This window comes from Zootermopsis nevadensis, unplaced genomic scaffold (genome assembly GCF_977971745.1).
Source record: "Zootermopsis nevadensis isolate Lab colony 2312 unplaced genomic scaffold, Znev_1.0 Znev_ptg000001l, whole genome shotgun sequence".
Lineage (NCBI taxonomy): Eukaryota > Metazoa > Arthropoda > Insecta > Blattodea > Termopsidae > Zootermopsis > Zootermopsis nevadensis.
Window position 1 is genome coordinate 6856368 of NW_028259133.1, and position 144179 is coordinate 7000546.

The 144179-nt window shown below is 36.7% G+C and overlaps 1 protein-coding gene across 2 annotated transcripts; it reads left to right on the forward strand.

Moving 5' to 3' along the window:
* Positions 1-27967: 27967 nt before the first annotated feature.
* On the forward strand, positions 27968-95452 carry LOC110840962 (allatostatin-A receptor). Of its 2 annotated transcripts, XM_087342240.1 has the most exons (6): positions 27968-29994; positions 31495-32177; positions 76695-76964; positions 86712-86903; positions 90455-90652; positions 92886-95452. In XM_087342240.1, exons 2-6 carry the CDS (start codon positions 31947-31949, stop codon positions 93210-93212), a joined length of 1218 nt encoding a protein of 405 aa, XP_087198366.1. In that variant the 5' UTR covers positions 27968-29994; positions 31495-31946; the 3' UTR covers positions 93213-95452. The 2 variants fall into 2 exon arrangements, with proteins under 2 accessions (XP_087198366.1, XP_087198349.1); XM_087342223.1 differs by having other exon boundaries at positions 27968-32177.
* The last annotated feature ends 48727 nt before the right edge of the window (positions 95453-144179 follow it).

Consider the following 144179-nt stretch of genomic DNA (forward strand, 5'->3'; position numbering starts at 1 on the left):
GGTACAATATAATTTTCTATTATCATAAAAGAGACTATTGGCAAAAGCTGCCAGAAAAATTACTTTTAGATTCAGCAGTTTTTACTTGAATACAAAAAATTACCTTTTTATATTTTCCTCCATACGCGTTGTTATAGAAGTTGCCGCTTAGGATATGTACAATGAAATATGGTCTGTTTTTGTAGTCTTTATGTTCTAGCAAAGGGGCAGCGTTGTTTGTATGCATGGTGCGGAAATGTATTTGCGGATCTAACTGCACCTAAAAGTTTAAAAATCAAACTCGACTATCGATATCCTTGAAAGTCACTGCTGACTACCACGGAAAAAAACATGCATGACGGGAATATTCGTCATACAGTTGGGCTTAAATAAACCAAACAATTTTAAACCCAAATTTTTCCGCAACGAATGATTATAATTTGAAGAGACTTCGTTGACACACTGTATTTATAAGCTATTTGTTCATTATTTGTTCCGTTTGATTTTGTAGATACCAATAAAAAATGGCAGGCTACAGTAATGAGCAGCAAATCTTTATCATGAAGGGCACAGCCGATCATCTGAAAGCCCAAAAGAATGTCAGATGAGCGTTCCAGATTTAGTCTGTCATCAAACCTTGTAAAGAAATTTCGCAAGACAGGAACAGTTTTTGACGATTACACTCAAAGCGGTAGGTTTCTGCATAAAGGACCAAAGTCAATGCTCACATTGAACAAATTGTAATATAAATGTCCTGAGACGTTAATTTTATTGAAATTTTTATGCAACATCTACCAGATGAAGCATATCATTAAATTTTGGTAGGTACATTTTGGGCACAACCTGCACATTTTGATACGAAAAAAGCCGAAATTAATTTAATGCATACATCGTGATTGTACATAGGTATTTATTGTATTTGATTTATTTTAAAATGCTGCATTAACTGTAGGCGTATGCACGACATTAACTCGTAATGACTTAGAATCGGTCGTAGTCTGCTTCAAGGTAAAGTTATTTTAAGGTTTTATACCATGATGTGACTCTGGTGACTGAGTATAATCAAGGAAAATTCCGTTAATGTAGCTGTCAGTCAATCTATGAACTGAATCCAGGGCTTCCCGAACAGAAACAGAATCACTACGCGCTGCTCAGGAACTTTCTTGCTGAAAACATATTTTATTGTCATAAAATAAGTGCAACAGGTACCTAACATATTTATGCCTAAATTAGGACGTTTTATCTCAAGGCCTTACAACTAAGCAAGCCCAGCAAACTAATGCAGGTTGGGAGCTTGAAATTAGGAAGCACTCTCACTAATTTCATTTGTTGGCGCTGTGCCATGTTCATGTAGTTCTTTGGTACACAGAATTCTCTGAGCACTTGGCAGGTTTTCCCTTCAAGAATTCTCTTTTGTTACAGAACCCCAAGGTTCCATGTCGCTAACAGTTACAGCTATAATCCTGCCATAATATGCATTTTATTGTCATCCTCAAATGCTAGTACAAGTGTCCCTGCAATCGAAATTTCTTCGTTCTAATTTAGTTTCATATGCGTACTATTTGTCAGGCCCATCTCAATTTCAGTTTTTTACTCACTAACAATACCGAAGAGTCGGAATACTGAAGCATCTTTGTAAATAACTTTCCCCTAAATAAACCTGCGTTTTAAAGGTATTTAGGGACTTGTCTTTCTTTTATGAACTGTTTGGACATAAAACCGCTTCATAACGATCTTGACCTCACGAACCAACTTCGTAAAATTTATGTCGGGTCTGGTATGCCACCGATAATTACAGAACTGGACCGCTCGATGAAAAGAGATAAAACGCAGGAAAATGTTCTAAATTAATACATTTTCATAATAAAAGAAGTGTTGAAGTAAGTGGGACAAATGCTCGAATATTAGCATTCCGGAAACCCGTTGCAAGTGAAAAAGAGGTATGCACTCTTTCCGAAAGGGAAATTGGAAGCATTTTAGGAGAACAATAAAGATATAATCAAAGCATAGTCATAAGGAACTACAATCAGTGCGTCCGTCATGACACACAAAGTGCCAAAAGTTGTATCAAGCATAGAGGTTTGCGGTAAGTGTCATTCGCGGCGCAAGTAATTAATATTTTGTGAAAGAAAAAAAGACATCGACAACTTCCGAAACTGATGGACAGGATTAATTTTAAAGGCGGCAACATTAGTTTTTAAAAATCCTGAATTTCTTTGGAAGAAGAGGGTGGTAGCCATCGTTGATTTGCCAGCTTACTAGTTATCTACAGTTGTGGTTATTATGATCAAGCACTGATATTTGTGGCTTAAAAATTGCTTGTAAAGATTATCGCGACCTACTATGGTAGTAAATATCAGTTCCAGTTTTCTTTGGCAGACGAAGAAACATTATTATACTGTCGTGCAAGTGACTTACTCCCAGCCTTCCCCTTAAAAATTTCACAGGGCAGAAAGTATTGCGACCACTGTACTCTCCCTTCCGAAGAACTAATTATACGGCAACCTGAAACAGGAAAGAAGAGATAATGGATTTTCAGTAGAGAGACGCTTAGCTGGCACTTGACTAAATAATTAATGTTAGAACAACTGCCCTCTCCTGTTGCCAAATGAAATTTTAAAGGAAGAGACACAAATTGCTCTCTCCATTACAGAAATATCAGGGTGGGAGTGAAAGAGTAGGCAGAAGACGAGCCCCTTACTATTTTCAGTGCATTTATCCTATTTAAAATCGTTACTGTCAGGCGTTTTACTCCAGCATTTAGCTATATAACTAAATATGACTATGAACTTCTATAAAAGTTAGGAAACGTTGAAGTTCAGGCTGTGATACTTTTAAGTTTTATAGGTGGTTAGCAACTGTTCGGAGAAAAATATATCTTCACCATCTTCCCTGAAGACGGTGACTACATTCACGTCTATGCGGCTCAACAACTCAGGATTTCACGAGCTACATTTAAACCTCCTCGAGAATCTCAGAACTTTATAAAAATATAAGAAGGATTGTCGTGAAAGCTAATTAAGGAAGATGGCCGTCTACTGTACCGTGTAGTTTGGTAGGTACTGATCTATTTTAGGGGGGATTACTGCTTTCATCACCAGGGAGAATAGTAAACAGCTCTTGTGAAATTAGGGTTAAAATTTACAGATTGAGTGTAAAAAGTAGGGCCCTGACTAGACCAGTGGTAAACGGGTAGGAGCGGAGTGAGGTTTGGCAATACACCGAGGCACTAAGGGAAGGGGAGACTCAGCCGTGCTTATGAAGGAAGAAAAACTTTACATGGAAATCGAGGGAAAATACAATATGAAGAATTAGGACAGGAAAAGGTATAGAAATCAAGAAAAATAAAAACATAACACTTACAGACAACATAAAATACCGCCCTAATTAACCTTCGAGTTTCATAAAAGGCGAAACATTTTAAAACGAGCCCACCTGCTCTTAGCTTGTCATGGAGGAATAAGCCCCATAAAGTTAGTTCAATTTGAATAATTTTAGTACATCAATAATTTTAAGATACCAAACTTCTAAAGACGCGCCTGTAGAACATCCTCGAAGTTCTATGGAGTTTTTAAGTCGATTCTTAAGTGATATAAAGAGGAAAAGTAAGAAAAAGGTGCTCTGGTAATTCTCACTTCACCGATGTCCCAACCAATAATTCTAGATTAATTTCGACGTTTTCCTCTTGCCATCAGTATCAAAATAACGAAAGCCTAAAACCATATATTCGGTATTTTATTCTCTCATAAATAATATAACATACTCCTTTAAACATGATAGGAATCGAAGTGTAAGGTCACGTGTTGGACAAAATTCTGAATGCTTGATAACAAAATAGCAAACTGAATGCGATTCTTAATACAGGGTAAGTCAAAAGTAGTTTCACACCTTTGGAGAACTGTAACCGTGTTACCTGCAGCCAAAATGTGCTGATATCAGCAGATATATGTAGAGCATAACCTCAAGTTTCGTTTGTTTGTTGTAGTTATTCACATTGCCACTGAGAGCACTTGTGAATTGTGGAAAACAAAATGGAGACTTATAGTGGCGAGGAAAGAGCACAATGTGTGTTCTGGTTCGAACAAACGAATCCACTTCCGTAATTCTCTAAGATCGTTGGGTAAGGGTGGGTGATAACCGTGATACTTTATGTATCCCCACAGAAAAAAATCTGCTGGTGTGAGATCCGGTGAACGAGGTGGCCAAGCGATTGGACCTGCTCGCCTAATCCACCGATCTGGGAAGTGGAGATACAAACATGCTCTGACATACTCGTATGTATGGAAGTGAGGAGGTCACATCTTTCTGAAATTTAGTTGCATTCTTCGTTTGTTCGAAACAAAACACACATTGTGCTCTTTCCTCGCCACTATAAGTCTCCATTTTGTTTTCCACAATTCACAAACGCTAGCTGCTGCAATGTAAAGAACCACAGCAAACAAACGAAACATGAGGTTACGCTCTACAGATATCTGCTGATATCAGCACATTTTGGCTAAAGGTAACACGGTTATAGTCCTCCAAAGTTTTACAGCTAATTTTGACTTATCCTGTATATATTTAGAACACAAGCTGAGAAAATACATGTCATTCACTTCTGTATTCCTATTTTATATTTTTGCTGGACAACTAACAACTGAATTGTGCGTAAAGCTATAAATGTACTAGATTCTGTACTCTAGAGACAAGAAATACGAGGTGCGATCGAAAAGTTTCAAGACTGTGTCAATAGCGGGCGAACCGGATGTAGTACGAGCTTCTGCCGCTAGGGGGTGCGGCCTACATTCATAGTGAATCAGTGTGCCAGCCGACATCATCGAATTAGCATTTATTTCTAAGTTACGGGCGTTTTGGTAGTGCATTACACCGACCCTTCTGCGATTGCGGATTTTCATGAACAAAGAATGTGCATCAAATTTTGCCAAAGACTCGCCAAAACGGCTACGGAAACCTATGAAATGCTAAAGCAAGCATTTCGGGAGTCCGCAATGGGTCGTGCACAAACTTTTGAGTGGCATTCACGTTTGAAAAATGGCCGAACCTCTGTCGATGATGACGAGCGTTCTGGACGACCATCTTCGAGCACAACGCCCGAAAATGTTACGAAGATTCGGCAGGCCATTCACGAAGATCGACGTCGTACCATCAACGACTTGTGCGACATTGTTGGGATAGGGTATGGGACCTGTCAGCTGATTCTAAAGGAAGAACTCCTCATGTGACGCATCATGACAACGCGCCAGCGCATACCGCCCTCAAAGTTCGGCAGTTTTTGGCCTCAAACACCATGGCCGTCTTCTCGCACCCTCCTTATTCGCCGGATTTAGCTCCGTGTGACTCCTTACTCTTCCCAAAGATGAAAATTCAGCTAAAGGGAAGGAGATTTGAGACGATAGAAGAGATTCAGGCAGAATCGCAGATGGTGCTTGACAGGTTGACAAAGAAAGATTTCCAGGGATGCTTCCAGGCTTGGCAGCGGCGCTGGGATCGTTGTGTTCACTCCCAGGGGAACTACTTCGAGGGTGATGGATGAATTTAATACCTGAGATAAGTGTACGGGTTTTTATAGGCGCAGTCTGGAAACGTTCCGATCGCACCTCGTGCATGTGGCACTTGCTAAAAACAATATGTATCCCGGAAATAGCTGCTGCCCTATGTACCTTAGGGACGAGGTCTGTCTCGGGTACATGAAAGTACATACCCCATAAAGTGGTGAATAGATGGGATGATAATAATAATAATATTAATAATAAAGTTCCTAGGAAACAGATAGATTAATAATTGTAACAAAGCAAAGAATAACATGATTATTTATAAATGAAGTAATACCATCTGCTTTAGGATATACCTAAGAGTAAGCAAATGGTTACTAAAGATGTCAAAATCATTACAAAGAGTATTCGCAGCTTATGCGCATCTAGCAGGTGGACAACGTTTGAATAAAGGGCCAACAGTAAAAAGAGTGAAATCTCTAAAATTACGAAATGGAAGGAGGGACATAATTTATATCCCCATATACGTTAATAAGAAAGAGGGCGTCTAGGTGACTCTTCCTAGTGCCAAGAGTGTGAAAATGTAGGTTTTCTAAGGCATTGGCATAATGATAACGGGCATGAGGAAAACAACGATTGTAACACAAGGATAAGAACTTGCTCTGTATACGTTAAAGCTTACAAGAGTCAGAAGCAGTTAAAGAATTCCATGCAACTGAAGCATATTAAAGCTTAGATCTTACTAGACTAAAATATAACATATAAAGAGTGTCTAAAGTTGAAAAAGAAAATGGTTGTAGCACGAATAAGACCCAATAACGTGTAGGCTTGAGTAGACACAAAGTCAACATGGTGGTGAAAATGAAGATTAGAATCAAGGATGATTCCCAAATCTCTAATAGTATCCATACGATTAATGCGAGATCCACAAAGCTGGTACTCAAAACAAAACGTGTTGGTTTTCCTAGTAAATGAAATAACATTGGTTTTACTAACATTAAGCTTCATGTAGTTGGATGCGCACCAGCCACATAAGGAGTCAATGTCCTTTTGAAGTAAAGAGCAATGATGAGGAGACTTCATAGTCCGAAATTTTTTTACGTCATCCGCAAAAAGCTGGTAATTCGAAAATTTGATGACATTACACAAATCATTAATGAACACATTGAACAACAAAGGCCCTAATACAAATTCTTGGGGGACACCGGACAATATTTCAAAAGAAAGTGACAAAGCTTCAGAATTACGAACTTGCGAATGTCTGATGGTTAGGTTACTACGAAACCAATTAACCAGTAGATAGTCCATAGTCACCAAGTTTGTATAAAAGTAAGGCATGCGGAACAACATCAAAGGCACTGCTAAAATCAAAATAAACGGCATCAGCTTGAGACTGGGAACAAATTAAGGGGTAACAAAGTCCAAAAATGTAACCAGATCAGAAGTGGTGGATTTGGATTTAGTAAAACCATGTTGAGAAAGGTTTAATTTAGACTTAAAGTAATAAGAAACTCGGTCATGTACAATAATTTCAAATACTTTGGAGAAATTATTAATTATGGTAATAGGTCTATAGTTTCTAACAAAAGCAGTTTTACCTTTTTTGAAAACTGGGACAATAGCTGCTTGCTTCCACAAAGTGGGAAATTGTTGTTGAGAAAGGCTAAGATTGAAAATAAATTTAAGAATAGGAACAAGAATTTCAGAACAACCCATAATATTAAAACTTGGCATACCATCAAGTCCCACAGTTTTTGATGGCCTCAACTGCTTTGTAGCATTATGAACATCAATGTCCGAGACAGAAAATAAAGGTAACACATCCAAAGTGGAACTGATGGAGGGAAAATCCCCAGAGCAAGAATTTGTATGTGCAGATTGAAAATGCTTGGAAAACGCATTGGCAATTTCATACGGCGTAGTTATAAGAGCACCGTCTACTTCTAATTGTAACAAACCAGCGTCTTTCTTCCTAAAATTAGATACATATTTCCAAAAATTCTTAGGATTTGATTTAAGGTTGCCATCAATAAATGTAAGTCAAGCAAGTCTGTCGGACTTCGTAGTTGTTTTCACAAGTTTACAGTAGGAAGAGAATATATCATAACAATATTGAGTCTTAGATTTCTTAAAACGTCTATAAAAATAATCTTTCTTTCTGATATAAAATTTAAGTTTGGCAGAAAACCAAGAGGGATACTTAATTCAATTCAATTCAATTCAATTAATTTATTTACGTGTTTGCCAACAGCAAGAAGCCAATAACAGGCAAACACTGATAATACATACAATAATAATGAAAAATAGTACACAAACAGATTAACTAAACTTATACATGCACAGTATTAAATATAACTGCCAAGTACAGGCAAACCCAAAATAGAAACAATATTACCACAAAGCAAAATAAATGAAGAAACATAAATAAAAACAAATAATCCACCTAGGGAACACTAATATAATTGTAAAACGTTAAAGAAAAATAAAAAACAGATAACGAAGCTAGATCATCTATCAAGACAACCTATCTAGATCATTTCCCTTATTGAGAACGTGCCCTCAAGGGAGACAATGTTTATACCAAATACGTCCAAAAATTTACATACGTCATTTGCAACGATGACGCGCCTGGCTGGAGGACTATGTCATAGTGCACTGCTCACAATAAAAGTAGAAAATTCTCTTATTTGCCTCGCCGGCACACTTAAACCAACAGCGTCCATAATAGAATGGCAATTTATTTTGCCCTTAAAGACATTAACAAGAAATAACGTATCGAGATGTCGTCGTCTGGAACAAAGTGTTCTAAAATTTAAAGTAGATAGGATCAATTCATATTTGCGTGGGATATTAAACTGGAAAAATCGGTAATTGCACAAACTGGCAAATTTTCTTTCAATATTTTCTAATTTATTAGAATCTGTCTGTGTAAGATTATTCCAAACAACCGAGGCATACTCAAGCTTTGACCTAATTAAAACATTATATAAAACAACAAGGCTGTATAAGAGGAAACATTATAAGTAATAAAACGAATAAGCCCTAAGGTCCTTAGTGCCTGGGAATGAACACAATTTACATGACAGTGAAAATAGAGTTTACTGTCTAACAAAACACCAAGATCATTTATACAATTAGTACGCAAGATTAAAAAGTCACTAACAATGTAATTAAAATGGATACTGTTGGTTTTACGAGTGAACGATATAATTTTGGTTTTCTCAATGTTATGTTCCATATTGTTAACATCTCACCACTCATATACGGAATCGATATCTGCTTGAAGAGCTCTGCAGTCATCCACAGATTTAATATCACTATATAGTTTCAAATCATCAGCAAATAAGAGAAATTTAGAATACTTAATTTTGTCGCAAAGGTCGTTAATAATAATGAACTACAAGGACCTTCTCATAGAAATACAGAAAATGTAGAACGTTCAAGCAAAAATAATTCCAATAGTTATAGGAGCGACAGGAACTGTCTCCAGGTCGCTCAGAAAATATTTGGCCAACATCCCAGGCGAACACGACATCAGAGAACTGCAGAAGACCGCCATTTTGGGAACTTCATACATCATTCGAAAGACAATGTCATAAAATAAAATTATATAGCACTTAGCACTTGCTAAAAACAATATATATCCCGGAATAGCTGCTGCCCTATGTACCTTAGGGACAAGGTCTGTCTCGGGTACATGGAAGTACATACCCCATAAAGTGGTGAAGAGATGGGATAATAATAATAATAATAATAATAATAACAGAAACAGCAAAACAAAAATAATTTACTAGACGGTGTTCTCTTCGCTTGCTTGAGAAATTTATTTTTTGCCCTGTCGACAGAGGGTGTTTGAGAACAGGATGAAGAGAATATTTGTGTGAGAGAAAGAAACATGTAGATGGAGAAAATTAAAAATTCGTAGCACAACTTCCTTCGGAGGGGGAGTAAAGCTGGCTGTCCCATGTAGCATATTTACGGCATGTAAAAGAACCTTAAGAGCATACACGAGATCTTTCATAAGCAAAATTCAGCGGCCGTTTCTCGCCCGAGTCTCCCGATTAACTGCTAGATGGCTCTGGTAGTCAAATCGGGATTGAGTACAAATTCTGCACAAATGGACACTTCAAAGACCGAGAAACCTCCGGAAAAGCTGCCAAGACCCACACCGGGTTGTAGAGCCACTGATTATGATGATGAGACAGAGGTTCATGATTTGTAAAATAAAGGATAAGATGGGTGGTAAATTAACAAGGAGTCGGGGACTAAGAAATGCATACATCATTTCACCTTATAACTGAAGGGTTGTTGCTTCTCGGGAGAAAATTACGTAAATTAGAGCGTATTACTTAAATGGATCTTAAGAAACAGGTGGTGCTTATCTGGATTGGATTCATTTAGTTGAGGACTGAGTCCAATTGTAGGCTCTCCTAGACACAATGACTACCACACAGGTTTTTGAAAACCGTTTAATTTATTGGCATAATCAGTGACTAACAGCTTCTCAGGAAGGAATATGCTTTATGTATGGAGGTGTACATTTATTTTATATGAATGTAGCATCAAAAATTTAACTTATTACTTAAACACAAATCTTCTAGCCTCTGCGTCCAGACCGGCTCTGGAGCCCACCCAGCCTCCTGTCCAATGGGTACCGGGGTCCTTTCCCGGGGGTAAAGCCGACCGGGGCTTGATGCTGACCACTCACCCCATCTGGTGCCGAGGTCACGAAAGAGAAGAGCTATACCTCAGCTCTCCCCAAGTGCCTGCATATAGCGGGACGCTTTACTTTACTTTACTTAAACATAAAATTGGTATGAATTAATACACACAGTTCTCAAAAAATTTTGAGAAATTTAGTAGGAATTACAGAACAATATAAAACTTCCTACTACTTTCAGGGTCACATTTGTAGGTGTTCTGCACACTCGAGTGAAAGGATAGAGTACTTTATAGGATAGTCCAAGTATGTCTGTCTACCGAGCTCTTGGAACTATTGGGTCTAGGGCTCTATTACTGGGGTCCATTGTTGTGTAACAACGACCTAATGATGTGGTGTGGTGAGGAACACTTTTAGATTGTCAGTATGCTTCAAAGATTATGTTTGAAATGTTGCTATTTCTCATTGTAACAGCACTGAACCTCACGTCATGTAAACATAATTTTTTGTATCACTGCTTTGATTGATTCCGCTTTACATTTATTAAATTGTGTTTCTTGTAGAAAAGGTGCCGTTCCCTTTCTTTTCGTATTATAGGAAACAACTCCACAAATTTTGTACTTCAGTAGAGTTCAGTGACGGCTCCATTTCATTTACTGATTTGCCATCGCCTATAAATTACGTTTTTAATATCTGTGAGGCGCATCATTTGAAAAATGTGGTAAAGAGAAAGACTGACTGATATTTGCCCAAAATTTAACTTGATAATTTTAAATTACTTTTTCTTCTACGCAGAAAAACCATATTTCTGTGATACATAATTTTTAAAATATGTAGAACCTTGGAACGTTCCCATAATGCATGTATAATGCAACAAAGAGTTTACTGAAATTTCAATGGAGGAATTTATTTTAAAATATAATTTCAACTAAAGATTATAATAAACGGCAAAAAATGAAATGAAGAAGGTTCATTTTATTATATATTGTGTAAATCACGACAATTTTTATTTTACTAAACCGAAACGTAATTTTAATATTAACATAGAAACGAAATGACATAAAATGAAGATAATAACTTATAATGTGTTTCAAAAATACATTATTTTCAAAGTACGAAAAATAATAATAATAATAATAATAATAATAATAATAATAACAAAAACGTTGTACATTTACTTTCATATCCTTTCTATGGAAGAAAAATAAATTAGGACAGAGAATGACAGAATTGATAATAATGTACCAGAAAATAATAATAAGAATACGTGCTGGATCAACTTTCCCTCGTGTAAATGTGTTGATAGATCTCCAAAACTTTGGTGCTCTTATTAACTTCATGCTGGAATCACAGACGAAGCGAAAGGTTATTCTTTGGCAAGTTGTACACTGTTGGGAGTTCAATAACAGACTCCGAATGAGAACATGGTAGCCTGTGATATATGGCAACAAGGCCCGCCTCTCTCTGCGACACACCAGGCGATCGAATTTGAAATCGCTTGCCATGGTAACGAGAATCGTCCACCTCATCCAGAAATAGGAGTGGTACGCCACCACAGTCTTCGCACTATTATTAGCAAGTTTAAAACAGAAAACTCTTCTCTCCTACAAAATTAAACGGTTCAGACGAATTTCTAAGTCCTGCTTTTGGTGCTGCAATAATTTTTTAAACGACTACTTTGAAAAAAAATCCATTCCCAAACGGCGTCAAATTTCAATCAGCAATTATTTTATGATTTGTTTCCTTAAATGCATTCATGTCATACCTCATTAAATCTTTGAACTAACTGAGCAGAGTATTTAGCATTAGTATCCAATAGATTAGTGTCTAAAGTTGAAAGAATTTAGCGTCAAGACTTAAACAGTTAATCTTACATTCTTTAGCTCCAGTTCTTTCTATAAAGAAGAAGAAAGTAAGTTACAAACAACTGTTTCAGCCCTATTAAATAATTTTAGCCCACATTTACCCGCCAATAATAAGATCTCTTGAGATGATATGGGTGTGGCAACTTTTTTCGAAATGTGGTAACTTTTTAAAATTTTCACGGAATTTGTGTGGACATTGTGAAAGGGAAGGACACTGCATCCTTGTGCTGGTAAATACGTTCCTGCAATTTCGGTTAGAGCCGCGTGGCTGATGCACGAAGTTGTTATATGGGAACTGCTCTGTTACAGGATTCGCGTCTCCTCACTTATCAAGGTAAGAGTCACTGTGCGACGTTGTCCCGCACCGCGCTCTCATGTACCAGGAACGCAGTAAGAAGTCTACGCAAACATGGCAAGTGCGAGTATATCTGGAGGTGGGGAGCAATAATACGAATATAATCGTAAACAATCGGGAAAGAACAATTTAAAGTCGCTGTCTTCTTGGTTACATTTCTTGATCCTTTTTTGTGTGTGATGTGGTAACAATTGTCTCTAAAATTTCGTCCCGTCCGACATCTTTTGTAAAATCTTCCTCTTTTAAATTTTCTGCATCTCTTACGCAGAAGGCTCGGTCTTCTCAAGTCATGCTGTCATACTTTGAAGGATTTCGTTTATTAATCTTTAGACTTCTGCCATTCTAAATGATTTATTTTGCGACTTCCGGTTTGACTTGGGCCCATACTAATTATAATGACAATGAAACGAAAGGAGTCTCATGATGTCCTCTTTCGTTAGCCAGTTAATCTAAATCATTCGTTCTGGTGTCGTATCTGGCGAGAAGAACACGATTTACAAGTTTGAATCTTATTTGAATTTTTGATTAATGAATGTGTTTTCTTTACTGTTCCAAGTAATCAACGATATCGTTTCTTTTTAGGGAAAATGTTTGGAGAATTGTTCAAAGTATCTCTATGATAGTTTGCTTTGTTCGTGATTAATGTAACACTCTTTACGAAATAATTTACAAGTATGTTCAAAACCAGTCTCAGTTTGTCATCCGTCAATTCTTTATGATGGTCTTTTGTCGATTCAGATCTAAACACCCACTTTTCTGCTCTGTTGTGAAGCCGGTACCGCCCACACTAAACTGGCCTTTTTTCCCTACAAGAACATGAAGAGCACCTTCGTTTGTGGAGTCTTGCCAGATGTATTTTAGTGTGCGGTTCTGTTTATCAAGACTTCGTCTAAAAACACCGGGTGCTTATTGTCAGATATCGTAATTTGGCGCATAGTACACAGGGAACGATCCGTACCGCAAAAGTGTCACTGCTCTGTGTCAGGAAATTTGTCTGGCGTTAGTTTATTTGTATTTGAACCCTAATCACTTCAATATTCTTAAGTTAAGAAAAACTGATTCTTGGTTAGCCACTTTAATCTTAAAAGCAAATTTATACATTTTAGTACTGGAAATTCTTCTAATCCAAAACACTCCTATTAGTAGTTAAAAAACGTCTTTATGGTTGTCAGCAGGAAAGTTTGTTACTTTTTTGGCATGCTGTTTTCCTTCACGGGTGACACGTAAACGAGATCTCCATAAACCTTTTTCCGTCGCGACAAAAGCGCGAAACATGTTATTTGAGAGTGCCACATCCTGCGGCTGTGATGTATTGATATTTCGAAAAATTATTTTGTTAATCTTTAGAAGCATATAGTTCAAAGAAACTGTAGTCTTTTAACATCTTTTCCAGCGTGATTAACCAGAACCAGCACTTACCGTACCGCCCTCCCGTGTGGTATATTGGTCATGATATACAAAGCTACAGGAGAATTCTCAGCCACATTACCAGCACAGCGGGATAAAGATACGGAACAAATAATTGATATTTTAATTCTGAAGTTCCACTAGGCCCATTCTTCTGACGTGTTAAGACTATTGGAATTTAACGATAACCGTCATTATTAACATGTTTTAGTCCATCGGACAAAATTTGACTAAATTAAATTGTAGTCAGATTATAATTTATTTAGAACTAGGCACTCCATTTATTCTTGGATTGTACAATATTTCGTCTGCCTGTGGGATTTATTGCCTTGTGAGGAATGCGATGTGGCTCTACCACCTGTTTCTATTAAACGTTATTATGTTTATAATATTTGCAGCTTAAAGTTTATCGTTTCATATAGTGATTAACAAAGTATAACCACTTATTCGTCATAGAAGCTTCATTTCGGCAGCATCCATGCTTTCATTTGTTGCCTTGTTTTATCCACATTTATACAAACAAAATAATACTTATACGGTTGTAGTTTTATACAGTTTGAGAGTTGTGTCGTTTCTTACTTTATGAATTTATTTCTCTTTATTGGGTCTGTAAGTTGTTGAAATTACGAAGCATATTGCCAGCATTAATTGTTGTAGCTTATAGGTATATATAGGTAACCGCTGACATATTTAATTAAGCTGATATGTTCTAAAATATGTATGTATATATATATATATATATATATATATATATATATTTCCTGTTGAACAATGTTTATACATTTTCTCGGTACTCTTTTCAAGTGCCTGAGCATTGCGGGTCCCAACTTTTCGTTGGCTTGATATATAGACATTGGGTAGGACTCCTTGGACGAGGGATCGGCCCGTCGCAAGGCCTCTACCTGTACACAGGACAGCACAACACAGAAAAATGCGGACAAACATCCATGGCTTGAGTGGGATTCGAACCCACGGTCCCAGCGACCATGCGGAAGAAGGCCCACGCCTCAGACCGCGAGGCCACTGCGGACCCCATATGTTCTAATATACCATTGTTTATTATTGTTTTTGGCATCCGACATTTATTTCCTCTATATTCAAAACTTTACATTTATTAGTGCAGATTTTCAGTTTATCTTTTGTTCCTTTCTTATTTAGTGCATGCAGAGCTCGTTGTAAACTGTCTTCTGAGCATACGAATATTACTTTAAACATTGACTTTATTATGAATAATACAAACATTCTTGGTTTCTCTGAAACACAATGTTTCGGAAACTGGGTCAATGGCTGAAACTAGTTCTTTCCAAGGGGCATATCAGTGTAAGAACCTTTTCTCTTCTTGGTAAGATTTGAGGTTTTGACGACGGTGAGTAGGAAGATGCCTGACATCCGGGTTGTAGCGCCATTTTCCTCTAAAACATTATCAAACTTGTATCAGACGACACGGCGCTACAACCCAGAGGACAGTCATATTTCTTCTCCTTTCTTTTTACCTACTAACGAAAACATGTACACTTTCCGAAATTGTGTTTTTAAAAAAACCAAGACGATGGATTGAGCTCATTATAATGGTCATGTTTTTTGTTTCACGTCATCGTCAGTAAGATTTAGATATTGCTCTAATATTATTTGTTCCTCGGCAAAGAATAGTGTGTTTAAGTGATTATGACACTGATGTAGGAACTGGATGGAAGAGGGTTGTACTGCACGATAAGATCTCAATTATTATCAGAAATTAAATAACAGTTGTTTTATAAGCTTTCAACGAATGGCCATTTTTAGTTCAGAGCCATGTAAACCAGCTCTTACTTTGTAATTATTTTGTATTGGTTTCCGACGTAGGATCTAGTCATGTGACACAAAATACTTTGCATTCTATTCCGGTGACACAGTTTTGCTGGTACAGAAAGCCGTTCAATCTGGTGATCAATATTTTACGAGTGTAAACAGGAAGCCCTTTCATCGGGCATAAGTAAGCCTTTTGAGCACAGCTGGAGGAAGGTCCCACAGTGTGGGCAGTATAGCTGTTTTTAATGTTTATTCCTATCTGCTGTCAAAGGCCATTGCTTGACTCTGTGCAAATGAATTATTCTTAGAAGTTTCAGAAAGTTTTCTTTATGGCAAAATTTGTGAATTACGGAATGTGAAATTGCGTATTTTAGTAACATTACTACTTTAAATAATAACTGGCATTGCACAGACCATTTCTGTTTGATCAACTAAGCCAGTGCAGGAAACAAGCATTCTGCGTAAAGTTCAAATATAGTGAACATACTGGTATTTAGATCATGGCTGTCTTCAGGGTTGTTACGTAATGTAATATGTCAGAAGTTTACCACCTTCATTATGACGATAACCCTGATGATGGCGGTAGTAAGCACCTCTGAAACGTCGATAAATTTCTGCCAGACAAAATGGCGAAATTACACACATGATAACCATCTTCATACTCGCCGGTGTGAGGATCTTAGATCTCACATGCTAGCAAATCCTTACCTGTGTGCCAACAAAACATCCAGAAACATAACATGCTGGTGAAATGCAACTCTTAACCCACTTATTAATCTCCGATTACACATACGTCGAAACACAAACGTAAATCAGTTAAAATAGCTAAATGCCTTTTTATACGTATTTTATTTTAACTTAATAATAACAAATACAACTTTGGAAAAGAATTTAACACGCTTATATTCATACTACAAAACACACACAAAGAATAGATACAATATTGTTTAAAAGGATATAAGGCAAAAGTGAGAAATAATTGTTCAGTATTAAACTTCATACTAAATTTCTTCACTGAGTAAAATCCTTCTTGACAAACTAACAGACTTTTTCTACTAGATGAATTAATTGCGTTTGTCTTATTACTGAACAAAATTTTTTTTTACCTTATTCACAAGAGCTTACTTCTGTTGTTTTCAATTTCAAAGAAACTATAACTGCCCCTTTAAATGCCCAGAGGCAGAATTTAAATGTTTGTATCTGTTAAAATTTAGAATTATAGCAAATAGTATCCCGTATTGAACACGTAAACGTCAAACATAACGTTGGACAAAAATAAGATCACTGGCTCCGTGAACAACAGCAGGGTCGTATAACTTAAAAATCTAAAGCAAAGACATTTACAAATTGGTAATTCGAGGAGTAACTTGTCAAAAAATTGATATCATTTAAAATTCCAATAAATGCTGAATGTTATTTTGTTTCTGCTGTTGAAAGCCCTTGCTCTTAAGATAAGTATGAGAATTTTATTTATATGTGTATATCATACGTAACTTCAAAACATAATTATAAAATATTATTTAATAATCTTAAGCCGTTAAAGACTAGAATCTCTCCGCGGAGACGGGATTTCAAGCCTAGGTGACCAATAAATCCGTTGCCTTTTTAAGAGACATAAATTTCATAACCTTGTGTACAACAAGGGCTCGCAACCGGATATTATCTTGAAACAGCTGAATCGAGTCAAACTCTCACACCCTATTTATTTAAAATGTACGTCTATTTTAATATTTTCCTCCAGTCTATGAATGGTAAAGGAAGTGGTTTCTTCCCACCAGGTTATCCGTCTAAATATGTGTAAGCGTTCACATGTGTTTCATGTCCCAACAGCCACACAATCCTTTATGAAATATGAGGCTCTTACGCAGGTAAAGTTATCGATTTTGGTGTTAGCGTCGTTTAGATTTGCAAGTAGACACCAACATTTCTTCGAAATTTTGGTGTCTGCACCTTTAGGGCTTATAACCTACTGGGAATAGGGAGACAGTTTGTTTCTCTGAAATATTGGTAATTATGCTTTACTGCCCAGATGACCAACACTAACCTAAACCACCTTTATTTGATTTTCGTAATATCAAATGGCTCAAAGTCCTCGTGAATTCAATAATGACAGTTTTTCAATAAATTTTAAGAATTTTATGAGCATAGAATGTTGATTTTTCTATTCAGAATGTTTCATAATCGAAACATATTCTACTACCATCAAGTGTAGGTATTTCAAGTAGCCTTTTTCCCTCAATTATTTCTATTAAGTTGTATACAGGATGAGTCAAAAGTATGTTTACAAACTTTGTGTGCGTGTTCTTGGATCAAAAACAAGAAAGTATTTCTTACGAATGCTTCTAAAACTAAATTTCAATGTATGCCTTTATTTCCAAGTATAAAGACAGTGATGTTACTTTATAACATATGCTCAAAGGTTACTCCTGCATTCTCCACACATGCCCGAATACGACGTACAGATGACTGATGGATTCGTTCTTACACACCAGGGTTTCCTCGAATCTTCTGGAATGCATTCTGCACACGTTCCCATAGGTCGTCTTCATTGTTTATGGGTGTTTCATAAACAACGGACTTCAAGTGACCCCACAGATAAAAGTCCAATGGAGTCAGGTCCGGTGACCTCGGTGGCCATGCTACTAGGCCACCTCGCCCAATCCATCGCTGAGGGTACTGCTCATTGAGATGATCTCTAATGCGATGGGAGAAGTGTGCTGGGGCTCTGTCATGCATAAACCACATTTGTCTTCTTGTATTCAGTGGTGCATCTTTAAGGAGACGTGTCTCCTTAAGAGTCGTCAACATGAAGGTCCTCTTAGATATGATGGTAGCATGTGCGGACCAATGAGCATGTCGCCAACAATTACTACCCAAACGTCAATTGAAAATCTTTTCTGGAAGCTGGATTCACTTTGACAAAAAGTCATTGATTGAAACTTACTCTTGGCTATTCGAAAATGAAACATTTGCGACCCCATGTTCACAGGAACATTTTTTTCTTATTTTCGATCCTGGAACACCTTCACAAAGTTTGTAAACTTATTTTTGACTCATTCTGTATAATTCCCATCTGTTCTGTGCTACCAAGTGGCTTGCCCATATCACCGTCATAAATAGTATACGTAGGATGTTTCTCTGCTCGTTGTTCTTATCACTGTACATTTTATGTCATATGGCTTTAACAACTATTGGTATTTATCCGGCGTTACGGCTGTGAAGTCGCTCATGCACTTTGCGTAATCCAACATTGGAATCGCGGTTTCTATTTACGCCAACGGTAGGAAAGTTTGTCCTAGTTCTGTCTGTGACGGTAAAGGTTTCTCGATTATTTTATCCTCCATTCAAGTACTCTCTTTGTGTGTATCGATATAAATTTAGAAAATCACAGGAACAGAAGATATCTTATTTCGTATAGGACTGTAAAATCTAAGAAGAATGTGTATGGACACGGAACACTAATTTTCGTTAATATGAAGTAACATTTGTACACGCAACAGACTATACGTTCCTTCCTTCTTACAATTTATTGTTCAAAGTAATAATTAGTGTGATGACAGGCTTTAACCTGCCCTAGTGGAAGAATACTGACGTACGTCAGTAGCAGCAACTGAAAGAATTTCCAAGCACGAGATAATGGTACGTCTTTGCTGATATAAATTATGTTCACATATTTCAATTTCTCTAAATGGGTCAGTAGTAGCAGTATTAAGACTACGAGTACATTTCTACCATATGGCTCGCTTTAGATCTTTAACAAATGTGTTATTTGTTCAGTGGAATATATAAACATTTTAATTTTAAATTTGCTTTTTTTATAAATAAACATTCCTAGATATATTTCCTTCTAAATTTACCGTGTAGAAGCTGCGCCACTGTAAACGTTCACAGAAGATAAAATTATGTGGATATACTAATTGTTTTTAACGTGTCTCTGTTAAGTTAAAAATAAATTTATTGCGGTAAATTCCTAAGAAAACTAATGTTGAAGCCAATGTCGGTTAAATATTTAGGACCTGAGCACTTGATAAAATCAGTAATTTCTTATTGCACTACATGTTTACAGCTAACGTGCTTTTAACTGCTCCAAGCTCCAGACAACTTTGAAATCTAGTTCAGCAGGTTTAAAAGTAGAGTAACAGTAAATTTAGATACGGCCATAAACCTGTTATCAATAATTCTGACGTTACAGGCTATCCATATTCTTTGACAAGTGTAAAACCATGATTAAACAACCAGGACTTATAGTCTCGAAATTCCAATTAGAGTGTACTGAACTGGTGGTAGATGCTAATAACTTAGTTACTAGCAGGACGTTGAGACTCCTCATTGCTATAAACTGTATTCGTGACAGAAACTTTTATGTCTGAAAAATGCATATAGCATGACGAGAAAATTGAGGAAACAATTTACATGGACTTTGCCTCATGTAATATATTAACACTAGCACGCAGCAGTAAACTACAGAGATCTAAGTATGTGCTACACGGTATGTTAGATCTGATATCAGATACAACGCCAGTGGAAGTATAAATAGTCACACTAGAGCTGTGCAAAATAACTCTCTTCCTAAATGCTCATATCGATTATTGCCAGATTTGTAGTTCCCGTTTCTTAATTTCCTTTCACCTTACAAGAGCACAAAGCGATTGAGTCCTTCACCATCAAATTTTTTAACCATTGTCAGTCGGTCACTCCTCACGCCCGTATATTTGGACACTAAGCATGTAAAGACTAAACACAGTGTCCAGTGACTTAATGTCAGTACTACATGTTATTGTTTCTGAGTTAATTCCCAGTCACGATTGTCTTCCAAGCAAGAGTCCAATTCTCAATGGTTAAGTTGCTACGGACAGAAATATGATTTGGACGACATAAATAACATTTACATATGTGCTTTTAGGGTGATGGGGCACCCCACATTTCAACCAATACGTGATTCACTACCTAATGGGTAGATCCCTGACCAATTTTTATGTCAGATAAGACACAAAATTGGTCACTGAGGTCACTGAAACTTACTCCTTGATTTCCATGTATGGGGTTACATGAAAAACAGTTTTACTGCGAATGCAAAGTGAACACAGGATAACAATTACATGATACGACTGGCAATGCTTTATGAAACTTGAATAACCCTGATGTTTTAAGTAAGATCAACGGACACTCTGTGTACAAATATAGTTACATTCTCAGCCGTTAACATTAGTTCCGTCTAATGAGAATCCTTATGTTATATATGTGGGAAAATATAGCATTTTTAGTGTGTGCATTCATTATGTCAGAAACGTAAATAAACCACATTAATTGCTCAAAATATAGATTCATTAATTTAAGTTTCGAAATTCAAGAAATGAAATAGTGTTACTTGCTAATGTCTGTACGTTCTGAATGAAATATTTTTTATTTGTTGCAAAAACTTGTTGCTGAAGGAGCGAGGCCTCAGAATAATGACAAGTCATCAATTATGATACATTGTAATTATAACTAAATGTCGACGTGACTTGTTTCGTATTCGGAAGGTCCCAGGTCCAAGTCGACCCTAATACAGATTATTTTTACTGAGGGCTTTTACGGTTCTTCTCAGCCTCTTCGGGCATATGCTGGAATAGATATTAAATTTGATCATGACTGCTTCTCTCCACTTCCTTTTTAATGTACATTAATGATCCTAACTTCTGACCCTACATAGTTGATCTACTGAATGTGCCTTTAAATAAAGCAAAAGTGAACCAATGATAATTATCGTGATCATAATTGGAGGAGAGAAAGCTCACTAAATATACTGACTGGCTGCCGTTCCATTACAGGCAGTGGCAGGGTTTTTAGTTTATCTTCGGCGCTACTGTATCGACAGTGGGGCCCACAAAGCTTTCTGCCCGATAAGTATTGAGAACGCCTGTCCAAGGGAGACAGCGGTCGAGGCGTATAACCTGTTCACAGTTTCTCTTATAGTGTCGAGTTGTAGAACGCATATTAGAGCTATACCCCATTATACTGCAAGTAATCATGGCGTGGCCCAAGTGACGCTTAAGCACACGAACAATTTTAAATATTACCTCATTATTGCTGTAATCAGGACTAGTTTTATCTCATTTATTGACCTTTAAGCAGATATTCTAGATCAGATGAAAGACGAAAATATCTGAAACAGTCGATGCAATAAGTATAAGGACTATAGTAGTTGAAGATCTTGATTTTCATAGGAATAAGTCAAAATATCACGCAAATAGAATGGCTGAAGATAGATAAGCAAATTTAATATCGAAGTAAAAACTTTCAAAATTGTAAGTCAGATCTAAGCAGATGCTTGGAAGATAGTTTACAAACCAGTACTGGCATTTACTTGCCTCATATGTAGAGCGACAAATAAAATATTTGAGAGCAAACACATGTAATTGATAATTAAGTTAGACATACATAAACTGTTATTTAAAATAACGGTTTCAATATTATGGTACAACGTAACTGACATTTCATGGAGTATAATAACAACTATATTTGAAATTTCCTGATAATATTGTGATATTGTTTGCATTAACTAATATGCAAGGTCATAAATAACAATAATAATAATATGGTAGTAATGTGTCATTTTACTCTTCACAAATATAAGAACTAATTAATGTTACTTAACTGTCAACAGTTCAATCAAATAGGGCTATACAATATATACTAAATATTCTCTATTAACTTCTCCAATTTACAAACGACATTCGTGAGAGCGTGGCCCAACAGAAGAAACAGAACATCTTACCAGAATATCTTTATAAGAAGATGCAAGTTGTTATAGTGTTCAACTCAGGTTTCAAAGTGTGATTGTAATTGAAACATCTGGGATATTTCCCGTACAAATTTTTGATTTCTTTTAATATCTTTAACGGTTTAAGATCTGAAAATTTTGTATATATATCTTTTCGTGGTTTTGAATAAATAACATTGCAACTTAGAGGATCTTAAAAATATTTATTTCTTTGACCTGATAATGGAAATATAATTTCTGAAACATGTCGTCGTAAGTGAAGCCCATTAAGTAACATTAATTAGTTGCATCAGACTGTGTTTTATTCGAACAGATATTATAATAATAATCTTAATCATAATTGTCTGTAGAAGAAATGGTACTTATGTGAAATACTGAAATGCTGAATGCGTACCTTCGACTGGCAAACTACTAACACAAGCTTTGATGTTACAGAGAAGGACACGCCTTTAAACAGATAGCATTATTATTATTATTATTATTGTTATTTATGATGATGATGGTATTGTTATAGTATTATCATCATTTTATATCAGAAGAACGTTTTCACATAGCCATGTGAAAATTGTCGGGGAGAGAAAATATTTAAAATAGAACCACATATTTTTCACAAAAATATCTTCAATGTAGCTGAAAGTACCAATCTGATGGCACGGGGAATTTTAAGTCTTTGTTGTTAAAACCAAAATTTTTACTTAAGTTTATGGTAAAAGGTAATAGACCGAAACAATTATGGGTTATTAAGGACTTTCTTCTGAAAGAGAATTCGGCCTGAGAACGTTTATCAATTTAATAATTCCATTTGAGAGATACTTATGTTAAGTAAGATGTATGAATTCGTTCTTGAGAAAATCACGATGAGATGTATTACATGTTTCATGGAGTAAAACTGTGTTATACATCAAAGTGATTGATGTGACTTCCATTCAAGCACTAGAATAGATTAAACTGTGTTAAGATTGCTGGAACAACGCAATAAGGAATCGGAACACATTCAGATAGTTCACACGTAAAATTTAAAAAAAAAAAAAATTAAAATGTCCTTAATTGATGCTGAGTATATTTCCGTTACGGACGAAAAATTGTTTATTCGTCTGAATAGTTGTGATTGGTAAAAGAAAAAATTGGGTGAAGATTGCTGTCTACTGGGTTATTGCGATCGCCCTGATGACGGAAGCAGTATGACCTCTGAATAATTGGTGGAAATCTGCCTGACTACACGGCGCAGTAACCCAGAAGATGTCAATCTCCAGACTCACCGCTGTGAAAGCCTCAAATCCTACTAAAATTTGGGTGTTTTTCCATCACAGTGTAGTCCTGCATTATCAACATCGGAAAGGAAAATAGAGACATCATGAACGGCAGAATCTACCGAGACGTTGGCATGGTCAATGTAAAAAAAAAAGAACGTTCTCAAATGGCATTTGAGTTTATTTCCGCTACTGGACACCCCTCAGAGAGATTCTGTCTTGACGACACTGAATTAAAAATGAAATCTGGAATTGAAGAAGCAAGAATACTACTCGGAAGAGTACTGGTGGGAAGAAGAAAATATTGGAGCGTGTAATTGGAATGTTCCAGTATCAGTCATATCGCAAAAGTATCGTTAATGGACATCGTGAACTCCAGAAGTGCACTGTCGGAAGTGAGATTCAATTCCTTTGTAATACTTACATTTAATTTTGCATTACTTTTTCAAATATTCCTACGGGATATTCACCCTGAATAAAAATAAAATATAATGTATAATATTATTCAACGTGCACACTAATGAGCCTAATCGAATTGGTTTAATGTGAATACAAATTTTGATTATGTGTTTCTTTTCATTTTTCTATCAAGTATTGGCTGCTAGCTATAGCGTCAAGAAGACTTTGAAATGTCTGGTAATAAACCTCCCAAACACTGACGTTTCACACATATAGTATATTTCATAACATGCCTTTATTTAGTGATGTGAGGGTAGTGGATTCATGTGGTTTCAAATGCCGGAATGCATTTTTTAAAACTTGTTACCAATTCATTTCAGTGTATGAATTTAATCGTGTTGGGTTTAATATTTATTTTAATTTACTTTTAAATTTTTTTATCTATCATATTCTAATAAATGTAGGACCGTAACATATTTAACGATTTTATATCAGCTACAACTATTGTGTAGCGATAACTGATATGACAGAATGGTACTGCCAGTGGTAAAACAAAAGTGGAAGGACTGCTAAGAGAGTGTCAAATGCTGCCAATGTGTTTTACTAAAATCCTTGGAGCTGGATGAATTATTTACAACAAATTTTAGGTTCGAAGTGATAGTAAAATATGAAAATTTCTTTCAGTCGGAGGGACTGTAATTATCTTATTAAAGTAAAGGCTGATTTTATTGTAACTACCCCTGAGTTATTGTAGTGATTATGGAAATAAAATACTTATAAAAGTCAGAACCTGATTTGTATTTAAATGTTCCCGGTTCACACATATATTCAAAGCCACTCACAATTCCAAAGGAAGGAAAGAACAAGAGACAAATAAAAGAAAGATCTTTTCCTCCAAATATATATTCTGAAATTTACTTCCTTGTAAGAACGAATCTGTTATCATTTTGATTTTCCAGAAGCGCAGATGTGTTCATACAGATGCCCCTACGACATTCACTAAAAAGGTAATAACGTAGACCAAATTAATGCAGGCCATTAAATGTACTTCATACTTTACACCACCAGGCCGTTTTTATCACATCCTCCGGATTAATATAATGGCTTTTGCGAATGTAGAACGACAAACACGCTTATCAACAGACGGTTCCTGCACTTCATGTCTAGCAATATGACCACAGTTAATTTCAAAATGTTATTAGTGCGGTAATCCTAACTTCGAGAGATTTTATCAGCGAAGGCCAACAATTCTAATCCTTTGCACTGATTACAGAATTGACAGCTCCCTCCAAATAACTACACCACCTGCACGTAAATTGATTTCTTCACATAATCTTATCACCTCAGTGGTGAAAGCAAAGAACGAACAACGAAAACAACCCAAAGCAGAGGAGCGGAGGTGGTGTTACAGGGGTCTCGCATGGTCAAACAACACTAGTTTAAATATTGTTTTAAAATAAACTCGCAGTTGTGGACTTTGAATGTTTATTAACATGACCACAGGCGCCTGTCAGTGGGTTTATTCTCCGGAAAGTTCGATCCAGTTTATATCTGCGCAGTATGTTTCTTTATTGTACTATATTTTAAGACACTGTGGTTCATTTAGTAAGAAAGCAGACTACACACTGGTTCCGTGCAAGGAAACCGTCTCCTTCATAAGGAGTGTTAATTTAGGATGATGATGTAGGATTATCTTCCGACACTTAGCAACGGGATCTCTTAAGACACCACGCTGAAGAAATATCCTTCATAGAGGAAGCGTACGTGAGCATAAATTAAACATGCCGATTCTACTGTTTCTTTGTATATTGATCACTTCGTTAAATGACGATGTTGTAGACAGTTGGAACTTCGTACCTGAGAGGAACGAATTTCATGAGTGGTGCATGGGCAACAGCATTTTATGGACCACCTGAATATAAAAAAGATGATTCAAGAGAACAGACTCCACTCCATATGTAGGATTTAAGGTTTTCACGGCGGTGAATCTTGAGATTGGGGTCTTCTGAGTTGTTGCGCCGTGTAGTCTGGTTAACTACCAGACTACACGGCGCAACAACCCAGAAGACAGTAATTTTCAACCACTACATATTTCGGCATTAGAAGGCCATCATCAGGTGGTTACGTAATATACTCTAGAGTACTACATTCTATGTGAATTTCTACAAATGGTGAGTTGGATCCAACTTTTATAGTTTTCAACTGCTACATCAACGTAATTCATTAAAATATAAGTTCAATTGTACATGAGAGTGAAAATATTAATGTAAATGTTTAGTGTCTTCTCCATTGAACCACATGTCACTGCTAGCAGCCCGAGAGTAATTCATTATTCATATTACATATTTCATTTTTCTGTTATCACAATGTAGATTGCGAATGGTTTATTATTAATTACATGGGTTGTAAAATAGGCAAGAAATATTCAATCTGTGAATGGATTTTACTATGTATTCAGGTAAGCTCGTTCGTTGTAATTAAAATATGTACTGTTATATTTCATTATATGTGAATAACTTGTGATGCATAGCTTATGCAACATTCTGCTTTTTAAAAATTTTGGCGGTAGGTTTCAGATTAATTAATAAGTTTATATGCTAATTATATGATACTAGTTGCTTAAAATAAATTCTTATTTAGAATATTGCTCGCGAACACAGAAAGGTCACAGAATTACTATAATTGCACTATATCTAGAAGCACGTAGAAATTGATATCTCATAAACTCAAACGTCCATTACTCCTTCCGAAAATTACTGCCTGTAAAACAAACAGCATTTAAAATCATAGAAATCTGTTGCTGTGCGACTCATATTCTGGAAAGTTATTTGATTGTTATCCTTCAGCTTCGTAACACCCACTTTTGGCTATGCAAAGAGTGATTTATAAATTTCACACAATACTAGATAAGATTCTCCTCTGTTTCAGTTTCAAAATTATATCTGTTAGAGAGAATATAAAATAATAATAATAATAATAATAATAATAATAATAATAATAAAGCGATCTACTCGGCTGTTATCACTGTTTCCTTATAACCCTTATCACTTATCTGTAAACATATTTGCATCGATTACTACGATGAAGACCATATTTGGCCTCATATAATGGTGTTATAAGCATTACATGCATTAATATTTATATTGTGAACCAGTGGTTGGCTTTGGAGAATCAATATTGTCCTTACATACCCTACGTCAAATAAATTAGAAAAGGCCATATAATTATTTACGCGTACGTTGCATGAAATAAAATATCATATAACTTACATAATCTAGAAAGTCTCTATCTAAAAACAAATAATTTCGTGTTTTCGGCGACCTTATTCGATATTCGTTTAAACTGACAAAAATAATAGAAGATCGGGACCAGGCATGTTGAATAACAATTATACATGCAATAGAGATTATAGCTTTCATTTGCACACCAGACATCGTATTTACTACAATGTTTTACGAATTAATATATAAAAGTCCGAACTTGGGGAATATCACGTGTGATTTTAAATAGTGTGGGAAGGAATAATGTTTATGAAAACATTTTAACGTATAATTGTGTTATTTACTACTGTACAGCACGTAATATATTTCATTTGAAACAGCGACTGAAAGTAATTATATTGCACACTAAGCGCAGGTATGAAGTTTAAATTTTGTTGATTTTAAAACTAAACAAAAATAAAATATAGAGAAAAATGTAAAATACACATAGAAAGAGTGCCGGGGGAAATGAATTCCGAAACAAGTCCTAGAATACCGACCAAAGGGACGCCACCCTGGAGGGCGCCTCTGAAAACGATGAAGGGAAAACGAGAGATTGGAATTGGATGTCCTAATTTATTAAGGAAGAATAGAAGAAAAATTAAACATGACGTACTGAAACAAATCAGAGCCCTCTTTATCCATTCAATAAGCAATGTGAGAACTCTTGCGTCGTCGCTTTTCCTCCTCCACCGACGCCGGCGTCTCGTTCCTCGCGCGTCACGCTGCTCCAGTCAGTCAGTCGCCGTCGCCTGGGTTACGTGAGTAGATCACATACTGCAGTGATGTGGCAGAGTCTAGTTAAGTCGCGTCGTTTCGTTGCGAAAAATGTGTAATCAACAGCGAGTCGGCATTTAGTGAGCGGAATTTGTCTGCAAGGTGAGGAGAACGGATATGTTATTTAATACTGATCAATGAGAAGTTATAAACAGAAATTCCAATTATATTGACGCTGTTGTGCTAGTATATTGAAACTTGTTAAAACATTTTGGAAACATATTTGCTTACAATAAATCTTAAATAGTTTGAAATTAGATTCATAGATAGTGGTAATGTTTACAATGACACACAAGTACAGGTTTAAATGAAGAGCTTGAGCAACATTGAACTTTTCAGATAAGGTTGTAATAATTCATGGAAGGTTAGATTAATGGACGTTTAAAATTGAAGAATCATATATATATATATATATAAAGTATTAATTTTAATCTCAGCGATTATTTAGCTTTTTCTCCTTCAGTGCACCAATTTCTTTTTCTTCAGTTAAGTTATAATTGAACTATAACTAAATAAACTGAAAATCAACAGAATGGAACACAGCATGACATAAGTTATGCTTCACTGAAACCATTTTTCGTCCTTCCACATACGTTTACATAAAGTTGTGACTTTTTGCTATTTTGTGAAGTGGACAGACAAGAGGAATGTGCAGGATCAAACTCAAACGGAAGAATGGAACAGCATACTAGAAAACACCATAAACTTTATGTTTTCGGGTGGTGCAGAAGGCAACAGAATATTATTACTCATATGTGCCATGAAGTGTGAAGGAAACGATTTACAATTAATTGAATTTACTATGACTGAACAAGTTACCTTCAATATCAACACGTAAATACTCACGCGTTCTGTGGAAAATTTATCAAGTACGAGTGTAATTAAATTTCTTTCGTAAGCAACAAATGCTTGTAGTAATGAATTAGACTGTAACTTATATCCCACTCATATTGGAAGAGCGACTACTGAAAGCAGGACTAAACTAGAATTTTTTATTGAAAGTTACATCACGCAATTTCGTGTAGCTACAACTGTGACTCAGGGCAACACGAAAATATCTTTGTACCTGTCTGCAAATGTTACACCACAATACCAATTCCATATAATATCTACATTTTATTGGGCTGAACAGTTATAAAAGTGCAAATTAAATATTCAACTTTCTGAGATCTAGACACAGAGTGAATGTTATTTCTTATTTTCTTCAAAAAGACGTATCACAAAGCAGTAATCATCTCGTGCGACCGAAGTTCTTATTCAGTATCTTTTCTGTTTTCCTTACCTTTCATCAGACTGATAAAGTCTTCTGCTCGGTGAAAGTAAGGTGCGTCAGAAAAAAATCTATGCAAGTAATGACCACATTCATTTATCGAAAATTTGTAGTTAAATAGACGACATCTTTAAAAGTTCCATTTTTTCAGTGAAACATATCTGAACATTTCCTACGGTATTACAATCGTTTAAATTCTGCCATGAAGATTGTAAATCAATTTCAGAAATATCAAACTTTAATAAAGTCAAATATGTTTCTTCCATGAGAATCATTTGGAATTTGTATATGAGAATGTTCAACAGCTTCTAAAATATATATAATAGTTTGTGTTTTCTTGCTTCCAGTGTATTAGTTTCAATCAATATTATTTTTAAATTTTTGCGTGTGGTTTTCGTGTTAGCCACATTCTTTAACTTCTTAATTCTCGAAGTAAATTACGTATTCTCAAAGGTTTCTGACGCTTGAAATATTTTTGAACTCTCTAAAGTGCAAACAAACAGTTGAAAACATTCAACTATCGTATTTGCATAAGAATGTTTATGTTAGGACACTTTATATAAAACATCTTATTTAGCAAGAGCAGTGATAATATTATCTTTTAGCAACGAGTGCCGCCAAGAGTTTAATTAATAAATCTGTCGGTAAAGTAATATAAAATTATCTAATAGATGAGAGATTTGTAGCTGTAATTGGACTAACAACCAACAGCTGGCTGAGATAACGTTGGTGAGTGAACTTCATAACACACATAACTTCCCTAGACAGTTATAGAAATTGTACCTTTCACGATGGCAGCCAACTTCTTCAGCTCATTAATCTAATATATTCTTATAAATTTATAAATTATAAATCTAGAGAATATTTAATTCATGTTTCACTGACAAATCATTAAGGTACCAAAAATAAATCAGAGGGTTCTGAAAGTAAATTACTTATTAACTCCGAAACTTCAGGAGTCTAGTAGAGACTTAAACCATAATTTTATCTTAACAAGCAAGAAGGAAGTTAACAGAGCACTATACTCGTGCAAGAGACGTAATGAATTAGTGAACTAAGTGTATGCACCTGTTGGTGAGATAGATCTCAATGCCTCTTAAAAGAGATTGTTCATTAGGCTGTCATGAGATCTACTACTATTAGGTAGAGACACTGAGGTTAAGATATTGTGAACTTGCATGAAGTGAAGATTGTATTAATGCAATAGCGAAATTTAAATAAGAACATATATTTGTACTGATAATTCTCGGCTGGGGATCATGAGTCGCTATTTCACAATACTTTGTTTCTAATTTTGTGTACTTTCCTCATGAGGGAATTCCAGATTCTGCTGTAAGGCAGAACAGAACTGTAGCGTAACAATTTCCAATCAAAATTAAATTATGCTATTTAAAATATATTTTCATAAATTGTATAGAAACTTCTGTACTGAGTGTTGTTAAAATACCTAACAGCGTAAACCTTAGTTTGCAAGAGAAATAGTTCATCAGATACTAATATCTGCATACCATAACTCATAGCTAAATTCCAGCTAACCCTCAGGACTCTGTGGACTGCAGCCTCAATTTTAATAGCGTTAATAGAATTCCATTCTCTACTAAATCAGAAGACTATATGTCAACACATGTCGTTCTTTTCTAAAGCTAATGCCATACAAATAACAACGTATTAATTCGCTGTTTCACGCAAATAACCTACAGGTAATCTGAGAGAAAATACTCAAATTTTAGTGCCAATATAATGTCATATTTAATCCCAATTTCATACTAATATAAAACTTTTATTCAGGTATTCCCAGAAAATTAAATTCAATTAATAAATTAAGTATCTGACTACTGAAATTTAATATGATCAATTTCCCTATATCATTTCTAAAAAAAAAAAATTTTGTCATTATAACTGCAATACTGAGGAATCAAATGTGAAAGAAACGCGAGGCTTAAGACACAGCTACAGAGTCTTAAAATTTTATCTTCAAGTACATTTTGTATTTACATTGTTTGTTTACTTTGCTTGCTGCTAATAGCTAAGGACACTTCTTTTCAAGTGTCATATTATTCACACATTTTATTAACAACTACATGTTTTTAAATGTGTCTTACTTTAATGTTATTGTATTTTTTATTTTGAGCAAATAATTTGTGTGCAACGGATTTGTTTTCCTATTAGAAATTCGTTTTATAAAATAACAGAAAAAGAGAAAGTTTACTATAATGACGTTAATTACAGAAACCTTATTCAAGTGTCGGACGAAAAGTGGACAACCTCATTAAGCTTCAGAAATTGTTCATCCTGAAATTTGTGAATATTATAATAAATATATCAGAAGAGTGATGACACGTTTCATAATACATCACATGAAATATAAGCTATAAAATTGTTTCTGTCATATTAGTAAACCAAGAAAGAGGTGAAACAACTGGTGATCTGATTTGTGAGCGGATTACGGACAGAAATACGTAATTGCTGCAGTAATCGACTACATGTCGAGTGGCAAAAGATTGTTTCCTATGCTTGTGTATCGTGACTTCGAATTTCCTCCAGTATTACATACAGGACACTATAGGCTGTCGCTTGTACCGCCGCCGTTTCGGTTCCCCGTGTTTATTGTGTATGCCTGCGTAATGAAAGTGTGTTAGTCAAGTAACACAAAGTCCTGATGACCTAATTACTTCCTGAAGATGGCTGACGATACAACAATCCATCCACCACCAGTGGCGGGAATACCAGCTCTTCGCTACAGAAGCTGCCTGAACACGACCAGCAACTTAAGCTTGGCTTTCTGCGTCAATGAGACTGTCACTGACGAACCACATCAGCAGTCACTGCAGCTCATACAGAAGACAGTTGCGATTGTGGTTCCCCTGCTGTTTGGCCTCATAGTGTTGGTAGGACTTATCGGCAACGCGTTGGTAAGTATCAGCCCAGAGCCTTTCACTTTTGCTAATCTACTTATCAGTTCCAAGAAAATAATTTTTAATAGAGCATTTTGGGATCTTGTCTTTAGTCTCACAGTGTTTTGCAGAACTGATCGGAAATGCTCGGTAAGTATCGGCTGAGGTCAATTTATTATTCCCAATTAAACTATTCAATGGAAAATGTTTCATAAAACATTGTGTTTTGCCCTATTGTTAGGCCCCGTAATGTTCATAGGAATGATCGACAAAGCGCCGGTGAGTGATTATAATGTATTATTAATCGGTTAAAACGAAATGCTTTAATATAACTATGTTTTTGGTGACAATGTAATACGGCCTCGCAGAATCGGTAAGACTTGTTTTCAACGCTTAGTTAAGTATTGGCCAAAGTATGTATTTAAAACTCATTAACAATCGCATCGGATAGGAAATATTTGTTTCAAACAGCCTGTGTTACCTCTTTTATTCTGTCTCACTGTGTTGGTAGGGTTGGTAACATGATTGTATAAGCTGAGGGTCTTATTCTGTGGCTTCATTTATAATCGGTTCAAAGTAGTCTGTCTTTGAAACCTCAAGTACTTATTACGAAGCATTAAATATGTTTCGTTACATGTTTCAGCTGCTATCGAATACCATATCATGTGCATATAACGATAGAAACGTAAAATAATTTACATGTACAATGCATCATTCTTTTCTAAACGTATTAATTGACAAAGGGAATCCATAATTATTCCTATTCATACGATGGGGGAAAAGACCGAGTGTGGTAATTGCAGAGGAATTTCGCTACTAACAGCCTCATTCAAAATTTTATCAAACATTTATCTGGCGAGATTAACTCCATATGCAAATTATTTATTCTAGATAGTCAGTGTGGGTTCAAACGTAACAGATCAACAGTTGATCAGATATTTTGCATCCATCTGATAATAGAGAAAACATGGGAGTACGGTGGGACCGTACATCAGTTATTTACAGATCTGGAAAAAGCCTACGACTATGTTAAGACAGAAGTGCTACACAATATTCTCATTGAATTTGGTATACCAAAGAAGCTAGTGAGCTAATAAATATGTGATTAAATGAAACCTGTAGCAAATTTCGTATAAGTAGGTATTTATCTGACTATTTTTCCATCAAGAACGGTCTGAAACAAGGAGATGGTTTGTCTCCATTACTATTTAACTTTGCGCTAGAATACGCTATCAAGAAAGTCCAAGATAGGCAGGAGGGTTTGTAATTGAATGGGACACATCAGCTATTGGCGTATACTGATGATGTTAAGTTATTGAGTGAAGATATAAATACAATAAAGAGGAATACAGAAGTTTTACTAGAAGCTATTCTAAAGGTAGTGATAGAAGTAAATTCAGAAGAAAACTAAGTACATGTTAGTATCCCGTCAGCAGAAAAGCGGACGAAATCAAATTAGGGTGACTAATAAATCCCTTGAAAGTGTGACAAAGTTAAAATATTTGGGAACAACAATAAGAAATAAAAATTATATTCACGAGCAAGTAGGAGTAGACTAAATTCTGGAAATGCTTCCAACTTCTGAGTTCAAGCTATTTTGTCTACCCGTCTGATTTCTAAGAACCTGAAGTTTAAAATATACAAAACAATAATTTTACCTGTTGTTTTGTATGAGTGCGAAACATGGTCTCTCACTCTGAGGGAGGAACACAGATTGCAGGTGTTTGAGAACAGGGTGTTGAGGAGGATATTTGGGTCTAGGAGAGAAGACGATGGGACATGGAGAAAACTGCATAATGACGAACTTAAAAATCTGTACTCCTCGCCCAGTATTGTCAGGGTGATTAAGTCGAGAAGAATGAGATGGGTGGGACATGTAGCGCGCATGGATGGGACAAGAGGTGTGCACCGGGTATTGGTTGGTAATCCTGAGGGGTAGAGACCGCTGGGGAGACCTAGACGTAGATGGGAGGATAATCTCAGGCGGGATCTATGGGAGATATGAGTTGAAGGAGACTGTGTTGGCCCAGGAGAGTGTCTGGTGGAGGGCTTTGGTTAATTCGGTGATAAACCTTGGGGTTCCGAAAGCCATCTAGATAGAAAATGTAAAATGTAAATGCAAAACTGTCTCCCCATTTATTGTTCACTCCATAAAAACAAATTATGGAGCTTTATTTGCTCTCATCTTCGGCACTAGGTGGACCTGAGTGGTGAGCATCATTTTACGGCAGCTTTACGGCATTAATTCCGATTATGGCGGTTGTAGTACCCCTTCCGGAAATCGAACCCTGGTCGTAATGTCCGTAGAAATCACTTACTGGGCTTACTCATGCAAGAAAGGCGACAAAATTATTTTAGGTCGAAAAGTATCGCAAATTCATGCCTATGAGCACGTTTAATGCAATGCGTACCTTAAAACGAGTCCAAGGTTAAGTATAAGAACTCCAGCTTTGTATAATTTACGTGAGAAGATTTTTCAGTTATATAGAATATTTAGCTCTGTAATATTTGCATAATTAACATCCAGTGAAGTTTAGGGGTAAATATGCAAGTTGAGTTTAAAATTAAGAGGGTGGGAGCGGTTATTTAGTGCTGAATTTCTTATTTATGTTACGGTATTTGCCTAGAAAATCGAGAAAATATATGGAATAACTGTGCTTCTGAAAGGCAAGTCAGACGTTTCTGAGTGCGTTAAGAATATGTTAGAAAATCGTAATCTCAATTTTCCGAAAGAGAACACATTCAGGAAAACAGAATCAATAAACGCGTGTTGATGCCCTGCTAATCCCCATATAACTTTTTATAGCACCCCACGGCCGCTGATATTAGACTATATATTTTAAATACAGGTTTAGCATTTCAAATATGTTCAAACCAATAACGTTTACAAAAAATCAGAACAAATAATACATTCCCCTAATCATAAGGATTCAGCACATTGAGGAGTTACACGATGCAGAGAAATTTAGAAGGGTTCGCGTTAAGAGAGATAGTCGTTTGCACTCAGATGTGAGGTTTGCCTTTTCTATGTATTTCAGCTTAATATTCAGTCCTGCGATGATATACTAATTGTGAGCAATTAGTTTCACAGAACATAATCCTTATTTAGAAACTGATAATCGCTCAGTAGCCAGTAAAAGTTCTTCCCACGATTTAAGCTTAACTCTTTGAAACCGAAGATCTTCTAAATAATATTTAAGAATTCAATCTTTACCATAAAGAAAACACCACACTCACCATAACAAGTATCAACTAACCATTGTGAGAGTTCACAATTGTGGGTGGCTCTTAAATGCAGCGATGCTAGTCTTGGCCACGCATTGCTGAAAAAGTTTAAACACTAACTCCTCTTCCGTCTTTATAATTTTCGTCTATAAACCACTTTTATATAGTCAACATATTCGATATATTAGCGTATATGGAAATTATATTTCCTGAATACCTGGTTTAGGTTAATAAACTATGCAATTTACTGCAATTATTATATTCGAATAGAATACTAAAGATGAAATTAATTTGTTTCTATAAAATAAAATTTATGAATACCGAATTAAATTGTTTTTGAAATAATACCAGTCTCACACATAATAGTGAATATAACATTGGCGTTCATTTATTCATATGAATATGACATTGTGAACAATACTGTTAGTAACAAAATTAAAACTTTTTATTCGTGTGTCTTTTGTTACATAGTAGACATAAGAATAATTATATACACTATCGATCCTGATCTTTTAGGTTGTGGCGCAGTGTAGTTTTGTAAAAAAAATCTACCGTGAAAATTAAGGTAATACTTTCCCGTTTCTCCGAAAACTTGGTAACCACCCACGTCTCTATACGGCGTAACAACCCATACGGACATGATCATCGTACTCTGCCATGAAAACCTCAAATCTCTGAGGTGCTAGGTTAAGATGTCACAAGAGACTTCAGTTGTCAGTCACGAGTATTAAACAGGCGTGTGTTTATAATTTAATAATAATTGTTATTACAATCGTAAGAATAATTGCTTTTGACTTATGTTTGTAAGACAGCCGCTCAAAGTCACAACGAACCAAGGAAACACGATGTGATATTCCACATGTTATAAACATGTAACTTTGAATGTAAAGTTTTATTGCTGATACTTAATGTCGAAGACTTGCTATTTCACTTTCAGAATTTCTTTTGTAAACACCTTTATATACTAATTTCGATACATCTGCTTTTCTTTCTTATTATCTTTCGGTAACATAATGAAATGTAAGCTTCTATTAGATATGTAAAACCATAATAAATGTAAAGCTACTCATTCGAAACGTGACTTAATTATTTTATTCATCCCTTTAAATTCCAAGCTTAAAAAATATAAAATTCAGTTTGTATGGACAAAGAAACAAACACACGACTCTTCACCATTACAGAGATCAACCTGTTGATGCTGTTTAAGGAAATAATCGCTGCTTGAACCGAGAAGAGCAGTAGTTCAGTAAATGTTTGCTGCAAACTTTGTTTAGTATTAAAGCAGGCGGGACACACACTTACCACTGCGTTTGGAAGGGTTAAATACGTTGCCTAATTGTGTTTAATAGGTGTTACATCTATAACACATTATTTGCCTAGACCCGGAGTAAAGGCAGTTGAGTTTATCGCCGAAAAGAGAAGGATAAAGAATACCGCATTTGCTCGATTTTAAGACAAAATTTTTACGTTTAAATTTTTTTTAAATCTAGGCGCTTCTAAAATTTCATGGCGTCGAAAATTCGATATCGATGTTTTAACTTGTATGACTTAAGTGCAAGGAAAATATTCATGCCCTTAACAGTAGTCATGGGAGAGTAAATACATTGACAGCAACAAAGAAGATCCTGAAAATGTTAATGTAAAGAAGATTTACGTATGTTTGAATACTTGAATAATAACACTTTATTGTAATGTAAGTTTCTCCCCCTCTAAACTTAGTACAAAGTCAAAGGTCTTATAATCGACGGTGTCTTAAAATAGAGAAAATATTCGCAAATTTACTAAATTTTTCACAGTGAATACGAACTTTGACACCATAAGCACAACATATTTAAAGTAATGTCTCACTTTACTTTTCAGTTTCTCTATCGTAGACTAAAACTTTTAACTTCGTTTAACAAGTCGCCTTATTTTACCAATGGTGCATGGTTTACTAAGGTGTTCAGTATAAAGAAGTTAGAATTTGTGTATAAAGGAATACATAATTGTCAATAACAACGTTTTAAGAAATTTCTCTCGCTATTCGGCGAAATTTAAGATTTGGAAAGTGGCATATGAAACTGAAAGTCTTAAAATTACACGCACAAGTTATCTGTGCTACTTTATTATAATTATGCACCGTTCACGAGGTGTGGTAATTGCTAGTTCAATCAAACGTTTCAGATCGAGGCTGAGGAATGGTATATCAGGTAAATTTTCTCGTACTCCGACATTTGTGCGCAGCGTTCCGATTATTGATTTTGTTTAGTTATAATTCCAATTCTATAGTCTCCGTATGTCATCAAAAAACAATCAGTTCCTGTAAAAAACATTCATCATAGGTGAATTACTGCCTCTCTGCGATCTTATTCGAACGCATTAATGAACGAGCATTTCGAAGTACTCGGTTCTGATCTCGATGCTTTCCTAACTGTCGTTTCTTAGTTTATTGGTGCGAGAATATGGGGGCTAGTATGTTTACATTACATAAGATCTCATCCTTCGAAATCTTCATGTAATCACTACCTATGAACATCTTTACACCTCACAAGGCAGTACATAATTTCCAGAAACACTAACTTGGGATTGCCTGTTGGTTAAGTAACTACGAAACCAATTTACGTAACCACCAGAAAGTCCAAAAGCATTGAGCTTTTTAAGTAGTAGAGTATGTAAAGCAATGCTCAAAATGGTTTAATTTATACTTTACGTAATGTGAGACATGATCATGAATAACAAGTTCAAATAATTTGGAAAAATATTGATTATAGAATTGGGTCGGTACCTACTAACAGTGGCAGAGTTACCTTTTTTTAAAAAACAGAACTACTGCTGTCTGTTTCCTTATAGTAGGAAAATAATACTGTGTTAGACTTAGATTGAGAATGTGTTTGAGAAGAGGAACAAAGATCTCAGAACCACTCTTTATAACAAAGCTGGGGTTGTCATCAAGTCCGACAGATTTAGATGGTCTTAAACGTCTAATTGCTTTGCAAATGTCCAATTCGGAGATAGGGACTAATGATAAGAATTCAGAGGACTCCGCATGGGAAGGGGATACGCCTAAACAAGAGGTACAGTAGACTGATTAAAAATATTTAGCAAATGCATCAGCCACGGAATGAGGTTCTGCCAAACGAGTACTGTCAACCTCAAGCTGAATAGAAATGGAATATCTGTTTCTATAAAACGCAACATATTTCCAAAATTATTTGAGTTGCGACCTTAAATTGTCATCAGTAGACTTCAACCAAATAAGTCTGTCAGACTTGATTGTAGCTTTCACTAGTTTACGATAGAAGGAAAATCTACTGTAAAACAATCAAAGTTATTCCTTTTAAAACGCCTGTAATAGATTATATTTTTTCCAGATGTAATGCCGTAAGGCACTCGAAAACCAGTGAGGGAATTTGATTTTGATTTTCTGGTAAACCCACGTGGAATTATCTGATCTGTAGCATTTATGACAACCGAGTTCAGGCTAGCGACGGCGTCATCAACAGCGGTGATACTGTACATATAGAACCAGTCATAACTCGAGAGAATGTTATACGACAAAGTGTAATCCCCAGATGCAAATTTGCGGTACGAATATTCACAATTAGTTTCGCTACTTTCAAAGAACGAGAAGGCAGCAAAAACAAAAGGCGGGTGATAATCATCAGGCTTTACAGTACCACTGTCAATAACATTAATCCTTAACTCATTGAGTTCGTAAATACAAAGTCTCGGAGACCACTGCTCGCGACAGTATCTACATGTTGTCTGAGGTCGAGAAGACACGTGAAGGTGTAGATGGCATCTTCCTTGAGTTTGGAATAATAATGGCAATTAACCTGAGAGAGACCGAGCTTCCAGTCAATACGAGGAGAATTGAAATCACCCATGTGAAAAACTCGAAAATTTTGTATGTCCAAATTGTTTTCTAAAAATCGAAAGTAATTTGCAAGAACTTCAGGTTTAGCATCGGGGCGAAAGTAATGGTTGCCAATGAGCAAATTATGACCGTCATAAGTGGGAATTTCAACCTATACACATTCTTAGAAGTATTCTAATTCATGTAAGAAGTGAAGCTTTCGCGGCGACTCTCGGGCTACAAGCCGCGTCAGGTGGCAACTGGAAAACGGGACTGATGCTGGAAAAAAATATTGGTTCCTTGTATGAGCATTGTTTATTCAAAGTAGCTTCCTCCTGCATACGAGGTGCGATCGGAAAGTTTCAAGACTGTGTCAATAGCGGGCGAACCGGATGTAGTACGAGCTTCTGCCGCTAAGATGTGCGGCCTACATTCATAGTGAATCAGTGTGCCAGCCGGCATCATCGAATTAGCATTTGTTTCTTAGTTACGGGCGTTTTGGTAGTGCATTACACCGACCCTCCTGCGATTGCGGATTTTCATGAACAAAGAGTGTGCATCAAATTTTGCCAAAGACTCGTCAAAACGGCTACGGAAACCTATGAAATGCTAAAGCAAGCATTTGGGGAGTCCGCAATGGGTCGTGCACAAACTTTTGTGTGCCATTCACGTTTTAAAAATGGCCGAACCTCTGTCGATGATGACGAGCGTTCTGGACGACCATCTTCGAGCACAACGCCCGAAAATGTTACGAAGATTCGGCAGGCCATTCACGAAGATCGACGTCGTACCATCAACGACTTCTGCGACATTGTTGGGATGGGCTATGGGACCTGTCAGCTCATTCTAAAGGAAGAACTCCACATGCGACGCATCCTGTCTGAGGACCAGAAGCAGAATCGACTTCTCGTTTGTCAGGAGCTCAAAGATCTTGCAAGAACCGACCCAAACTTCCTTTCTAAGTTCCGTGTGACTTCTTCCTCTTCCCAAAGATGAAAATTCAGCTAAAGGGAAGGAGATTTGAGACGATAGAAGAGATTCAGGCAGAATCGCAGATGGTGCTTGACAGGCTGACAAAGAAAGATTTCCAGGGATGCTTCCAGGCTTGGCAGCGGCGCTGGGATCGTTGTGTTCACTCCCAGGGGAACTACTTCGAGGGTGATGGATGAAATTAATACCTGAGATAAGTGTACGGGTTTTTATACGCGCAGTCTGGAAACCTTTCGATCGCTCCTCGTATACACACTACACACAACGATCATAAAGCAACTGGAAGGAATGGCGGATAGCCGTGTCTGGAATTCTGTTCAGTACTCTCGTTACAGCCCTTTGAATGGTGTCCATGTCATCAAAATAACAGCCTTTCAGTGGTGCTTTGAGTTTTGGAAACAAAAAAGAAGTCACACGGTACTAAGTCCGGTGAATACGGTGGATGCGACAATACACAGACTTTTTTGGTGGCCAAAAACTCCCTAACAATGAAAGCCTTATGGCTTGGCGCGTTGTCATGCAACAAGAATCAACTGCCATCTTCTCGATACTGAGGTCGTACACGACGGATTCTCTGAAGCTAACGTTAGGCAGCAGTAACTGATTGCAGTTGCCCCATCCTCCTGAGGTTCCCAGAATTGGCACTTCCACTAACTGGACCTGTAGTTGAGACCCCTAAAGCTGATACACCTGCACCAGTGGAAGATGGCCGAGATGAAACACACGTAGCGGAATAAATTTGGTCAGGATTTAGTCGTCAGAAATACTGGTGCGATTAAACATCCATTAGGCCAAACACCGGTACCATTGACAAGATGAATGACATCCTCTACCACTGAGATACGAAATGTAAAGTAAAGTAAAGCTGTCCCAGTATACGCCAGGCAAGCACTTGTGGAGAGAGGATTACAGCTCCTACTCATTCTTGACCTAGGCACTAGATGGGGGTGAGTGGTCAGAATCACGCGCCGGCCGCACTTTACCCCCGGGAATGGACCCCGGTACTCACTGGATAGGAGGCTGAGTGCGCCCCAGAGCCGGTCTGGACGCAGAGGCTAGAGGAAAAATCCTCTGCCCCTGTCGGGAATCGAACCCCGGTCGTACAGTCCATAGCCAGCCACTATACTGACTGAAATATTAACTAAATTTTGTTTTTAACCTGGTACAAGTAAGCGAGATAACCTTTAATTGCTCTCTTAAGGATTTTTCGATGTCTGCAGTAGTAACGTACGGAGAGAAACGCGAGAAAAGAAAGTGACTTGGTTCTCACTCTTTTCGCTATAACAGAGAGCGAAGAAGAGCTCCTCACTCCAATCATTGTGGGCCGAAGTTTCTTGGAAAAGATAATAGCCGAGGCACGTAGTTCAATCCTCCTCTTCCTACAGTAACAGTGACAAATTGTCATCAGCAGACGCAAGCACTCGAGTTCAAATAACAGATAGTTCAGGTCCCACGGTCAGCAGAGAATGAATTTAATTCATGGCAGTCTTAGGCGGCACAGTGGCAGCAGAAACAAATGCAAGAGCTGCTATCAGCCCTCGAACAAGTTCAGACCACAGCGCATCCTTTTGGGTCTTCGGTACGTTGACCGTGGGACCTTCCAATGACGTCACGCCCCGCTGTGGCAACAAATCCTGACATACGAATCCGTCCCTAGCTCGTGCCGCCATATGAATGTGTTCCATTTTGATTTTCATGGATTCACTTTCTTCGCGTAACAAGCCGACTTCCTCCGATAGCTTGAGAACTATTTCAATAAGGTTCTCGATCATGCTATTGGTATGAACACCTTTTAGTCGACCAGTCTCAAGTTGCGCCCTCAGAGTTTCGTCACTGTTTCGCTGTGAAGCAGTTTCCTTAGTAGGCAAAATCAATTTTCCATCAATTTCAGATGCCGAAACGGATCTGAGAGAACAAACGGGAGTGTTTTCGGACATCACTGTCTGTAACGTCGTGACACAAGTTTCATACTTATAAGTGGACTCACTGTTTGAAGTATAAAGGAATAAATACTCAGCAACGCGCACTCGCAGACACGAAAGATGAAATCTTGCAGAGCAAGGCCCACTGCAACGTAGAAACTTCTGCTTCCCATAGAGCGCTTTTATACAAATATTAGAAATCAGATGTAGGGGAGCCAGGGACAACGGGGTATCGGCTTAATTTCGTCTGAAATGCGTTGCGATCTATCGGGACCGGGTGAAATAAAATTAGTATACAGCACAGGGTCATGTCATGTCAGTCAGCGCCATTTTGTGGTTAGAGTTTCTGAAATAATCACCCATGCTTGATTTTGCTCTTATATTCTAGAATTTTTTCTCAAATTCCAGTGAAGGTAAAACCTATTCAATATTCATATCCACTTTGTTGAATGATGCATATTACAAGGAGTTTTCCCGAAAGTCTTAAACACAATATTTTTATTTATTTTCATTGTCATTTTTGGTGGGACAATCCTAATTTGAAAGAGTATACTCGGGGCAGGATAGGGTGGGGTAGAATGGGGTATCCGTTTTGCTCCGAGTGAAAGTAGAGAAGAGGATCAAGATGACGATTGCCTGTATTGTGGCGATATCTATTCGCAGTCAATTGAAGGGTAGATCTGGTGTTCGTCTTGCTTTAAATGTGCCCATAACTCATGTGCAGGTATTGATAGTAACGATGATGAAAAGGTGCACATGTGTGAGCTCTGTCTTAGGCCTGAGTACATTTCAAATGTGTAAATTTTCGACATTTCACATTGTATGCTTTATCATTTTTATACCCTACGTCATAATTATTAGATATTGTGTCTTCTTACAACTTTTTCAAACACATAAACATATATCAACCATACCCCGTCTTTCCCCGGGCATGGGGAAAAATGTGGCAAGTTACATTTTTGTAAAGAAATTAATTTTTTTAAAAAACTGTAACTCTTAGAACTAAGCTAATAACTCATTATAAATTTCAAATAGGCAATAAATCCAAACAAGGTTCCTCCATGAGTTTGTCTTTATTATTGTCCCATCCACATGCCTTCAAAGATTAAGTTCCTCGTTCTGCCCTGGGCTCCCCTAAGTGTGCGGATTTATTTCATATGACTTGAGAGAGGGGTGAATGACAGCCTCTTTTGGGCCTTCGTTCCATAAATGGCACAAAATTTTCCAATTAGCTTAGACATCCGGTTTGAATTTCTCACCATTTCCCCAGCGATAATCACATCGGATCGCTTTCATCTAAATCCTTACACAGCCGCCATTCTTGATAAATTTCCTATCTGACCTAAATTACATAACCTCTGTGGTTAAAACAAAATAACTGAACAATAAATTAACTGGCGGAACACATATTACAATTTTTATAATCACAAATTATTCAGGTTGTCACTAACAAATCATGAGGGAGTAGCAGTTTGTTTTTAACAACTGGAACAGAAGTTTTCATATACGCTGTATGCTCAGACGAATTTTAAATAAATCCGTCTACATGTTACAGCTTCCACGATCAGCACATAGTAATGCAAGTGTTACCAGAATACACTACTACACAAATATTATGTGGGGGGATAAAATGACCAATCAATGTATGTAAGAGAGTGTCTTTTACGGACTACAATAAACATGCTGACTTCGGGTTTTTAGTGAACAAACAATAATAACAGAATAATGACAGAATAAAGAGTTTAATAAGGGTTTCTAGGATTTAATATGGTCTACTCATAGCACTCTAGCCGAATTCATATAGAACGTCAGAAGATAACCACGATAGTCTCAGTAATTATTGATTATCTCTTCCGCAACACAAACCGACTGCACCACAATAACCCACTGGCTATTAAATTCTATATGAGTTTCCTCACCAAACTAAGTATATGGAACTGAGCAGATTATCACTAATTCATGTTTATTCAGATGATCAAGAATTACCTCTGAACCCAAAATTTTATTACTGTCATTGAAACCCTGATGGACACTAACCTGCGCAAAATCAACCCATCTTTACAATGTCTGAACGTGGTTTATTCTTATAAAATTATCTGTTAAATACGTAAAAGTTATATATTTTATAGTTACTTGCTTTAAATTTTACGCTCATTTTTTATTTCTCTTCGCATAATTTGAATCAGTTACCCCAGCATTCATCTTATTCTCAACTAATGTTCCACGATGTTGGAATAGAAATAGACCGATATTCGAAAGTCTAACATTTCCTACGCAGTCTTTTGATTATGTGAAATTATTTGAGCTCAATATCCTAGCTGATAAGTAGAAATATTATCGGGTAGACATGTTTGTACAATGCGTAAAGAATCATTGCTTACCATGGTCTTCCTGTAAACACTACTTGTAGTGAAAATGACATAGTAGAGAAGAATTTGCAAATATGAGATAGGCCTGGTCTTATGATGGTAATTAAATATAGATTTTTCTCCCCTTCAATTTATGGGAAACATATAAGCGTCCTTGGTCACTTCTCAGTGTACTGTCTAGGCAGTATCCGTTTGTGGGATCTGAGGTTCTCTCTGCAGCGATTATGTAAATGGATATTTTCTGGACTGTTATACAGTAGGTTTCAGATGTGCTTCCTGACTCCACCACCAGGGCGATAAGCACTTACAGCAGCAGCAAGTACCTTTAAAATGTTGATAGCCGACGACACGGCACAAAAATACAGAAGAGACACAGTTATAGTGTATATTTGTTATCTTTTGCTGATGTGAAAACTTTTGAAAAATTTGTGTACATTCGTTATTACTACTAATAAATGAAACATAAAATCATGTCATGTGTATATACTTAACAGTGAGGTATATACTTGTCCGTAGGTTCTCACAGCTTGGAGTTTAATGAGCAAATTTGTCTTTCGTAATTACTTCTGTACCACCTAAATTCTTGCATCTGCAAGTGTTATAATGCGGAATGCTTTAAAGTGATGTTGCAGGTAGTATGAGATAACTTTGTAATATAGCTTACTATCCCATTGCCAATAAAAGTGTAAGGTCTGGTGAAGACATCTATAGATTGTGGAAAATGATTTTAATTAGGGCTTGCAATGAGTGCGCAGAAGTAGGGAGGAGGATGTATACGTGCGTTAAGAACAGTGCCTATCTTACATATAAGATCGGTTCAGTTTCTCAGAGTGATATGCTTTAACAAGTTCCGTACAAAATTCCTCTCTCTAATTTGCTTTGTGTAACGCATAACGAATAATTTGCAGTTCCTTAAATATCCCACATTTATTGTCTTTTCATAAGGAGACAAACATAATTTTGTAAGATTAATTGAAAAATTGTTTTACATAATTACCTTAAATGCTTAAATAATAAAGTTTTACATTTCCGTGTTGTTTTTGACTCGTACTTTACAAGTATGAACTGTAAATTCTCAACACTCTAAAGTGCACAATAGAGTCTTCAAGCTGCAATCATCAGCATCAATCCGGAGCAAATTTGGACTCTCACTCCAGATTATATACACAGTATATCATTTCTAGTCGCCATAGCAACTTTATCTCTTATAGCCTACTCTAAAGTACATTCTTTTCTTTTCGCTAGAATATTTTGTATATATACGCTGGTCTAATGTTTCTGTAGGCTACATGGTTGTGTAAATAAAAGAGCAGCCCATAAATTATGCCACTTAATATTGCGGTTGAATGGCTAGAGTTTCTTCTTCGTATTCGAATGGTCTCTCTACCAATAGGTAAGTTATCCTATAAAGATCCATAGTTTCTCTTAGTACCTACAGACAAATTCTAAGACAAGCCCTTAAAGTTTTCACACTAATCCGAATTCATTATTCAGAATCTGCCCCCCATTTGATATTATAAAGTATGTAACTGAAGAGTGTTGTTAAATGAAATAAAACACGAACAATCTTTCTGTTGTTGGATATACAAATTATGTTCATAACTCAACATTATATAGAAAGTTAGCAATCGCATAGTAGGACCTACGTAATATATTTACAAATATGCAATACTTCTTCCGCAGAATAAACAGCATTTTTATGACAGATCAGACAGATACCTTATGATGTTTGGTGAACGAAGCTTTCGCAAAGTGCTCATTAGTCTTCCTGAGTTGCTGCCAGAGTTCGGTGCAAATACACTGCGCAGTACAAATAATATCACAGCGAATATATATTTGATCCTTCCCGCGGACAGACTGTTAATTGAAGCACGAAACGCCAAGCGGAGTTTGTTTGTTTACACAGTCGATATTGAAGCTCAATGCGATCGCTTTTCTGCCATTTCTGTAGTTTAAAACATAATTCTGGCTTTCAAACGCTGTTAATATTTGTATCGTGTCTGACTGCGGACTTGCAACACTAAATGTTCTTGTGTTTGGTTATTTCTATGAGTGTTGGCACTGTCACAAAGACAGGTGGATGATAGCTTAAAATTACAACAGAGGGCGGGCTTTGTACTGGATTGAAACATGACAACAGTTGAGTGATAGTTTACAGCGCAAAGTGAAACAGGGTTACGAAGTTACGATGGTGAGAGATGATGTTTAAACTTGACTGTTAGTGAAACAAAATATGCTTCGCGCTGTTGTTACGACTCAGAAACAGTTAGTTCAATTTCACTACTCTCTTCTCCTTGCTGAAAACGGTTACGATCCTGAAGACCCTAAGTTTCTGTTTTCTCTGTGTCATATTTAACGTTCCCGTCCTTGCTTTTCATCTTAAGATATACAACAAAACTATCCCAAATCGAAATAACCGCCTAAACACATTTTTTTCACGCAAAGAAAAATTATATTAAGTTGTAAATGCAGCGAATAGAGCAGAACAGTGCACACTTTGAACACTAACGCTGTCTGATTTAAAATTTGTTTTCTGTTAATCCGTTCTGTCGCGTATTTTACGGCCATGTTTTGTAATGCTTGGATACTGAAAAATAAAAATTGGCATGCTTTGAGGTTTTTGCCCCAGAAATGTTTAGGGAAACTGCGGAACACTGGTGAAATAGACTTCTAAGAAATTCATGTGGAATTGTATTGTGACATTTAGGTTACGGCTGCGTGAAGTGAAATAGTGTGCAAATCTTTTCTTCAGTCAGCTTAGTCAGTGGCTTCGAGATGGGCGACCGCGGTTCAATTATTGTCAAGGGAAATCTTTTTTTTTCTCCATTAAAATCTGAAACCCTCTCAATTACGTGTTCAAAGGAAGAAGGGGCTTTATCTAAAGAATAATAACGGCCGATCTGTAAAACTAACCACTAATGCCCAGGAAGTGACAAAATTACCACTATGTGGGGATATGCTTCCAGTCCCCACATATGTATTTGTATCATAAATACGGCAGTTTCTGTAATGTACGGGACGTTAATGCAGACTGTGAACTAATATAAGTCAGAACTGAAGTAAATAGTGCATCCTAACTTAAACACCTCATTTTGTAGAATTTGATGTTTTCACGACGGTGAGACTGACGATGGCTGTCTTCTGAGTTCTTGCGCCGTGTAGTCTGATAGAAGTTTACCGACGTTTCAGATGTCCTTACTGGCAACAACGTCAAGGCTCTGATGATGGAGGCAGCAAAAATCTCTGAAACGTCGGTAAACTTCTACCAGACTGCATACCAGCAACCCAGAAGACAGCCATATTCTGCACCTCAATTTATTGTAAGTCTCTTTTCTTTTCGTAACGTGTGATAATTACGATTTGTCAGGAAAAAAATTAAATAATATTTTAAAAGAACACCTCCTTATAATCAGTGTTTATGAAGTTATATGTCGCTATTTAGTAAAATTCAAATTTCTTATAAACCTTGTCTGAAATAAATTAGTGTTAAAAAAGAGATTCGGTTTCTGAAATCATGTAAAGAAATGACAATGCACCCGAACAACTCACTGATCTTCTTATCACTAGCTATCGGTCAGCAGAATCATGAGATCTGCTCATGGGATACTGGGATGCATTTAACGTGACACATTTTTTTGGAAAAGTTACTTCTAAAACTTTATTGAAGTCTTTAGTAATATACAGCGACACTGGAATGCGACTGCTCTTGACCAAGAATTAACCGTTAGTGACTCTAACAGTTTATGACTTGGGGTGGGGCGAACCAAAAACGCTTCAAACGGAAATCCCCACCAGGCTGAGCAGCCAGCACATTTTTCTTTGAAAAATTCAAGTTTTTAAATTGACTTCCTTCAAAAAATATCCGGCTACAACAAGAAAAATTATTCTGTTTCTTCCTCACAGCTCAAACATTACTATATAGTTCAGACATGTCCATATATCACAGTGCAATGTGGCGGAGACAAACACGCATTACTTACAGCGAACATCTGGCATCATTACCGGTTCAGTCATCCACAAGCCCCATGATTTTACGTCAACAACAAAAGTGCATTCTGTAGTAATGTGGTACAGAAGCCAGTGATAATATAAGACGTCTAGTTACGCTATAAATGGGCATACTGTGTCTAACGTACTCGAACATCAAAGGCGTCGTTGATCACCGTGTAAATCTGTACGACATCCCATGCAAATGCTATTACTTGATATTACTCTTAGGACTTCCAAGATTTCGCGTGGAACTGAATAGAAACAAAATGCATAAAACATGAACATTACTTCTAATAGCATACATACACTGACTACTTCAGAAAAATATTCGACCTGAAAACAAATCTCTGAACTTTCTAGGACATGCGATATTCATGCGTTCTTTGCACAAAATGTGCACTGTGAATGCACAATAAGGATATTCTGCACATCCATCTTCCTCTTGGCCATTCAAGTAGAAAGTTGAAGTAAGTGAAGTAAGTAAAATGTTAGAAATCATATGGAAAATAATTAAAATATAAAAACTCTACTGTGTTGTATTTTCAGTATTATGCCCATAATTTTACCACTTATATCGATACAGAAAGCACTCTAGTCAAGGTTTGAGAGTCTGTGAGCCTTTAGGACATTGGTACATTATCTGTGTAACACCTGCTTTAAATTAATTCGTGAACGGAATGTATTTATTTGTTTCGTTTGGTTCTAAGTACAAATTCCTATTATTATTCTGCACATCACTAACCGGATGTTCCTTACAGCAGAGGTTTGGTGTTGTTTCTGGGAAGGAGCCGCATTTCAATTGCCATTCTAGTTTCACGAATTCAGTAATTACTTTTAGTACTCAAGGTTAGGTTGTTTTTACAAAATAAAAACAAAATTAAGTTAATGACAAATATATTTTTCAAAATAAATTCTGATTTATCTGATTATATTTTTCACAATTCTGTGTTACTTTCCTACTTGAGTTGTTGGCTTGTTTTAGGCAGCATGCATCTATGTTAAGTACCTTTCCAAAATAAATAACCACTCACGGTCAGGCGACAAGAACATTCAGATCTTGGGTATTTGTGGTTGTAAAAATTTCTACGCCTTATGTTATGTGAAGACCTGCAGGGTTTTAAAATAAGCACAAATGTAACTGGTCTATGATAGTCATAAAATATGGTACTGAATCTCAGAACGACTTGGATTATTTATAATAATTCGGACTTGTTTGGGAAGGATTTTAGACGTATGTACACATCGAAGGCAATATTGTTAAAATGGTGAAATCAAATATTTTACGAACGGGCTTGGTATGTTCATAGGATGACCAGACAAGAAATAATTATCGACTTTTGGTTAAAAATCTCTTGGAAAAAAATATATATAGAAGCCCCTACATGGGGATGAGAGGATGCGACGTAAATAGAAGTGGCTTAGAATCGTTTCCAACAGTGGACTTTCATGTTAATAGAGATTAGCCTTCAGTTTATCTCATCGTAATACCTATATATGAGTCAATAAAACGTTTATATTAATTTATACCCGTATATTCGCACTTCTGGGCGTTGTTTCTTTACACTATCTCGAATATTCATTATTTCTTCACGCGAACGAAAGAGCTATAATCTAGAGCACTAATGTGTTATGAAAACTGTCCAACGCAATCTGTTTACAGAAAGAAACTTACAATTTCAATGCATACTTTTCTACATATACTCTAACGCATCAAGCTCTTATAAAAAGATAGATAACAAAGAAATCAGAAATGTGCTGTCCAGAATTTCGTGGTCGGAAAAGTGGTTTGTTGTTGATCTGAAGGTTTATGAACACCCGTCCTTCATTGTAGATACATGAAAAAAAATGGGAACAAAATACATAATATTTTCTATTTTCTCAAAGATGTCGCGCTTGGCGAAAGGAAGGGCGGTTTGGGAGATTAGAGTTCAAGAAACGCAGTTGTTACATTGACCAAAACCTAACTAAGCTTCCCGCAACATGTGACATTCAACATACAAATGTGCTACATAATGGCGCAACGCAATGATAACCAGAAATGTGAAAGCTGGTTACAGACTTGACCCCTACAAACTTTGAACTATTGGTGCGGAAACCGCCAATTGTTTCGTTGCTCTGATTAAATTCTGCCCGAAAATCGTAGCCGATATCCAACAGCTAGCATTCGCTTGACTATCTTAAGCACCGTAAGCGAAGAGCACATTCGAATTCTCTGTTTATAAATGCAAAAGACGAGTGACTTAAAATGATATTCTGGTACGAGGAATAAGGAGAGATTAATAGGAATCATGCTTCTTCACGGTCATGCATGTTCATCGGTGAAGGTTGTTAACGTAACACGGCCGTAGGACCATTTTAAAATACAAATCGTTCCATAACTGCTAAAAATCGGAACATCTGTAGGAGAATTGCCTCTTATGCTAGTATAAAATCTTAAACGCTCCTACAATAATAAAATATCTATAGTAATTCAGTATTGCCCTACATAATTTTAAGGACATATTATAGGACACAAATACAAGTACAAATTACCAATACATGTTGGTCAGGAAACGATTTATTTTGATTTATGGCCTTTGAAACTGATACATGTTGGAAATTTCTTGGCCCAGGCAAACCGCAATCTTGTACGAGGTGCGATCGGAAACTTTCCAGACTGTGTCAATAGAGGGCGAACCGGATGTAGTACGAGCTTCTGCCGCTAAGATGTGCGGCCTACATTCATAGTGAATCAGTGTGCCAGCCGGCATCATCGAATTAGCATTTGTTTCTTAGTTACGGGCGTTTTGGTAGTGCATTACACCGACCCTCCTGCGATTTTGGAAAGGCGTGTGCATCAAATTTTGCCAAAGACTCGCCAAAACGGCTACGAAAACCTATGAAATGCTAAAGGAAGCATTTGGGGAGTCCGCAATGGGTCGTACACAAACTTTTGTGTGGCATTCACGTTTTAAAAATGGCCGAACCTCTGTCGAAGATGACGAGCGTTCTGGACGACCATCTTCGAGCACAACGCCCGAAAATGTTACGAAGATTCGGCAGGCCATTCACGAAGATCGACGTCGTACCATCAACGACTTGTGCGACATTGTTGGGATAGGCTATGGGACCTGTCAGCTGATTCTAAAGGAAGAACTCCACATGCGACGCATCCTCTCTGAGTACCAGAAGCAGAATCGACTTCTCGTTTGTCAGGAGCTCAAAGATCTTGCAAGAACCGACCCCAACTTCCTTTCTAAGCTCCGTGTGACTTCTTCTTATTCCCAAAGATGAAAATTCAGCTAAAGGGAAGGAAATTTGAGACGATAGAAGAGATTCAGGCAGAATCGCAGATGGTGCTTGACAGGCTGACAAAGGAAGATTTCCAGGGATGCTTCCAGGCTTGGCAGCGGCGCTGGGATCGTTGTGTTCACTCCCAGGGGAACTACTTCGAGGGTGATGGCTGAATTTAATACCTGAGATAAGTGTACGGGTTTTTATAGGCGCAGTCTGGAAACCTACTATGTGAAGAATGTAATTGTGATTTAACCATCGTCATTGCACATTAACATGATTCTATAAAATTAATTACTTTTAAATTCTACAAGTAAGTACAACTATAGGATCATGAATCCCTTTCCGAGTCTTGTACCAATGTAACATCCCAGTTTTATAGTTGATGCTTCAAGAACATAGCTATTACGTAAAGTGAAAGATTAGGAAATCACAATTTATATATTTTATGATTATATAGGCCAATAAACACAAATGTGATGATTCAAAGCTCATTTCCAAAATGACGACTCATATCCGGCGGTTTGGTTAACTTCATCGTACAACTGTTTTCTCTTGCCTATACTCCCGTCCGCGTCACCAGGAATTAATATATATATATTAATCATTTATCTAGTTCGTTTCGCAGGCCGTTGCCTGAAACCTTAACTTCCATATCCAAACAGGAGTTATTACACAAGATAAGATCATGTTCCTTTGCATATCGAGAAAGATACCCAAATATATACTAAATTGTATCTTCTTTTAAATAAACACATAACCCAAAATTGAACTATATTTACTTCATATCTTATAACTTTCTTTTCCACTCTTGTTTATGTGATATTTCTCACTGTCGTTAGGAAGACGTTGGAATAGTATAATGCTTTGCCGTTTCTTATTTTGCAGAATAGCCATTTCTACTTATCAACGCAATTTGTATTATTTAACACATTTTAATTAAGCATGCTATAAGTACTGCATGAGCAGGGATAGCTCAGTCGGTATAGTGACTAGGTGATTGGGCCACCCAGCCTCCTGTCCAATGGGTACCGTGGTCCTTTCCCGGGGGTAAAGCACGGCCGGTGTGTGACGCTGACCACTCACCTCCATCTAGTGCCGAGATCAAGAAAGAATAGGAGCTATAACTCCGCTCCCCCCAAGTGCCTGCATAGGCATGTAGCGGGACGCTTTACTTTACTTATAAGTACTGCAGATGGTTACTTTAGATGACTATGTATGCTGTAATATATAGTATTCTACTTCAGATTGTAACCTTATAATAAAGTAATACTTCAGTTCGTAAAGGAAACACAGAGTGTTGTGAGGCAAAAGACCTTTAGCAGTATTGCAGATTCATGTTGCCTGAAGATAGTGTAAGATCTTAAGCAGGTCTTACATTTTCGCTTTAACAAGATGAACGATGTGGGGAACTTTCTGGCGAGAGATCGCTAACAGCTTATTTGGTATCCCGACCCAATGAGAACCTTCATTATCACTTACCCTTACCACATGTCGGATGTTCTGTGATTGACTTTCAACTCGGAGATTGATTAGTAAGTTTTATTAATTTCCAGGGAAATGAAATGGGATGATTTCTTCAAAAGTTATGACCACTGCCTTCCACGCTCTTCCCCATTCTTCTAAACCATCCTGGTGTTTGACGTAGACGTATACAGTTCAAAAACAATTGTGAAAAATCCTAGAATTAATTGTAATTAAAACTTTACACATCGGAAATGGCTTATTTACCACAAGAAAGAAAACCGATCGCATTTGGTAATTTAGTCAGACTTTAGGTTCTTCATTAACGGGAGTGTGAAAATGATATGGAAATTAGCCAGTAGATGTATAAAAATTTCAAGCTGAACAGGGTAATTTAGAGCTCTGGTACAATGCTTAAGGAGGTTGCTGGAAAGAACAGAACATGCAATTAAAGTTTTCTTCTTTTTGATTTAATGCCGATTTCAATTTTGGAGTTTTATGTCAATGTCGCTTTCATGTAGTTGTGTTTATCTGTGCTTTCAAAATGGAAATATGTACTTTGCTTTAACATAGCACGTAAATTGATTTTGAAGATTGCTGTCTTCTGTGGTTTTCGCGCAGTGTAATCTGGTAGAAGTATACCGACGTTTCAGAGGTCCTTGCTACCTCCATCATTGTGACTATACAGCACAACAACCCAGTAGACAGCAATCTTCAGACTCACCGCTCTGAAAACCTCAAATCCTACATAAATGGATTTTATTTTCGCAGCTAAAGCAAGGAAGCAAACTCTAATCTTTGCATCAGTTTCTAGTTGTCACTTCCGAGAGCTTCTTTTTGAGAAATATTCTTATCGATTAACTTATCAGCGCACTGAATGAACATAATCCACACTGAGAACGTCGTACTTTTGTAGATTAAATGCGCCGGGGGCTGGATGATAGATTATTGTTTACGGTATCCAATCCAGCACATACTCCTCATCCTATACATTGTGTCTTTCACAGAATGCATATGAATGCGGTATGACAGTGTCTGTTTCCTTCCGATTACGATGCGAATTTTCTAAAACTTGTCAGTAAGGATGTCTGTGATTTCGATATCGAGGCTGATATTTTTTCAATGCAGACAGAGATTTTACATCACAGGAATCATACATGAAATGCATATCTGCATATCCGCCATTAAAAAGTCTATTATGTTTTGGTGATGCTATTGTTCTTGTTACCGGAACAACTCTCCGAATCTGGCAACTGCATTTCATCTACGATCACAATAAAACAACGCTAATGAACGTAGAAATACCGCCATTCTAAAACGGTTGTGAATCTGAGGGAATAACACATGATCTGAATTTTCTGATCCAAACTATCTCCCTTAACAACCTCCTTCAGTAATGTACAAAAACTTCAAATCATTCTGTACATTAAAAGAAATATTTTACATTTCAGGAATACGTATCTTTTATTGCGAACAACAACGACAATTTACTATTAAAAAGAGTTAAATTCTTTGCTTGTATCTTCAATGTTCTGCGACCTTCTAAATATTTTCAGTGTACCGTCTAGCCAGCTCGGTTTCTGAACTCCGAAAATTACAATTTAAATTTTCACGGCCATTGAAATCTCAAATCTTAAACTCTCCAATGCAGTAACACGACCGAGACTGTGCTTCGAGCTAGAAATTTCTTAAAGAGAATTTGAATATATGGAACTTCGTCTGATTGTGACGTAAAATTTTGAGTTGTTCTTCCACGAAATTTTTATGTTGATATAAAGAGGCTAGTGCATAATAAAATTGTGAAACTACTATAATGTGTGCAATTCAGTTCGTTCTGATATCTGCTTCCACAGCACACCATAGATATTGTAAAATTTACTAATTGGACCTCTGATTTTAATTATTCATTATTAGGCGGTTTGCATGCAGTAGCTCAAACAGTTTTTCAAAAAAAAATTCAAGCCAAAATACGAGGTTATGCAACTGGACTTTTGTAAATTAATGTTAATCACAGTGCAATGTTTGTTGGCAGCCAGAATATTATTTTGTGGAATGGCACGATTATAAGCTGTGAGCTTGAAGAAAGGGAAGGAAGAATTTTGATCAACTTAGAAGGTACTGTACATGAATTCATGTATTAGGATTCAGGAAAACTACTATGTTACTAAAAATACTTGATGCCCCACAAATGTCTCAGAGAAAAAATAAATAATAACATTTATTAATATTATCTATCAGTCAAGGACTTAGGCCTCATCTGTCCAAATGTCTGTTAAAGATCGTCCTGGGTTTCCTAATAAATGGGGTACATAAATATTTAGGAGAAAAAGACGTGTCTGTCTTTACGTTCAGTCACAGTGCTTAAAAATTACACTTATATTTAAAATATTTAATAAATCAACGATTCTTTTAGTTCTTTTAGCATTCACAGTCCTTTCAAATACATGTTGCTGTTCATCTCTAAAGTGTTATTCCAGAAGCTCTAATTCTGGTTTTATGTTTATTTCTGTCTGTCCAGCTCTCACTTCCACACAATAACGTCGCAAGGTTAGGATATAACGAATTCTTACCCCGGCTTTCTCCTGAAAGTCTGATGGTTTGGAAATTATGTCGACAGTACCTGCATGTATTACGAAGGAGCATTACTTTCCTAATGGAAAACAAGCGTTATACGGCTCAGAGCTAATGGATATTTTTGGAAAAGACTTAAAACCTATCTGCATCTCAACCCATTCTCGTCACCTACCTTCAAATCGAATTAATAAATTTTCAAATATGTAAACTTGGGGAATGTGTGCGCTACACTAGTGAATATTCTCTGTGTACAGTATGTCCCATTAATAGCACTAAATAAATAATTTTCTATTTATTCCTACCTGTTCCGATTTTAATATCACTGTCGTACTAACTTCAGAGGTTCACACATACCTTTTTATTGTACGATCTCAAAATCTCATCTCTTAAAAGTTTTCGGCATTTCCTCGAGGTAAAAATAAGTTGAGCATAAGGTATAATACACATATTTTAAGACAGCTAACAAACAATTGTAGTCAGCATATTTAGTCACTTTGGTCTCACAATCGTTTATATAAATAGTACTGCATGAGTAAATGTTTGCATTTTTAAAGGTGCATACATGGTAGCATAATGAAAACTGCCATTATTGGCTGCATTTTAAAAATAAATATACAATAGGTTAATATAGTAGAGAAGTAGAGAATAATCCCAGGATGTCGATTACACTCCAAGTGCAATCGGAAAGTCACCCCGATAATATGTTCTCTTGTTTGAAACGTCAGTAGAAATGATTAGTTTATTTGTCTGCGGAATTAAAACAGGGAGATCCGATTAATATTCAGATGCGAAGAACATACAGGGGCAGAGTGTACTACTTTTACGAAGTAAAGAGAAAGCACAGTCTGCATCTAAAACAAAGTCTGTTAGTGCAATCGATCAGGAAAATTTAACTTATCATACATTTTGAATAAAAGAACAAATTGTCTATTTCTGAGGAGAAATGCATGTTTTCGAAGTAGGTTCGTGCAAGGCCTCGTACGCTGAGTATTGTTGATCGTTTAACAGATTCGCATGGTGCGGAACTGGTAATTGTTCTGTTGTTTTAGAATTTGCGGTACGTTAGTACCTGGAAAGTAAATTAAATAGGTACAATTGAAAATTTATGAAAATTTATTAGTATTAGTTAAACATTATATAATTATTGTGGGTATGCGTTTCCAAAGATCAAACATCGAGGCAAGCTATTTCATCTAACGAGGTTTCTATTTTTTGTCTTGTTCTAGTTCTGTAATCGTGGCAAAACATTTAATCATGCATTTCTTTGGAAGTGATAAACGGAATATAAATGCCATATAAAATAAAAATAAATAGGATATGCCTTTCCTTCCTTTATAATATTAAATGTAAACATAACGAGATTTCATAGAGTATACGAGGTGCGATCGGAAAGTTTCAAGACTGCGCCTATAAAAACCCGTACACTTATCTCAGGTATTAAATTCATCCATCACCCTCGAAGTAGTTCCCCTGGGAGTGAACACAACGATGCCAGCGCCGCTGCCAAGCCTGGAAGCATCCCTGGAAATCTTTCTTTGTCAGCCTGTTAAGCACCATCTGCGATTCTGCCTGAATCTCTTCTATCGTCTCAAATCTCCTTCCCTTTAGCTGAATTTTCATCTTTGGGAAGAGGAAGAAGTCACACGGAGCTAAGGAGGGTGCGGGATGACGGCCATGGTGTTTGAGGCCAAAAACTGCCGAACTTTGAGGGCGGTGTGCGCTGGCGCGTTGTCATGATGCAGCAGCCAGTTGTGGTTGCGCCACTTTGACGGCCGCTTCCGTCCTTTAGAATCAGCTGACAGGTCCCATAGCCTATCCCAACAATGTCGCACAAGTCGTTGATGGTACGACGTCGATCTTCGTGAATGGCCTGCCGAATCTTCGTAACATTTTCGGGCGTTGTGCTCGAAGATGGTCGTCCAGAACGCTCGTCATCATCGACAGAGGTTTGGCCATTTTTAAAACGTGAATGCCACACAAAAGTTTGTGCACGACCCATTGCGGACTCCCCAAATGCTTGCTTTAGCATTTCATAGGTTTCCGTAGCCGTTTTGGCGTGTCTTTGGCAAAATTTGATGCACACGCCATTCCGAAATCGCAGGAGGGTCGGTGTAATGCACTACCAAAACGCCCGTAACTAAGAAACAAATGCTAATTCGATGATGCCGGCTGGCACACTGATTCACTATGAATGTAGGCCGTACCCCCTAAAGGCAGAAGCTCGTACTACATCCGGTTCGCCCGCTATTGACACAGTCTTGAAACTTTCCGATCGCACCTCGTATAGATGCACCATGTACCATTCTGCTAGCCGGCGGCTGTGGACGTGTTTCTAAAAACACTGAACGTTATTCAAGTATTAATGAGTATTTGGATAACGTCATTTCAAACATTACTTCCGTATTTAATATTATTTAGTAATTAAACCGTTGCACTGTTACACTTTCTCTGGCCCTGTTACTCCTGTTGTAATGTTAATCGGTTTTCCACCACGTTTATTTCATATCTTTCCAGTAGTTTATAATTGATACAATTGACAATATTCGAAGAATATCATAAAAATGTTGGGCAAATACACTTTCAGAGCGTTCAGCTAATACAAATTTATTGGTGCTGTGTCAGTTTTCAGAGCTACCACATGGAAGGAGACAAGAAGTTAATTACCATTACGATGACATTTATGAACAAAAACTAATTTAAAGAGTAACATTTTTGTCACAGGTGAATATTCCATCCCAACGGTATTTTTGGTGGCCAGACAAATCTGTTTAGTGAAATCACTAATTTTCTTTCAGTTGCATACCACGAATGACGCATTTTAACCCGTGTACTGATTTTTACAGATTGACCCCATATGGTTACAAAATTATGAATACTGCTTCACCATAAATCATATGGAGAAACATTGGAGGTATTTATATTTGTGCTGTTTCTACGTGGAAATTGTCGGATTTTGGAAAGCAGATATATATTTAGCACATAAAAAATCTGCTCTTCTGCTCGTTACTATGTTAAAATATCTTACACTTATCTCGAATATAATCCTGTTTTCAATTTTACTTTCAGAAGCTAGTGTCCAGAAATTGTATTACTAAGTTACGTTTACAACTTAACTGAAAAATACAACATTTGAACAGAGAATTCGTGGAAATTGTGCATATATTTGTCATTATATATTAGCACATTCTTCACCACCGACATAAACACACCTGTATTTATGTGAGATCAAGTGTATGTGAACGAATTTTGCAAGTTCACTTAAAACATACAGCTGTAGAATCAGAAGACGTGCAAAAGATCATGAAGGGCGGACGGAATGTGAACACATTTTTCTGTGCAGAGATTGAATCTACACAAGAGAAGAGCAGTTAAGGTCCTAAGTCAAGGACAAAGAGATTTCTTTACAAATTAGTGTATGTACACAGCAAACGCGGAGTTATATGCCGGGCAGAATAGTTGTATCAGTAACCTCGTGACCGAAACTCTCAAAGAAGGAAATTCTTCAGCTCGACTATGTCCTGGTTTCTGTCCATTGTATCTCACACGTAACAGAGAACTTTCATGAGAGTGGCTCTCACCAGTAGCCTATTCATTAGTGGAATTACATAAACATGAGAACCTTTAGTGTTTATTATATCTGTGACGTAACAAAATTTTATGGAATAGGGCTCATGCTGTTGGAGGCTCGAATGAAGTGTTACGGCTGCCCTGGATTAAGAGCTGTTGTCTTTCCTGTTTCATTATTATTTCTATGCATGGACTGGAACATGCTTATTAAACGTAAGCGTTGCCTGACTCTCTGTTATATTATACTTACAGGACAAAGAACTTGTTCGAAGTAATGTTAGTTTAATACCGGATACCAAGCTTAATACAATGTACATACCCTTGGTTATAAATGATCTCAAGCTAGCAGTGGCACCACATTTATGAAAATATCAGCATTCGGGATAATACGATCATTCCACGCAAAGGAAATATGAACAGAGTTTAGCACGGGAGTATTATTTTTGATGATTGTAGTCAGAGTTTTAATTGATTCACTGTTATCATGATTGATCATATTTAGTAGATTATTTGTGATTTCAAGAAGACGATAATATTTTGATTGCAGAAATATTTTGAAACATCAAAATGAAAAAAACATGTAAATATTTTTGATTCTGGTCTTCTGTTGGATAAATAATGCAGCCTTTCACTGTACTTGCTTTAAATTGTACCTTGCATCTCGGTGGCGCGTGTAGCTTGGGTAAAAATTATATATACATATTGATTTAATATTGAAAGTACATATTTTGGTGGCCAGGTCTGCGTTAAAACACTGTAAACGTTTAAAAAACATGGATCCTCAAAATATTTCTGTTTAAAATAGTACCCTTCTTATATGCTGATATTTGACAGACAAAGCTCGTTATGAACATAACTAGTGGCTGTACCAATTCTGCATGATTGTAAGTTAAATCCTACTATACTGTGGTGATGCATACTGTTATTATTGAAAACAATGTTCGCAAAGAAACCATGAGATGACGTTAGTTGCAGACAACATTTGCCTGCTCTCTTTCCTATATGTTTATGGCTGGATAGCATGGTCTGAGACCTGCGCGGTAGACAAGTTGGCATACAACCGTGCAGTATGTGTCCGCCAATTCCAGCCTGAAAAGGGCTCTAATTGAATTATAAGAGTTTGTGGACGTATGATTATATGGCCTGAAACAATTGTTTTTTGGTGCGCACCTCATCACTGAAATGTGTACGCCTAACATTGAATCAACCTGCATGTCATGATTTTGTAAGTGATGTTCATTCTCTCCAAAGCAGAGAGTAAAATAAGTAAAGTAGAATAGTTCTGTCCCGCTATATCGAACATAATGAATTTTATTGTAGACAAGTAAAATTTAAGTCAGTGTACATCAGACTGGTAGGTAACTAAATCAATTAGGTACATGACCATCTTGTTCTGCATCCTTTTATCTGATGTAAAAGTTTGATTTTTAAACATGACCTTAACTTTAATTTCTTTTCCTTATTTCCCTTAGCATTTACCATTATGAATTATCTTTACTTTTTATTTTCAGACGCTAACATCCGAATATGTTATATATATTTTGGGATGGGACTAGTTTACCATCGTAACTGCTGCGTTTGGGAAAGGAAAAAAAACTTATAGGGTTTATGCAACATTTCATATTCGATGTAATCTGACCACTTGATAAATCAAGGTTAAAACAACAGAATATTCAGATTTCCGGTTTAATTGAAAACGCGATGCCGAATACGGAAGTGCTTTGGAGAAAAATCCATCTCTGTTCTAAATGAAACACTGTAGATATGGTCTCTCTAAATATGAGATTAATATTGATGTAACAGGTTGAATGTCTGTTCGAGTCCACGAACAGACATTCAACCTGATCAGACGAGGATATACTGTACATCACGACTCTTGAATAATGAGAAACAAAACATAAGATGCAAATAATAAGAAGATCAACGGAACACCTACTATAATAATCTACAAAACAAATATAATAAATGAAAAACTTGCATTAAAAATATAGAGTAGTTTTAAAGATAAAAAAACCCTGAAGATGATGCTATGCATTGAAACATGTAGTAGTATAAAGCGCAATACTGTAACATCGTAATAACGATGAATAGCGCAAAATATCAATATTAATTTTAAATTTTAACATCAACAATTTAAAGTTTGTGTATAGACTTGAATTATATTATATATTTGAATTTTAAAACACAAACATGACGCATTTAAACTATAAATGTATATATCTTGTTGGGACATTCTGTAGAATTTTATGAATGCTCAAAATGCTGACGAAATTTACGTTGGCCTTCTTAACAATAAACAATAATAATTTGTTTTCCTATTTCACACCGGAAGTCACTTAAGCTGTTAAACTGAAATCCTTTGTTCAATTTTATGTGTGTATGATTCCATTGTAAACAACCTCTTCAAACTGTCTACGTCATCTTTCAAATTTAAAAAGAGATACTGCAGATGGTCCTTAATCTCAACAGCCAAATTCTGAAAACCTCAAATCTCTCATGTTACTAAATGAGAGATCGTAAGTTGCCACATAAAGGTGAAGAGGGAGAAACTGAGGAGAAGGCAATTATTACTGAGTGACACTTTGTGTTAGACCCATTAATAAAATAAAAAGTCTGAAGCTAGATTCATATCACTGTCTGGAAGTCCAATCTCAACTGCCATACAAAGTCTTCCACCAACAATACTATTACGTCCCACAATGGAAGCCACTTAAGAGCATCGGAAGGCAATAAATGTACACCAGGCATTTCTATCTTTCATTCCTAAACAAGTAATAAAAAGCACACTGAGACTATTTATTCCTTTTGTTGTGCAAGAGTGCTAACCCATTAGTGTCTAGCCTAGTGATAAATGCGCTCACAGCTACAACAAAGACCATGCAGGTGCTACAAAGTGTATCTTTATGACAAATTACAGACTTGTAAACAAATCATAAGACCATTTTAAAGGGCTAAATTTCACGATCATATATCATCGATGTGTCAGGAAAGCAAAAAAGAAGCTAAATAAAGCCTCTCAAAGGAATTACTTATTGGAAATATAGTACAGAGTACAAAAAGGTTCCAAAGGCTTTCTTTCCGCCACATCTGATGGTATCATATGAAACAGTGCACCATTAATAGATGGCTGAACGGAAAATTCTTATGGGCATTTAGAATTGAGAACAAGAATTCTTCGTCTGAAAGATGCAACGGGAGGTTTGACAGAAGAACAGAATGTGTCCATAGTAAGTTATTTTCTATGCTTGTTATTTATTGCCTTTTCTAATGCAAATTTTTTTCTCCTAAATATTAATTAATCGTGCAGTTCCCTGTAACTTATTTCCATATATAAAACATAACTTTAATCGTTACATTAAACATTAACATATACCCTAATGAACATTATTCAGTACAGTAGCTAAAAATTCGGTTATTTACACAACTAAAGTTACTTATATTTTTTGGTGGCTGTAATGTCACGGTTAATCAGAGGCAACAAAATGTCCGGCGAATTTGGTAACAGGGTTACTCATTCTGATGAATCACTGAGTTTGCTTTTGTTGCTGTATATTTCAATATGCACATCGTTGCGATCGCAAACGTTTATGTGGCCTTGTAACTTCTCTACACAGCGCAATCCTCAAAAGACTCGAAGGGAATGGGGAAGCATAAGATTTATTTGTTTGTTTTGGTGGAAAAGAGTAATATATCTTTGGGTTTCAGGCAATGTAGCATCTAAGTCCTGTTGTCGACTTTTGTATAGCTGTATTTATTATGGTTCGTTTGACCCGGGACTACAGGCAGTGTGTTCTCCCTTTGACGGAGACTTTTAACTAAGTAAAAATGGACGTATTCCATACCATAGAGACAGGTTGGGCACAATCTAAAATAGAACTAACGTGATTTAGTACGACAAATATTAATTACTTGCTTTTCGTTCCTTCAGAGTCGTTCGTCAAGCGAAAATGAAGTTTATAATTATTTAATACGAAATAAGACAGTCCTATGTAATTTATAGTCCAATAAGGAAAATTTATATTGCAATATGGATGGTGCAGATGTATCTGTAACACCATTTTTGCTCCTCCCCCCTCCCCCCGGCACATAACCATGACCCAAAAGTACTCTGTTATGTCGATAAATAAGACATGTTAAGAGCAGTTTAAATATTATAAATATTTACAAGTCTGCTTAAGCTGCCACATGATTATGTAAAAATGCTGCTGTGTTAGTAAATACAGTTAATGCATGTTCTGTTGATTTAAGGATTTAAAATATTAAAAGGTTACAAAACTAGCATGGCATAATTGTTAATGTTAATCCTGTATTAAGGTACCTTATATTTCGATTATTGTTATAAAATAAATTTATATGGTGTGTAAATATGTCTGACCTAGTGCATTGATTTAGGTTGTATGTGTTCCATTCGTTCATTTTGCTTGACAATTTAAGTGAATATAATTCCAGGACAAGCGTTTTACTAAGTAAGTTCAGCAACTGAACTTATTGAAATAAGAGAATCAATTTAATATTTCAAAATATTATGCTATATTTTCATATATCCCCTTGGATTCGCCGGCTTACGCAGCATTCAAATATACAAGCTTCCCAAAAGTTTTCCTTTTAACTAAATAACGGGAGGAAGGAAAATGTCCAGAAATACGAATGAGCGTCACAAAAGTTTAAACTGAAAATTTTATGTTAGGAGTATTCGGTCCTACGATACGTGAGTTTGTTTGAGTGGAAGAAATTGTAAAACCTGAAACTTCGCATCGCTTTAGTAATTTGCTTAAATAAAGGGGGATGTGAAGGGAAGTTACTATAAGCAAGACACAGATACATAATTTTGTGATTAAAATACTTAGAAGGTTTCAATTGTAAGTAAATGGGAGCGGGGCGCAATATACAATATGTAATGTGGCCTTTGTAAGGCGTAAGAACATAAGATTTGATAAAGTGGATAGAAGTGAATTAATTAAGATAGACTTTACGATCAGAGATATTATAGGTCGCTTAGTCACTAGGCAAGGCGCGGTAGGATAAAATTTTTACAATAAAGTAGCTACTTCATATTCACATAATTTACGTTCAGGAATAATTTTCAGAATAGCTGTGTCAAGGGCATTAAAATGTACCATCTGCATATAAAGCGAGAACGTTATCCAAATTGTAGTAGAAATGTCAGTCATAAAGAAGACTACCTAATGAAGAGCGTCATGCAGACCAACAGTTTCGTGAAATGGAATACGAAATGAAATTTTTGCATTCAGTTGAAATGACATATGAGACTGAAATGGTGGGTTTTGCTTATTTTTTGTCGAAAATTAAGGTACTAATATTAGAGCGTTACGAGAAATCATTTTTAAAGAACCGCAAATACCTAAATAAATGTGTATATAAATTGACTTATCATACAAGTATCGTTACACGTGTGTCGAAACAATTTATTAAGAAAATGACTTCTATACAGGATGTTATCTGTGTGTCGAGCAAGTATTTAGTATAAAATTTGCATCTTAATTAATATAATTACTTCCTGTGATTTGTGCACTTCTGCGTATTTGCTACTAGCAATATGTCAGGTATTATTTTCAGAATAGTTTTCTCTGCTTTGTGATGCATGATGAATTCGTTCGAAATCCAGTATTCCATCACGGCCCTCTATTGTCGTTATTTTATCATAAGGCCTATTCATAGAATTTTAAAAACTAAGTTATTTAATGTCAATTTGTTACAAATTCACAACATATGAAACAAGAATCCCTAAACAAAATTGTAGATAAATTTGGAATAAACTCCTGTTTGGATCGTTTTCTGTCTCTGTTGCGAATGTATCGTAGTGTGACCTTTAATCCAACTGTTACAGAATGATAATAACAATTGTCGTTTCAGTGTGCAGTTAAAATTTAAATGACATTAAAACTCAGAAACATGAATGTGGAATTCATGTTAATACAATTAATGGGAGTCGCAATGTCTTGCATATCAATGACAGATATAAAACGAAGGCATCAAAAATTATTCACTCACATGGGCCTATTTGTCTTCAACGTGAATAATTACATTTTACGGTCGTCTGTTCAAATGACCGGTTTCAGTTCAAGCGGTTTTTAAGTGAGAACTTTTGAGCAACCGATCTATACATTTCAAAAACTTTATAGAGTATAAATTTTGAGGGATGCATTTTGGTGCGTGTTGATCGTTAGGTAAACAGTCCGTCTACACAACCATTTTTTCAAATAGTCTCAATGTTTATCAAGATTCACTACATGTTTCGGCCTTAAATGTTCACCTCCAGATGGTTCTTTAAGTGTTTGAAATAGTAGATATGAATGCTAAATTGCATACATAGATGAAACAGATAACATTCGCGGGAATTCACTGTTCTTCAAGTTTTCTATTTAAAATATGTGTATGATTTAGCAATCATATCTATCTGTTTCAAACACTTAAGTGATCTTCATAAAGATGACCAATTAAGGCTGAAACATATAGAGCATCTTTATAAAAGTCAAGACTATTTTAAAAAAATTGTTTTGTAGACAGACTGCCAATATAATGGTTAACAGAGTGTTATAATTGCATTGGAGAATGTTCTGGTTTGGCTAGAGCGCCGAGAAATCACTATAATAGGAGGATGGTAAAGGAAATATTTTACAGTGACATAATAATAATCATAATATTGTTGTTAAATGCCTTAGCATTGTTCTCCGATTGTTGCGGGATCTACTAATATAACACTTCAGCACGAACTTACTTCTAAAGCAGGGGTTTGATGGGATATGACTGAAGAAACTCAGACTTGTTCATTTTGGAACGCTTCTAAAACGATTACGTAACTGTAATTACCCTGTTCCAGGCATTGAATGCAAAAAGTGAAGGGCCGCTTAGAAAAATTGGCCTGTAAGATTGCCATGATGTTGGTCACCCGGTATACCCTACATATTTATGATGCAGACATAATAAACACGAAATTTAATAATTTCAGTAGTGTTTATTTCATAAAGCCTAGTGGAGAAGAGGTATATAAGCATACTTACTCGAGTAATTATAACTTTAATTCCTTTCTAACTAACTCCCTGGTTGAAGGGCCCGCATATCCAACACCGATAACACCAAATCCCGCCACTAGCCAAAATCCTGAGCCAATTCCATCCATTTATCTTCCTCATAGCCCACCTTTCTAAGTTTTATCTTCATAATATCATCCCATCTCCTTCTTGATTTACCCAGTGGTCGTTTTCCTGAAAGATTTCCTACCAGAATTCTGCATGCACTTCTTGCCTTCCCATGCATGTTACATGTCCAGTCCATCGGCACCTCCCATATTTCACTATCCTCGCTTTGCCAGATGACCTGTACAATTCACGCAGCTCGTCTTCATGTAATGTTCTAAATTGCCCATTTATTTCATCCCTCCTAGGTCAAAATATCCTCCTGAGCTTCCTGTCTTCAAACACTTGTAATCTACGTTCTTCCTTCAACGTAAGAGACCATTTTTCACAACCACACAAGACATATTTCCTGATCTTCAGTGTTTTGGATAGTAAACGGGATGATAACAGTTTTTGAACTGAATAAAAACAAACGTTCCTCGAATGTATTCTACTCTTAATTTCATCATGGATCTAATTTCTGTTAATTATTGTTGTTCCTAGATACTTAAATTTTAAAACATTTTAAAATGATGTTACTTACAATTATGTTCCGCCCTTGTTGCTAATGTTGATCCCATATTACGCCCATGTATTTAGTTTTGTCTATATTTACTTATAGGCCTACTTCATTACTAACCTGTAGGAGGTTTCTAGCAACTTTAATACTTTTTCATTTATTTCAGCAACTGTATCCTGTGTGCTCTCAACGTTACCAATTTTATGTACAACCTGAAACATTCAATGCGATTACACTCAATATAATCGTCTCGGGCCATAAGCTACGTCACATTTTTAACTATTGGTACGAAGATTTTATTGAGATTATTGATTTTCTCCATCCCTGCTCTGCGGCTTTTCACATGATCAACCGAGTAGTGAGGTTAAGAATATGGAAATGTGGGCTAAATTCCTGCTACGTCTAGACATGGGAATGGGAAGGCGATTTGCGATCCTGGCTCATTATAATACGGAACATTTTAAAAAATGGATTATTTTCGTGTGACTAAGTGGATTTCTATTGATCGCGAGAGTTTAACGATAATGAATTTGTCATCTCTTCATTCCCAATTCCAAGGGATTATCTAATAATACAGAAAATGCACATATTTAAATGTAGTAGTAGTAATTTGCTTCAAACTCTAGGCTTTACTTTACCGATGCTTGGGAAACACACTGCCGTTTTAACGATTTGAAATTAATTCCATTGTTCCACTTAACTCCTATAATAACCTATTGCTATATATTTGTAAATTACAATTTTATCAGCATAGTAATACTCAGAAGTTCACAGGAATGAAGTGTTCTTGTGTTGAACAATAATAACATTTATTGTATTGTAGCATTATTATATCTTTGTAAAACATAATGAAGGTACATTTTTAAAATTTATTTAAGAATGAAATTACTTATGCATCTTTGTTGTAAATACCTGTCTGTTGGAACCGATCAACCAACCAACCAACCGAAAAGCTAACTAAGGGCAGAGACTTTCGCAAGCGAAAGACATCGTACAAGGCTAGGTTAGACCACACCAGCGTACGAAACGCTTTACTGGAATTGGTAAAGAATACCTTGAGACATAATAAGTCTAATGTAACTGTTGCTTTATAAAGACCTTAATGTGTTGACACTAGGGGATATTGCTTCTGCTGGGAGGATGGACCCATCAGAAAATATATCCTTCAAGTAAAGACCTACGGTTGGCTGGATGTCTGGGATTTGAACCTAGAAGGTTTAGAATTCCTTTGGCTATGACCTCTGCAATACGAGGTGGAATAATTTTGCCTAAAGGCCTTTATCATCGAGAATGATTGGGGAACGCGAACCGTGGGGATTAAATTAAAAAAAGCACGAAACATCATTCACGGTAGCTGAGCAGTTGTATGCGTCGAATTGACCGCATTCCTGGAGACAATCTCGATTGACCTGATGCTCATCCCTCCTCCACGATTACCCGTGGATATCTTTAGTTAGCTCTTGGTCGACACATGTGCCTTCCAATTTATCGAACTATGGGGTTTCCCGCAGTAGGTAACTTTGAGACTAAAATGTCATTAGTACTTTCGTGGTCGGGGAGGAAGTGAATATTTTTAAAAATATTACTCCAGTAATTTCAAAATGAAAATTTATCTGTGCGTCCGTAATTCCAAAGTGCAAACAACGTAAGTTCTTCTTTAAGCCATGGTGGGTATTGGGTTTTGACGCCGTATGGACATGTGAAAGGGTACAAACTTTTCGGTGAAACACACTGCCTCCAGCGTCACTCTAAAGATTGAGGCAGGGAGTTCTTTCGTAACTTTACCACCCACTTCTGTGTCCAAACTCGTACTTCACAGCGCAGATCACATAGTCATCTTTACCGCCGTGAGAACAAAAATGTCGAGCTAACTTTTCTTTGTAGTTTCGTTGATTATTTCCGTGTTAGGGTTTTAGAAGAATCCATATCTCTTGCATCTCTCATGACATGCAATTCATAATAATCTTACTAACCTCGTTTGTTTACGCAACATTTTAGGTTTTACAGAATAATGAAATAACCTTAGATGCAACAAATAACTCAAATTCTCTTTTATTCTATGACATAACAGAGTTAAGAGATTTGTGAATATTTTGGAATTGACGGTGGATCTTTGGAAAATTATGTTTTGACTGCACAGCATGTAATCAGAAAAGTGATTAATCATGTACAGTTTCCCCCTGCATAAACACCGTTTTCTCGGGAACGTAATTCCTGAAATTTCTGTCCTCCACTCGGAATCTTACTAATTAAAGAAGTTGGTTAATGCAGTAAAGAAATCAACTTTAGAAAATGAGTATGATCTTGTAGATATCTACTACTGGATTGTAATGCCTTCATTTTACGAAGTGAACGAGTAGTAATTGAAAGCACGTGTGCGGTTTGCAGCGCATGTGCTTAATGGTTTTAGTTTCATTTGATTTTGTTTTATAACCTATTGTTCATCAGAACTTCTAGTTCCTACAAGTGCAAAACGACGTAAATGATTGTTCTTACTTAGTTAACTGCATCTGCTAGTTAAGAACAAGCAGTTTAAGAATATTCACTAACAAATAACTCAACTGAGAGAATCATTTTACGAAGATAATTGTAGCTTAGCTGCTCACAGAAAGCCACAACTTTAAAGGAAACCGAAATTTTATTAGCGTGTCCGTAAGACCATACCACTGGACTATGTTTTCAGCCCGTAGATCTAGTTAACACCCTACCACCAAATCTGCCTAAAGTTTATTTCAGAGTTAATATCTACACTTAGGTCTTCCAAGTGGTCTCTTTCCTTCAGGTTTCCGGCTGAAGCTTTATAGGAATTCATGTCATCCGTGCGTGCTACACGCCCTGTCCACCACACTCTTCTTAAATTGATTATCCTACTAGTATTCAATACAGATTACAATTTATAAAGATTCTCCTTTTTGAATATTTTCAGTCTCTTCTCAATCCAAGCAGCCCTATCCTCATCAGTACACTGTTCTTAAACACCACGTATGCTCTTACGCTAATGAAACAGTTTCACACCAGTAACAAGTTACGTCCGTTTTAAAATCGTTTATTTTTCTCATGCAGTTTCTGAAAGTACAAGAAGTTAAAGTGTGGCCTACAGGCTTATAAACCACTACGCAGATCTCAAAGATATTTGATAAGGGTATAAACCACGTAGCACTATTAATAAAAAGGCAAAGAACTCGCAAAGAACGAGTTTGTAACCTCTGAAACTGAATAAAATCCCAAACTGTTAGAGATGTTTCATTCAATACAATAACTTCTAAACGCGAAATTACAAGAGCTCATACAGATAATCTTATTAATATACATGATTTCTGCAGGTATGATGTAAAAAAACGGTTTACACTTGAAAGGACGCTAATACCAGTAAATTTCAAATGCAATAATTGGCCACACTGGTTATCAGAGTTAATATATACTCTGCACATTTTTTTAACTGGCAGTAACGCCCACGCATCGTTGAAGTTTATAGGCACAGACGACATAACCAGGGCCCACTGTAGACCAAAAACGACAATCAAGCCAGTGGACATAAAAGCTGAGTGTTCAAATTAATACACCAACTCCTGTGCAATTAACGTCCAGTGAGGTGTTACATAAGTGTGGTTTTGTAAAGTACATACGTTCTATGCTCTGTAGAAAACCATAGTCTTTTTAATTATATAATATATATGTTATAAGAATTAATTTGTTTTGCCACTGATAATCATCTCTTGAGGTCGAAACGCGTAAATAAATGGCATAAATGTCCTCTCAAAAGTAAACAATTTGTAGGATTCGAGATTTTCACAGCGGTGAGTCTGAAGATTTCTGTCTTCTGGGTTACTGAGCCGTGTAGTCTGGTAGATTTCCACTGATGTTTCAGAGGTAATACTGCCTCACTGATCAGGGCGATGGATGTGAAATCTACCGGACTACATGGCGCTCTAACCCAGAAGACAGCTATCTTGTAAACAGTTCTGTTTGTATGCATGGTTTTATATTCCAATACAATGCACGGTATGCAAGGTTTCAAGCTTCTGCTTAACTTGTTTATAGACCTCGCACAGCATTCATTTCGGATTTTTCTTACAAGAACGCGCATTATAAGACTTCATTTTGAGAATTTGCACATTCGAAAAAGGCAAAGAAACGTCAATCGGGAACTCCATTGTTTTATGCAATTGATATGCCTAAACAAGTCGGGAGAGCAGAAGAAATCACATTTTACGTACAGACGTTATTCAAACAAACATCGACAGCTTGAAAACAAAACTGAGAATCGGTAATTAAAGTAGATCCAAAGTAAAACATTGTCTAAAAAGGAGTATAGGATAGGTAACCTGACAATCAAAACCTAAGTCATTTAATAGTACGTTATGCTGTAAAGAGTAAGGTTGGCCTGGTAACTTAGTTCCACGCCTTGGAGGTGTAGAATGGCAGTGGAGGAAAATCCTTATGCATTATTTACCTCGCTGTTACATGCAAGTAAAAAGTTTCTTGCTGCGGTTTGCGGCCAGCAACATTTAGGGGACTGGGTTGCAAGGAAATAAGTGAAGCCGAAAATATCTTGTCATTCAATAGATTGTAAACTTTTAAAGCTTCATTTGATTGAAATATGGGTAACGTTTAGTATTTTTATTGACTGGGAGCTTGAGTAACGATTTAATTTTTGTTGTATGCTCATTATTTATTATCCTTATGAAACTTTTGTAGTCCTATTTTTTTTACAAGTGTGGTTACTTATTTCTTGACCGATGTACCTGAGAGAGTATCACCAAGAGAATTAATGACGTGGAGATCTGGAACCTCTCCCTTTCGACCCAACCACAGGTTGAAAAGAAGCAAATCCAGTTTCGAGATTTAAGGGAATTGATATTACCAAGCATGGAAACATCAATTTGTTATATTCAGCTTTTCCATACGATATCTATTTGGAATATAACTAATTCAATCATATTCACAATTCTAACGGAATATCGGCAAACACCATACGTTGTAACAGTGTGTATTATTGTAATGAAGATTAATATTTTACGTAAAATTTGAAGCTTCGCTGTCACTCCTTTTAAACTAGCGCCGTCCAAGGGCAATAATAAATTTAACAGATCTGTAATAAGACATAAAATAATGCATAAAATTAAACTTTCTTTGTCCCTACTCCTATTTCGAAAGACACTTTAGATTTTCTTCATTGTCTCTCCTCACGCAGCCTTCCTCCCTGTACTTATGTATCGAATTTATAAGTATACTTTATTAACATTATAACCAGTGACTACAAATGAATCGTCTAGTCCATTTAAAGATGTAAAGTAACAATTTTATTCCGTTAAGGTGTAGGACAGATCATAACACAGAATTCACCAAAATAACTGCAGGGTAGGTAGGTAGCCGAAGCAAGGTGATGCTTTTCACGAACAGTTGACGCAGCTGAAGGATCACACCTTGTATTTATAAATGACCATTCTTAAACACATTCAATAAATATAGGGTTCTTTTCTATCCCTTAGATCAAGCCAGAACAGTTCTTATAAAAGCAATGTAGCACGAGAGAAAATATTGTGTTCCGATGATAAGGATATGGGTCCATTTTATATTGCGTGGTGTATTCCTTGTTGGTGATATCCGCTGCCACCCGCACTTCTATTTAGAAATAAAATTAAATTGTAACCTAGTCGAATGTCTGTAGGTTTCCAGCTATACCTCTGAAGAAACTAATAAAATAACGGGCGACTAAACTTTCAAGAACTAGATCCACTGAGAGAAAAAGCTGTGGGGTCATGACAATTGTCAAACACACGGAGGAGAATGTGTTATTACGGTTAGTAATGCAAATCATAGGTCGGAGAATTCCTTAACAGCATTACAATGGCAGTTGTTATAATAATTTTTGCAAGAAACATATCATCATAAATATTACCAAATTACACCCGTGATCAGATCGCTGTGCCATAAAATCCTTCAAATGTTTTGATACGAGGAAACGTTGCAAATTTAGTCTACCAATTACATCATCGTCCGAGACTAATTATATTTTTCTGTTCATAGTACTTGAGCTGCTTATGAAAACGTCTTTTATTAGCTCTATCAGTAAATTTCCGCTCAAATATACAACTTCATTTCCGAAGTTCAGAGAGAAACCCGTTGCAGGACTTCCTGGCGATCATCGACTAACATACCATTGGGTTTACTCAGCGTTAGACCCGGATGAGCGGGCTGCCGCATGACGTCAACACTGATACAATTCTCTGATGACTCAACATAGCCCACAGCTGCATAACATCTGTTCCTTAATACTCACCTTCTCCATCTTCCTCTGTAAGTCCTCAGCAGTGTCGTTGAATAAACAAAGAAGCTTCACTCGTCTAGTCTCCTGTTAATCCATGGAAGTTAGTGGTACTTAGCTCACCTAAGGCTAATGTAGAGACAAATGTATGTCTAAGAACAGGCACCGGATTTCCTAGCTGCAGGTCAATACGTGAGGCCATGTGTTCACCATGGCAACTAGAAACCTAACTAAGAGTCCTTTTCCACTCCACCACTTTAACTCCTTTCTCGTTCAACTAAACATAACACATATGGCGCAGTGTACACCTCGGAAAGCCGACAGCATCTTCAATGCAACTGGAAGGAAAGTTGGAAACTCAACTGAGAAGCAACTCGACATGTAAATTTTCTATGAGCTGAGTACCCGTCCAGTTGGCTATGGGAAGGAAATATATTAAAGAGACATTTTAATCACAATTAAATTAACAAGAACCTTGTTGGCGCGGGATTGGGCAGAAAATGAAGAAAAGGGGGCGAGATGGGCTAATCGTGTCCCTACTTTTTGGTTATTCCTTTTCCTCCCCTCCTAATCCTGTATCAGATAACCGCTTCAACACTAATTGTATAGAAAGCTTATAAATAAAGACATTCCCTACTTAAAACTTCTAGGCATCTGCAAGAGAATCACTTTCCTCTACGAGGTGCGATCGGAAAGTTTCTAGACTGCGCCTATAAAAACCCGTACACTTATCTCAGGTATTAAATTCATCCATCACCCTCGAAGTAGTTACCCTGGGAGTGAACACAACGATCCCAGCGCCGCTGCCAAGCCTGGAAGCATCCCTGGAAAGCTTTCTTTGTCAGCCTGTCAAACACCTTCTGCGATTCTGCCTGAATCTCTTCTATCGTCTCAAATCTCCTTCCCTTTAGCTGAATTTTCATCTTTGGGAAGAGGAAGAAGTCACACGGAGCTAAATCCGGCGAATAAGGAGGGTGCGGGATGACGGCCATGGTGTTTGAGGCCAAAAACTGCCGAACTTTGAGGGCGGTGTGCGCTGGCGCGTTGTCATGATGCAGCAGTCAGTTGTGGTTGCGCCACTTTGACGGCCGCTTCCGTCCTTTAGAATCAGCTGACAGGTCCCATAGCCTATCCTAACAATGTCGCACAAGTCGTTGATGGTACGACGTCGATCTTCGTGAATGGCCTGCCGAATCTTCGTAACATTTTCGGGCGTTGTGCTCGAAGATGGTCGTCCAGAACGCTCGTCATCATCGACAGAGGTTCGGCCATTTTTAAAACGTGAATGCCACACAAAAGTTTGTGCACGACCCATTGCGGACTCCCCAAATGCTTGCTTTAGCATTTCATAGGTTTCCGTAGCCGTTTTGGCGAGTCTTTGGCAAGAGATTCAGGCAGAATCGCAGATGGTGCTTGACAGGCTGACAAAGAGAGATTTCCAGGGATGCTTCCAGGCTTGGCAGCGGCGCTGGGATCGTTGTGTTCACTCCCAGGGGAACTACTTCGAGGGTGATGGATGAATTTAATACCTGAGATAAGTGTACGGGTTTTTATACGCGCAGTCTTCAAACTTTCCGATCGCACCTCGTATGTACGAGCATTCAAGAAACAACTGGTTTTCCACTGAGAAATAGGTGTAACTGAAAATGAGTTGCAGTTTCCATCCGCCTTGGCGTACACTCGCACTAAAGAAACTGAGACAATAAGCAGCAGGGCGATACATCACGATATTTGTGAGGTCCACGACTTTACCTAAATGTGTAATTGTGCTGGCGTAGGCAAATACGCAACTCAAACATTGTGAATGTTAGGCCATTAATATCACCGATATATTTTTGAGCGCCGGAAGGCAACAATGTAAGCTTCGCGTCTGTTTGAACCTCATCTATAGGATATTAATGTTACTCAGTGTGAGACAGTTATATTCAACAGACGGAAGTGTCTAAACGAAGCTCGCCTTACTAGTACCACCCGCGAAGTTACATCTGCTTTCTCCTTGTTTGTGTTTCGTCACAGTCTGTGCAGTTGACGTAGGGTAGATAGCGTCAACTGAAGAGTATTCTGTCTAAGCGAATGTTTTTCAAGTTTAAATTGCTCAGTAGTGTTAAATAACAGTCGAAATAATAAATTAATCGTACGCATTTTGTCTTCTGGGCTCTGATACGGTGTACTCTGTCACAACCAAGGCCTATCACCACCTTAAAAATTTCAAAACCAAATAAATAATTTAAAACCTTCCAGAGGCATCGATAACGGAAGCATTTCAGCTCAGAAAGTTGTAGGCAAGACGCCAATATTCGAAATAATAAGTATACACAAGACACTTCCAACTGCTTCAAACGCCTGTGATATATTAAAAATAAATCGACCAATCAGTTTTTCTACCTTACAAAATGTAAGCAGTAAATTTAAGACATGTTTCAATAGTTATTTTTTGCTTGTGTTCTGGTTTGTGGTTTGAATAATTAGTTTTTACATATGCCTTCTCTTTCTCTATTAAAACAGTGATAGTTTTTGTTTAGGTAAATTTCTTTCGGTTGAACATAAACATTAACGAATGAAAGTTTTCAAGAAAATTTACTCTACATTTCATTCAAGAACTCGAATTTGTCAACTCATTGGCCATGGTGTTATTTTAGGATTCGTAGGAACTCAACAGCAAGAAAATTCAATATAACCTAAAAAATATGACACAGTAATGTCCTTCTCTCCCCTACATTCTTCCGGCCACTTCCCCTATCTTCCAAACATCCTTATTACTCTCCATAGAAAAGTTTACACGGCTAAAATAAAACAGTGTTGTAACTAATTCTCTCTCTTTATTCAACATTTAATATATCCGTTCGAAAATCCCTTTTTTATTCTGAAGCATTAAATTTTACAGCGAAAAAGTTTTAATTACGCTATAAACACTGTACAACAGTTATACCTGCTTGATGCCAAGTCTTCGTGAAAAAAATCCATTTGTCTATTACAAAGAGAATGCTTCACAGGAAGACAGCAATGACATTAATTGGGTATTATGGTAAAGTTGTATGAAATAAGTTGATCATTTCACACACAGAATCTTAAAATCCTTCGTGCCTTATACTACATTTGTAAGTCGATCACGCACAAGCGATAACTAAATTCTTCTAATTCATTATGAAAATTATGAAACGTACCTCTATATTTGAACCATATTGAAGGGAAACAAACCAGTAAAGCCTTCAGTTATTCTCATTTAAAGTAGCAACTTCGGTGTTATAAATCTTGAAAAGAAAATTATTCGTTTTCCATCTGACAGTGTTAAATCCTGCCACGAACATTCCTCTGCCAGTAGTATTTCAACATTATTGTGCATGACATCGAAATTTTCTGTGCGATGACAGTGTTATGTGACGCCTTCAATTAATGTTGCAGGTAGTCCTCGTCGTCGCTGCCAACCAACAAATGCGCAGTACTACCAACCTCTTGATCATCAACCTGGCCGTGGCAGATTTACTCTTCATTGTGTTCTGTGTTCCGTTCACCGCAACTGATTACGTCTTACCTTTCTGGCCATTTGGAGATATATGGTGCAAAATAGTACAGTACCTTATTGTGGTCACTGCATATGCGAGTGTATATACACTAGTGCTTATGTCTTTGGATCGCTTCTTGGCCGTAGTACATCCTATAACCTCAATGTCGGTAAGCCATAATTTTGTCTGATATACAACAGAATAATTATATACAAAATCAGAGGCACAAATTGCTACACTATATAAATCAGTGCCCGCCCTAATCGATGCAGGCATTCATGACGAAAATCGTAGGTCTTATTCTTATCAACCAAAAATAAATTATAAAAAGAAGTTTATCTACAATTTCTTCTGAATGTTATAAGTAAATTGTCAATGTTATGAAAATCTATGGTTGTGAATTATTTATGTTAAGCAAACTGGGGCATTTTGATGTTTCACAGGAGACATGTTATTATCAATATTAATCCCAAATCTTCGTAATTTGAACAATTAAACTTTCAGTCCATATTTGGTGCAGAATATCACAGACAGAAAAAAGGACATGCTATTGTTTGGTAAACTCTTTGAATCACAAGATTTGTCTACATAATATTTAGAAATTCACCCACTACGATATTTTTTTAAAAAAGTAAAACCTCGTGTTCATTGCATAGCCAAACGGTTAATGCCGTTTAGGGGAATAATCGTTTCGAGTTCTTTGCATGATGTGTACAAAATGAACGCATACAGGGCTGATAATGTGTGATTGTCGTTCCGTTCTTCTGGCTGCATGCTCCAACTAGAGAACCGGATTGTAACTAAATTTAGTATAGACGTTGACATTGGAACCTAAATAAACTCATACCTTCAATTTCTTACACTTCGTAATACCAACATGGCGGAAAACAAATTTGTGATTTGAGTTCGAAATAAGCATCACTTGGCATTAAATTTACTAATATATTTTTAATCTCTGCAGATATTTCAGCAATCAGTTTCCGTTTCTTTCTTAATCAGTAGAGAAAAAGAAAATAACGTTGAAATCATATGTTCGTGCATTTTGGTGATATCAGTGGAAAGTAAGTACATTAGATCGCAGCTCGTTATATTTTCCTTTGTAAATAAGAAGCAAGAATGTACTCATAACTGTTTAGTAGTAGACCTAAACCTTATGTTAGATGTTATACTGTTTTGTTTTTACATCGCCTAAGATCTATTGCTGCTCTTACATTGAGGGTACTTAGCTAGGTCTGCTTACTCTACTTCCGGTACACATTATATCTAACCAGTCTTTTTATTCTCAGAATTCTTTTAAACTGACAGGACTTAATAATATCTGTGAGCAAGCCTTTGGTTGACCCATAAAATGTTCTCTTACCACCAATTCATGTTATACTAGGACTTATCAAAAATGTTGTTAAAGGAATGGACAAGGAAGGAGAAGGTTTCAAATATCTGAGGGGATTTTCCCGAATATTAGTGATGCCAAGCTGAAAGAAGGAATTTTTGCCGGGCCTCAGATCAGAAAACTGTAGGACGATGGAAATTTTGAAGCCAGAATATCCGCTAAAGAACTCGCAGCGTGGAAATCTTTTGTATCTGTGGCGAAAGGTTTCCTTGGAAAGCGAAAGGAAGAAAACCACCAACAGCTTTGTAAATAAACCCATAAAAATTACATCAGTAGTAGGCTAAATCTTGTATTGTATACGGAAACAAGAAAAAGTAAAAGTTATTGTATCAAAAAATTCTTACGTGTTAGGCGTTTTTCAAGGTCATACTTGAAATCAGCATACCAAAATTAGTAAAGAACACTGAAAATTGTACATGTTATCGAAAAGAGTGAAAAATTGTTGATATTATTATCAGATGTAGTTCAAAATATGGATGAAAGAGATAGTAACATCTGAAATCGAACAAGGGCCCATATTCCTGAAATCAGACCGCACATAATGTGTGTCACTACATGAGGACAGCCACGACTACTTAAATTAAAATTTAATATGAAGTCATATTTCCTGAAAAGGAAACGTAGTATTTTTATTGCTATATTTAACCGTCATATTTGATACTGAGTGTTACGTTGCATGAAAATTGTGGAATATTTTGGATTGCGAAATAATGAAGTGGAGGGAAAGGGTTTTGTATTAGAGGGTACGGATTTTGGATGTGATTGCAGGTTTACTGAAGAGTTCGATGTACGAACACCGAAAATTAGATCAAAACTGTCATACATTACTAAATATACGAAGAAATGAGAAACAGCTCTTTAGGAATCAGACTAAAAGTTTATATTAACTTGTAGCATTATTGTCTTAAAAATGTTTGATTTAAATAGTTGAACACAATGATTATGGAATAGTTATTACAAAGGTAGAATGATATAGAAGACTAAAAAATAAACAACTTTATAATTGATTATTAATCTGTTTCAGAATTTGTATGAATCTCATCAGTGTTCGTCAAGCAAACGGTATAAAAATATATCACTAATTCAATACCAAATGTAAGCAGATGTGTACCTGTACACAGGAAAATTCATAGTATGAAACACTAAAATGGTTCTATACAGAAGGAGAATGCGTCAAATAAGACGAATAAATGGTTGTTATGTAGAAGGTGAAAGTACAGGACCAGAGAGTCGTGCCTCACCATTCGTAATATGTATGGAAATAGTTAGTACATTCATTAAGCGCGTTCAGTTTAAATTCCGTGGCACGGATTCTGTTTGTCAGTTGATACAATTTATTGTAAAATTATTTTTAAATTATTACCATGGGCCTCAGAATCTGCGTGCAGGTAGTTTCGTCTTACACTACACGTGTTAACCCGTCAGATGCCAGGACGTGAGAGAAATGTCGGGGGTTTTATAAAGCTGTCTTCTCAAGTGTGAAAAACCTACACCTACAGCAACTTAATAACGTAAGATTCTGCCTTTCAGTGAGATAATAAGTTCACAGATTTATCGTGGCATATGCAGTCGCATTTCAATCTGTTACTGTGTGTTACTTGCACTATGCAAACTTCGTATGCGTGTTCCATGATCAAAAATAAGAAAAATGTTCCTATGAACATAGGGTACAAATGTTTCATTTTTCGAAATAATAGCCAAAAAATAAGTTTCAATGAATGACTTTACGTCAAAGTAAATCCAGTTTCCAGCAAAGATTTTCAATTAACGTTTGGGTAGGAACTGATGGCGACATGTTTATTTGTCCACACATTCTTCCTTCTCGTCTAAGAAGACCTTTATATCGGCGATTCTTAAGAAGACACTTGACACGTCTCCTTGAAGATGTACCACTGAATACAAGAAGAAAAATGTGGTTTATGCACGACGGAGCCCCAGCACACTTCTCCCATCGCATCAGAGATCATCTCATTGAACAGTACCCTCAGCGATGGATTGGGCGAGGTGGCCCAGTAGCATGGCCACCGAGGTCACCGGACCTGACTCCATTGAACTTTTACCTGTGGGGTCACTTGAAGTGCGTCTTTTATGAAACGCCAATAAACAATGATAACGACTTATGTGAACGTGTGCAGAATGCATGCCAGATGATTCGAGGAAACCCTGGTGTGTACGAACGAATCCGTCAGTCTTGTGTACATCGTGCTCGTGCGTGTGTGGAAAATTGAGGAACAACCTTTGAGCATCTGTTATAAAGAAAGATCCCTGTCCTTATACTTGGCAATAAAGGCATACATTGGCTATTATTTCGAAAATATAACATTTGCGACATTAGTAGTATTCTAAACTTTGTACTGTATACGGAAAAGAGAAAAAGTAAAAGTTATTGTATCAAAAAATTCTTACGTGTTAGGCGTTTTTCAAGGTCATATTTGATATCAGGTCCCCAAAATTAGTAAAGAATACTGAAAAATATCCATGTTACCGGAAAAAAGTGAATAATTGTTGCCCTGTGTAATGATTATTTTTTGTTATACTTGCGCCATAATTCGTGATGCTAAGCTAATCTAATCACTTGATAAGCTAGGAGATATTTCGATGCTTTAACAGGCTTTAAAATTTGGTCGCAGATGGCACAATGATGCTCTTTATAATACTAAAATAAAACGCGGAAATGCTTAGCGGATAACCAAAGCGCGTAAAGCAGATGTCACCTTTGTACAAACTTTGTTTTTCGAATTGCCCCATCTCTCTTTATCTTTTAAAAATTTGTCTTGATTAAATAAAAAAATGCTATGGTTTTCTACTACTGATTCTGTAATGTCCCATGTTATTTATTTATAATATATTTAACATGAGTGTGAACACCAGTGAATACGTAATGCATACGAAATGACAACACCCCTTCTCACTGTTAACCAGTAAACATTAGCCATCAGAGTAACATATCCATTGTAGCAGAAACAAAACTTCTAAATTTCTTTTTATGTATTTATTTCAACATATCTCATCGCGGTTTTAACCTCGTGTAGTTTCTGAGGGTGTTTTGTCACTACTGACATCGCATTGTTAGATGCGTAATATTATTATCACAAAATCATATAAAGGAAGTCCTACTGATTAACTAAACACCACTCCATTTAGATATATGGGGAAGTGGAATGTAGCCCCACGGATTTTTAATATCCATATTATATACTGTCCCCTCTACCCCGACTGATTGACAGAGAACCACGGTACATCACGTAACCGTCCACTACTTAGTTTCGAAGGTGCCGTTGATTGAATACCTTGGACCTGTGGCCGTCTCGAGGTGGACGTTGAGCTGCCTCTGATATCAGGGCGATGGTGATGTTGGCTACAAGGATAATGTTTTAATTTGGGTGCAGGTGGCGAAAATTGGATATCTTAGGGTGAATATGTTTATGGATCCTAGCTCGTCGGTAGATGGACTCAGGATCTCAGGTGGTGTTAACGGCCTGTTCGTAGCAACTAATGATAACACTGGATTGATTTCGAGGATGTAGCCGCTATATATTCACACGCGTGCAACACTGAGGTTACAGCTAACGAACGGTAGTAAATGACAAATTTATAAAATATTTCAGTCAAGCTATTAATCACTTGCGTTGCTCTTGGCAAATTAGATACCAGAAATTTAGTTGTAGGTTTCTAAGTAAGGTTCCAAAAGTGTACCAAGTGAGAATTCGAAGTGAAAACTTTGAAGTTGAATTCTCGACGTTCTAGTGCCAAGTGAAGTCTGTCACCCTCAACACCGGGGATAAGAGACATTCACAAGAAAACAATTTATTCCTGACTGGATAACAAATTTATTGACTCCAGCCAAGAATGACATGACATTAATTTCCATTGGTTTAGGGTCCGGTTTTGGCGTAAAGTAACACCCCTTTCTCATGAAAGAGATAGACTATTACAACAACCTCACAACCTGTTTTCCCAAGCGTTCTCCTAAATGTGAAGCTCTGTGAGGTAATAAACAGAATTCGGTTTAAAGCAGGGTTATTTAGAGATCGAAAATTAAGTAAATCCCTAAATATGTTTTGTGCACATCTAGCATAAGTGTTGCTTCCTGTACTTAGAAGCAGATGTCCACTTCCGTTCTAAACATGTGGTTCTAAACCTCCTAGTTGTTAATACAATAAACATCTTGAGATTTTTAAAGCAGAATAATGTATCTTGTGGTAATTAATGTGAAATACAAAATGTTAATAAATTGATATAAAATACATATAACCTAATAATAGAAAGATTAAATATACAAAATTATTTAATTAAAACTGAACTAAGATCGGACAAGCGGTTACAACCAGAGGCTGAATGAACACGTGAATAAATCTGAAATCTGTGGCTTCACTTTAGGGCATATGAAATCCTCCAATTTACATTTTTATAAATTAACAATTCTGTTAACTAACTAGCTTACAGGCAAGCCAAACAATTAACAGATTAACTCTATGAAGCAGAGGCTTTGACAGACTTATAGTATACCTAGCTAGTTAAGAAAATAACAGCCTACTATATAACAGAAAGACAAACAAGAATATTTCATTGATCCCCATTTAGATTTATGAGAACCCAAATTCACACAGACCATACTATTCAATCTCTTTTCGGAACACATATTTGAAGAAGCATTGGAAAATGTAAACGCTGGAGTGCTTGTGACTGGAGAACGATTAAATAACATTCGGTACGCGGACGACACTGTAGTGTTCGCCGACTCTCTGTAAGGTCTCCAAGAATTGATGGATCGTATTGTGAAGGCCACGGCTTAGAGTTGAACATCAAGAAAAACGAAGCTCATGGTCATCAGTAAGAATGCTGTATTACACGGTCAGCTGGTAGTTAATAATAAAAAAATAGAAAGGGTATCGAAATATACATACTTGCGCAGCACAATTAATGACCAGTGGGATCACTCCTTGGAAATAAAGTGCCGTATCGAAAAAGCCAGAGCTACTTTCATCAAAATGGGATCAATGTTCAGCAGTAGAGACTTAAACATAAACACCAAGTTAAGACTACTCAGATGCTATATTCTGTCCCTGAATCGTGGACGTTGACCGAAGCTGCTTCAAAAAAGTTGGAGGCCTTCGAAATGTGGTTGTACCGACGTATTCTCAGAATTTCTGTGATTGACCGTATAACCAACAAAAAGTTCTCGAGAAACTCCGCAAAGACGTCGAGGTTGTTAACAGCATAAAAAGAGAAAGTTGGAGTATTTCATATATCATGAGAAAGAGTGATAGATTTGGGCTGCTTCAGCTGATAATCCAGGGAAAAGTATTGGGAAAGAGGGGACCTGGCAGGCCAAGAATCTCCTGGCTTCAGAACCTAAAAACTTGGTTCTCGATGTCCACTGGAGGGCTGTTTCAAGTAGCAGCTAGTAAAGCTCAAATTGCTATGCTGATCGCCAACATCCGGAACGGATAGGCACTTTAAGAAGAAGATACATACTTATTTAGTGGTAGCGAAGGTCAATGTCTGCCCGCCTGTCTCTCAGTTGCGACATGTGAATTGTACTATATGCAGAATTTGAGGTTTGCACTGCTGTGAGTTATTTTCGCTGTACTTTTTATTTTTATTGGCATTAGAAATATTATTTTTCTCTTTGATATTGTTATTTTATTGTCATTATAGGTATTGTTTATTTTACTGTTTTGTTCTGTGATCCTTGTTTATGTTGCTGATTATATCCTTTTATTTCAATTTATATCCTTGTTATAATCCTTACTGTTATTGTCATTGCTACTCCTTGCTCCCCTTAGTTTCCCTCCGCATTCTAGTCTTGCGTGTGTCGGGTTGAACACACCTGGGCCTCTCCACAACAGCTAATTATATCGAAGTCTCAGGAGGATCATAATAGAGCTACGTGAGCTAGAAATATCCCTGAGGACACCCCCAGGTAATGCCCCCTCCACCCTAGTTCAAACGAGGATTTTTGTTTTATCCCTGGGGTCTTAACTCTCAGGCCCTTATCGGAGTATAACTTTCTTCGTTCTGGCCTGTTCCTTTTCTATTTCTCTTGCTGCATTTCTGACTTCCGGACATCCTATCCTTGCCTATACCACAAGCAGATTGGAAATACATTTTCTGCCTTCGTAGGGTTTCACCTATGACGGGTTGGACTCAAGTGGTTAAAGTAGGACTAAACCAAATTCCGGACTGCTTACGCTTGGTGATTGTCCACATGACAAGTTCTCAGTGGCATTGCCCCTCGGATTTTCCTACGCTTCCTTTAACACCCCGACTCAGGAGCGTATATTAGGCCGGTAGGTCCTGTCTGTCCATATGATTTCTATTAAATTTGGTATGAAGTTTGTGTCACTGGAGCGTACTCTAAAATGATGCGTGTACTAGATGGGGCATCGGTCTAAAGTGCGAGGAAGGTGGGTTTTCTCTGGGGTTTCTGTTGTGCAACGTGGGATGACCGGGAAAACGTTGATGCACCACTGGGAGCAAATCCCTGATTAATTCAGAGCCGTCTTTTTGGAGCGGATATACAAACAGTATCGGCGGATGTGTTTTCCAAGGGGCCCGCTGTGGTGCATTGCTGGGTGACACTGGTGTAGTTGATGAATACGACTAATGAGACGCAGCCCCCAGTCATGAATTAGCTACCGTGTCGGTTAGGTTAGGTTACATAATATTAGGTTACGTCTTGTATAAGTAGGTTGGTTTGGGTTAATTTATGTTAAATTGATTAGGTGAGGTTAGATTAGGCTGTGAAAACTTGGGTAAGATGCATTTAGAATTGGACATTTTCAGACAACGCATTTGGAAACTGTATTTCAGTTCCGATTATAAATGTGCAGACTCAACTCCTCCTTGACCTCATCTTCGCCGTAATAACAGCACCATTATCGATTGTTTTATTAGTTTAACAATAATCTAAGTGGCATGGAGTGGTTAATAATACCTCTGGGATGTCAGTGTACGTCAGGCAAAACACTTTTGAATCTTTCAGTATTATCCTTCCATATAACCTACTTATTCTAAGTCGCCTCTTCCTTTCAGGCGTTCCAACCAAATTTTGAAAGTATCTCTCTGATGCATGCCACATGCTTCAACCATCTCCTCTATTGTATTATCCTAATAATGTATGGTGGCAAATATAATTTGAGGACCTAATTAATTATCTGATTCTCTTTAGCCTTCTGACATTTAATTCCCCTTTAGGTTCAAATATACCTCTAGGCACTACGTTCCGATAACTTCAGAGATCAAGTTTGAAGTTAAACGAAAATTTAAAATTTATTTATCGTAGTCCTTCTCAAAAGAAATATAAATTATTTGTTACTTCAGCCCGGTGCAATTAGAATATTTACGTTTTTCCTAAAAGGAATTACTTGTTGGCACTAAGAGGATAAAGAAACTACGCCTTCACTGACGTTGGAGAAAAGATTCTGGGAATATTTTCCACCTCCGGTAAATGATATTACTCGCGAAAAGTCAATTTCCTTCATCGCCGAGACCAAGTGGAGTGCCAAAGCACTGTTTTGAGCCTGAATGATATTAATTAAAATTTTACAAAAAGCAAAGTCAGGAAGGCGTTCCTTAATGAATTTTTTGAGAAAGTGTCACTAAGGAGAGCTTGAATGTGTGGAAGAGTCATGCTCTCAAGCTTGTCCCCTCAGGCATTAGAAATTTAAGTACACAATGCACGGGAACGCTAGATCTCACATAGGTAACTTTCGGGACATTTGGGAGAACGAATACAAAACCACTGGTTTCATTCATTTTGTGTTAGATAGTGTAAAAATCATAAATATTAATTAAAATCGTGTTCCTTTCACGTAGTGAATAGACTTTTCATAGTGATTAATTGATGTGTGATTTCAGAAATATATTGTGGGGAAAGAAGAATCCGGTAATTAAAAAAAAAAGTGGAGAGTCAATCTTAAACGAACAGTTAAATATAGTTGTCTCCGTTTTTGAGTCGCTCTAAGTTACAATTTTACCTAATGACATTAGTGTATTACATAAAGTCAAAATTGAAGGAAGAATTTCTCCTGTTCTTAATTATATACACCACGCCATGCAGCTGTATGGGGAACTGGATATACAAATCTACGCATTATTAAGTTTGGAAGTATATGGAGGTTAGTAGCTAGCTTGAGACCCCAGCAGCAAATACCCTTAGTAATTTACTCTGGCAACAATTTTGTGGGCGTCAACAAGTACTATTTCAGTTGACGTTTGTTTAACAACGCTGTGATTTGCGTCGAAAAACTGGATGATTAATAAACCATGTATTAGGGCAGAAAAGGTATAAAACGGTCGTATCTTAACTTAAGGTAATCCCGACATTTGTCAGGGACGGCTGAGGAATTCACGAAAGAAATCGGTAACACGGAACAAGTCAAACCCTTCTTTTACATGCCTTATTCAACTACTATCAAATACTTTGGCCAATGTTCGTTGAATTCTTTCAACCCCACAATTATATTGTCAGACTTGTGTATGATACCTGTGCGGGTCACGTTCATTGTAAACGTGTTTCAGATACGGACAGAGCGGAACGCGTTCACTGCAATCGGAGTGACATGGATCGTGATTCTATTGGTATCAGTACCAGTGTATGTGAGTCACGGCGAGGTGACGTACACATACTCTTCTGCGGAGCACACAGCCTGCGTGTTTCTGGAGGAAGATGCCGTCAACAGACCTGACGGCTACAACAAGCCGATCTTCCAAGTATGTTTTATAGAAATTAATTTATCAGGTAGTTGATTCAGCGTTGTTAAGTGACAAAAATACTGTACGTGAACTTACTTCTCAGGCATGAAATCAACATGAACCATGTATGGGAGAGAAATAACTTTGTGTAGACCAGTACACGTATCACCACTGATACGAATTGTTAGTAAGCTTCTCTTAATACCTCAGATGAACTGACCATCATGTGACATATTTGTCGTCCATGTAACTGTGCAGTGCAACAAGTTTAACTATGTCAATTAATATAAACAGGAATGTGTTTGCGAACGTTAAGGCACCGACCAGTAATTTTACATTACTGTTTTGCTTTGAATTAATTTTAACATTTGTGTATGTGCACTACTTCAATGAAAATGGATCACTAGTTGGCGCTGCATGCAAATTATCCACAGTTGTTAGTTATTGTCGACTGGAAACGTTAATGGTTTAAATTCGGAAACTAGTTTGTAAACATAGGGATGACATTCTGCGAATGGTATTCCCAAACACTGAGCTTACTACTGCAGACACTGAACAATTTTGTATGCATTTGCTCCTGAATGACACGCCGTTCTGTTTCTGTGCAAATAGGATCGATTTTATGTAGGCTGTGAAGGATGGACATGCGAATAGAATGTGGAATATAAAATGTAATTGTTATCTCTTACTTGTAATTCTATCAGATCTGTTAATCGCCCTGATTCGCGGCGGTTTGCTAGACCTCATTCCATTTCCAGTCGACACACATTTGTAAAGGATAACTCACGTTTCCTGGTTTCCATTACAGCAACACAAACATTTGTAGTGGCGCTGAAGGGTAGACGTCCCTGATTTAAGTATCTCCCTATCTCCTAATCATTATGCACCCAACAAAAAGAAATGCATTTTTAAAACTTTGGCATTAAGTTTCAAAATGTAATAGGCCAATTAAGAATCCTGTCACATTTACTCAGTACCTCAATAAATTAAAATTCATTGCAACAAATTTATTCCAGCAAAAGTAATTGAACTGAAACTGCCAAATACTATTTTTATGTCCAAACCAAATTTTCCTCAATCTCTCCTGTATTTGGCAGCAGAGTATTTTTGCGTAGAAGTCGACTAATTTCTCTCCCTCTCGTATTTTAAATTTATTTTTTCATAAATGTATCGAAATTAACAGCAAAATAATGAAAAGTCACATTGTTTTCACTGTCTGTTAATTCGTACATTATTTAGCTATAACAAAGCAACCGCGAATAGAATTTAGCGTCGGAAGGCGAGGGAGATTAATTATGAACTGTGATTTGAGAGAGTATGGTGGTAGAATTGATCGTAGCCTGTGCCAATGTATTTTAACAAGATTTTGTCTTTAGTTGTCTGAAGAAAATCAGCTACGTGAGTAATAAATTTAACCGGATAGCTTAATAACTGTCTAACACGTCAAAATAAGTTTACCTATCACTGCTATCATAATGCAGTTTCTTGGCTATTTTTGACCTTATAATCGATGAAAGCTGTCTTCTTGATCACACAATTTACAGAGAACTTAGGCTGAGATTGGTACCTGCCGTCTTCTCTGGCAAAGCAAAAATAAGTTAAAGTGAAACGTAATTAATTTATTAATATTAAATATTCACAGCATCAAAAATCAATTCTGCCAGTAATCATTGCAATTCTGAAAATTTCATGTTATTCATTGATAATAGTACTAGCAGTTCCGAAAAGAATAAAGATAGAATCTTGCTCAACTTCCTTGATCCCACTCTGTGAGTTTACTCCTTCGCAGTTGGTCTTACTACGTCAAAAACCATTGGAGTTCTTTCATTCCATGAGTTTGACTTTCAAAATTACGCCCCTTTTGTAGTCTGTGAATTAAAAATTTAACTTATATGCTATTTGCTGATTCCGTTACTGGTGACTAGCTGGCCAAGCGCTTGCTGTTTATAATGCTAGTGACTTCAAATTATAATACACCAAAAAGCGCGATTACAAGGAAGGTCTTAAAGGAAAGCTTCCCACTCTCAGAACATTTGTAGGCATAAGTATTCAGTTTAAAAAATATTTTAATGTGTATGTTAAAAAATATAAAACGATTTCAACGCAACTGCCTCATTCCTTGAATAGGACATCAGATTACTTGCAGTTTTTAAGATAGTAGCTTTGGCAAAATGGTTTTAAATTCGTCTAAGTTTTTCGGGTAACCCTTTGACAGGGGTTAACAGCCGCGCGCCGAGGTGTTCTGTTACAAGACGAACGGCCATTTTCTGCCGATCTGTTTCTGTCAGACTCGATAAAACGATGAAAATGGAGACTGAGCACGAAGCCCCATTTGGTATCCCTAATTTCTCTGACGAATTACATCGTTCTTGACATCTTACATAATCTTGTCCCCTTGATAAAACAATTAATATCTCATCTCTTTACATGTGGAGAATGATCAGATTTGATTTGTACTTAGAATGATCATCCTTAGGTTTCCCGCACACCTTACTGGGTAATGTTACACGGTTTCTGAAACCAACTCTTTCAAGTGGACCCAACCGACTGGGTTGTATGGTTCTACATGATAATAGAAGCAAAACCGGCTTTCGAAACATTGTGTTTCTTTTTACGAAAGTAAGTTTTATATTAACAGTTAGAGGAAAGTGACCATAAGTTTACATCATTTTAAATACTTTCATGTCTGACGTTATCTAAAGCAAAATAATATTATTAAATAAGTTACTGAAGTTAGTTTCTGAATCTGGGAATATTTGACGCGTATCGTTGTTCTCAGTTACTCCTGGCAAACGGCGGAAGAGTAAATTAAATTAGCCCACGGTCGCTTTCTTCCACATCCTTTTCAATTAATTATTTACTAACCATCGTTTCATACGACCGTAAAAAGAATGAGCCACAGAAAGTGGTTAATTAAACAACAAACAAAAAATCTAGAATTGTCTTTATTTTTTATTCGCAAAATACATTAAATCGTGCAATATTTTAATTACTCGGTTTATACTGGCAAGAATATTTAGATTCGTCTTAGAATATATGCGAAAGTGGTGAGAATACTTCCAGCATTAATATTTTCTGTTTCCAGAACTTCGTATTGAGCGCGAAAAAAGCAAAGTGCATTTTTATTTAGGTTGCAGGATTTTGTTAGTGTTCGCGTTGTGAAACACCTTGTTGAGAGGCAATTGTCTCTTGTCGGTAATTTTAACTACTATGTCCGGGAATGGAAGGAAGCTTATAACAACGCCGCGAATCAAGTAGTTGTGAAATTGCACGAATGTCTCTCATAAAAAAGCTCCTACTTCAATTCTTCCATAGGCCCACTACAAACTCATATAACTAGAAGCTATAGTTACACCAATCATGAAAAAGTATTTGTTGATTCTGATGTGAAAGAAATTTTAAAAACGTAACTTAAGATTGTTTGCGTGTAAGTTATGTAAGGCCGTCACCAACCAGTGCAGGTAAGTCGACTTCAGATTCACCGAACAACCGCTCTTTTTTCTGAGCGAATTTAAATAAACTTCGTGCATCTGATTATTTTCACGCCAGTAGGTGATGTTGCTCCACAGATTCTGTTCTTCGCCACCTCGTACGTGACGCCGCTAGCACTAATCTGCGGACTGTATCTGTGCATGCTTCTACGTCTTTGGCATGGTGTTGCGCCAGGAGGTCATGTGTCAGCTGAGAGTCGCAGAGGCAAGAAGCGTGTCACCCGCATGGTCGTGGTCGTCGTTGCCATATTCGCCATCTGCTGGTTTCCAATACAGGTGGGCCAAACAGTTAAAAGGACAGTCGCAGTCCTTGTTGCGATAGTTCAATTTGATACAACTGTGAGTGTACTTCAATTTCTATTAGGTTATTTAAATTGGTCGTGACCTATTTGTAACCCCTTTACCAAGGAAGGTGTTACTTCAACTTTGTGGTACCTTTGCGTGATTTCAGTAATACTGATATTTTATGAACTATTTACATGAAATTCGTCAATTGAAATAGCGGCGTGTTTTGAGATAACAATAGATAATTTTCAAAAAGCTTCTATGCAACTACATCACTATACGTTTATTAAAAATGAGTCCCATACTGCATCGTCCACGCCGCACATTATCATACAGCATAATTATAAGTTGTTTCCTGTTGTATTTCGTTAACAAATTCGACATATCGTAACACGGTTCAGATACAAGTTGTATGTTCTGTGTTTCATGTACTACATCAAGCTTATGAACAATTATGCGTTTTAAATAGCAATACATTTGATTTCACCTTCATGTAATGGTTCTGCATAAATGAGAAAAATACTTGTTTCTTGCTTTTTTTCGTGCATGGCTCTAATTACACTTTTCCTTGAAATATAGAGAGTAATATTGGAAGTGAAACATGATAACAGTCTTCCCATAATGCATGCAGCCTACACACACACACACATATATATATATATATATATATATATATATATATATATATAAAGTAAAGGTTGTCCCACTATACGCCATGTAGGCGTTTGGGGTGAGTGGAGGTATAGCTCCTCTCTTCCTTGACCTCGGCACTAGATGGGGGTGAGTGGTCAGCATCACGCACCGGCCGGCTTTACCCCCGGGAAAGACCCCCCGGTACCCATTGTAGAAAAGGCTGTTTGGGCCGTAGAGCCGGTCTGGACGCAGAGGCTAGAGGAAAAGTCCTCTGCCCCCGTCGGGGATCGAACCCCGGTCGTCCAGCCCATAGCTAGTCACTCTACCGACTGAGCTATCCCAGCTCATATTCATATATATATATATATATATATATATATATATATATATATATATATATATATACAAGGGGAAAGCAAATGAAGCAGGACCGACTATACAGAACAGGACCCTGCATAATGGAATGACCTGTGTCATGTAGTATTCACCAGAGGCATTACATTTGTCAACCCCCCCACTTCGTTGAACCTCGTTTATCTGCCAGAAAAAATAGCCCTGTTTCAATTATAACATTAGCTTGAAAATAAAATCATTACCATGAAGACACGGTATCTTTCAGGTATAGTTACTTCTCGGGTTTTCGAATATAAGTCACTGATTCAAGTTACCATATATTACACACATATACACACACAAACGTAAAATTGTATGCTTGAACCAGTACTCCGTTTTGATGTCTTAGTGTTGTGTGATTTTTACACGTCATTGAAAGTAATTTAAGGTCATTCAGAGCGTAGGTACATAATAAAAGTAATGTTTATGTTAAATACGTTATTTGTACTCTCAGACTGATAACAGTTTTATTGCATTATTAAATAGGTCACGTTATGAGGAAGATGTCATAAATATGTAAATATGACTTAATCAGAAGCGTGTAACACAGGAAAAAGTTAAGGCCGCAGTAAAGCAATGTTGGGCCCTGGGTATAGCACAGTGCCCTCTGCCAAATCTATACTTTCCATTTCTCGTTTCACTTTACTCGGTTATCTTTAACGATGTGTAGGACTATTTGCAGGAACATAAAGCCAAGACGATGGTAAATCCTCAAGGATAAAATAATTTAACATTGGCAGTTTGCATATTTTGACCATTCAGTGGCTATTTGTTTCATGTATTAATTGAGCTTCTGAAATCTGAGAACACGGAAATATCGGTTATCTCGATCTTACTGATATCTGGTGTGATTATTGAAAAGTATTGTAACATAGACTAAAATTCCGCTAATATGTTCTTGAGATATTCGGAAATAACTTTAGGAAGTTTGAGCTCATGATAATGACGACTGCTTGGTGGGGAGACACTAGAATCTAGGGCCCTGAACAGCTACCCATTTTGCCTTTTGTATAAAGCGCGGCCATACCTATTGTGGATGGCTGTCTTCTGGGTTGAGCGTCGTGTAGTCTGCTAGAAGTTTACCGACGTTTCAGAGGTCCTTGCTGCCTCCATCTGTATCGTCATCGCCTTGATGATGGAGACAGCAAGGACCTCTGAAATTTGCGCTCGACTAAATAAAATTACACCCTGGTTGCAGATCATCCTCGTCCTGAAGAGCATTGACATGTATGAGATCACCAACGCGAGTGTCATGATCCAAATCGTGAGTCAGGTGATGGCCTACATGAACTCCTGTGTCAATCCCATTTTGTACGCTTTCCTGTCGGATCACTTCCGTAAAGCATTCCGCAAAGTCGTCAACTGTGGACCGTGGGGCTCTGGAGGCACGCGTTACCAAAGAGCATCGACTACAATCATCCCTCATCAAGCCAACGGAAGATACGATGGCAGCAAGAGTACCATGCTGACCCTCACTAAAACCACGCGCACTAATGGTTGCAGTGCGGTTAACGATATTTTATGAGATACAACCGCGACAACGACCACAAACGCCGGCGGCTCTTTAGAGACAATGCTGTGATTTTCTCTGTCGTTGTTTTCATAGCTAAGCGTCACAAGAATTTCTCTCGGAATAGTCCGGGGAAGCTCAAATTTATATTTTTTTTATTCTCGAACGGATATTGAACAAAGTTCCAGTAACGAAAGGTGCTCGTTAAAACGTGCTGTGATTCAGATTGGAATGTTACTTTTGCTTAATTCTGTTGTGGAAAGTGTAGCTTAAAGTTACATTTCAGTATATTATTCCTGCCTGCGATAACCGATTTTCATTAACAGCTGTTGGAAATGCAGAAATATTTGTGTTATATGTAGAACGTCAAATCTGAAACCGAAACAACGCATCTTTCGTGCATCATAATAAGAGCTACGATTGCATGCACAGATGAAATCTCCTCGAACAGTAGAGTAGAAACTTGGAACTTAAATGCACTCATGAATTGTCCTCATTAAACATAAACTTTTACGAGGAAATATATTCTAAATTAAGATCGGGAATACGTTACAATTAAACGGTTTATACGAAGTTATTTTGGTTGAATATCTTCTGATGAATTAATACATTTAATCATTGGGTTAAAGTGTTTGTGTAATTTATGATTCAATATAAGTTACAATATATGTAAAGAGCAATAACGTACGTTTTTTCATGAGCTTGCGCTGTATAAAAACATTTCCTGCAAGCAGAATTTGGAACACGACGGTACAACATCTTTAAGAAAATAAGGAAAAGAAATTATAATTGTTAAGCAGATAATGTGGAAATTGTGAAATAAAACAGGTTCTTTTGATTTCAGCTTCCATTAAACTGCTCAAGCCCTCTTACACATGTCTGCAACACTCCCCAAATGTGATTTAAGATTAAATGTTATGCACGCCCATAGAAAATTTCATATTATAATGGACAATAATTAATGTTAAAATGTATCTATATATCAAGGGTTTTACTAAATTCAGTATAAAAGTCAAGTAAATTGTTAACATATTTGAACAGTTTTTATTGATCGGATATATTGAATATGCAAAATATTTGCAAACAATATTATTTCTTAAGCTTAAATACGCAAAGTAAGCATAAACGTTGTCTAATTTATGATGGTACGAAAACTAAAATTTTATTGGCCATTTCAAAAAGTGTGATGAGTAAATGTTTTCCTTTACGAAACTTCGGTATGGACTGACGCAAAGGCGAGTTAGAATGAGGGTTCAGTTTTCATAAAGGTAAATCATCACACGCTTCAGTCACAGAATAAATATCTTGATCTGGAATAATAATACTTCTGGAATGTAAAATTCGTAAGATTCACAGATTTTGTACTAAATCACATTTTTTGGTATATGACTTGATACGTATTTAGACTGTGGCATTATTTACCTTATGGTCATATATATTACAAAAGTAACAATGTCAATACTATGTTTCGATAAATAAAATTAAGTTGCACATCGACATAAATGAGATGCTTTCGCTCACCCTCTTTGATATACGAGGCTTTATCAGAGATATTCTGATTATTTTCTGTTTCTCTTTGTGTAATCAAACCTCCAGTTGCTTTGAAACTCTACTTCCTTTCCATACTGCTAAATTTAGAACGTGCCAATTAGTCTCTTTGCCTAAAGGGATAATTTATTCTGCTAATTATCTTTATAGAAATTCTAGAAACCAACTATATTAACAACTTGATACTAACTACTGGTTAAACGGTCAATCGTGTTCTACAGTAAAATATCCGGAACTGTTATTGTCACAGATACGCTTATATAAATTAACTTAATAGAAACATATCTTATTTATAATTTTACTGCTATATCACACTTACATAGTACCGTAACTTAGCTTTATGTAACGTAGTGATTTATATAGCAATGTCTTCCTGTTTGTTGCAACAGTGTGATGTCGTGTTTGGACTGAGACCACTAACACCCACATCCACCATTGCCACATTCATTAATATTATTATTTTAATGTTATATTTCTTGTAGAGCGTTTGTTAATAAACGTTTTTGCAAGTATAGATTAAATACGTTAAGAATTATTATGTAATTTGTGTGTACATAAAAATTAATGTTGCTTTAAAAGTGATTGCTTGATTGCTCCTCTGGTTAGTGTACACTCTTCTTCAAACTAAACAGAGTTCTTATATCCATGTAATGCTATTTTGTGATGGAAGAAAAACATGGAGTAAATTTTACGGCGTCTGAACAATATCTCACCCTTATCATTCCGACATTTTCCTTTGAATGTTCACTCTTTACCACCAACAGATTCGACAGTCTTGCCCTCGACATCGCTGGACTATGAAACACACTAAGTATAAGCCTGCCAGAATATTCAGCGTGAGAGATATCTACGGTTTTAGAGACTCACTGATCTGAAGTCTTTACAAGTGTCTTTAATAATTTATCACTTTCGATTACAATGTGCGAAAGACTGTTTACTTATATAAAATACTAAGAACTGAACTGACTTATATTACTGTAAAAGTACGTATGTATTTTCAGGTCACTAGTGATCACCATACTTTCTTTTGCTTAACTCAGGTTTTTATTTTTCTCACTTAAATCTTGGTTCCTGTTTTATTCCATAACACATTTTCATTTTGTAATGAGTGAGACATCAATTTATTTGAAATAATTAAATAATTTGTTTATTTATGTCTACAATTACAATCATCTGTTACCAGTTTACGTTCATTCTGGGTTTTTTTTTGGCTATACAGAAATCTAAAGCCATGCTCTTGAGAGATTGAGATTTTTCAGTCATGTATTCGGTTATATCTGACGCCAATTTCACATGTGGTTGATCTAAAGAACCGGTACATACAGAGAAAAAATGTCATCCTTGTGTTTTCGCGGATGGAGTTCAATGTATAACTTCGGGTTTCAGGTATGAGCCACGTCAAATGTTGGGTATTGATCAAAGTCTTGGAAAACATTGCAGTTGCCATCTTCAGTGAGGCAAGTTTTAGAAGCCTTATACACAGCAGGCAGTATGTGGCGAGATAGATTTGGTGGCGGTGGTAGATGAAGCGGAGGACACGGCTTCTCTCCTGTTCTATGTAACACTTCAGAACTCGACCCACCACACATCCACTCCAAAGGTGGCAATTCCAGTGTTTCCGAAACACTGATTAGTACTAAACAAACACGGCGCGCCTCATGCTCGAAAGCCGAAGTTTACATATGCCGATATTTCTTTTATTTGCAGGAGTTTGTAACTAGTTATATTGGCTGATAATGAGATAATAAGAAAGCCTGTAGGCATACAGTATATAAGCGATAACTACAAGAATTTCGGATGGTAGGTTTCAACAATAATGTAATAAAACATGTTGATCATTGGAAAATTTATGGGATTTATTAATAACGCTTGCTCCAAGACGGTGAATGTAGATAGTACTGTCATTTTACAATAATATTAGTGCAGGTACTTAAATGAAATAAAACGGTCAAAGTGTGTGTACGAAAATGTTAATATTCTAGGCCTATATTATAAATAAATCATGGCCTCAGTTACATGATTTCGTATGAATTAATTTCCTGGAACAATACAAAACCCTCCTATTCGTACATGCCCAGTCTGAAAAAATGTAATCTTGACAAGTCTCATGTTATTATTTGTGCTTAAAATATTAAGTAAATGTTCACAGGAACGAGCAGATTATATTTAACTTTGAAGTTGTATTATATTGTAAATATAAAAAAGATAATAAACTGGTTACATATACGCCGGTCTCTTTCCATTTGCAACCAGCTTACATTTCTTGAGATTCTTACGTAATGTGAAACCAACTGAGTAATATTTTAACGAAGAAGTGCTTTTTTCATACATAGCACATTAGCCTCCTGAAAGCGATGCAAAGTCATGTATCCCAATAATAAAATTATGCTTCTGTGTTACTTCCCAGTCATTTTGAAACAAGCAGAATTTTGGATAAATTTCACCAGTATATTTTGTTAGTAGACGTACTTCCGGAATTCATATTTATGATAAGGAATGGACAACTCCGTCTTAGGGTTAAAGTTGATTCTATGACATTTAAAGCTTGGAGGTGACATCATCGACGTGTGGAAACTGTGATCAAACAGACGATCATAAACACTAAAAGATCATACAATATATCGCGAAAACTTAAACATTCTTATGCTAACACTCAAGAACAATAACATCTATATAATTTGTATATATTTATATCGTATATGTAATTATTAAGTTGTATTTCTGTCCTAAACGTTTTTAATCAATTATCATAAATAAATCTTTCTGAATTAAAGACAAGATGCTATTGAAAGTATTTTTCTGTAGTAGATTATTGTGCCGATGAGCCCGGTGGTGACTGATTACGGGCTGGGCAATCTGGGTTCTATCCCTGACAAAGGATTCTATTTTAGAGTCTCTGGCGTCCAGACCGGCTCCGGATCCCGCCCATCCGTAACGTGTCAACACATCCATGTTACTTTACTTTACTTTACTTTAATTTAATTTACTTGTAGATTATGGTATTTTAGGCCGTGATTCCAATTTAACGTTTGAACTTACCATGTTCAGTTGTTAAAATGGAGGTGATGTGCATTTCACTGATTCGCTGATAACCACTTACAGGACTATACAAATACAAAAAAGTAACACCTCCGGGATTATAATCACTTCAAATCTCGAACAGAGTATTTAGTTCTAAAGGCCATGGTAAGAGGACTATAACTAATGTCTAAGTAAACCAGTGACTGCACCATATACTAGGTGTGTTTTATGCTTTTTCACAATTTATTCCGAGAAAGCATTGTTGTAAAAAGGGCAGAACGGAAGCGCCTTGGACGTGCAGAGAACGTTGCGTTGTGATCATGCTGGAATACTGCAGATTAAATATGTTTATAACAAATCAATTAGATTGAAAAAATTAAACATTGCGGATGATAAGAAATATAAGCTTTCGGGCTGTGCTTGGGCAGTATCTGCATTTAAGTGAGAGCGAGGTTTGGGATAAAGTTATCAGGTTTCAGTATGGGGAAGCGAAGAGTACGTCATTTGCTAGGATTTTATAGCTATCATCATACACCATTACATTCTTAAAATATCCTAATGTATCATAAAGAATTTTATAAGAAATCCCAAGCCGGAGATTTTGTTATAGTAACTACTCTGAAATTGTTTGCATACTGTAACTTAAATATCTGTACTCGTAGCCGGGTTATAAAATGGAGATAGAAATCGTAGTTACGTCAGCAAGTATCTACGTAAAGATAGGTTGAAGATGGCTGTCTTCTGAGTTGTTGCACTGTGTAGTCTAGTGGAAGTTTACCGATGTTTTAGAGGTGCTCACTGCCGCAGTCATCACGGCGATTATATGGGGAAAGCAAGCATCTCCGAAACGTCGGTAAAGTCTACCACATTGCACGGTGCAACAATCCTTAAGACAGCTGCCTTTATACTCGCAGCCGTGTGACACTAAAGTCTCAAAAAAGATATCTAGTTTATTGGCAACGTAAATCAATAACGCAACATATACGTATGTTGTTATTACAGATTTTGTATCTGAATTGCTGAGAAGAGAAACCAAGTTAGCTGCGCTAATGAGGCAGCTATGGTGAGTACTAACTCACTTCATGCAGATTAATTCAAAATCATAACCTCATAATCAGTCACGTGGTTGAGAATTTCCCACCATTTTATTGGACTCAGGACGTATTACTGTGTTCGTAAACTCCGCTACTGGAAAGTATCATGAGACAATCTAGTGTACACCACAATGCCCTATTCGTATCGCTGTTTTTACCTACATACTCAAGCGTCTCCTAAACATTTCTTCACATTCGGGATTTTCAAATAAAACGGGTACTGTGCATAAAGACCTAAATGGACTCTTCGTTCTGGAGAGAATGGATAGGGAATAACCGCTACTTTTGTTGCAATTGATATAATGGTTATTATGGTTCACTTGGTTACCTAAGGAATTTTCAGCCAACCAAATTTTAAGGTTACTTATGCTATAAATAAAGGCCAGAAATAAAATTTTGATCATCATGTTAAATTATAAAGTTATGCGTTTATTTCCAGACCTGCTCCGTATTTTAATAATTATGCTTTCAAAACGAGACGAGAAGAAAAAAATGTGTGACTTTTTTATCCTAGAATACAATACCTATATTTTCACCTGCAGGCCAATTATCCTACCTGATGGTTCCCTCAAGGCTCCACTGGATACATTCTGGGACATTACTTTAAAATATTCCATAAAATATTCGGTCAGTACATAACGTTATGAGTGTAAATGTAAGAAAACCATATTATCATAAAGAATTTATTTTGGGTTAGCATGCACTAGGAAGTAACTGTTTAGTGCGAAACTGGAAACTTATCACTCATCCTGAAACATCTCAAAGGACAACAAAAAGTTCTAGTAACTGAAAATAATCACTTCAGTAATACTCCCTAACATATTTTCATGCACTGCAGAAAATGTTATGTAAATACGTAGCGTTTAGAAAACAGAAGACGTTCTATAATGATCTTAAAATTTTGCATGCCGTGCAGTATTGGAATATAAAATCTTGCATACAAACAAAACTGCCAGTGGACATAAAAGCTAAGTACTCAATTATTACATCAACTCCTGTGCAATTAACGTCCAGTGAGGTGTTACATAAATATGGTTTTATAAAGTGCATACCTTCTAAGCTTTATAGAAATCCATAGATTTTTAATTGTATTATATTATTTAATTTATTTTGCCAATAATGATGTCCTCTTGATGTCGAAACGCGTTTTGCATTAGTGTTTTTCCAAATGTAAACAGTTTTGTTTGTGTGCATCATTTTTTATTCTATAATGAGATTTCGTGAAAGGAGAAAAGACAAGAAAAGTGAAGAGAAACACTTTATATTTTTAAGCAATCGAAAAAACTGTTAGTAAACGTGAAGAAACCTGAAAAATGCTTTGTGAAAACCGAAAAGGAAATGCCTAAAAGATCTTAAAGGACGGGATGTTAGGCACGCTCGCACAGACACACATACCTGATGGAACCATCATTCATTTACTGTCCCATAAAATATTTATATAAAGCGCACGCTCGATTTCAGATAGAGATTCGTTCCTCTGTCATTTCTGTACAGCCTGTGTATGTAATGGTAACGATAAATGACCATCTGATACGGGCAGCTATTTAATTTAAATATTTCCATACCACGACTCAAAACATGATTAAATCAATATTAAATTACGCAGTTAAATATTGAAATATACACTGATTCAAAAGTTAGAATATTCTTTCTCTACTCCTTAAATATTCACTGTCTAAATAAAACTGTGGTAAAACAAAGAAAAAGTTCAAAATCTTACCTTTAAAATACGACACATTGTCTACATTTAACAGAATTTCTGGTCTACAGTTTAGTTTTATATTCATAATTAATAATCGCGAAATATATAAGAATATTCTAGTAAATGATCTAATAAGTACTTGAAACTATATTGGCAGGCGTAGTTGTATATACTATATATTTAAAATATTTTACACGGGAATGGTCCGGCTGGCCATATCGAAATCACTCCCAAAAGTTACCCGTTTTGAAGAGCCCATCTGGCAATGATTAAAAAAAATTCAGCCGCCCATGTGCTGTGCAAGGAAGCGAGAAATTGTTGTGTTTGAACGTACAGTTAAAACTAACGCCACTGCGCACGGGAGTGAAGGCAGCTCGTCCAGCAGTAGCGCTGTATTCGCCGGGGACTTTCAACTGGGAGCGTGGGCCAGAGAAAATAACATGTCACTGTTTATTTGCCACAGAACGTACCTCAGCATGCTGTTAGCCAATATTTTACTGGCTCCCACTCTGTTCACAAGATTAGCCTTATTAGTATGTCAAGTGAACATATTAAAGTAGACAAGAGCATTGGGAAGAATGAGGGCGCTTTTGATCTCTGAAATTGCGTGGTTTTAATTATAGACTCGCAAAAGAATACTCAACAAACAAATATCATACCATAGCACATGTCCATCTATGTACCAGTTTTGTGGCTAAAAGTGCCTTATATATTATTATAACGTGTTTTGATTCCTCCATAAGAATAACAGAAAAGCCAATTATTCCCAACAAATTGAACGTCTGCATTGTATCTTCACAGATCCTAGGAAGTAGCAAGACTACAAGCATTAGAACATAACTAAGTGCTTAGTAATTGCAAACTGTACAAAGAATATTAACTTTTTGCTTTTCTGTGAAGTGGCATTATAAATTAGCTACATGTCTTGCGTCTATTCATAACCAAACAAATTGGTACCAAAATTCTAGTTTCAGTCTGAGTGTATGTATTTTCGTCCATTAAAATTGACCTTCGAGTTTTACGAGTATGTAAATCCAGATTATGAATTGTAATTTTGGTAGAATTAATCCGTTTTAAGATTACGCTTTAGATTAAAAACTTTGCGTGGCAATGTATATTTGTTGAAAAGCCACAACTCCTCAGTGACAACATTAGAGTTTATTCATACTGTTAATGTTAATCGTCTAATATATTAAGGTCGTTCAGAACAAATGTTTCCAAACCAGAGATTATATCCTGTATAACATTAGCAGGGTTGAGTAGCAATGTCACGCAATTAATTTCTTAATAGTCTGGAAAGCCCATGAACTGTAACGAGAATTGTAAGCGAAAGTGATCGAGGAGAAAGTATGAAATATAACAGCATTATAGATATAGGCTTGGCGCTGAGTTACGTCACAATTCTAGACAATTTATGGCAAATCTACTTGTCATTCAAAACCCATTTTAGTTCAATAAGTGAACAATTTGAATAAGAATATAATATTCTTTGACAATACAACAAAATCGTAAAACGAAAACAGAACGTTTACGTAACTAACGCTATGAAGTCGACCATGCGACTTGAACAGCCTACCAGAATTCAAACGTAAAACAAGTGTTTTCAGCAAGGCATGAACAAGACTTTCGCCGCTATTTTTACGGGCCACTTGTAATGGTTATTTACATTCAAAGAATTATTTCCATATTTGTACCACAGTGGCGGCATGCGAAACCGAATAAATAATTATCAACAATGTTTCGGTAAGATGTATTTTCTATCATCACGTGTTCCATATTGTATTTTTGCGCAAAATTCAAATATAGCCTTGAAATATTTCCTCCATGTACCATTTTTGTGTTATTTTGTCTTAACTTCTACCAAATGAGCGAATTTCTTGATTCCATAGGAATAATTTTTTTGCAGGTTGGCTACACTAGCAATCTCCCATAACCATACTTTAAGTGTGAGTTTTGACGTTTAAGCACATGCTATTGTAATGATATTAATGGCCTTGTGAAACAAACAGGAGTCACATATGATCCAAAAGAATGGCGAATATTTATAGATTCGTCAAAGTTCAGTACACAATTGGAATGAAAACGTTTCAGTTCGAGTAGCACATTCTATAGGCCTAAAAGAATCCTATGAAAATATTGAAAGAATCATCAAAAGTGTGAAGTACGAGGAACACAAGTGGCAGCTATGCGGTGATTTAAAATTCATAATGTTGTTACTCGGTCTCCAAGGGGGATTCAGTAAATACTGCTGTTTTCTCTGAATGTGAGACAGTAGAGCAACAGAGAGGCACTATGAAACGAAAGACTGGCCGGGAAGAAATGAATTAATTCCGGAAAAAAGTAATATCAAGTTCAAGCCTTTGGTTGACCCATAAAATGTTCTCTTACCACCAATTCATGTTATACTAGGACTTATCAAAAATGTTGTTAAAGGAATGGACAAGGAAGAAGAAGGTTTCAAATATCTGAGGAGATTTTCCCGAATCTTAGTGATGCCAAGCTGAAAGAAGGAATTTTTGCCGGGCCTCAGATCAGAAAACTATTGGACGATGGAAATTTTGAAGCCAGAATATCCGCTAAAGAACTCGCAGCGTGGAAATCTTTTGTATCTGTGGCGAAAGGTTTCCTTGGAAAGCGAAAGGAAGAAAACCACCAAAAGCTTTGCAAATAAACCCATAAAAATTACATCAGTAGTAGGCTAAATCTTGTATTGTATACGGAAACAAGAAAAAGTAAAAGTTATTGTATCAAAAAATTCTTACGTGTTAGGCGTTTTTCAAGGTCATACTTGAAATCAGCATACCAAAATTAGTAAAGAACACTGAAAATTGTACATGTTATCGAAGAGAGTGAAAAATTGTTGATATTATTATCAGATGTAGTTCAAAATATGGATGAAAGAGATAGTAACATCTGAAATCGAACAAGGACCCATATTCGTAAAATGAGACCGCACATAATGTGTGTCACTTCATGAGGACAGCCACGACTACTTAAATTAAAATTTAATATGAAGTCATATTTCCTGAAAAGGAAACGTAGTATTTTTATTGCTATATTTAACCGTCATATTTGATACTGAGTGTTACGTTGCATGAAAATTGTGGCATATTTTGGAATTTGAAATAATGAAGTGGAGGGAAAGGGTTTTGTATTAGAGGGTACGGATTTTGGATGTGATTGCAGGTTTACTGAAGAGTTCGATGTACGAACACCGAAAATTAGATCAAAACTGTCATACATTACTAAATATACGAAGAAATGAGAAACAGCTCTTTAGGAATCAGACTAAAAGTTTATATTAACTTGTAGCATTATTGTCTTAAAAATGTTTGATTTAAATAGTTGAACACAATGATTATGGAATAGTTATTACAAAGGTAGAATGATATAGAAGACTAAAAAATAAACAACTTTATAATTGATTATTAATCTGTTTCAGAATTTGTATGAATCTCATCAGTGTTCGTCAAGCAAACGGTATAAAAATATATCACTAATTCAATACCAAATGTAAGCAGATGTGTACCGTTACACAGGGAAATTCATAGTATGAAACACTAAAATGGTTCTATACAGAAGGAGAATGCGTCAAATAAGACGAATAAATGGTTGTTATGTAGAAGGTGAAAGTACAGGACCAGAGAGTCGTGCCTCACCATTCGTAATATGTATGGAAATAGTTAGTACATTCATTAAGCGCGTTCAGTTTAAATTCCGTGGCACGGATTCTGTTTGTCAGTTGATACAATTTATTGTAAAATTATTTTTAAATTATTACCATGGGCCTCAGAATCTGCGTGCAGGTAGTTTCGTCTTACACTACACGTGTTAACCCGTCAGATGCCAGGACGTGAGAGAAATGTCGGGGGTTTTATAAAGCCGTCTTCTCAAGTGTGAAAAACCTACACCTACAGCAACTTAATAACGTAAGATTCTGTCTGTCAGTGAGATAATAAGTTCACAGATTTATCGTGGCATATGAAGTCGCAGTTCAATCTGTTACGGTGTGTTACTTGCACTATACAAACTTCGTATGCGTGTTCCAGGATCAAAAAATAAGAATAATGTTCCTATGAATATAGGGTACAAATGTTTCATTTCTCGAAATAATAGCCAAAAAATAAGTTTCAATGAATGACTTTACGTCAAAGTAAATCCAGTTTCCAGCAAAGCTTTTCAATTAACGTTTGGGTAGGAACTGTTGGCGACATGTTTATTTGTCCACACATGCTTCCATCGCGTCTAAGAGGACCTACATACGGCGATTCTTAAGATGGCACTTGCCACGTCTCCTTGAAGATGTACCACTGAATACAAGAGGACAAATGTGGTTTATACACGACGGAGCCCCAGCACACTTCTCCAGTCGCGTCAGAGATCATCTCAATGAACAGTACCCTCAGTGATGGACTGGGCGTGGTCGCCCAGTAGCATGGCCACCGTGGTCACCGGATCTGACTGCATTGGACTTTTATGTGTGGGATCACTTGAAGTCCGTTGTTTATGCATCACCCATAAACAATGAAGACGACCTATGGGAACATGAACAGAATTCATGCCAGATGATTCGAGGAAACCCTGGTGTGTACGAACGAATCCGTCAGTCTTGTGTACGTCGTGCTAGGGCATTTCTGGAGATTGGAAGAACAACCTTTGAGCATCTGTTTTAGAGAAACATCCCTGTCCTTATACTTGGCAATAAAGGCATACATTGTCTATTATTTCAAAAATAAAACTTTTGCGACCCTAAGATCATAGGAACAATTTTTCTTATTTTCGATTCTGGAACACGCACGAGAAGTTTGTGAACATACTTCTAACTCATCCTGTATAGGTTTATTGTATCCGTCCATCTGACCCTAACTTGAATTCGAGGACAGGTTCACGTATTTGGGTAAAATGTGATATGGACGTTTTGGTATTTTAGACCACTCCATCCTCATACCTTCTACTTTTTACAAAATAACAACAGCATTCATGAATTTCTAAGTGCCAGCTCCATATAATAAGAATTCTAAAATGATGTATAGTAAACGATCATTGAAAAATGCGTAATATCATATGATGTTTGGTTAAAACTTTAGGGGAACGGGGGGCAGGACGGAGCCACGGGTCAGAACGGGGTATCGGCTTTATTTCGTCTGAAATGCGTTACTATCTATCGGGACCGGGTGAAATACCAATAGCATACAGCATAGGGTCATGACATGTCAGTCAGCGCCATTTTTTGTTTACAGTTTCTGATATAATCACCCGTTCTGGATTTTGATCTTACATTTTAGAAATTTTCCTCAACTTCCAGGGAATGTGAAACCTATTCATTATTCATATCCACTTTGTTAAATGATGCATGTTACAAGGCATTTTCTTGAAAGTATTAAATAAATATATTTATTTATTTGTATGATGTCATTTTTGGTAGGACAATCCTAATTTGGAAAGAGTATACTCGGGTCAGGATAGGGCAGGGCAGAATTGGGTACCCACCTTATGCCCGAGTGACAGTAGAGAAGATGATCAAGATGACGTTGCCTGTGTTGTGCTATGTCTATTCGCAGTCTATTGAAAGGCGGATCTGGTGTTCGTCATGCTTGAAATGGGCCCATAACTCATGTACAGGTGACAATAGTGACGATGATGAAGAGGTCCACATGTGTGCTGACTGCGTTAGGCCTAAGTAGACTTCAATTGTGTTAAATTTCAAAATTTTACATTATCTACCTTATCATTTTTATATCCTACATCATAATTATTGGGTAATCTGTGTCGTCTTACAACTTTTTCAAACACATATCAACTATTCTTTCTCTGGGGAATAATGTGGCAAGTTACATTTCTGCAAAGAAATTAATATGTAAAGAAAACTGTAACTCTTACAACTAATCTAATTATTCACATTTGAAATAGATAATTAATCCACAAAATGTTCCTCCATGTGTTTTTCTTTGTTATTTTTCCTTCCACATGCCTCCAAAGAATAAGTTTTCCGTTCAGCTCTGGGCTCCCTATATAGACTGTTCAAAAATTTTTGATAGCTTCTACTTTTTCAGTAATAAGTAGCCAATAATTTGGAACTTGGCAAGTGAAATCTTGTTCAAATATTCAAACAGAACTTTTGATAACAACATTTGTGGATCAGCAGTTATGAAGGTATATAAATTAAATATGATGTATCATATGCAGTTCTTTCCAAAAATATAAAATAATAACGAATTTTAATGGCACTAATAACATTGTTACATATTTATAATTGTAAGAAATAATCAATAAATATGACTCTGATGAGGCCCCGTTGTAAGACTATCTACGAACCCAGAACTCTGAAGTTTATTCGATGCAAAGCAATATTATTGATTGTGGCTTTAATTGTTGATCTTTCGACATCTCTAATTACAATACACTAAACACACATTAATTAACTTAAAATTTAGGCTTGTTATCAAAACAATCATTATAAGACTAAGTTGTTTAAACATAATCTAATATCAAGAAATACACATGTACAGGTAGGAGCATTCATATTGCAAACGTGTAAAGAGTTCGTGTAGAAACTCTTGTGTGCTTCAATGCGGACTGCACAATTCCAATCTTATACATGAGTATTGATTTCTAATCTCTTTAATGGATGCCACGTAAGTGCTCGAGTGTCAGAACCACATTTCGCTCTCTATATGAGTTTCAAGCTAATATGACCAATTTCATACAGCACAATTCTCACACTCACCGAAGCAATTTCTCAGATTTTATGGAATGGAAGTTTCGTTTCTGTGTTCACAAAAAAAAAAATATTTTGTTGGATAATTTCCTATGTCGGATTAATCTATTTCATACATTTAATTTAAGTGACTTACATATTACATCTTGAAGATCAATTTTAATATCATCCTCCTGTCTCTCCTTTCCAGTTATCATACTAAAATTTCGCATGACTTTCTCACCGCATAAGTGATGTATGTTCTGCTCATGTCAAGCACTTTTATATGATAATCTTAATCTTGGTTAAGAGAAGAAGTTATGAAGTTCCCCACTGTAAAACGTTTTCTTCATAGTTCCACTTACGTATTCATAAATATTTTTCATGTCATGGTGCTTTCAAACAGCTTCGAAAATATGTTCTTTCTAACACATGAAATATCATGCTTCACGCTAATATAAAACAGACACTTAAACCAATTCATATTCCATTATTTACACATTTAGATGGAAGGAAAAAGATAAATATTCTAAACTTCTTTTAATCTGCTCTTATTTTGCTCGAGAATGTATATTTAATTTGTTACCATCGGAAACAGTTCTGGAACTTGTACGTCCCTCGTATAACAATACATGTGGTTTGGAGAAGTCAACACTACGAAAATGTAAATACAGTTTACTTTTGTTAGAATATTATTTTTTAATAACATCAAAGTTTGAAATAATGGCTCTAAAGAAACTGAAATAACTAAGGAAGTTGTTAAAATGCTTGATTGTCTGGAATATCGAAGGTGAGGAAAACTAGCTAACACATTCACGTCTTACTTTTCGATGCCGGCTTAAGGTGGGCTACAATAAAATTATGACATAAACCAAACAATTTGTAACTTCGGCTTTCGGGGGTGAGCCGTGTCGAATGTTAAGAACTATCCGTCAATTTTTCATGCATCGCAATTGCTATCTTCAGGACGAATGTTTAGTGGTTGGGCGTTTTTGTAAAACGTCAGTATCTTAAGCTTACACGAAATACAATTTTTAATCTGATACTTTTAACTCAGTTCTGTCACTTTTAAGAGCCATTTATTTCGTGCTAATAAATCGACATTTACACAGAGGCAGAGAGAACGTATTAGCTGTTATAGTCCGTAATATAGCAGTGTTTATAACTTTTAAAATTGTCAATTATCCATAATTCCCCAGAGAAGAAAATATCCTTCCCTTGAGAGATCCCCAGAAGCGAAAGTCGTCGGGATTATATAGAAAAATGGTCTTGTAGAAATAAATAATTATTTGCTGTTCAGACAGTTATCCCCTTCGGCATAAAGACTCTTATTGGTTTTCTTACATAAGGAAGGAAGTTTGTTCTCAAAGTTCATCCGACGTTACCGAACGCTGAACCAACAGGAACCATTACAGACTTATAATGACGGATTTTCTGAGAATGGTTGCAAGTAACTGTCAACAGAAATTTCGCTCTAGTAGGCCATTGCTTTGTCATATTAACAGATTTACTCCCCACCCGTTTCCAGGAAATACTTCTTCAACATTTTTGGCTACTTGTGAATTCTTCCTTTGTTCTCAAAACAAAAAAATATAACAAAATAACTTCATTGAAAGGCGGAGAACGAAGGAACGATTAAAGAGGAGCATCCAAGAACGAGACATGACTTCGTGAAAATCTTGGTCACGCACAGAGCACAGACGTCCTTCAGACTAAAATATTTCGTTCTCAGCCAGTTCTTTGTAAACCTAAGTGTAAAGATGTGGAATTGGATTGGCTTAGGATGCGGTAAAACTGATGTTTTTTTCTGAATATGCAAACGAAACTTACGTTTTCATGACTAACTAAATCCCCAATAGCAGACCCCGCAGGTTGAACATCGACAGCACCAAAGCCCGCCACCGGCCACGATCCTGAGTCAGCTCCATCAATTTTCTATCCTCACAGCCCACCTCCCTAAGATAAATCTTGATGTTATCCTCCCCTCTCTTTCTTGGTCTGCCCAGTGGTCTTTTTCCAGAAGGATTCCCTACCAAAATCCTGTATACACCCTTTGCCTTCCCCCATGAGTGCTCCATTTCCAACCCATTGGAGCCCCCTAGATTTCAGTATCCTTACTATGCTAGGTGACTTGTACAATTCACTCAGCTCCTCGTTATGTAATATTCCAAATTCCCCACCTATTTCATCCCTCCTAGGTCGAAATATCCTCCTGAGCACACTGTTTTCAAACACTTGTAATCTATGTTCTTCCTTCAAAGTAAGAGACCATTTTTCACAACCACACAAGACAACAGGCAAAATTATTGTTTTATATGTCCTGATCTTCAGTGTTTTGGATAGTAAACGAGATGATAACAGTTTTTAAACTGAATAAAAACAATCGTTCACCGAATGTATTCTACTCTTAATTTCATCATGGACCTCATTTCTATGTGTTAATTTTGTTCCCAGATACTTAAAGTTCTAAACAACTTCAAATGATGTTACTTATAATTATGTTCCGCCGTTGTTGCTGATATTTATCCCGCATTACGCCCATATATTTAGTTTTATCTACATTTACTTCTAGGCCTATTTCCTTGCTAACATGTAGGATTGTTTCTGCATTCTTGGTTATGGTACCTACACCGTCCCCCAGCAAATTGACATCACCACCATAGGCACGTACCCGGTGCACGCCGTTCATTTCTAGCCCTTCCTGATTCCCTCTGACCTTCCTGTTGACATGTTCTGGAATAAAATTAAAAAGTATTTGGGCCATTGCGCACTGGGAACAGATGAACTCTACTAGATACGCCATGCATACATATTTTAATTAACCTAACAAGTTTCTTTGGTATTCCAAACTCAATCAAATTGTCGTACAGTTCCTCTCTACTAACTGAGTCATATGCCATTTTAAAGTCCACAGATAGTTGGTGAACTGGCCCATTATAGTCCAACTTTTTACCTAATATTTGTGGAATGCAAAAGATATGAAAAATAGCTGACCTATTACTGCGAAATCCACACTGATCGTCCTCGATTGTTTAATTCATAAATGGATTTACCGTGATAGAAGAATATTCTGTAACATTTTGTATGACGTTGACAACATAGAGATACCTAGGAAGTTACTGCGCCCAGTTTTTCCCTCTGCTTTATAGATAGGGGCAACAATTGATTCTTTCCATTGTTGTGGTAGTATTTCCTGATTCCAAATCGAGACTATAAGCTTGCGTATCTCTGAATGCAGTGTCGTACCACATGCATGGATTAGTTCTGCTGGAATTGAGTCGATGCCTGAAGATTTATAAAGTTTTAATTCCCCAAATTTCCAATGTTATGATTCCATAAGATCATAAATTGCCTTGGCCATTGTATTAATAAACTATTTAATGAAGAATTTGCACTACTGGGTTACAGTAAATTACAAATTTCTCTTGATCAACTAAAGATAGATATGAATGATTATTTGAAGGTAAAGCAAGACGTACTTTCCATCTCAGAGGTTATAGGGGCGAATGTTTAGATACACACTGCTAGTGATTTAGCCCTGGGGAAGATCCGACCGTCCGCACTACACAATGTGAAGAGTGGCACCCAGTAATAGAGTAGTGGTCACAATTGCCGGGAGTTGAGTCCCGGTCGTGCAGTCCGTAGCCAATCACTTTATTGAAAGCTACTCAGTGTGAAAATGTTGCTCTAAAAGTAAGCTTTCTAAATGAGTGTTCTGCAGGCTCGTACGTCAGTCAATATACTCCATTGATCTGTCATTTGTGGAATACGTGAGGGGTAACATCATAAAGGTCACTTCAAAAATAAAAGCAGTGTCATAGTTCACTAAAACTTATTTTACAGCACAAATTCAATGGCTCATCCGAAGGCTTTTCGTGTGATCAAATACATAATACAGTTTTGAAGACAAGAATTAGTCAAAGTTTGAAGATTTCTGAAGATGGTTCGTCCTAATATGTGAAATTATTCTTTTGGACTTTGTCCATCGTAAAATTATAGAACTACAACGTTTCGGAAGCATCCGTCTTCATTTAAGAAGGGGAAATAGGAAAACCCATCTGTTGGGCCCTCCAGGAAGGAACGTAGTTTTATAAATTGATAAATTTTACATCCGTAATAGTCTTCCAAGGAACGAGAGACTGCACAATATTTTTCATAAGGCGATAAACTGCCATTTCAAGAAGGGGACTATGGAAAACTGCTAATATATTCTTGAAGACAGCTCAGCACTCGGCCTGTGGCTCTTTATGTGACAGTTATTTTGACTAAGCCTGTCAATAGCATGAGTTTCAAACTATTCAAGGTACTTTGGAAACTATGAACCATACTGTAGGCCAACTTTAAGTTGTGCTTTGGAAAGGAATCATATGTTTTTATTATTTAAAACTAATGGTCATACAACTCTTGGTAAGATATAAGGTTCTGACTGCAGCGAATATTAAGATGCCTATCATCTGGGATCAAAGCCGTGTAGTCTTGTAGATGTTTACAGACATTTCAAAGGTACTTGCTGCTCCCATCATCAAGTTGATGATGATCGCTCTGACGAAGGATGCAGCATCTGAAAGGTTGGTAATCGTCCAGACTTCACGGCGCTACAACGCAGAAGACAGCCATTTTTGAGACAAATCTTACTTCACCTTGAAAATGTTTATTCGCAAGTTTGAGAATCCTTAATTGTTAAAATATTTACCACTCCTACAAAGTTGTTCCACATAATGATGGGAGAGCAATGACGTGTCTATAAAATTTAGGCGCAATGCCTATGGTGTCAAGTTGGTCCCACTGACAGATAATTAACGACGTGGAGCAAAAGTCTTCTTTTAAAGTTACTAGTGGCTCAGCTATTCAAAGAATTCCCCATTTTCTATTAAACGGAAAGTTCATAAGCGTGTTAACAAGAGCTCGCCACGAACCGTTGTTAGACACGAATAAAGTTCATATAATCTATTTATCTAAAGATCATTTTAATAAAATTCTCTCATCTATGCCTAGACTCCAAGAAGACTATTCTTTTCAGATTTTCTGGCTAAAGTTTTGTGATAATTTCTCGTCCCTGTCATGCGTGCTACATGTCCCAACCATAGCATCGGGACAGATATTAAAAATGTGTAGCACATCAAAATATCTCGCACATATGTACTATCATATTACCATTTAATTTGATCTGTCTCTTACGGACTGCCAAGCCCACAAGTGGGCCAATTACTAATTGAACAGACTGTACTAACACTGGTCAGTTATTTACCCCTTTTGTTAGAATGGAGCATTGAAAGGCAGAACTAGGTGCTTGGTTTTCGTGATTCTGAAACTCAGCTGGGAGCCCTACGATTTGAGAGTAGGAGCTCAAAATTTAAAATTTTTATTTTCGAAAAATAAAAATTCTTGTGTAAGAACTTGTTTTATCTGCTGTCGACATCAGCCAGCGAATCTTCTCATCAGCTAATTTTGGAGTTTCGCCGTAACAAACATGTGCATGAAGAACGTCTACAGAGCCGCCGAAGACAGATGCCTTCCTGTGGTACTAAAGCAGCCGTAAATCTCACGAATTTTTCACTCCGCCAAAAATAGTCACCTAGACATCACAGCTGCGTTTATAAACTCGCCAACACATTTATTCTGTGTGTATTTACTTATGAGCCGGGATAAATTGCTAAACGACCTGGGCTCGATTTCCGGCAGGAACAGGGATTTATCTCCTCGCCGCCACCTCCAGACGGGATTTGGAACTAACAGAGCCTCATACCCAATGTTGAAACGTGACACTGAATATACAGCTAACGAATATACGGAGCATAATCTTATGGTTTCGGTTATTTTAAATTTATGACATTGCCTTAAGATACATTAATTCCTAAATATTTAATTTTTGTTATTGTTACATATCGTTTAACCACCTTAACATCATATTCATATATTTTGAGTAATTCTAATTGCGAAATAAAAATTGGTGTTGTTCGCCTACATGATTCTGTTATGATGCCTATGTTGTCTTGGATTTTCGTACCTGTACACAGGACAGCACAACACAGAAAAACGCGGACAAATATTCATGGCTTGAGTGGGATTCGAACCCACGGTCCCAGTGACCAAGCGGTTACTGCGGACCTCTGAGTCCTTAAATATGTCATGCAATATTATAAAATATCTTCGCTGTCAAGTTCATTTACCAAAGAAGAAAATAGATTTGTGCGTAATACACAATAACATATAACCAGGTTTCCAAACGTGTAATTACGGGAACTGGAGGGAGTAGGGTCTGTAGCTTTGTTTTTGGAGAGCTCTGTTCCAGCTAGCAATTTCAAAAATACTGACTTCCCATCAGCCACTAACTTCTCTATATTTGAATAAAGCACAGGAATTGTTTCACAGACCGTGCGCTTCACATATATCATGTAACTTTTAGTTTAGTGTAGATGTCCCAAAGTCAGTCTGTTGTATTTTCATGTATGGAACGTCATCTGTAACATATAACACATTGTCAAATTTCACACGATGTAGACACGTCAGCATAGGATCATTGAAAACACGTGCTACTAATATTGCGTGCTTTACTGCAGAGAGAACACACCGCTTTTACGTACAAGTTCCCCCCCCTCCTTGCATCTGGCATTAATCACATTTTGACCAAGATTTCCAACTTCCTCTTTTGTGAGAGCTGCTTACATAGATTCGCACAGAGGCTTATTCGAGAAAGCAAACGCATACCAACTCTACGGTTAATGAATTTCAATAATAATCTAATAAAACTATAATTGTTTTAAATGTTAAGTCTTTCAATTCTTTAAGTAGGATATATTAAATTGTTAACTCCAATTTTCGAAACAAAAATATTGATCCTTTTCCCGGGCTTGTCTCTTAATGTCGTACATGTTTTTGCATTAACGTCTATTTAATAGACTTTCTGTTTGGCACAAACTTGCCGTTTCGCGACTTTATTTGTCTGGTTTTTATACTAGAGATCCGCTACATTTTATTCTCTCATTTCCCGAGTTCCTCTCCGCTTTTTCCTTTTCTCCCATGATTAAAAAGTTTTCTGGAATATTTAATATCGAAACACAGTAAATTTTGTCCGATTTAAAGCACGTGTTTTATTAGGCCTGCCGACTTAAACACATTGTTTTAGAATTAAATTGAACAATACCGAACAATGGGTATCAGATCCTCAAGCTGTGTTCTCTCTTGCTGATCTCTGGTCTGAGACTAACTCAGTCAGTAGGCCCCAAAAATAGGTTTAAGTACTCTTGCTCCTTTTTTTACTTAAAGACGAAGCACAATGCAGCTTTCGATAAGCTGTAGTTTTATTAATTTATAATTTAAAGTTTGGACCATTTCCAAAAATTAATTTTACGTATCATAAAGCACTGTCGTCACATACCTTAAAACTTTCACTGTATTTGATATTTCTCTTCGAATGAAAAATAGCAATGACAGCTTTTTAAAAATATCCTTAAATACTTTTAAGGTTTGTATTCCATAAAGCTTCAAAATTCGAAAAACTCATCTGATATTCTGGCTATATGGCTAATATTTCCGGCAGTATCCAACGCGTTAAGTAATTAGAATAGCTTCTCGCCGGCGTGGGAACCTAGAATCTCATAGTGCTCTTTGTTTTCATAAAAATCCTCTGACGGCACATGCTAAAATATTATTATTCCTTCCACTTAACTTTCGTCAACATTTGTACATTTTTCTGAATAAACATGTTTACGACATTGACGGGTTACTAACATAATTAACTTTATTTTCTATTCCTTCTCAAATGCAAACAATGAACGGAATGGTCGAGATCATTAAACTAGGCGGCATGGAAAACCCTCACTGTTTTGTACGTCTTATAACTCAATTAAACTCGATCCATCAAGAACGCGTATTCGAAAGCTGGTAGAGACACAGATGCAGATATTGAGAATATTCATTCACTTTGGAATGGAGCATTTTCACACATTTCTTTACAAATTGCACAAAGTTGTATCATCTTCTTAAAATAAAAATAACATGCAATCTGTATATATTTAAATGCGTAACATAGCAGATGTCACTATATACACAAAAATTAAACAAAACTTAATAATACCATGGTGATCTCATCGTTGTGAAGCATCATTTGTTTGATGACGTCATTTTTTGACGACGACGATGAATCACAAATTATTGTAATAGATCTTTGATAAATTACAGTACTTCTGAAAGACTTCACATGCAGATAGCTGGCATTGCTTGTAGCATTCAACAGTATAACTACGGCCGTTAATATCGTAATGAAGGCCAGTAGCTGAAGAAAGTGGTAGAAGTTTACGAACGTTTCAGAGGTCCTCGCAGCTTCCATCATCAGGGCAGAAGAAAGCTACCTTCAGACTCGCCGTCGTGAAACCCTCAAATCTTTCAACCACTTGCAAGACCTAGACGTAGGCCTACATGAGAAAATAAATGTGGAACGAAAGTTAGCGAAATAGTTACGTGCTTATTTCCGCCGTTATCAGATGATAAATTCTACCAGACTTCACGGCGCACTATACCAGAAGATAGTCATCTCTAAACTGATGGTAAACTTCTAAAAGGGTACAGGGCGCAATATTCCATGGAACAGTTGTCTTTATACTCGCTGCCATGAGAACTTGAAATCTCAGCTGTGTTTACATGATTCAGGACAGAGTAAAACAGCCGCAAGAAACCTTCGATTCCATCTTATTAACTAACTGAGTAGATATCAATTTTTTAACCATGGCTAACTGTGAAATTAACATAGTATAAGCGGTAAGGGGCATATTATTTAAGAATATTATCATTCTTCTCCATACATTTCACAACTGTTATTGTTATTTTTAAGCCATGTTGCAGGGTACATGTCGATGGCCCAGGCCAGAAAATTTGACCCTGAAGCACATAATACAGTTTTTTCTGGAAAAAGCAGTCGCAATTAAGAAAGTGCTGTTATAAGAACCTCCTCAACATGTGCGCTGTTTTTATACCGGCAGGGTTATGTAGTTCCATGTAGGTGTGTTTAGCAAAGAAGACATTTGCGAACTTTGAAATAATCTTAAAAGCTTCCAGTTGTAGCAGTAATCATCGGCATTATTTCGCCTTCATATTCCACATGCGCCATGTTTTCAATCACTGTATCATAATATTTGATTCTGCTTTCCTATCTCTTAATTAGTTATTTTAGAAACCTCATTCAGTAAACATGTCCTTGCTCTAGAGGACTGTTGAATGGTATGTTTGTTTTTGTTGTAATTTTCTATTCCATAGTTTAGGCATAGTTACCCGATTATCTACGTTTGTCTGAACGGGTTTTGGTGTATGATTATTACATCTATTATTTTACACTTTTCTCTCCTTTTAAAATAGGTGCACGCTTTATCACACTGTTTTATTCAACCCTTCCTGAGCTAGAGCAGAATATATATAGCTATTAAATAACATGCTACATCATCAAATTACTGTCATTTGCAGTGTTTGATATCTTTGTTGTATAGTTTGTGCTATTCAGTGTTTAATCTTTTGCAGAAAGTTATTTAACTTACATTTTCTCCTATAACTTCTAGTTTAGGTATTTATTTGTTTCGTTCATAACGTGAGCACCTAGTTTTCGAATGTATTGACTATGCATTATAACACTATCACAAATTCTCGTTGGTTCCTTGGCTACCAGTAAAGTAATTAATTATTTTCTATACATTTTCGTAGTATTTTCAAACATTCTGTGCACGTCCAGTCCTCTTGAATTTGGTTGAAGATTTGATTACAAATTTTGTTTTCGGTTTGCTATTATTATTAATTCTTATACTTATATCTACTAATAGTCTTCCAGCGACTTTCTTCCGAAGTGTTATTGTTATTTTTCTAGTCCCTACTCGATTTCTCAGAGATTTCAATTACAATCCTTCAAATAAAAATTGTCGTTTCACATTCGCGTCAACTGTTAACGCTGTTTTTAAAAACTTTGATATATTTAATATGAAAAGTGTTCCTTTATTCTCGTGTTTTATAATAACTATGATACTTGAATTTATTATATATGAACTCCATTTAATTTAATTATTCTTCTTTTTCCGGTTTAACAATGTTTCTACATTTTCCGGTACCCTTTACGGGTCTCCAACTTCTTTTTTTCAGTAGGCTTGATCTATAGACATTCGGTAGGACTCCTTGGACGAGGGATCGGCCCGTCACAAGGCCTCTACCTGTACACAGGACAACACAACACAGAAAAATATCCTCGGCTTGAGTGGGATTCGAACCCACGGTCCCCGCGACCAAGCGGCACAAAGGCCTACGCCTTAGACGGCACGGCCACTGCTAATCTAATTATATAGCACATATTTTACCTTCTCACCTCTTACTCACTACTTTAACTTGTGTTGAACTGTTTTTGTCATTCGTGTGACATAAATTGTTCTGATTGAACAATCCATTTTGTTTGCTTTACACGTCTCCCCTTTTTCAAATTTAGGCTCGTATTAATTGAACTGGATTTATACTTATTCAATTAAATTAAATTCAATTCAATTAATTTATTTACGTGTTTGCCAACAGCAAGAAGCCAATAACAGGCACACACTTATAATACATACATACAATAATAATGAAAAATATTTTACAAACAAATTAACTAAACATATTATATGTACATTATTAAATACAACAGCCAAATATAGGCTAACCCAAAATAGAAACAACATTAACACAGAGCAAAAAATGAAGAAATATAAATATTGACATAGTTTATTAAGCACTTGGTTTCATTGCAGTATGTTTTAAAGTAAATTCTTCCTGTTGCTCACTAGTCCCTCTGTGTGATACCCTTCGCGTTGTAGTACCCAGACAGTTTGATTATTGTTATATAGCTGTATCTATTTGTTTTTGTGCTGAATCTAATTCCATATCTAACTGTTGATGCAGCACACTAATAATAAATAACTGAATTTAATTGATCTATTATCACTGCCTTACAGTCTTTCAGTCCGATTTACTGTGCAGTAATAAAGGAACCTACTAATTTTACTCATTTTTCAATATATGTTATTTAAAATCATAGACTGGGAAACAGATAGATAAGGTAGATCGAGCTTACTTCAGTGATTTCAAATAATTTCCCACTGGAACCAAAACCAAGAATGTTATATACAATCACACAGAACTTTCTTTGATCAAAGAAACCTCCAAGTGAGCAACACAGAGAGTTGTAGGACAGAAATTCCTTCCCCAGCGCTCTGAGGGAAAACCATCCCAATTCATTTCCCTTGCGGTTATTGCAAAATATCTCACTCCAGACTTTCCTAGAATCTGGCCAGAAGTCACAATGTGAGTACAGAGTGGAGGAAAATAAATGGAACGGCCTTCGGGACTACTAAAGTTCTTCTTCATGCCAATATTAAATTATGAAAAACAAGAAAAAATAGTGTTCAATAGCATTAAATCGAATGTGTAAACAGGAGTCTACTACTGAAATAAATACTAAATATCATAAATTATTTGCTTATAAATAGCAAAAACTACTAGCACCTATCAGGTATCTTGCTTCTTCCTTACACATTAAAATATTTCTTGGACCCTGAATTCGAATGTTTATTCCTCACACTCCAAAGCAAATTCAGAGTTCAGACTGTGGTCTCCTGGTTGTAACATAATGTAGTATTCTAGTTTGTTACCAACAACTTAGAGGATCGTTCTGTAGGTTTAATCTTCTGGTTCTCTGAAAATGAAATGAAAATGAAAAGTAACTTCCGCTCAAATCATAAAATCAACAGGATTAAATTGATATTTTCACGTTCGTGCAAGGCTAATATTAAAATATCCTGTCATTTGAGTCTCCGTTTTAGATTTAAATACACATTTTTACATGCTAGGGTGACATGTAACTTTCACCTTACTCTTCGTATTTGTCACTCTGACATTATTCTTTGAAGTTCATAAATTACATAAATTTTCGTAATTCAGTTTTCTCATTCCTTTGCCAATACGCTAGCATTATATTCGGTATTATTCAACAACTTACTCGATATTTGCTACACAGGTGATACACAAGTTTAAAATAATCAGAAAGCAAACGTTTCGACACACGTATGTCAGACAGAAGTATCAAACTTACATAAGCTGTTTAAAAATTTTCCAGTGCTTAAGCTCGACATTTTGAAAACGCATGAGGTCTTGGGTAAGGCCTACAGATCCATTTATAACTGCACGTCTGCCGGGAAATAATCTGGATAGGAGGCACGGTGGCACCAGATTGTTTCTGTACACGGTAGAAACACATTTCTGTTCCTACCGAAAGTTACAAATTTGAAAATCTTAGATATTTTACACTTCTTACATTGGCCAGTATTGCATAAATGGTTTGAATCTAAATTACTTAATAAGTACAAGATAGTTCGGTTTTATTAAACGTAAATATGTGTGACGTTTAAACAGTTACTCACTTCGAAATACTTATTTTCGGAAATGATAACATTTAAAAAAAGTAATTCCATTGTAAATTATGTCACAACTTGCTCAAAAGATAAAGGATAATCATGGCTAAATATCTGTTGGTTTCTTCCAGGAAAGTTGTTTCTACATCATTCTTAGTAGCAATGAGACCGTTGCTCAATCCATGCTTAGAACTTCACTACACTTTTAACAGAAGTTTAAGCAATTCGCGTTTTGTGACAAAGCGGAGGGATTCTTCAGTCAGCCCTGTTCCCTGGCAAACACCAAACATATGAGATAGATGTCATCATTTTGGCCCCTATACATACCACAGAATGAAATGCAAACTTTTCTGTATGTATTTAAAACTACTTACATTATTAAATTTAAAACAGCCTATGTAATTAAATCTTCATTAAAGTGTAAACACCGCATACGGTTCCTTAAATTAAATAATCAATATTCTCTTCAATGCAGTGTAAAGAATGTGGCAAAATCCAGTGTTTTGTCAGAATATCTTACAACAGTGAAGAATAATTACAAGAAAAGGCGACAATAGTTAACGCATTTCACAACTTTCCTTCTCTGGATTAATGAACTTTATTGTAAATAACGAAGAATCTTTCATACTAATTCTGCTATACAAAGTGTCAACACAAGGATTAAAAATCAGCTTCATAGACCAATTGCCAACCTCTCATGCTTTCAGAAGAGTGCATATTATGCAGGAATCAAAATTTTCAACAGTCTACCATCAAATCTCACAAGTCTTGTAAATAAGAAGGAGCAATTTAAGATAGCATTAAAAAGATACTTAATTACACACTCCTTTTACTATGTCAATGAATTTATGTTGTTTACAAATAAGTGATACATTTTCTTCTGTGTGTAAGGGTTAGATCTATTTGTAACTTATCATTACTTTAGGTGAACTTTTTGTTTGTATATGTGAAATTTATATAATAGTATGAATTGTATTTTATAATATGTATTGTATTATTAATATGACTTTTTTCACATCCTATTATCATCTGACTGTCTTATGGATCAATGGAATGTAATAAAACATGTATGTATAAAGACACAAAGGCAACATTATATATTTAATTCATCTATTTATCCACTCATATATATATACATATTCACTTTTATATCTGTCTATAATGGAACGCTCATCGTATCGCATTTATTATATTTGTTTGTATACATACTGTAAACTGTTGAAATCGTTTGCAAACAAAATATACTCAGAATATTCCAGATTTATGTGTCAATAGAAAGTCGAAGCGAAAGCTGGTCCATGTACTATTTGATACAGCGGAAGAGATTCATGGTTCTTTAGACGAAACCCTACATAAAATCATTAACAGATACGTTCATGATATAGAAATATATGAAGTGCTCACCCACCGCCCTCTACAAGCATTACACAGAAATTATCATATAATATTTATTGCATAGGAAATTTTAGTTTGTCGTTTACAAAAATTCCATAATTTTAGACTTTCTTCATTGGCGACTAAGTGGGTCTTCCATTACAACTTCTGTTGAATTGTTTACGAAACTCATGCAGTTGATCTTCTTAAACTGAATTAAAATGAATTGGAAGTGCAATTAACTGAACGAGAGAAAATTCAGGCAGATTACGATCTGGAATCTGGGAAACTAAGATGTATCCTAATACGGAGAATTTATCCATTTTTATAGTCTTACTACTGAGCAGTTTATTGTACTGAAGAAGCTGGAATGCCGAAATATTTTATGCAGATGGGAAGAACTTTATTGCTCCGAAATAACCAAGACTTCCTTCAGGAAGACAAATATCGCAATATGTAAATGTGGGAAGATATTACACAGAACGCATAAGTTATTTCTTCAAGAAAATTCTACCATTAATTTTATATAGTTATGCTCAAGGGGAGGAAGCAAGAGGTAAAAACATTGACATTAACAGGTATTAACACTTGCAATTTGCACAGTCGGATATAACTGTGATCCTTTTGTGTGTTTCCGCTTATTTTTATACTCATCTCACACTATTTAGTTTATACAATTCAACTATTTTATACTCTCTATTTTTATTTTCCACTGCCTCTCATCCTTGCTATCCGATTAATTTGCGCTATTTCATCTTTATAAATCTTAAATAACCTTTCTCTTTACACTTAATTAAATATTAGTTTAGTTCTCTACCAGTTTCTTTTTTCCAACTTTTCTTCTAACTCAAATTTCTGGGTATATACTTGTAAATTTTCCGTCTACTAACTCATCTTCACGATTTCTAGTTATTCCATATCCTCTTTACCGTACGTAGCACACACAAAAAAGTAAAGTAGTCCTGCTACACGCCATGTAGTTCGCTAAGGGGGGGGGGGGTGATAGAACTCCTACTCATTCTTGACCTCGGCACTAGGTGGGCGGGAGTGGTCAGCATCACGCCCTAGCAGTGCTTTACCCCGTGGAATGGACCCCGGTACCCATTGTATAGGATAGATTGGATAGACATGATCTGGACGATGAGACTAGAGGAAAAATCCTGGAACCCCAGTCGTCCAACCCGCAGTTAGTGACTGAGCTATCCCGGTTCTTACTCAGGACACTTCCCTGAGCAATATTTTCCCAATCACGCTTCATTTTAAGATGTCCGTTTTCCACCATCCTTAACTCTCATAGCCTCTTGCGTACACAGTTACATGCATATTTCCTTCTTCCAATTAAATCTTGTATTCAATATATATGACCAACTATTTGTCCTGTTTTATAATTGAGTTCATAGTCTGTCTCTCAATATCCATACATCTTCTGCTTACTTAATTTCATACATCATCAGAATCATCTCAATTTTCTTAGGTATGCTCCATTCATAGTTGTTTTAATTCCTTTTGTTTTATTTTACTCTAACAATTATTTATTATTTCCAAACTTTGTACCAGAATAAATTGCATTTTGACCACTCTGGTACATGTAATGTTATAAATCTGATATGTATTTTGTTACATAGTTTGAAGAAATAAAAACCACCAAACGTCTCAATTTGAGATGATTGTCTCATATCAGATTTTAATAAGGATCTGCACCATGTTTAGGCTTACCAATAACACAACAAAAACTGATGGCTTACTTTATGGATTGTCATTCTGCGTAGATATTCTTTCCGTTACAACCGCCCTTCCGCACACGATTCGTATTCTTACTTTGGTTGCCACAGGATCAAACCCAGTAGCGTGCCCGGTTTGCGCGCGGTTACAGCTTGATATAAATTTGGATATGCGGAAGGATATAAAGGGATATTTGGTGCAGGATTTGTCGGGGAGCAAGGGTCTCCGACTCTCAGGGATTATAAGGGGACTGTGATAGTTGGAACGGGATTTGCGCCAAGGAAGTGAAATCTCTGGGGTTGAGTTACTGAACAGCGCACCGAAGTTACTTTGAAGATGCCCTTTTTATTGCCTTATGGCACACTGTTGGACGAGCAATTTCTCTGGTCGGAGGCAGCGTGATGATTCGGATGTTTGTCTTTTTACTTGAAATTTAAAGGTATAAGCATAACCTGTCTGCTCGACTTGAAGAACCAAAACATTTGAGAGCGCACAACAACATAATCCCGCGATAAATAACCCCGCAACTCGGCGATCCGATTCGTCCCCCAAAAAGTCACAGCATGACATCGGAAACGCGCCGAAAGCCACATTCGAATTTCATTGGTTCCAGTCGCAGTCAGGCGACGGTTGTAAGACAACCGTCATTCCACATCTGGAAGGACTTAAGTTTTCGCCTCGTAAACAAACTTTACGAGTGCAAAAGCTTTATTAAAGTCTCGTTCCCGCTAGACTTAATGTCGGGAGGAGAGACGTTCAAGTTTCGCCACTCTCTTCCAATTTAATATATTTAACAATACCAAAATTAATAAAATCACTCAAATTTGGATGATTTAAGACGTACCAAATATCATCTAATCATACCTCCTTCGTTTATATAAACCAGATTAATACGCCAAAGCCTGGTTTACCCCTCATCTCAAGGTTCAGCCCGTTCGGGAATCGAACCACGAACCTGGACTGGCAAACCGTTTTGTGGAACCCGAAAGTTTATTTCCGTTTTCAAAATAGTTTTCAAGTTCGAGGTTATAAGTGACACCTCCTAAAACAGTAATTATTACGCCGAGTTGTCGGCTATAATTGCAATATACACTTAATGCCAAAATGTAGTCAGGTTGTTAAAGGAAGGAATTGTATGAGAACTTACAAGGTAGGAATGCTAGAAACCGTATAACAGGTGATGTTAATGTACGTGCGTAAACATATATGTGGTGTTCTCATGCACATGTATGAATTGACAAGTGTGCGTGTGTAAAATACAGAACTTGTAATTAACGTGCTAATTTCAAATATTCAAAGTGGCTACATTTGAAACTTAAATTCAAAGTTCTTTCAATAATTTATTTACCGTCTATACACAAACTTAAAAATGTTGTTTAAAATTACTTAAAATTATAACATTTTTTCATTAGATACTGGATCTTGTTACATTTTGTATTGACGACATGTTTCGATGTGTATTACATCATCATCAGGTCTATCAATTTTAAAAACTGTTTTAAAAACTGTTGCACATCTTGCTTTGCGTATATTGATTTGTTTGATTTTTAAGTCTCTTCCTTTAAATTTGATGGTTGTGCCTGGATGTTTTATATCGGGTTGTAAGTGATGTGTTGTGTGTCCGATATTAAGGGCCGGTAGATTGCAATCAAATTTAAAGGAAGAGACTTAAAAATCAAACAAATCAATATACGCAAAGCAAGATGTGCAACAGTTTTTAAAATTGATAGACCTGATGATGATGTAATACACATCGAAACATGTCGTCAATACAAAATGTAACAAGATCCAGTATCTAATGAAAAAATGTTATAATTTTAAGTAATTTTAAACAACATTTTTAAGTTTGTGTATAGACGGTAAATAAATTATTGTATCAATAAAACACAAACATGACGCAATTAAGATATAAATCAAAGTTCTTTATATCCTATAGATTTGTCAACAAACAGCTATTGTTTCATCAAACTGGAACGACTAAATTTAGTTCTCTAAATATGGTGTACCAGTTGATAAAAATGTTATCGTCGATAATCTCGTGTCGTTCTGTAATAAATTTTTGAATATGTTAAGATATGTAGTGCAGAATGTGGCAGTCATCACAAAATTTTATGCTTTAAGGCCATACAAGCGTTTAATCCCAACTTTCCGCTCGGCGCTAAAACAACAGTACAGCCTTGCTATCTTTGCTGTGCTGAGAGCTTTTGAGCCGTTTTCACTCGTCGGGGCTATGCTTTTCGTGTTGCAATGTTGCACAATTTTTCTGTGACCTAGAAGTATGCAAGTTTGTGACGGCTACTTTTATGATACATGAAAACGAAGCTGTCGCAGGCAGCTTCGAGTCTGTGGAATGGGAGTCAGGAGTTTCGCAGTTGTGTGAAAGTCTTTTTTGCATATCATTTTAAACATGAACACTCCCATCACGCATGGAATAAAATGCATTTGAATTTAAAAGAGGGTGACTTAACTATTAACTAAACCCAGAGTAGTTTGTAAATAGCTCCATTGTGAAAAATTATGATGCCGGTGAATTAATGAATTTAAATTAACAGTTAGGCCTGGTGTTCTGAATCACGGTTAGCTCCAGAGGTATGTGGGAAAAAGATTTTCCTTTAAACGATCTCACCTATAGAACGAAACCGCAGACATTTACAAGCTGACGTCCCACACACTCACATGTTCATCCACAGACGAAATTAGATTAGAGATTTAACATAGCTCCAACGCAAACCGAACTGAACTGAAGTTGGAGAAAGAATTGTCTTTTATCAATCTGTGTGTTTTAGAGCTACCTGTAACACTTAAAATCCTACTTTCAAGATAATAGTGTTAGAGTGGGCCCGATTGAACGAACCGATGTCCTAAGCTTCGCCTCATATTTCATTGAATTGTTTGTGTTTGGTTGCTCTAGATTTTATACGCTATGAATTTTGACGAAAGAATCCCACCGAGATTAATTAGCTTTCTGGTTGGTTGTCACAAACTCCTGTCCAAGCAGAATTCCAATGTAGCTACGAAACACCATGCACTACAGGCGTCATAGGACTAGCACGCCGCAGGTTATAATACTGAATTCTTCCATACGCTTCTCAGAACTTTTTTTTAGGCCGTTTCGGTGATGTAAATGGATTAAGAGATATAATAAAAGAAGAAGGCAATATACTGCATAACTAGGCTGGAAAATATGGTGTCTATTCCTCTGTAAACGTTTCGCATCGTCGAAGTACTGGTTAATACGAGTCCAGAAAAAGTTATACATGATTACTACAGTCCAAGAAAGAAATATTTACTGATTTAACTACAGTTTTAACGAGCTGTAGTTATTTATGGAGATTTAGAAGCAAATATGTAATTAGGGAGAGACCGTGTCGAGTATTAGGTAAACACCCATTGTGATAAACTACCTACATAGTTTCATATGCGGCTAATCCATTCAAAACGTTATTATGGAGCGCACACGCCAATCAGCAATTACAGGTCTATAATGACGTTTTCTGTCTCTTCCTGAACACGGGCTAATGAATGGCAGGCTGAGGTATGTGAAGTGAGTGATGGATTCTGCTTTCGTAAGCCTACAATACCGGTAGTTGGCATTGATCGTTTGACGTGAAAACGTCTTTAAAATCGATGCCGGGTGTGGGGAGGCAATCGCGCCCAAATGAGCGACAGTTTCTGTCGAAGTAATTTCAAACTTCAATAACTCGGCTAAAAATAGACATAGCGCCTCCATCTTATTCTCGTCTTAAAGAGGAAGGATGAAAGTTTGTACCAGTACCGCTCCGACATTCGTGGCGGCCGGACGTCGCGAACTGCGCACGCGCAAAGTGAACCCACGATTTTCGACTTTCCGGATTCGACGCGTGTCCATAAACGGGATCATATCTCAGAGACTAATTATCCGATCTGAGTGTTGTTTTGAAGAGGGGTGTATATGTTACAACTCATCCTGGCCTCCAAGTGTGTATCTCAAAAAATTCAAAAAGATACGAGGCTGTGAATTTGAAATATTTGAAAATTTCCCGAATTTCTTAAAATGTCGCGATATATGAGGGCAAAGTAAAACCAGAATTACAAAAATCGGGCACGAATACGTAGAGCACAAAATTCCAAAGAGAATGACACCGAAAACGCCGAGCCCGGACCCAAAACCAACGCGCAGTACTGCCGCGAATATAGGCAACGTAAGCGCGCTCGGACAACTCAGGCGGCATCTGACGAGCCTGGGTCAAGTATGGATGTGTACCAATTAAGAAATAATCATTTATAACAACGATTATATTTACAATATCACTAAGTTAAACTATTAATTATTAACTAATATTTTCGTTAAGAAAAAATAATAAAAAAAAAGATTTATGAATTTTTTCTTCATATGTAATAGAAAGGTATAGTTCGATAGATGAAATATTGAAATTTTGTTTTGTTTTGTTTATTAGATGGAAGTGCTCATCATAATCCAATTGATACATTACAGTGAATACGCAGAGACATTCGAACTAGAATATAATAGTGACATACCGCTCGTATTGATGGGCGATTTCAAAACTAGTGACAAAAATTTAGAACTCTTACGTGTATACCTTCAGAAATTCTTTAAACTTGAACTAGTGAATGATTTGGACAAACCAACCACGCAAGGGCAAACTTGTATAGATTTGACATTTGCAAGAGGTATTCAAATAATTTCAAAGCCATATGTATCCTACTTCTCATACCACTACCCTGTATTCAATAAATGTAAGTTGCAAATGAATTAAACGATTCAAAACAAATATTTTGTTGAATTTCAATATACTATACACGATTGACGTTTTCACGAAAATAACTGCGGCAGTGTCCGACACTGCCTATCGTTTTTTTTTAAAAACAAAAGCAATGCTAATGCGATAGAGTTGACGTCTGTAGCTCTTTAGACTGTGGATTTTAAACTGCTTCGAAGATGCCAACCAGCAACGTGAGTCTGTTTTATAATAGGTTCCTTAGTGTACAAACCAGCAGCTTGCTGGTTTGTCGAATCGAATATATTTACGGTGTAGTATGGTGTAGTGCAAGGCCAGCTCGTCTTTGGATTTCTATATTTTGTAACATCAATAATAATAATTTTAAAAATGTCAGCTTTGAGATTTATTAGTTTGTCGAAATATTGTTTTTGCAACCCCGTAAAATTAGCGAACAAAAATTTAAGCATACATTAAATGACACTGGTCGTTGCATGGCTCAAAGCCCGTGTGTCCTCCTGGGGGAAATCAAAGAAGGAACAGCAATAATAAAGTCTTCTCGGGCCATCAGATGTTAGATGGCGATTAATCGCCGACGTTTCGAGGACCATCTCTGTCCTCATTTTCACCATCTAACACGGCTGATAGCTCGAGAAGACTTTATTAATGAAAGCCGCCGTGAAAGCTTCACATAATATATAAGGAAAAGCTAGTTACTCTCAATATGCGTACGTTACACCATGACTTTTTATATTGTCTGGCGTCTACGTAGATTTTAAACTTAGCAAAGCGCGACTTTTCCTAAGAGCTGGGTAAAATTTACAGTATCATCTGTATTAGGCTGAATCAAAAGTATGTTAACAAATTTTGTGTGCGTGTTGCAGGATCAAAAATAAGAAAGAAATGTTCCTATAAACATGGAGTACAAATGTTTCATTTTCGAAAGAATACCCAAAAATAAGTTTCAATGAATGACTTTACGTCAAAGTGAATCCACCTTCAAGCAAAGATTTTTAAATAACGTTTGTGCAGGAATTCTTAGCGACATGCTTATTGGTCCACACATGCTTCCATCACGGCCAAGTGGACCTTCACACCGGCAATTCTTAAGAAGACACTTGCCACGTCTCCTTGAAGATGTACCACTGAATACAAGAAGACAAATGTGGTTTATGCACGACGGAGCCCCAGCACACTTCTGCCGTCGAATCAGAGATCATCTCAATGAACGGTACCCTCAGCGATGGATTGGGCGTGGTGGCCCAGTAGCATGGCCACCGAGGTCACCGGACCTGACTCCATTGGACTTTTATCTGTGGGGTCACTTGAAGTCTGTTGTTTATGCAACATCCATAAACAATGAAGACGACCTATGGGAACATGAACAGAATGCATGCCAGAAGATTCGAGGAAACCCTGGTGTGTACGAACGAATTCGTCAGTCTTGTGCAAGTCGTGCTCGGCCATGCGTGCAGAATGGAGGAGCAAACTTTGAGCATCTGTTATAAAGAAACATTCCTGTCCTTATATTTGGCAATAAAGGCATACATTGAAACTTATTTTGGCTGTTATTTTGAAAAAGAAGCATTTGTGACCGCATGTTCATACGAACATTTTTCTTATTTTTGATCCAGGAACACGCACACAAAGTTTTTAAACATACTTGTGACCCACACTGTATAATACAGTTTTATGTTGTCATTCTTCCTTGAGATTTATTTTAGTGAGCGCGGATCTCTTGAATTAACGTCCAAGTATCGTAACACGTAAAACGGCTAATTTACTTCATCGGCAATTTTCTATATGCTACTGACAAAGAAAGTTAAATGGGGGAAGTAATAACGACAGAACGGTCAAATGAAATAAATAGTAAAGGGAAACATGAAATAAAAAATGAATGTATGAAAGTTACAAAGGAAGTAGGAAAGGGTGATAGGACAGTCGAGTGAAGGGAATGGGAAAAGTATGTGAAAGAAAGGACATGGAAGCTACAAAAGCGGTAGAATAGAGAAAGTGCGATAAATGAAGATAAGGAAGAAGTAATTTCTAGTTGAATTTCAGTACTAAAATCTACTATTCTCCCTCCCCTGCACAACACTGGTTTATTGAAACTTGACATTTCTCAATTTATTTTTATTATTAGATGTAACCGCATTTCTTAAAATTACAGCCTGCATCTGCTTACAATGTATTCATAGTTTGCAGTTCTTAACCATTGCAAAAGTAAAATAGAGCCATAAAGCCATCCTACTATACGCCTTGTAGGCGCTTAGGGGGAGAGAAGTTTTAGCTCCTACTCATTCTTAACCACGGCACTAGATAGAGTTAAGTGGTCGGCATCACGCCTCGGCCGCGCTTTACCCGCCGAAAAGGGCTCCCGCTATATATTGGAAAGGGGTCTAGGTGAGCCCCAGGACCGGTCTGGGCACAGAGGTTAGAAGAATAATTCTGTGCCCCTATCGAGGAGGTAGAATCCGGGTCGTCCAGTCCATAGACAGTCACTATTCTGACTGAGCTACTTTTAACCACTGTAACTGCTAATAACTATGCACCAATTGAAATTAACATTCTCGTAATTCACATTCACCTTTTCTGCATGCTTCCAACAAAGACTATTACAGTGAGGTCTAACTAAGTGGACAGTCGTTGCACTTTCCCAAAGCGTTCGGAAAACCTCAGGAGGGTAAACTAAGTAATGAATGAATGAATAGCAACGAACTGTGAGACTTGGATGTGACCTTCCTGCGCAGTGTCATTCGTGACATATCCTACGGAACTCATTTTGTGTGAAGTTCGTCACAGTTTCATTTCCTGGCAGACTTGAGTGAACGTAAGGATGCAGTAGAAGCAAACTTACGAAACCATTATCAGAACGAGAATGTGAGCATCCAGCATAACAGATAACCTGGCCTGTCAGCAACAAGAATTAGGCGAATGTAGTACCTAGAAACTTAGAAGACGGCTGTCATCTGAGTTGTTACGCTTGCTGCCTGTATCATCAGCGCGATGATGGAGCACCTGTGTAACGTCGGTACATTTATACCAGACTTCGCGGTGGAAGATCCCAGAAGACAGCTAGCTATCTTCAATCTCATCTCAGTGCGAACATGAACTCTCTCACAGAATGCAGTATAGGTGGGACCCTGTCACCACGGCGTGGCGCGTCCTCAGGTTGGGGATGGGGGAACAGCCTCCAGTTATGGATGTTAGCTGCAAATATATTGAATAAGTAGTCGCGGATAGCCGATAAGGGGGTGGCCCTGCAGCTTGGGGGTTGGGCGTAGGGCTAACAACCCCTTTCCATAAAAATATTCTGTGTTACGAAAACAACAAGAAGGAAACGAAGGGCTCTGGTCTACACCAGGTACATGCCTATGCGGATGATGTCAATTTGCTGCTTGATGGTGTGGGCACCATAACCAAGAATGCAAAAATTCTTCTAAAGGTTACTAAGGAAATAGGCTTTGAAGTAAATTTAGACAAATGTAAATACAAAGGCGGCAAACGAGATCAGCATCACCAACAAAGGTAAATAACACATCGTTTGAAAATGTTTCAAAATTTAAGTATCTGGGAACAACAATAACAAATGGAAATGAGGTCCATGATGAAATTAAGAGCATAACACATTCGGGAAACACTTGTTTTTGTTTTTCCACAATTCAAAAACTGTTATCATTTCGTTTACTATCCAAAACATCAAAGATCGGGATAATTTTGCCTGTTGATTTGTATGGTTGCGAAAAATGATATCTTACTTTAAAGGACGAACGCGGGTTACAAGTGTTTGAAAACAAGGTATTCAGGAAATATTTGGACCTAGGAAGGATGAAATAATTGGGGAATTTGGAATATTACATAACGACGAGCTGAGTGAATTTCACAGGCTCCGATGGGCTGGACATGTAGCACGTACGGGGAGGCAAAGGATGCATAACTGAATTATAAGCTTTCTTGAAGTCTATCAGTTGCTGGTGTACGATCTTACTGTACTCGCATTTTCTTAGTATCTGGCGAATACGTAGAATCCGATGAGTAGTTGACCTGTTACATCGAAACCCACATTGATGACACCAATAATTTCATCTACATATGGACTTGACCTTGTGAGAATGACGTTGAATACAATTCTGTTTGTAGTTGATTATAGTAATATGCCTCGATAATTACAACACCCAGTTTTATCGCCCGTTTTGTAAATTGTAGCCTCCTTCCACAGTTGAGGAAATTTATTCCGTATTCGAAACAATTAACGGGTTTATGGTTCTCAGAACGTAAAGTTTCACCTCTTACTTGAATCACTTCTACCGGAGTTTGATCACTGCCTGGCGATTTATAACTTTTAATCTTTGCAACAGCAATTTGAACTTCAGATACTAATTTCTCAACTTCTGTGTACTTCCGTCTGCATAACGTCGCTGACCATATGTACATTCACAAGCTGACAGAAGTAATTATTCCGCCTACTCAAAATGTTTTGGGAAACTGCTACCAAATTAACAATAAGCCTAAAGACAGAGCTGTAAAATAATATATATATATATATATATATATATATATATATATATAAATATCTCACAAAAACAAATTACTTTAAAATTTAAATTGGCTAGTAGCTATACGCGATTTATAAATCCTCTGCAATTATCAGTTACAAATCAGCGACGTTTTGCTTCTCTCTCTACATTTATTTTATGGAGAAGCTTCATTATAAAGTGAACATACTCACGAGCAACACGTAGGTTGAATAAACATGATTAATACAAATCTCACGCCAAAATTTGGTGATGAAACTGTTAAGTGGGTAGGGAGATGTCATTATGACAGACTTGTTGGTAGTCAGGGAAAGACACGATCTCTTAGGAAGTTCGCGTTATGAACTTCCCATCAAAATAACGCGTAAGAAGCTTGCTTTGACAAGAAACCAAATGTAAGCAGCAGCGGTAGGAACTAAACGAATTGATAAGTTATAATTCTAAGTCGTCGGAGACGGTAGTTCAGCGATTGAATATATTCATCACCATCGCTTTCTACGCAGTTAACATTAACGTCGCTGATAAAATAGTACCTTGCAAGGTCATATGAGTAGTGTGGATATAATGCTAAATATATTATAGAACTAGTGTCGTAGAATGCTTGTAATATCTGTACGTTCTGGCTGCATAATATAAGATTATAAATTAATTACAATTCAAAATGTAATATTGGGTACATCTAACCACATATGGTTATTGTACCAATACGGAGGCCTTATTACAGCTCAGGTGTATGTCCCAAGATATTCATTCACTACATTTCTTATTTTTGCATAGAATTGAATGCTCTAGGAACTCCATTTCTCGAACAAGGAGCCATAGTCTTTGAGAAATCAACTCAGCTGTTCAAGAAATTATTCATCTATTCAAGGAACCAGATGTTTCATTTTAGCATTCACCAATAGACCCTATCCTGCAACACTTGAATACAGACGACCACCTCAAACCCTACGCTTTCTAAGATTCATTTTAGTATTACTCTCAAACCAACCACTATTTCTCCCTATGTTTCCTCAATACAATTTTGTATGCAGATCTCCTCTCCCAGAAATGTTATAATGCACTCCCATTTCTTTAATCAGTCTAATGATTTTACTTTGTGAACGCCAGGAATTATGAATCTTTTCATTATGTAATAGCCTTTTATTAAATGTTCACAGATTCCTGGATACAATTAGAGTCGTAGATAAGATGACACACAATATTAATTCAATGTAAGATTTATCCCTGACGCAAGAAGACATGTTTCAGTTTTAAATACGTGAATCCCGACACATATTTTTCAAAAACTGTAATTTGTTATTTATGAATTCTTAAAATAATTTTTAATAACCGAGCTCTGTCTGCATTATTTTGTTTAGCGGTTCGTACAGCAAACCTCGCACACGATTCTTTTTTTCGTGGAAAACAGAACATTATTATGTACGAAAGTCTCGCGAGATACGAGTATACAAGGAGATGAACTGACATGGGTACAAGAAATCTGCAAGTCCTTCCTAGAAACAAGCTCATATAAGATTAAGCCAGAATACTGCGAAACGAATAAGCAAAGCGTGAGAAAAGATTGCTGCGGATTAGGATACAGGATTTGCCGCCTACGGTATCAGCTTTGTCTCTTGCCTCATCTCACTTGCAACACATACGTGGGCATCTTGTAACCTGTGTTAAATAAATAACGATACAGCGATACAGCTACATCCAGCTCTCACGCATGATGGAGACAAAAAATGTAACATTTTCGTGGAGAAGTCTGACGTAATGACGCCAGAAATAGGGTATGAAGACGCGGCCTCCATTAATCTGGCTCAAGATATAAATGGCTGTTTGCTCCTCTGAACATGGTAATTAACCTTTGGATACTGTAATTACGGAGATTTTCTTGGTTAGCAGAACGACTTTCAGTTCTTAAATAATAACTGATTAAATGGAATTAATTAGTAATTTTGAGATTTCAGGTTCTCACGGCGGCGAAAATGGAGATAGCTGTTTTCTGGGTTTTTGCGACGTGTAGTCTGGTAGATATTTGCCGACGTTTCAGAAGTTCTTCCTGCAATCATCAACAGGGCGTAGTAATTAATTTTCATGAATTGTAGTGATTTTCAGTAATGTAATATCAGTGGTTGAAGAAATAAAGGCTGTACGATATCTGTTTTCACATTTCGACCTTCCTTTGTTGGACCATATACACTCCTTAACTGTTGCGTGCTGATGTAGGAATAGCCCTGAACCAGGAGAGGTTTCTCCCTCTTAGGAACTTAGTCTTCTGTAATAGCAGAGGTGATTTATCTTCAGTAACAAACCATAAATCGTTGACGGCTGGAAGTTTATAGTCTTCCATACCGCCTGCTGTACAACAATATTTTTCAGGCGATCCTCGTTTTCTGTTGTTAATTGCATTTCCTCACTGAGCACATATAAACTTCGGTATCTTCGATCTCAACCATAATTTCACTAGCAACACATCAATAATCGATACCGTCATATTTTTCTAACAAGTTCAACATGAAACAAATTTGCGTAGTAAATAGTTTGCTACTATACTGTCAAACGTTTTGCACGTGTGAACAAGAATATTGAAATTAAAAATGTCCTGTACCATTAGTTAGAAAGTAATACTTCCAAACACAGCGTACAAGGCTAACAAGCGAATGGTCCGGTTGGTCATGTCGAAACCTCACCTGAAATTTTACTCGTCTAGGGAGCCCATCTAGTAATGAATGTACACTAAATTTCAGCTGCTTATACGCTGTGCAAGGGTGCTAAAAATTGCTCTAAATTCGAATTTACATTTAAAATTCGTGCCTTGTCGCATGCGTCTGAAGGCACTGCGCCTAGCAGTGGCATGGCATTCACCAGTACATTGTAACGGAGAACTACTAATACTGACAACCTAATGCTAGTCCAAGAAGAATTTTTTCATAAGAATCTAGTGCATTTACCTTAACTGTCTGACTAAATATGTCGTTAAAGAATCTGTGTAGTACGACATCCTTCGACATTTTTCTGAATATGTATATATATGAGTGTTTTAAACATTTATAACGGACAAGTACCAGAAATAGTGTATTATGAGGCTGTTCCATTAAAGCTCCAGTCTATTTCCAAGTAGGTGTGAAAGTGTTCTGACTGTTGTTGTCACTTGGGAAACAAGTTATATCATTTGGCAAGGTACACAATAAAGGAGCGTGAACTTGCAACTTCTGTGACATGTCACACTTGCTATTTTACAGCGTTCATGTTTGATAACATCTGTGCTGTGGCTAAACAATACTTGACTTTCTACGCCTCTTGTTGTGTTGTAGAGTGTTGTTGTGAGTAGCACTGAAATGCATTGAGCGTTGCACGTCATCAAAAGTACTCAATTAAACACCATTCGATATACTGTATAACCTACAACAACATGCGAGTATTTTTAATCTCAAAATTTGTACAATATACACATTCATAAAGACTTCTACATGTCTACATCATGAATGTCGCCACAGATTTGTGTATCACCGTCATGAAATCTACAAAAAAAATTAAAAAATGTTTCTTTATTTATATTTTTAGTCAACACAAATGAACGGACGTAATATCCACTTCTTTAAGTAAGTTCAAACACAACAGACATCACTAGAAACTCTAAACAGAACTGCTAAGACGATTTTCTTGCCTCCTTTTCGAGACGGCTCTGAGGACAACCCTGTCTCCTGCCCAAAGGGTACCAAGGTCCTTTCCGGGGGATAAAGTTATTCCGGGTCATGACGCTGACCACTCACCCGTTCAGTGTCGAGGTTGACAATGAGTCGGAGCTATTCCTGCTCTCCTCCTGTGCGCCTATACGAGGTGCGATCGGAAAGTTTCTAGACTGCGCCTATAAAAACCCGTACACTTATCTCAGGTATTAAATTCATCCATCACCCTCGAAGTAGTTCCCCTGGGAGTGAACACAACGATCCCAGCGCCGCTGCCAAGCCTGGAAGCATCCCTGGAAATCTTTCTTTGTCAGCCTGTTAAGCACCATCTGCGATTCTGCCTGAATCTCTTCTATCGTCTCAAATCTCCTTCCCTTTAGCTGAATTTTCATCTTTGGGAAGAGGAAGAAGTCACACGGAGCTAAGGAGGGTGCGGGATGACGGACATGGTGTTTGAGGCCAAAAACTGCCGAACTTTGAGGGCGGTGTGCGCTGGCGCGTTGTCATGATGCAGCAGCCAGTTGTGGTTGCGCCACTTTGCCGGCCGCTTCCGTCTCACATCTTCACGCAACAATGTCGCACAAGTCGTTGATGGTACGACGTCGATCTTCGTGAATGGCCTGCCGAATCTTCGTAACATTTTCGGGTGTTGTGCTCGAAGATGGTCGTCCAGAACGCTCGTCATCATCGACAGAGGTTCGGCCATTTTTAAAACGTGAATGCCACACAAAAGTTTGTGCACGACCCATTGCGGACTCCCCAAATGCTTGCTTTAGCATTTCATAGGTTTCCGTAGCCGTTTTGGCGAGTCTTTGGCAAAGTTTGATGAACACGCCATTCCGAAATCGCAGGAGGGTCGGTGTAATGCACTACCAAAACGCCCGTAACTAAGAAACAAATGCTAATTCGATGATGCCGGCTGGCACACTGATTCACTATGAATGTAGGCCGCACCCCCTAGCGACAGAAGCTCGTACTACATCCGGTTTGCCCTCTATTGACACAGTCTGTAAACTTTCCGATCGCACCTCGTATGATGCATGAAAGCTTCTGTTTCATTTTTCTTGTACCATCGGGTCGGAGCCGACCCCTGGTGACATTATGAACAAGTTCCCTCTTATAGGGACCTGTTCATATGTTTCCTAGACAGATGATGCAGAAGTGGTTTGCCATTGCCCTCTTCTGTGTCAAATGATGATGAAAATGGAGTAAATGTTGGGATGCCACAGAGAAACCGGGGAAGCCCCGGAGGAAAACTCCGTGATACCTGGACCACGGCCTCGCCCAACACAAGTTATAAAACCGGGCACCACCGGGAATCGAACCCGGGACCCCAGAATTAGAAGCCCAGCGTTTTGACCGCTAGGAAAGCTTCTGTACCCACATCTAAATTCCGTGGGTCTTTCATTTCTTCTTCTTTTTTGTTTCTGAAGTCAGACTTAGCCACGATTTCTTAACAGTAGAAGTCATTAGATTGTCCGCATTAGATAAAGAGAACATCACATGTGTTGTGAAGTATGTCGAAATCTACGGGAGAGGTTAAATTCTAGACTCTCCATGGATGGACTCGGTAAACCACTAAGATCCCCAGGATATGTAGTGGATACAGTTCTAAGCCAGTTCTATCGACCGTAATGTCCTTAACATCCTTCCATCCTGGGGCCCACCCAACTTGATTCAACTGGTGACACATGTATGACGATACACAATCATAATGCAGATTAGAATGTAAGTGCGAATGTTTCAAGAAGAATATATAAGTGTCTGGTGATTGCGATACCCATCACTGGTAGAACAACACGGTACCCAACAACTGTCTCCGAAACATCTCGGAGAATATAAAGTGAAGCTTTCGCGGTTTGTAACCCTAGAGTCTTCCATCAATCTCGGAGAATATCTTTGAATGTGTATCACTGTAGCGAAGCACTTTCGTCCACACCACGTTATAACCCAGACAATCAACATCCACATCTTTACAACCGTGATATTCTCACATCTCATAAAACTGTCCCTTTTGTTGCATTTCTTAAGAATGATGAGGTGGGCAGAGAATATAGCACGCAAATTCAATATACAATTTTGGTAGGAAAAACTGATTGCGCGGAATTTCTAGGTTTGGATCGGATAATAACATTAAAATAATACTGAAAAGAAATACGATGAGCAGTTATGGAGATAATTCATCCATATTAAAGTATCACACTTTTGTGAAGCTTGTGGTTTCAAGAAAATAGTAGAAATTTCTAGATTAGCTGTAGCTTCTGCAGTTATTTATTAAATATGTTTTGAACAATTTTCTAACCATTGCCGGACCTATGTAATTTTGGATATCATGTACATTTTTATTCTAATGTTCTTTCAGTAAATTCATGACGGCGTGTGACAGGTGTTTCTTTATCTCACTCACTATCCGAAGTCCTCCGATTCCCCGTTAGGGCGTTTAGCAATTGTTTATTTTTACGAGTGCCGAGGAGATAGCCCGACGCCTCAACCCCCAAACTGGAGGACCAGGGTTTCTCTTTTAGTCTGGCACCTCACCTTCGGCCTGTCTGACAAGAGAGGTCCTACGCTACCGCCAGCATAGCCTTCAGGCTCATTGGTGCACAGAAGCTCTTCCACCCGCCCAAAGAGGGCTTCTTCAAGGTGAAGATACCATCGGAACAGCAATTTCCTTAGTAGTGGACACAATTACTTAATATTGGCCTATAACTGACTTAGGATGATATATCTTAAGGGAATTCGAATTCAGATTGATGTTTCATGAACAAATGAGCCAACAATTTGTGTTCTTCCAGTAGCAGTAAATACGTATTAACGAATTCTGTGAATCAATAAAACGTCCCGATTTTACAGAAGCAGTTGTTTTTCCGGTCATGTATACCACGTATCACTAGTTCTTCTAACTATCTCAGCGTCGTAGGACACATGTTTTATGATTCATGATGAAGGTTTCGACTAAGTGCGCTATGCGTGTATTATATACAGGCTTATTCAATGCACATGGGCCTATTTTGCGTATTATTTCTCAGCCTATAATTATATAAGCCTGTATGAAATAAAAGTTACTTAGCGTTGAAAAACAATACGGATATTCGTAACACAATTTCAAGAGAGTGTAAAGTTTCTCTTTAGAATTTTCTACACTTTCAGAAACAATGTTATATTCAACAAATAATATCGTTCTACACTAAAATGTGCGTGAATTCTAAGAAAAAATGTTGAGATTATGTGGACCGGGTTCACCTTCGTCAGGAAAGGTGGGCGGTAATGAAACTTATAGTCCCATAAAAAGTGTGGAATTTCTTAACAACTTAAGCATGCATCTAAGAATTTTCTTAACAATGATTTTTCTGCTCAATGGTGTCAGTTATTCGATTATAGGTCTATGTAAAATTTTGCTTGGAGAACTAAAAGGTTCAATTCCGAAAGTTTGTGACGATGGTGAGTTGTTGAAGCAAACTAATTTCTGGAAATTATCCATCGCCCAAGACAAAATAAAACCAATAACACCACGACATTTCGGTGACGGGAGTCTATCTCCGTCTTCAGGTGTTGGGCCCACTCGATGGAGCTACTATATACATTATACCTATGTTATTATTAACTACAGACAGCTATGTAACTACTGGTGTTCAAGAACTACTGGAAACTTAGACAGCCTTTAACAACGATATGAATGAGGTAAGGGAAGACAATTTACATATAAATAGAAAATCTGATAATAACAGTGAAAATACCATGTGCTACACAATGCATATAAAGACTGCACGCATTAGAGTAGGTAGTGTTGTGGCAAATGCAAGGCAGTGATGCTCGTCCATAAATTTGTGCACAGCTGTCGACGTATTTCAAAATAAGGGAAATTCCTTGTTATTTTTTTACGAAACGCATTTTGGTTAATTTAGTCAATATAGAAACAGATACTATGCAAGAATAATTAGTAATCCTGCATCTCCATTACAGGCAAGCAGAATAAATCGGTATTTTGGTTTCCTGGAAAAATAAAGTACTGACTGTAATATTTTTAAATGTGAAATTAGGTTAAATATTAAAGTATTAAATAATCTCCCTAAATACGCTACTATTTGCAGAAAAACAAACAAACAAAACTAAGTATATAAATGGATATACAATCAAACATTCTCGTATTGAGAACAACTGCCAATTATAGGCAAACACAGAAATAATACACATAGTTAAATTACAACAATCAATCTAGACACTTTTCTGTACAGAGAAAGTGTCTTCAAGGAAGACACTGACCTCGCTAAATATGTGCATGCGTCACTTGCAGCACTGGCGCACTTAGCTGAAGGACTATGTCTCATCTCTCTGCTCACACTAAAAGTAGAAAAATCCCTTATTTGCCTTGAGGGCACACGTATGCCAGCAGTGTCCATAACTAAATGACAATGTATTTTGCTCTTAAAAGCATTGATAAGAAATAAGGTATCGAGATGTCGTCTAAAACAATAAAATTTAAAATTTAAGGAACTTAAAATCAGCTCGTACTTACCAGGAAAATTAAGCCGAAAGAACTGATAGTGATACAGAATGGCAATTGTTTTAAAATACTTTCTAATATATTAGGATCAGTCACAGTAAGTTTATTCCATACCACCGAAGCATACTCGAGCCTAGACCTAACAAAAGCAATATACAGAGTTATTCTTAATTCCCTGACACATTATAAAAGAACGCTAAACTTGAATGGTGCAATGGATGGTAACAAATGACATGCAGATAGAAGGAGAAACTCTCCAAGTTTATTTTACATACCTCATAAATGCTCTGTGTCCGCCCTTGTGACTCGGCAAACGTCAAGTCGATAATCCATTTCCGCCTATACTCGCTGCAGCTTTCCACTATCGATTTATGAGAAGGGAACGATGATTCATCTTCGCAGCTCAGGCAGATCCCGTTTCAGAAGCGGTACAAAGACCTGGCTCTTAACTTAACTTCCCCCCCACCAAAGAAAAAATCACATGGCGTCAGGTCAGTGATCAGGGTGGCCAACGAAGCAGCGCACGGTCATAGAGCATTTATGAGATATGTAAAATGACTCAGAGTTTCTCTTTCTGTCGGCATGTCGCATGTTACCATTCTTTGCACCATACAAGTGTGGCACTATTTTGTAAAATGTCAGGGAATTATGAATAAGCCTGTATAAAACAACAAAACTGTCTATGGAAGAGAAGTATTAAAGCAAATTAGCCCTAGAATTTTGAGTCCTAGAGAATATGCATAATCGACTTGAGCATGAAAGTGCAATTTACTATCTAGCATGACGCCAAGATGATAATAATGCAATAATTTATTTACCGTCTATACACAAACTTAAAAATGTTGTTTAAAATTACTTAAATTTATAACATTTTTTCATTAGATACTGGATCTTGTTACATTTTGTATTGACGACATGTTTCGATGTGTATCACATCATCATCAGGTCTATCAATTTTAAAAACTGTTGCACATCTTGCTCTGCGTATATTGATTTGTTTGATTTTTAAGTCTCTTCCCTTAAATTTGAAGGCTGTGCCCGGATGCTTTATATCTGTGATTTGAAAATTAAAATTAATTTTACAGATATAAAGCATCCGGGCACAGCCTTCAAATTTAAGGGAAGAGACTTAAAAATCAAACAAATCAATATACGCAGAGCAAGATGTGCAACAGTTTTTAAAATTGATAGACCTGATGATGATGTGATACACATCGAAACATGTCGTCAATACAAAATGTAACAAGATCCAGTATCTAATGAAAAAATGTTATAATTTTAAGTAATTTTAAACAACATTTTTAAGTTTGTGTATAGACGGTAAATAAATTATTGTATCAATAAAACACAAACATGACGCAATTAAGATATAAAAAAAATTATAATAATAATAATAAAAAATTCAATTCGTTGATTTAAATGTTTGCCAACAGCAAGAAGCCAATAACAGGGAAACACTGATAATACATATAAAAATAATAAAATAATAATGAAAAATAATAATGTAAATAATAATAATAACAATAAGTCACTCAGAAAATATTAGGCCAACATCCTGGGCGAACACGACATCAGGGACCTGCAGAAGACCGCCATTTTGGGAACTTCATACATCATTCGAAAGACGATGTCATAAAATAAAATTATATAGCACTTAGCACTTGCTAAAAACAATATTTATCCCGGAAATAGCTGCTGCCCTATGTACCTTAGGGACAAGGTCTGTCTCGGGTACAAGGCAGTACATACCCCATAAAGTGGTGAATAAATGGGATAATAATAATAATTTAATTCAATTCAATTCATTTATTTAAGTGCTTGACAACAGCCAGGTAATTCAATTCAATTCAATTCAATTCAATTCAATTAATTTATTTACGTGTTTGCCAACAGCAAGAAGCCAATAACAGGCAAACACTGATAATATATACAATAATAGTGAAATAATAATGGATAATATTACACAAACGGATTAACTAAACTTATACATATACAGTATTAAATATAACTGCCAAGTACAGGCAAACCCAAAATAGAAACAATATTAACACAGAGCAAGAAATGAAGGAATATAAATAAAAAAAAATAATCCACCTAGGGAACACTAATATAATTGTAAAACTTTAAAAAATATAAAAAGACAGATAACGAAGCTAGATCATTTCATAATAATAATAATAATAATAATAATAGACAGGAATGTGATTAAGAAAGAAGCGGAAAAGATCTTGAAATAAAAGGAACTTCTCATTGACATACAGCGAAAAATAATTCCAATAATTATAGGAGCAAATCGAACTGTATCCAAGTCACTTAGAAAATACTTGGGCAACATTCCGGGCGAACACGACATCAGGGAAATTTAGAAGACTGCCATTTTACGATCTTCATACATCATTCGAAAGACGCTGTCGTAAAATACGTAGTTATCTCTAACATGTCTCACGTATTAAAAACAAAATGTATTTCGGAAATAGGTACTGCACTATGTACCTTAGGAGCAACGTTTGTCTCGGGTGCATGTAAGCAAATACCCTATAAAGTGGTGAATAGATGGAATAATAATAATAAAAATGACAATAAAGCAATGCAATTAAGAATAAAGCAGAGATCTTGAAATACTGGGACCCTCTCATTGAAATACAGGGAATGTGGAATGGAAAGCAAAGTAATCCTTAATAATTATAGGAGCAGCTGGAACTGTCCCTCAGAAAATATTTGGCCAAAATTCCGGGCGAACACATCAGGGAACTACAGATAACTGTCATTTTAGGATCTTTATACATCATTCGAAAGACGCTGTTTTAAAACATATAGTCATCTCTCACAATATAAAAATATAATACATGTAACACGCATTAAAAAAAAGTTTTTCGGAAATAGCTGGTGCACTATGTACCTCAGTGTCAAAGTTTGTCTAGAGTACATAGAAATAAATACCATATAAATTGGTGAATAGATGGAACAATAATAATTTAATTCATTTCATTTATTAAAGTGTTTGCCAACAGAGAGGAACAAATGACAGGCAAACACTGGTAATATATACATATACAAAAACAAATAAGCCAAACTAAATATATAAATAAATATATACAGGTTGAGTCAGATGTATGTTTAAGAACTTCGTGTGCGTTTTCAAGGACCAAAAATAAGAAAAAATGTTCCTATGAACATGGGGTCGCAAATGTTTCATTTTCGAAATAATAGCCAAAAATAAGTTTCAATGAATTTACTTTATATCAAAGTAAATCCAGTTTCCAGCAAAGATTTCTCATTAACGTTTGAGCAGGAATTGTTGGCGACATGCTTATTGGTCCACACATACTTCCATCGCGTCTAAGAGGACCTTCATATCGGCGATTCTTAAGAAGACACTTGACACATCTCCTTGAAGATGTACCACTGAATCCAAGATGACAAATGTGGTTTATACACGACGGAGCCCCAGCACACTTCTGCCGTCGTGTCAGAGATCATCTCAACGAACAGTACTCTCAGTGACGTATTGGACGCGGTGACCAAGTAGCATGGGTACCGAGGTCACCGGACCTGACTCTTTGGACTTTTATCTGTGGGGTCACTTGAGTTCGTCGTTTATGCAACACCCATAAACAATGATGACGACCTCTGCGAACGTGTGCAGTGTGCATGCTAGATGATTCGAGGAAAATCTGGTGTGTAGGAACGAATTCGTCAGTCTTGTATACGTCGTGCTAGGGCATTTCTGGAGAATGGAAGAACAACCTTTGAGCATCTGTTATAAAGAAACATCCCTGTCCTTATACTTAGCAATAAAGGCATACACTGAAAATTATTTTGGGCTATTATTTCGAAAATGAAACATTTGCGACCCCATGTTCATAGGAACATTTTTTCTTATTTTTGATCCTGGAACACGAACACGAAGTTTGTAAACATACTTCTGACTCATCCTGTATATAATAGAACAATCAAACATTTCCCGTATTGAGTAT

Excerpts from the sequence above, each read along its gene's own strand:
- LOC110840962 (XM_087342223.1), top strand. The coding sequence starts at position 31,947 with ATGGCTGACGATACAACAATCCATCCACCACCAGTGGCGGGAATACCA. Across the intron at positions 76,965-86,711 it reads ATCCTATAACCTCAATGTCG|ATACGGACAGAGCGGAACGC; the intron begins GTAAGCCATAAT and ends AACGTGTTTCAG. Across the intron at positions 90,653-92,885 it reads TCTGCTGGTTTCCAATACAG|ATCATCCTCGTCCTGAAGAG; the intron begins GTGGGCCAAACA and ends CCCTGGTTGCAG.